The 108,918-nt window shown below is 35.8% G+C and overlaps 5 protein-coding genes across 6 annotated transcripts; 2 read left to right on the forward strand and 3 right to left on the reverse strand.

Moving 5' to 3' along the window:
• The first annotated feature begins 18,033 nt into the window (after positions 1 to 18,033).
• Positions 18,034 to 22,333, forward strand: LOC129928397 (uncharacterized). The gene is made up of 3 exons (XM_056042629.1): positions 18,034 to 18,219; positions 18,580 to 21,049; positions 21,772 to 22,333. Exons 1-2 carry the CDS (start codon positions 18,034 to 18,036, stop codon positions 20,260 to 20,262), a joined length of 1,869 nt encoding a protein of 622 aa, XP_055898604.1. The 3' UTR covers positions 20,263 to 21,049; positions 21,772 to 22,333.
• A 5,214-nt stretch (positions 22,334 to 27,547) lies between these two features.
• On the reverse strand, positions 27,548 to 43,127 carry LOC106052725 (uncharacterized). Of its 2 annotated transcripts, XM_056041988.1 has the most exons (7): positions 42,994 to 43,127; positions 42,113 to 42,244; positions 33,492 to 33,621; positions 30,726 to 30,853; positions 29,205 to 29,370; positions 28,695 to 28,843; positions 27,548 to 27,763 (listed from the first exon to the last, which is right to left on the reverse strand). In XM_056041988.1, exons 2-7 carry the CDS (start codon positions 42,162 to 42,164, stop codon positions 27,705 to 27,707), a joined length of 684 nt encoding a protein of 227 aa, XP_055897963.1. In that variant the 5' UTR covers positions 42,165 to 42,244; positions 42,994 to 43,127; the 3' UTR covers positions 27,548 to 27,704. The 2 variants fall into 2 exon arrangements, with proteins under 2 accessions (XP_055897963.1, XP_055897964.1); XM_056041989.1 differs by lacking the exons at positions 42,113 to 42,244; positions 42,994 to 43,127 and adding an exon at positions 35,185 to 35,236.
• A 7,717-nt stretch (positions 43,128 to 50,844) lies between these two features.
• Positions 50,845 to 62,935, reverse strand: LOC106076778 (uncharacterized). Its single transcript, XM_056039954.1, has 6 exons — positions 62,819 to 62,935; positions 57,377 to 57,506; positions 55,852 to 55,979; positions 52,315 to 52,468; positions 51,821 to 51,969; positions 50,845 to 51,009 (listed from the first exon to the last, which is right to left on the reverse strand). Exons 1-5 carry the CDS (start codon positions 62,868 to 62,870, stop codon positions 51,834 to 51,836), a joined length of 600 nt encoding a protein of 199 aa, XP_055895929.1. The 5' UTR covers positions 62,871 to 62,935; the 3' UTR covers positions 50,845 to 51,009; positions 51,821 to 51,833.
• An 8,562-nt stretch (positions 62,936 to 71,497) lies between these two features.
• LOC106065516 (uncharacterized) lies at positions 71,498 to 93,636 on the reverse strand. The gene is made up of 11 exons (XM_056041888.1): positions 93,351 to 93,636; positions 91,616 to 91,806; positions 90,036 to 90,203; positions 88,871 to 89,094; positions 87,588 to 87,758; positions 83,502 to 83,620; positions 81,847 to 81,907; positions 81,674 to 81,747; positions 77,939 to 78,104; positions 76,979 to 77,111; positions 71,498 to 74,477 (listed from the first exon to the last, which is right to left on the reverse strand). Exons 2-11 carry the CDS (start codon positions 91,789 to 91,791, stop codon positions 74,384 to 74,386), a joined length of 1,386 nt encoding a protein of 461 aa, XP_055897863.1. The 5' UTR covers positions 91,792 to 91,806; positions 93,351 to 93,636; the 3' UTR covers positions 71,498 to 74,383.
• An 8,274-nt stretch (positions 93,637 to 101,910) lies between these two features.
• Positions 101,911 to 102,906, forward strand: LOC106065514 (growth hormone secretagogue receptor type 1-like). Its single transcript, XM_013224355.2, has one exon. The coding sequence runs from the start codon at positions 101,911 to 101,913 to the stop codon at positions 102,904 to 102,906; it is 996 nt and encodes a 331-aa protein (XP_013079809.2).
• Positions 102,907 to 108,918: the final 6,012 nt, after the last annotated feature.

The raw sequence follows: 108,918 nt of genomic DNA on the forward strand, positions 1-108,918 counted from the left end.
TCTTTGCACCGAATTTGAGAACAAATTAGAGGAAGCTTTTAAAAACTTTTCTGTGACTGAGGTAGAAAAAGGCTGGACATTTATGCGTGATACAATCTACCAAACATCATCACTGGTCTTTGGAAACAAAACCAAGAAAAGCGAAGACTGGTTTGAAGCGAGTCTACCAGAAATGGAAAATGCCACCACGAACAAGAGAGCAGCCATGCTAATCTACAAGAAGGATCCCACCCCAAGCAACTTAAAAAGGCTCAGAGCTGCACGTAACAATGCCCAAAGAGTAGCGAGACAATGTGCTAACAAATACTGGCAGGAGCTATGCGAAGACATTCAATCTTGTGCCGACTGTGGAAACATAAGAGGACTATATGAGGGCATGAGAAAAGCCTTTGGACCTCACACCAGCAAGTGTGCTCCGCTAAAGTCAAAAGATGGCTCAATCATCAGCGATCGTGCGCTGCAAATGGAACGATGGGTAGAACACTATGCAGAACTCTACCAGATTGAAAACGCCATCTCACCAAATGCTGTTTCCAACTTCCCATCACTTCCAGTTTTGACGGAATTAGACGAAACGCCCTCAGTAAAGGAGCTGAGCATTGCCATTGACATGCTTGCACATGGGAAAACACCCGGAGGAGATGGCATTCCTGCTGAAGTAATTCAGGCTGGAAAACATGCCCTAATCAAACCACTCCATGAACTGCTAAGCTTGTGCTGGGAACAAGGAATGGTCCCCCAGAAATTGAAAGACTCCAACATTGTTACAATTTATAAAAATAAAGGCGACCGCTCTGATTGTAACAATTACAGAGGCATCTCACTGCTTAGCATAGTCGGAAAGGCTTTTGCTAGAGTATTACTAAAGCGATTACAGATCCTGGCAGATCGTGTTTATCCAGAATCGCAGTGTGGCTTTAGGGCAGGTAGATCTACAACAGATATGATTTTCTCTCTGCGGCAGCTACAGGAGAAGAGCAGAGAACAAAAGCAGCCCCTCTTCATAGCTTTTATTGATTTGACCAAGGCCTTTGACCTTGTTAGCAGAAGCGGTCTGTTTGCTGTACTAGAGAGAATCGGCTGCCCAAATAAGTTAAGAAAACTAGTGTCAGCTTTTCACGAAAATATGCAGGGCACCGTTCAGTTTGAAAGTTCTTCCTCCAGGCCATTCTCCATTAAGAGCGGTGTAAAACAAGGATGTGTACTGGCCCCTACACTATTTGGCATCTTCTTCTCAGTCGTACTATCCAGTGCTTTTAAATCCCTGGAAGACGGAATATACATCCATAGCAGATCCGATGGAAGGCTCTTTAACCTGGCACGTCTTAAAGCCAAAACGAAAAGGCGTCGTATCTTGATAAGGGAGCTGCTGTTTGCCGATGACGCGGCACTCGTATCTCACTCACAAGGAGGTCTACAGAAGCTAGTGAACGCCTTAGCAGCTGTTTGTCAAGAGATTAGCCTTACTATAAGTCTCTCCAAGACCGAAATCCTGGCACAAGACGTCGCAGAAATACCTATAATACAAATTGGGAACCACACCCTTTCAGTGGTGCAGGAATTTACCTACTTGGGTTCAACAATTGTCAGTAACCTAGACTTAGACATCGAGCTGACAAAAAGGATAGGAAAAGCTACCACAGCATTGGCAAAACTCTCCAAGCGCGTCTGGGACAATGGTAAATTGACCACAGCGACCAAAATCCTAGTCTACAACGCCTGTGTTGTGAGCACTCTCCTTTATGGCAGTGAAAGCTGGTCAACATACATGTACCAAGAGCACAGATTGAATAGTTTCCACTTGCGCTGCCTGAGACGCATAATGGGCATCTCTTGGAGGGACCATGTTTCCAATCAGGAAGTTTTGAGATTGGCCAATATGAACAGCATGTATGCTCTCCCAACACAAAGAAGATTACGCTGGCTCGGACATGTCACCCGCATGCCAGATGGTAGAATCCCGAGAGATATCTTATATGCTGAGCTTGTGGAAGGAGTCAGACCCAAGGGCCGCCCAAGACTAACATATAGAGATGTCTGCAAGCGAGACATGAGAGCCTCAGGCATCAGTGAAAGTATGTGGGAAAACATAGCCAAAGACCGGAGTGCATGGAGACAGACTGTGCGTGCTGGGACAACCCTTGCTGAGAACAAAAGAATTGAAGCGGCTTTAATCAAGAGGGAAAAAAAGAAAGCTGCCCTGTCTGCTAGCCCTAAATCAGAGGCATACACATGTACGAATTGTGGCAAAGTCTGCCGTTCTAGAATTGGCTTGATTAGCCACACCAGATTCTGCCCCGTCTCAAGATTAAGCCAAAACCAGTGACTCACTTGGGCGTATCCATTGCCTTTCGAGACAAAAGGAGCCATATATATATATATATATATGCGTGACACTGCTTCATTTATAAACGATTGTGTGTTAATACCAGAATGTATTAAGGATTGAATTTTATTGATTGATAATATACCATTTCATCAATCAACGCTGTAAATGCGATTGGTAATTTGATAATAAGCATTTTAAAAAATGTAATACCGTAAAATTAATAAAAAAAGGGTTTGATTTTTATTTTAAAAAAAGTATAACTCCAAAATGTTCCTACAGAAGCGGGTATTCAATATCTTTAGGACAAACAAGCAGGCTGTTAGATGAGCTTCACCTATTTAACACACGGTTAAAAATGATGAACCTGCTGCTTTAATAATTAACAAACAAAAGAACGATATTTTTGAAAACAAAGAAATGGTAAATAGTCTCATCTTTAAACGTTGTACCCTAAGCAGTGGTCGGTTGAAAGAATAGCAGCAGTGAACATACGTGTCTTCTCTTTGTATAATCTTAATTAGCTTGGCAGGATTGAACAGGCACAGTCCTTCGTCATCTAGTTATCCTTCAACACTCCCTCCCGCCCTGTGTATTGTATGCTTTACATCCGTCCATCTTAATTCATTCAAAAAACTAGCAAGAGACCGCTAAGAATGGCGTGTTTTTACTGAGGCCTTATGTTCCATGAGGAACTAGCAAGAGACCGCGGAGAGTGGGGTGTTTTTACTGAGGCCCTATGTTCCATGAGGAATGTGTTTTTACTGAGGTCTTATGTTCCATAAGGAGCTCACAAGAAAGACGATAAAAGATGATGATCCGAATTCATTCGCCCATCCTCCATTCATTTAACCATCAGACATTCCTTTATTGTACTCATCCCTGTATTTACTCTTTTACCATTCTATTTATCCATCCATCCATTGATCTATTCATTTCTCAATCTTTCCATTTATCCATCCATCTATTCTTTCATCCTACCATTCTTTCATTCATTCCTTAATTATTCCATCAATCCATGGTTCCATCTTTTTATTAATCAATCTTTCCTTTCTGTTCATCAATTCATCCATTTATTGCTACTCTGTATGTAAAGCTTATTTAAAATTTAAAAGTTTTATCATTATTTATATTAACACGACTTATCTTTATGATAAAAGATGTTTTGTGCATATTCATACAAGCCCTACTTTTTAGCACATTATTATGTTTTTGATATAAACGTTAATATAATCTATAAATTCTCCATTTTAGACCTTGATGATGCAAAGGTCAGCACTTTATGTGGCCTACGTTTAACGAGGATGTCATGTGGCTAGCACAACGACAAACCGCCTTTACCTTTCCACAACTACTGTAAGATACCAATTAGAGTTGTGTGGACTTAGATGCCCCCTAGATCCTGGCATTAAAAATCCAAGTCTTTACCAATATTCGATCCCCAGACCCCGGTTCGGACGTCAAACGCTTTACCGCTCAGCCACGGCGCCTCCAATATATTACATAACACACTTTAATGGAACGAGGTCCACTTATAAATATTAATGTAAGAACAAGGTGTACTTACAAGGTGTACTTACTATTATCCGGCCAGCCATTCTGCAGTGACATTCGTCAAAAGCCGTATTTGGCAGGATGGTAAAAATGGCTGAGTATTTGGCCGGAGACGAAGCTAATATCCGTGCACATCCACATTTTAGACTAATCCTAAAACGTACTGTGAAATTAAATTTCATTTAAAAGCCGCCGTCATTTCTAATACAACTAGGGCGTGATTATCTTCTTGTTTTGAAGAAAAGTCTGTAATATATAAGATAATATGAGAAAAAAACAACTATGGTTCTCCTCGTTGAACCTGGATATAATAAACTGGGAATTAGTTCTTGTTCTAACCTTTCCATGGCTGGTCCAAGCAGATTAAGTTTAAGATTATTAAACAGTGTCGCAGAAACAAACATGAGGTATCGCTGTATGGTCCAGACTGCTCCTGGATCACCAGTTGGTGATATTACCTTAGTAGTACACTCCGTAAGCTGTTGGTATTTAGCCGCAAGGAAGCTGAAGAGTATATTTGGAGTACTCTTTCTCCAAAGTGGAAACTGACCAAGGGACTCGTGCTTTAACCCAAAAGCTTTGGATAGGAGTAGCTCATGGACTTATGGACGTTATTAGATAGATTTGGTGCAACAGGAATATATAGTCAGTTAGGCCATAATGGTACAGAACAACAAGGAAGGGCGGGTCAAAAATAAAAATATCAAAAATAAAAGATACACCTTAAGGACCTTGTGAAGTGTGAGGGAAGATAATGTAAGGCTCTTATAATTCTGTGAGAATCAGTTAACAAGTAATTCGTGTGGCCTGCACAACAACTAGTCACTTTCACTCCCCCAAAGTATGTCAGGTGCCCTATTAAAGTTGAATGGACTCAGTGAAGTCCTAAATGTTCAAAATCCCGATGGCACTGTCTTTTTCTGAATTTGAACCCCAAAATCCACGATTTGATAAATTGGTGTTTTATCACACGCCTCTTATAGAGTAATAAATTTCAAGAGTTTTAAAAGTAGGCTGATATTGTATTTGATATGAAAAAATCTCATTTTAAACCATGGAGGCGTTAACGCACGTAGCAAACAATTGGTTGGTCGTGGTCTTGTGCTTGTTGGACATTTTGAGGTGAAAAACAAAACAAAACAAAAACAAGCTTAAAATGCTTGCTTGTAATCTTAAAAGCTAATTACAACAAAAGATTTTCAATTAAATCGCAGTTTAATTAACTCTATTTTGAAATGCAGTGTTAGCCACAAATAGCCTTTGTTAGCAGCATTGTGCTTGGTTCTCGTTCTTTTCAGCACATCTTTGCTATGCATTCGTAATGTATCTCTAGCCAACTAAAAGTTAAGCTTTCGGGTTTATCATGCTTTTTCCCGTGCTAATCATATTTAACTGTCAAAGTAAACTGACTAGAATTATAAATACGAAAAGAATAGCACCTTTCAATAACAGAACAAGAATGTTTTGTTAGCTACAATTTTTTATTGTATCTCAATGTAAAAGTACTCAGCTGCAGTCGGCATTAAAGGTTGATCGGATGTAGATCTAGTTCAAGTTACTATTCTATAACAGAGCAGCCTTTTTCAGACCTTGCAAACTATATGGCAGATTTGTATAAATATGCTAGGACTAATTGTACAAATGAACCTTCTTCCTTAGTGCTATTAGAGCATGAAATGAAAGCCAGAAAAAAAGTGACTTGGCAGAATTTAAGTAATTGTTTAACATGCATGACTAGATGCATGACGCGTAGGACGTAATCATCTTCATTATTTATGGAGTATATTTAATAGCATAACATAAATGAGTTAAAGGCCTCCCTAACCCTAACCCTGTTTGTAAACCAGGCGCCTTACAACTTATCCACATCCACCGCAAAATCTATACCCACAATAATTTTGTTTTTAAAAAGGTAGACATTTGTTACAGAGATTCTTGCGCAATTAAAAAAAATTATATCAAGTAAAGTCGTAGAAAAAAAACAAATATTTGTAAAAAAAAAAGTAACATAAAAAATATGTTTTGTTGGAGATCAAGTCTTTTGTTAACTCTCATCAGTCGTTAAACGACTAAGGTTTTTCTAATAGATCAAAAAAGATGAAAGGCTCGATAGCAGTATTGGTTGTCCGAGCTCGCTAACATAGACCAATCAGTTATCTCATCTACATGCAACGGATGTCTGTAAAAGAATTACACATATCAGATACTCTCCATTTTATATCAGTGTTTCCTCAATTTCTGATCAATATATAAAAAATAATCAAAACGTATGGTAACTATTAGTAGGAATATGTTACAAAGATAGATTTTTAACAAGATTACAAATTGAGTTTGTGTAATTATGTATATATGTATACTAAATATATTTTTCTCCTTAAAAAAAGGTAAACATTTTTTGTTTAATTTAATAACTAGTATGACATAACTTACTTGGCTTAGGAATACAATAACAACAAATCTAAAACCCTTTGCATAAATGTATTAGAATAATAACACATGGTCATCTCCCATACTTAATTTTTTTTTTACTCGTAATAATGAATAGTTTTAACAATGGTGCATTTTTATGAAAAAACTACTCGCATAATTGATTTTAAAAGTTAGATTTTTCACTTTCAGAAAAGAAAAAAGTAACCGTTGCATCTGAATTTTCAATGGTCTTAAATATAATGATGTCAGATGTTCTATATCTTTTCTAGTTTACGAAATCTAAACGGGACGGACGGACAGACAGACCACACGAAACTAATAGCGTCTTTTCCCCTTTCAGGGGCAGCTAAAAATCAAGCCAAGCACTATTTCCGGTATTGAAAGCCAATAAATTACATATTTTGAGGTATCACTACAGTTCATTATTCTGCTATTAAAAAGTTTTAGTTCAAAAACCTAATGTGCTATTCTTACTGACTTAGACCTTCCGGTGCCGTTCGGCACATTGGGCGACAAGTTGTTTCCACACAAATCTGTCACTAGCACTGTCTGAAGCCTCTTCCCACCTGCTCCGAGGACCTCCATGAAAGTGTGATGCCAAGTTGTACTAGGATGTCCCTATTTGCGATTTCCTCGCAATAGCCTCCATGTCATCGCAGCTCTGATTATGCGTTATTCATTTTGTCGTAGAACAAGTCCTGCAAACCTTATGTAACGCTCTGTCACAACCTTACTAAGGAGTCGACTCCCAGTTCGGCATAGGCTTTCCTTGATTGAGACCCGATCGCTATAACTGACTCCTAAAATCCGTCTTATTCAAATTTGTTGAGCCACATTTAGTATTTTTCAATTTCGGCAGATGAATATTCACTGTATATTAGAAATGTGTAACATCTCATAGAATTTGGTGACTCTAGTTTGATTTAGAATAATATTGAAGAGAGATGTTTTCAGCCTCAAAACTCTTTGTAGGGTTATTTAAACTGAAAACAATCTGGATGGTTTTAAACTTAAAAAAAAAAAACATCAGAAGAGGGGGCTTAAACTCAAAACCCTAATTAGATAGGCTACGCTCATAGAATTTTTAGTGTGTAATTTGCATTTTTTAAATTTTTTTTTTATTTTGAAAATGTGGTCTTTAGCTTTGAATCGCTCTGGAAGGGGTTTAAAACTATAAACCACCTAGAGTGGTTTTAAATTTAAAGCCCTCTGGAGGAGGGCGTTTAAACTCAAAACCCCTCTTGGCTACGCTCATAGAATTTTGAGTGTGTAATTTTTTTTTCATATTGAAGAGGTGGTTTATAGCTTTAAACACCACTGGAGTGGGGTTTGAAACACAAAACTCCTATTGGCTATGCTCATAGAATCTGGTGACAAATGTATGCTTTAGTCTTATAGTGAAGATGGGGTTTTATCGTAAAAAACGTTTCGGAACGGGTTTTTAATTCAAAATCTTCTTTTGCTATGCTCTTATTTTGATTTTTTTAAATAGAAGATGGGGATTTAACTCGTAGGTGGTTTTAAACTCTAAACCTCCTGGTGGGGGGTAATAAACTCTAAACCACTGGTAGGAAGTTTTAAACTGAAAACCCCCTCGGCTGTGCTTGGGCTAGTGATGGTTTAGAATTTAAATCTCACCTAAAATAAACATCATCAAAGCAAAAAATAAGTCTCTAAATTCCGTCCGATTTCATTTCAGGGGGGGGGGGTGTTGAACTCAACTCCCTCCGGCTACGCATATGTATGTGTGGTGTCCCAGCTGTCCACAGACCAAAAGATTAAAGGTGAAGTTAGATGTGAACCTGGCCTAACTAATGTGTTATAATGAATATATAATTGCTCTTATTTTTTTGTAAAGGGACAATCTCTTATTCATCATCATTTCAGTAAAAAAAAATTCTTTAGTTCAGTGCTTTTTGTCTATATTGCTGCTCCCCCAGCTCAGGCGATAATATGAAAACCTGCTTATTATATATCACAATATATATATATTATGTCCAACTTATATGCATATTAAAAAGATTTTTTTCTCTTAAAAAAAAAGGTGAACATGTTTTTGTGTAAATGTAGTTGTTACGTTTTGTTGTATGAAGAAACTCTATTGACAATACATCAACACAAAACGTCAACGTCATAGATTAAAATTGATTTAATCTTCAGGAACACTATAAACACTATTTAGTTTCTATTTCTCTATTTTGGTTCTCTCCCTTTCAACACGCATTCACACAATTTCACATTTACACTAAGATGCGCACGAAGCCCCCCTCCCCCCACTGCTGTTCAACAAGTTCGATGTACATCGAACGTCAAAAATATAAATCACTCAATATATTATCCGACTACTGCAACTTTAAAAAAACAAATTATAAATTCTCTGTAACAAAGAGAACCATAATGTAATGAACAAAATCCTACACAATGTCATGTTAATACTAATACAGTTCTGACGTTAAATAACAATTATATTCATCACAATAATAACTGTTATTATGAGCAATTGAAACAACTTCTGTTAGCAGATATCGATAAGTAATTATATTTTCATCAATGATTTGCTAAATAGAAATGTATCACATTTCATTAATACCACTCCCCACTCATAATTTCATGCCTGTACAAAACACCCTCATTCCAGCCGCAATCAAACAGTTCACAAACAAAGTCCATTTTGCTCCATGCATATTGTACCCCCAACAACATGACCCAGAATATAACTAACTCACTACACTCTTAATACCCTAGATTTAAACCCAATGCCTATTTACTTCTTAGTACCATGAGGCCTATAGAAGGCGTTGACGTTTCATGTATTTCTGCCACACCATTTCGAGACTTTTCTTACCTATGTCATTTTAATAGAATAATTTTAATCAAACAAAATCAAATTAAAATAAAATACATTGTGCCTAATCTACATATCTATTTACCACATTTTATCCATTTTCACATTTCATATCTAGCCTTTACAAATTTTCTATAATGTAGTAGCCTTAACATATGTACATTCATACCTGACTCACTCAGAATTTACTTTTTTTCGTATGTAAATTATGAATAAGTCAGGTCTGAATGTACATATTTTTTTATAGTTACTATGTTCAGTTTGCTGTAATGCACAAATTGTAAGTCAAATTTCCTCACATACAATAAAGATTATTATTATTATTATTATTATATGTATATGTAATTTATTTTTGTAACAATCAGGGTTCAAATTATATATTGTTACGTATTTCTGAATCTTCTGGCTAAATGTATTAGTAGGCACACAAATAAAAACACTGCAAAGAACTTGACGACTAAACTTTCAGTTTCATATAACTTTAATGACTATTAACTCTAACAATTCGTTACTGTAACATGTAGCGTAGAAGACTGTACAATATCTGTCAGTTTACAGTTAGCTATACTTCGTTGCAATTCATCTCTTCACTTCGTTGCTATTCATCTCTTCTCAACTTTCCTCGAGCCGTATTCCACAGAACAGACCAACGACACACTTCCCAGTGTCGCTCCAGGTCTTCCAAAGCTGAACCAAGTCGTACTCAAGTCTACCGAATCAGAGTCGCACACGTCTTACATCGACTGTATCGACTGTAACGGCTCAAGTCCACTGTAGTTCGCTGTATAGACTTTAACGACATTAGTCCACTCCAGTTAACTCTACCCTAGTTAACTTGCATCGAGTCGTACACATTTCTCTTCCACTAGAGCCGCACACGTCTTACATCGTCTGTATCGACTGTAACGGCTCACTCACGACTCCATACGACTGACTTTCACATTAACTCTCTGGCTTATATAGAGTCCCTAATCGCTTGTCCAAAGTTGCACAAACACGGCTAGTATCCTCTGGAATAACACGTGAGGAAACGTCACATCCTGTCTTTGTTTATACATGTAGATTCCAGAAAACATTGGCTGCAGTGTCATCTTGCCGGGGTCACAAGTTGTGACCTCTATCTGTCACTGGACATTGCTAGTACCTTCTGGAATAACACGTAAGGACACGTCACATCCTGTCTCTGTTTATACATGTACATTCCAGGGAACACCCGCTGCTGTGTTATCTCGTCGGGGTCATACGTTGACCTCTACCTATCACTGTCATTTGTAACAATATATACTTGGCTCTTGTTCTTGTTGTGTTTCTTAACTTTGTTCCTGTGGCTCACTAGGGGTTTCTTGAATATTAAATAATACTTGCACTTGCTTGATACTTTCTTGGTTACTCAATTATAATTCATCAATACTTGCTTAACTCAAATACGAACACTTAATATACATCAACTCTAACTCCTTATATTCATGAATATCGATAATACTTTAATACTTAATAAAGCACACCATTATATCACTCTTATGAAATAATAATGCACAAAACACCAGTCCATCAACTTATAAATATAAAAATGCATAAATACCAGTCCAGGAAGTAAACGTCCAACCTTTCCGGACCGGGAGCAACACCTTACTGACTACTAACACACTCTCTCGCACATTCAACGAAGACTTAATCATTCAGTTCACAACAAGTGCAACACTTCGCATTCATAACAAGGGGATATAACAATCATACCAAAATATCAAAGTAACATTCATTCTCGCCATACCTCCAGCTGACTGTAACAATGCTATCCAATTCATTACAAATATATTTTCTCCGTGTAGATTAGAACAATAACCACCTTTTCTCATCTTATCTATTTAATTCTAACATTATTGACATGCCATCCTTTCCGATTTTCACCTTTGCCATGATGTCCCATTGTGATCCCACTACAGCATGGTCTAGCTGTACTGTTTTCTACCCTGCTAATATCCCTCTCTTTTCTCGTATACGCTTCTCCACTATTGTACCTTAATTCCTTAACTCTGATTAACTGTTGACACTGCCTCATAATATGCCCCCTTCTCCCACAATTAAAGCATAAGATGTATGGATTTGTACGTCTGTATGTGGGTTTATATCGCTTTCCCTGTACCATTTATTGCCTTACTTTACTTTGATTTTGACCCATTCCAATTGCATTGCTTTCTACCTTATCTATTAAATCTTTCTTCTCATGATATCCGCTATTCGTGTCATCTGATGTATGAGAGCTTATGTCTTCTTCCACATCCCCATTTCTACATCAAGTAGACTTTATCCCATAATATTTCTTCCAGTTCTCTATCTTCATCTCTGAACATATTTTCACCCCATGAAAGTTCCCGATAATTAAATTTATCTCACCCTGATCTACAACACAAACTTCCACTGCCCCGTATAATACAGTGTATCAATGTTAACTCTAGTAATCGGTAATTAAACAATCTTCCCATTAAACATAACACACTTCCTATATTCTCCTGTATAATTATGGTCTTCCACTAATTTCTTATTCACTCAAATAATAGTGTTCCCTGTATCCCTAATGGTCTTGGCTGTTTTAATCACAACGAATGTCTGAAAAACCTCCAATGTTCCAGTATCAGATGACAATGATAAGTCTTGCTCTATTCCACCTTTCTCCCAGTCCTTTCTTTCCTGTCTTTTTCCTTGATATCTTCCGTTGCGGTTATCATATTGTCTTCATATGAACCACGTCTATACTGTCTATCCTGTGTCTCCCTTGTTCGGTGAGAGTTATTCTGTGTCTAACATGTTCTGTTAAAGGCAACTATTTCTTCTATACCCCTGCCTCTAGATAATTTCTTCTCGGGATGTGCCACTGTGTAAGTCCTTATCAGTCTTACTATGTCTTCTATAAATTTCGGTTTCCTCTCCAACAGAAATATTTTTAATTCCTCCTGACACTCGTAAATTACTTTGTCCAGCATGAGAAATGTCTTAAGACTGTCAAAGGTTTTTTCTACCTCAGCGGTTTCTATCCAGTTATTGAAATGGCTGCTCATTTTGTCCTAGAATGTCTGCGGGTCATCCTCTAGTTCTATCTCACAGTTAACAAACTGTTGGCGATAGAAAGTCTCTATTTTCCCGAAAGTTCGAAGTAGTTGTTCTTTCACAACACTGTAGTTACCCTGCTTCATACATATTTTTGAAGGAACCTATGCTGTAAATGATGTAGACAATAAGAATGTCCATTTGTCTTCTGGGTATTCCAGTTCTCTCATTTCTATTTCGAATTTCTTCAAAAAAATGTCTATGTCAATTTTAGCTTCTTCGATAATCGCACCTTTATACTTTGCTAGTTTATTCCCTGTAGTTTTACCCTTTTCTTTTATCGCTCTCTTTTTCTTGGTCTGTTCTTAACGATTTCTCCGTCGTCTCTTTTTCAAACGGTAATCTCTCTCTTTCAATAGCAACTATCTGATGTTTCTTTTCCCTTTCAATTGCGATCCTTCCAGATCCTACAACCTCCCCTCTTCCTTCAACGCTCAGCCTTGTCCGCCATTGTTTTTTTATCAATAGTCGAATAATATCCTGTCGCTAGATCTACCCTTTAATATCTTTACTGTCTGTTGACAGGAGATCAACTATTTATATTTAAACGTGGGTTTTACCTTTACGTTGGGCGCCACTTGTTACGTTTTGTTATATGAAGAAACTCTTTTAACAATACATTAACACAAAACGTCAACGTCCTAGTTTATAATTGATTTAATCTTCAGGAACACTATAGACACTATTTAGTTTTTTATTCTTACATTTTGGTTCTCTGGCTTTCAACACGCATTCGCACCATTCCACATTTACACTAAGATGCGAACGTAACCGTTGTAGTTAGTATAACAGAACTTGTTTAATTTAGCAATACAAATGTAAAAAAATAATATTTTTGACAAAAAATCTAAAACCGTTTGCATAAATGTGTTTAAAATATTTTAATGAAGTATCTCTCCTTCTTAGGAGTTTCCTGCGTTTGTTACTATAATAGTGAATAGTTTTAAACGTGGTGTACTTTTATGAAAAAAAAAAACACTGCTTGCATAAATGATTTTAAAAATTAGATTTTTCGCTTTCAGAAAATAAAAAAAGTAGCCGTTGCATCAGAACTTTGAATGGTCTAAAATATTATGATGTCGGATTTTCACTTTTCTAGTTTACGAGATCTAAACGGACGGACGGACAGACGGACATTCCACATAAAACTAATAGCGTCTTTTTCCCTTACGGGGGCTGCTAAAAATACTTAAATAAAACTTATCTAAAGGGGAAGAACCCCATCCATAAAACTATAGCTATCAGTAATGAACGAGTTATTTTCCTTATTCGATTTCCAACAAAATAATGTATTACCAATAATAAATGGACTAATATTTTTCTTGGTTTATTGATTCATATTTTTATAGGTACACTATATAATTATTAAAAGTATAAATTTGATCGGAGAATGCGTGAGAGAGAAATAGCGTTAACAATTATATAAGGGGACTAAATATAACATATTCAGTCATATCTAAAAATTGAAGTACTTATTTCCCTTTTTTCGCTATCAAACAAAATAATTAATTACTTGTCTAATTGGTTCATTTTTTAAAATGTATTCATGTCTTGTCAATGTCAATGAATAATTGTGCGAAGGTTTAACTTGATCAGAGATTGGCTGTCTGAGAAATAATGTGTACACAATTTTTATCAGACAGACAGAGTGAGTTTACAAAAACTTTTCAAAAATACATCAGTTTTTTATTACATTATTTATTGGCAACTATTAATATCTCCCACTAGCTTCTTCAATCAAATGTATAGCTATGAGTTACATAATTTACTAAATCTTTGTGTACACAACTTTACGATCTATGCAAGATATATTACCAACATTCTTTAACAGCCTATTAGTCAAGTCCGTGGATCTTTTATTTATTTGATTGTTATACAATTTTAGATTATTAGAATACTTTTATCTTTTTAAAACAACATTAGTTGTTTTTTTTTTGGAATATAATAGAAAAAAAAACATATAAATTAAAAAGAATTTTTAGGATTATGATATGTAGACTCCTTTACACAAATTACTATGTTATGACAGTGTGACTATGTGACTCTATGCCTGTTTACTAAAGAAAGACACTAGGGAAAAGAGATAAGTACCCTATCAGACCTAACTATCTATAGGGCAGATGATGTAAATGTCTACTATTTTTTTGGTTGTCGGTAAACAAAGATTTCAAAGGACATCACATCGACAGAACGCCTTTACTTTCCGATAGTGTTCAATACCCAATACAGTTGGGTAAACTTAAAGTGGCCCTAAATATCCCAAATTCAAACTCATTGTCTTAACCGAGAGTTGTTACCACCATAATAATAAAATGAGTTATTAATCATTACCTAATTCAGGAAAGTTATAATTATCCACTCAGTTGCGTAGCTAGGTTATTTGATGCCCGGTACGGAAACTCCTCATGATGCCCTTCAAGTGAAAAAAGCTTAATGGGATTTTGGTTTTTGTTTGTTTGTTTTTTAATGTGTAATCATGGTTTTGTTATTGCTATTTCTCAAAAATCAGTTTTACAAAAAAAAAAAAAAATTATAGAGTCTTATAAGCTTTCTTGATGGCAAAACTATCATTAATTTTATCGAAATCATTTTTTTTTACTAGCTTTTGTTAAATAGATAAAATTGCCAAATTGGTGAGTGTTAAATTTGTCATTGTTGATACAAACAATTTATGAGCAATCTAATTTCGGATATTGCCACACTTACATTAATAGTAAAAAAAAGTGTGAATCAAGATGGCGATATTCGGGGACAGATATGTTTTCATAAACTAAAGAGCGTAACAGATTTTTGTTTCTGAAGTTTGAAGGCTTCCGAAGAAATCGCTACAATATTTGAAGCATCCAGCTAAAATTCGTTATTGTCGTCCGAGGACGGGAAGTCTGGAAGGTTCTAAAACTCCCAAACAGGAAGGACAAAATGGTGGCAGCTAAACAGAAAGGTCAGACTAATTTGGAACGATTTCGCAAAGGACACTGCTCAATAGGAGCCTACTTTGCTAGTATCCCGCGAATCACGCTCCAAGATGTCGACACTGTCACACGGAAGACGAAACAGTAGAACACATCTTTAACGAAATCAGAGTGCTCAGAAACACAATTGAAGATAAGACTAAACTAGACTTGAAACAGATAGAACTGGCATGTCGAGTTATGACCTATGACTTGTTTGGAGACAGTCAAACACTGCCTGATATTAAAAAATTCAGAGCAGGAAGGACTCAATCCTTCCGTAGTGCTCAGGCAAGAAACTGGGCCGTTCGACTAATGCCTGGTTGCTACCATACAAGTTGCGTGACTGCTTACACACGACTCTCGGAGCTGGAGACACTCGTACAAGACGTGCGACACTGTTTCGACGCTCTCTCCACAGTGACGGCATCGGGAGTCATAGTTCGGGCGAAAACTGGCAAAGTATGACCCAACAGGACAATCTTCCGTCCTACACTGTGCAATGATTGCTTGTTCTGACCTCCTTAATTGCCACCACGGATCGTGTGACGAACCGTTTTAGCTCACTCAAGATATCACTCAGGTCTAAGCATTTAATTAATTTATTTACTCGCTATTAATCATCAATTTTATTAATTTAGCCAATCAAGCGCTAAAAAACACAGCCACCACCCCTCCAATCCAACCCCACCCCCTTTGGCAGCGATGTCACATTTTACTATCCCCACCTTGACACGTGCCACACTAGACTCTTGACAAGAGTACGCTCCCCTTTTCCTATCTTGGCAAACATCCGTTGACCCCCCCCTCTTCCGGGAGCGGCTGGTCACTTCAAAGTGCCCATTCAACCCAACGCCTCGGGCAACGCTGTTCGTCTAGCACTAGCCATTATCAAGGTATAATCTCCCCTTCATAATCCACCTGACCACCTGGGCTGATTTCCTGGGCTTTCAACTCGCGCCTTCGCGCAATGTCTATCTCCCGGAAACTCTCGTCACGGTCAAGCGTGGACCCCCTTTGTCAAAGACGTCAAATAGTCTAGACCACCTTTGCACCTATCTCCCGCCACTCACCCCCCCCTTGGCTATCCACGTGTATATGGACAAACTTCATCGTCCGATCTCATTCACGCTGGAGAGCCCACAGGGAGCACATCTATCTCTTGCTTGAGCTCTAGACTATTTTCATTCCCTTATTTCACTTTGGATTGGTGGTATGTAACTTAGTAAAGTGCTTGAGAACCATTTTACTTAGTAATGTAAATATATATTTGTGCATTTATTACTACATTATTTGTGTACATATTTGTGCATTCTTATCATGGATAATGTAAGTAGATTACTGTATACTTATATTTTATATCATGACCTTTGTGGCTAAATGTTCAAACCATCTGGACTAGAGTCTATTAACAATTCTTACCAGATGTATTTAGCTCTTTAACTATTATTAATTTAACTCGGATATATTAGCGCTCGGCACGAGCCCTTAATGTATTATCATTGATTAATTCCTTGGCAGGGAATTATCAAGACACTTATGTAAACATGTCTTATTACTGAGTATGTATTTACTTATGCTCTGTTTACTTATGTGAGAGCATGGGCGAGTATCAGACGTTGATCTCCCCTTCCCCTTTCATCTCATTTATCTTAGTGATGCATGTACTTGCTATTCACCGTGATTGGTGAGCGTCACTTATATAACTTATCATATATCACTTGTTACTGTTTGTTATTTCCCTTTATGGGAGTCCCCATTATTATTGTTATCTCCCTTGATGGGACACTATATTCATTTGTTAGTTCCCTTTGATATTTATGAAACTAGCTTATGGTTTCTATACATCAGTCTGAAGATGTCCTTCACGGAAAGGCATCTACCTCCCAGTGTTATCATTATGGCTAAACCGACGCACACATCATATCATTGCAGCTTTTATCTATAGGCTACACCCGCCTGAAATCTTAGCGACCTAAAGCTGATAGCAGATTTGCTGGCACCAGATCTGTAGACATCAGACCTACTCATCCTTCAAGAGTCCAAGTAACAACGCTAGCCACAGACTCGTCACTGGCTTAACTGATTGGTAGACGCAGCTCAGCTCTGCAACCATACAAGTTGGACTGCACACGGAGCCTGGATCCACTACGCCAGCCCACCAGCAGACAGCATCAGTATCAGCCACACCAGTCTCACCAGTGCAGCACCGGACCAAAAGCTAAGCAACCAGCCTAATGACACTCAGACCACTTGGTTCTAATATCTGATGATGATAGTCTCCTAATGTAAATACGCTAGATCCCATTCTAGCATCTGTACAGCATTTTACCTTTTAATTATCCTTTGTATAATAAACTGTACATAATTTTACATCTAAATATAGCATTTGTTGCCTGCATTATAACGCTGTGCTTGTAGTTTATATGTGCAAGTAAGGATTCTCAAACTATAAAATCCCCTAGACACCCAAAACGGCCAATACTTTAATCCGACTTGTCACAATGGCGAGCCACGTCCGGGATTAACCCAACTAATACTGCAAGCACAGCAGGCAACTTCCCAGTATTTTAACTATCATCATTGTTAGAGCACAAGACTATAGAGTGTCATTCAGAGCTATTTTAATTTTCTAATTTTGTATTGCTGTAATTGTACTTCTTTTACAGGTTCTTAAGCACCAAACAAAGGCTGATACCACCTTTCCTATAACTCTTAAGTAATTGCTTTCAGCATCTCCATCATCGTCTCCACCTCTTACTCTACCTTCCGCTTTTCCCCTTCATTACCCACCCCTCACCATCCTAGCACCCCTCACCACCATGGCAAGTGGCACACGCTCTAAAGCGGACTCTGACATGAAACAAAAAATAGCTGAACTCAGAGAACTCGCGGCCGTCATATATGACGATGAGGCAAAGCAGAAAGAATATGTGAGGGCAGAATTGGAGAAGGAGAAGAAAAGGGAACATGAAATAGCTATGGAAAGAGAGAAAAGGGAAGCTGAAGTAGCTATAGCTATAGCTATAGCTAAAGAAAAGGAAATCACGGAGCGAGAAAGGGAAAAAGAAAAACAAATAACTGAGAGAGAAAGGATAGCCGCGGAGAAAGAGAACGGAACCGCCAGTCAAGCTTCCTCCGGATCTCGCCCGGCTAGCCCTGCCTCCCAGCAAAGTTCCTCAAACGGCCTACCCCACATGCCAATGGAGCACTTCGACGACAAGACAGAGAACATCGAAGTTTATCTTGTCCGCTTCGAAGAAGTTGCGAGCTACTACGGTCTGCCAGAGGAGAAATGGTGCTTCCGGCTATCCCAATGCCTCCGAGGCAAAGCCTATGAAGTATACTCTAAACTCCCCTCCGGCCAGCGAGAAGACTACGCAGCCCTCAAACAGGCGCTACTCGTCCAATTCGAGCTGACTGCCGAGGCTTACCAAAAGAAATTCAGGACATCCCGCCTAGAGCGCCGAGAGACCTACGGTAATCTCTGCGACAGGTTGGACAAATACCTGAAGAGGTGGCACACTCTTAGCGAACTGCCAGAGACCTTGGACGGCCTAATGAGCCTCATACTCGCAGAGCAGTTGCTAGAGTGCCTGCCGAACGAAGTCAAAATCTTTGTAAGGGAGCAGCAAGCCGCTACACCAGCCGACATAGCTTCAGCTGCAGACCGGTACGCGACCGCCCGCAAACATATTAAAGACATCAAAAGCAAGACCTCAGCCTCGGACAAACCAGAGGACCAGCCCACTTCTTCCAACAAACATGCTCCTTCTAGCCAACCCTCTCCTTGCACTAAACCTCATCACCAAAAAGCACCAATCCAACGACCAGCCACGCCTACTAGCTACGACAGACGAAGCCACCCGCCTCGACATGGCCAGACCAATAACCATCACCGTGACCGGAACAGCACGAGTGATCACAGGCCCAATCGACAGCAGCAGGCTCCACGTACTGTGTCAGCCATGACTGAGCTCCCCGAACCCTCTTTGCATAATCAGCCATCGCCTCTTGTTGAGGAAGAGGAGGACTATTACGTCATATCAGCGCTGACCGTGGCCCCTGAACACACTGCTTGTGGCCTTACCCAACCGATACCGCCTCACCCCACCGTATCACCTCCTGGGGTAGAGACTATTCTGATTAACGGATCTCCTGTCCAGGCACTATTCGATTCCGGATGTGAGGTGAGCTCTGTCATCAGCAAAGCACTGGTCGACCCATCGGATCTCACTGGTGGATCAGTGACGGTCCAATCTCTAGACCGTGGCATTCCTCCGAAGGTGTATCCTATCGCTCGGGTCCACGTAGAATGCAAGTACGTACATGGCACCATTGATGCAGTAGTCATGGACTCGCCAGTGTACGACTTCGTTCTAGGCTCCAGGTACATACCTCTAGGAGTTGTCAATAAACCATACTTCTCTCTGCCTGTCGGTAGAATGACAAGGCAGAAAGGTGGCAGCAACCAGCCGGTTGGAAGCCCTGGTCGCCACTCTAACAAACCCTTTACTGGCTCCTCAGCCAAGCTCAAGCCGCTCCACCCAGGCACTGACACTGCCAGGAAGTCACGAGGTAAGCGAAATACCTACACTCGTGAGAGTTCTTGTAACTCCCGCTCTTCAGCTATCAAACCACTAATGCCTGGCACTGATCCTGCCAGGAAGGCACAGAGGAAAGTGAACTTTCACTCTCGCGAAAGTGGGCCTCATCACGGCTCCACCCACACTATAAGGCCACTCTTCCCTGACATTGACCGTGTCTGGAAAATTAGAGGTAAGCCGATCAATCGCACTCACGAAGAAACGCCTCACTATGGCTTTAGAGATAAGCCCCGTCCAACGTACGCGCATTGGGCACTCCGCCATAACACTTATCCCACTGACTGGTCTGCCCCAAGAAGGAGATGTACCCAATCCTATCAACCCGGCCTATTTCCCCAGGTTTCCAGAATTGCCCCTTCCACGTGGCAATCCGCCTGCGGACAGAACATAGGCGACAGCGGACCCTTAGGACGGACACCCCTCTGGACCTTGGCAACTTCTTAACTACTGGGAAAATTTTCTTAAATGCTACGACCGACAGTAGACGAAACTTGAGTGATATCAACGTTAGCACTTTATAGATCTTTTAACAAAGACCTATCTTACGCAGGGAGGGTTGTGACGAACCGTTTTAGCTCACTCAAGATATCACTCAGGTCTAAGCATTTAATTAATTTATTTACTCGCTATTAATCATCAATTTTATTAATTTAGCCAATCAAGCGCTAAAAAACACAGCCACCACCCCTCCAATCCAACCCCACCCCCTTTGGCAGCGATGTCACATTTTACTATCCCCACCTTGACACGTGCCACACTAGACTCTTGACAAGAGTACGCTCCCCTTTTCCTATCTTGGCAAACATCCGTTGACCCCCCCCCTCTTCCGGGAGCGGCTGGTCACTTCAAAGTGCCCATTCAACCCAACGCCTCGGGCAACGCTGTTCGTCTAGCACTAGCCATTATCAAGGTATAATCTCCCCTTCATAATCCACCTGACCACCTGGGCTGATTTCCTGGGCTTTCAACTCGCGCCTTCGCGCAATGTCTATCTCCCGGAAACTCTCGTCACGGTCAAGCGTGGACCCCCTTTGTCAAAGACGTCAAATAGTCTAGACCACCTTTGCACCTATCTCCCGCCACTCACCCCCCCCCCCCTTGGCTATCCACGTGTATATGGACAAACTTCATCGTCCGATCTCATTCACGCTGGAGAGCCCACAGGGAGCACATCTATCTCTTGCTTGAGCTCTAGACTATTTTCATTCCCTTATTTCACTTTGGATTGGTGGTATGTAACTTAGTAAAGTGCTTGAGAACCATTTTACTTAGTAATGTAAATATATATTTGTGCATTTATTACTACATTATTTGTGTACATATTTGTGCATTCTTATCATGGATAATGTAAGTAGATTACTGTATACTTATATTTTATATCATGACCTTTGTGGCTAAATGTTCAAACCATCTGGACTAGAGTCTATTAACAATTCTTACCAGATGTATTTAGCTCTTTAACTATTATTAATTTAACTCGGATATATTAGCGCTCGGCACGAGCCCTTAATGTATTATCATTGATTAATTCCTTGGCAGGGAATTATCAAGACACTTATGTAAACATGTCTTATTACTGAGTATGTATTTACTTATGCTCTGTTTACTTATGTGAGAGCATGGGCGAGTATCAGACGTTGATCTCCCCTTCCCCTTTCATCTCATTTATCTTAGTGATGCATGTACTTGCTATTCACCGTGATTGGTGAGCGTCACTTATATAACTTATCATATATCACTTGTTACTGTTTGTTATTTCCCTTTATGGGAGTCCCCATTATTATTGTTATCTCCCTTGATGGGACACTATATTCATTTGTTAGTTCCCTTTGATATTTATGAAACTAGCTTATGGTTTCTATACATCAGTCTGAAGATGTCCTTCACGGAAAGGCATCTACCTCCCAGTGTTATCATTATGGCTAAACCGACGCACACATCATATCATTGCAGCTTTTATCTATAGGCTACACCCGCCTGAAATCTTAGCAACCTAAAGCTGATAGCAGATTTGCTGGCACCAGATCTGTAGACATCAGACCTACTCATCCTTCAAGAGTCCAAGTAACAACGCTAGCCACAGACTCGTCACTGGCTTAACTGATTGGTAGACGCAGCTCAGCTCTGCAACCATACAAGTTGGACTGCACACGGAGCCTGGATCCACTACGCCAGCCCACCAGCAGACAGCATCAGTATCAGCCACACCAGTCTCACCAGTGCAGCACCGGACCAAAAGCTAAGCAACCAGCCTAATGACACTCAGACCACTTGGTTCTAATATCTGATGATGATAGTCTCCTAATGTAAATACGCTAGATCCCATTCTAGCATCTGTACAGCATTTTACCTTTTAATTATCCTTTGTATAATAAACTGTACATAATTTTACATCTAAATATAGCATTTGTTGCCTGCATTATAACGCTGTGCTTGTAGTTTATATGTGCAAGTAAGGATTCTCAAACTATAAAATCCCCTAGACACCCAAAACGGCCAATACTTTAATCCGACTTGTCACAAGGATCGTCGCTATCAAGGTGACGCAGGTGCTGCCAGACACTTTGTGCTCTGTCGGATTCCTCCCACTTCTCATGAATGAGTGCTCGGATTTCTGCCGTCGCCTGTAAAAAACTTGGTGCTTCGAGGTGTGTTGCTGTCAAAACTCTCTCTTGCGAGGGCTTCTGCCGTTTCATTGCCCTTCACGTCGTAATGTGAGGGCGCCCATTGCATAAAAACGACAGCTCCAATGGCTCTGCTGATGTTATCTGCGGCGCCGCCTGCCTCTTCTATGACATGCGACCCTCCCCCTCCGCCACCCGTAGCTAGGAGACGAGAGTCGGTGACTAGCACCCCAGTAGTAGCGCTAGTTTCATGTTGGGTCATTCGGGCTCTAATAGCCTCGAATGTTTGTTTCTCATGTTTTGGATGTTCATTCAGAGTTGATAATTACTTCCTAGTCCAAACCTCCCGCAGGACAACGGGGATGGGAGCGGGCAGGGTTTGAACCCTGGACCATCGATAAATCTGAACGACAGTCCAGCGCGCAAACCGCACGACCAGGCAGCCATCCTCTCTCTCTTTCTATTTCATTCTCTTTTTTTTTTCTACCTCTTCCTTAGTTTCACACACACCACAAATACACAAACACAAACACGCGAAGGAAAAGGCTTATTGTGACTGCAACGACTCAAATGCCCCAGTTAATTCAAACACTGCCAGATACATAGACCGTACTATGAGGGATTAACTTCAGCACGAGCCTTAGTGCATGTAGACTTACAAATGAGAATGTATTATATAGTTATTTAGCATCTTTTTATTGTATAAAAACTAATGGGGAGTTATTCCCTTTATACCACCTTATCGGTCAAGGAATATTTTTATTCTCTTGTGTTCGTGATGCCAAATAAAATATTTTATTGTCACAAGTTAATTAACTAATTTGTTAATTTTTTTTATTGATTTTTGTGTTGTCAGGTAAAAAAAAAATGATCGTGCAACGTTTCAGCTTGGTCCTAGTTTTGGTTTAGGATAAATAACGTGTACAAACTATTTACCAGATAGTAAGTCGATATAAGCATTGTAAATGCTTAGCACATGTACTTCACACATGGTTCCCGGTCACTTCATCCCCGGTCACTTCAACCCCGGTCACTTCATCCCCTGTCATTTCATCCCCTGGTCACTTCATCCCCCGGTCACTTCATCCCCCGGTCATTTCATCCCCAATTAAATATTTTATATATAAATATGATTATGTAGAATGCTTTCTTTTTGACATTTTATGACATATTACTAATGCGTTTATAGTGTTTCCTCTTCCACTTTGTATTCTTAATGAGAAATCTTATAATATATGGTAAATCTGGATGTGTACTTATCTATAGCGTAATGATCAAAGGCCAAGGTGTGGTGCAAGTATTGGAAATCTTTTGAAAGATAGAAGTGCGATTAGAATAATTACGATAACTCTGATAACTTATCATCAAAGGCCAAGCTGTGGTGAAAGTACGATTATGTTTCACTTTATTTTATTTTTCAATCGCTCTTTCTTGAAAATTGGGGCGTCATTTTTAGCCTTGAAATAAGGTTTTATTTTTTTCTAATAAAAGCGGACTTCCATTTCAACATTAAAGTTACAAATTGTGTTATAGGACTTTATTTCTATCGATATTTCATTTCTACATGTATATGTAAGTATGTATTTTGTTTATTGATATTCATTGTAGATATCGAAACTGGTGGGCCTATAGTTATGTGAACATAAATACCCGTCAGAATGAGGTTCCTATATCCTTAAAATTAATTGAGTGCTTATTTGAAATAATCTTGCATGTATATTTAGGGTGTGACTCTCTCTCTCTATCTCTTTCTCTCTCTCTGCCAGTAGGCGTCGATCTGATGTATTTTTTCCCACTCCACAGCATCGTTTTTATGTGTTATAAGTGATCAGCAGTTCTCTATTTCAAATAGCCAACATTCCCTGGCTCCCCGAACTGTTAGAGAAATGCCCCTGGAGTTCACATTAAGTTGTAAAGGCAGATCTATCCTAGTTTATGAAGGATATGAATTCTGGCTCAAGAAGAAGGCGCTGAACGGAAACATGAACTGGAGATGTAGCAAATATCAAACACACAAATGCCTGGTAACATTAGTTACTGCCCAAAATGATGTAATCAATCAATCATCTACTCACAATCATGAATGTAACAGAGATAAAGCCAGAGACCAGCAGTGTACAAAGAGTTTCTATTATACGACTCCTTGGAGAAAAGCGAAAATAATCGATTTCTAGTTTTTCGGTGACCGACGTAGCAAATGTTGGTTTGCCGATGGTACTTTTAAGGTTGTCCCCTGTTGATTTTATCAACTCTACACAATTCACTTTCAATACGCTCAGGGTGTGATTCCACCAGTGTTGTACTGCTTGCTTCAGGGCTAAACCAGAGTTACGTATGATAGATTGCTGGAAGCAATTAAAGAACTTGTACCAAATGTAACACCAGAAATTATTGTTACAGACTTCGAGAAAGCCGCCATGATAGCTTTACAAGATAAGTTTCAGACATGCAGAGTAACGGGATGTTATCTTCACCTCTGTCAAGCTGTATTACGTAAAGTAAATGAATTGGGCATGAAGAGTGAATATGACGGTTGTAATGAGTTACGTGGTAAGATCTCTTTCGGCTTTGGCCTATGTACTTGAAGAACACATTAGTGATTCCTTTGCATTACTCGCCGAGTCCATGCCACAACACGATCGGATGCCGGAACTCTTATTCTACTTCGAGTATACCTATGTACGTGGTCGCAGACATCGTGGCAGAGGAGATAACTATGCTTCAGCTTTATTCTCTCAAAGAACATGGAATAAATACATGGACGTTAATCGGTGGTGTTGCGCGAACGAATAACGCATTTTCTGGGGTATCTACAGTGCATTATCCTGCTATTAAAAAGTTATATTTTAAAAACCTAATGTGCTATTCTTACTGACTTAAACCCTGCCGCACCGTACGATGCATTTCGCGGCAAGCTGTTTCCGCAAAAATCTGTCACTGCCAATGTCTGAAGCCTCCCACCTGCTCTAAGGACCTCCATGAAAGTGTGGCGCCAAGTTGTACTAGGATATCATCGCAACCATTATTATCCTTATTCATTTTGTTGGAGAACATGTCCCGCAAAACTCATGCGACGCTCTTTCATAACCTTACTAAGGGGTCGACTCCCATTTCGGCATAGGATTTCCTTAATTTAGACTCGATCTCTATAATTGACTCTTAAAATCTGCCTTAGCCATCTTTTCTGAGCCACATTTATTGTTTTTCAATTTCGACAGATGACTATTCACTGCTCTTTATTAATGGAGCCCAGTGACTGGTAGAAATATGTAACCTCTTTTGACTACGCTCTTTAAATTAGGTGACTGTAGTTTTGGTTAGATTTTTATGTGAAAAGGGAAGTTTTATCGTCAAATTTGTTAAGGGGTTTAAACTAAGAAATCTCTGGTGACTGTAGTTTGCTTTAGAATAATATTGAAAATAGAGGCTTTTTATCTCAAAACTCTCTGTAGGAGGATTTTAAACTCAAAACAAACTATAGGGGTTTTAAACTTTAAAAAATAACCCTCTGGAAAAGGAGAATTTTTTACTCATATTCCCCCCTTGGCTTGCCTAGGCCCATAGAATTTTTAGTGTGTAATTTGCTTGTTTTTTATATTGAAGAAGTATTTTTCAGCATTAAACCCCTACGAAAGGAGGGGAGGGGGTACTCAAAACTCTCTTTCGATACGCTTATAGTATTTTGAGTGTGTAATTTTCTTTTTTTTATATATTGTTGAGGTATTTTTTTGCTTCAAATCCCGATGAAGGTGGACTTAAAATCAAAACCCTTTAGGTTACAATCATAGTATTTCAAGTGCGTACTATTTTATATATTGAAGAGGTATTTTTAGCTTCAAACCCCACTGAAAGGGTAGGGGGGTAAACTCAAAACCCCTTTGGCTATGCACATATAATTTTCTGCGTGTCATTTTTTTTATATTAAAGAGGTATTTATTTAAGCTTTAAACCCCGTAGGCCACTCATAGAATTGGGTGTGTGTAATTTTTATACTGAGGAGGTATTTTTTAGCTGCAAACTCCGCTGGAGGGTTTCATAGAATCTGGTGACTTATATTGAAGAGCAGGTCTTATCGTTAATTTCGGAGGGGGGTTTAATATCAAAATTTTCCATAGCTATGCTCTTGGAATATAGACATTGTCATTCACATTATTATTATTTTTTTTTTAGAAGAGGGGGATTTAACTGCAAGATTTTAAACTAAAACCCCCCTTGGCTGAGCTGGGGCAAGTAGTGGTTTAGTATTAAAATCGCACATAAAATAAACAAAACAAAGCAAAAAATCAGTCACTAAATTCCGATCTCCTTCCTGAGGGGGGGGGGGGATTACATAGGGGGGGGGGGGGGTTGAACCCCACTGGCTACGCCCATGCTTACCCGTATCTATGTGTTAATCTAGTCGTGCATGTTAAGTGAAGACTTACACTCTGTTAAGTCATTTCTTTCCAGACCTGATTCTGGAAAATAATGCTAACTCTAGCCTCTAAGCTCTAATGGCAGTATGGAAGACGGAGCATATCTACATGCGGTACTAGTATATAAAATAAGAAATGCGCCTTTATCTTTGTGTCTTTCTGAGTATTTTATTAGGTCGTGTGTTGATGTTTGTGAGTTATGCCTCAGTTTTTTATGCATTATTGCTGTTTTAATTTTCCGTGTTGTGTCCTGAAGTGTCTCTAAATCGAATGTTCTTGATTCCAAGGATAAGGAATGAGTCCAGAGTTTCACATGGCTGCCAAGACCCTATTGCGACCTGAATATTTTTTCCACATCTAATGCAAAAAAAGCCGTTGTCCAACGAGTGTCTATTTAAGTTTTTTCTTTCGTCATCTGCGACTGTCGTCTACAAGGAATTTTTTGGGCCTTAAATGTGCGTCCCTCTTTCAGAGTTTATCTTCTGCCAGCTACTTCACCCAATGCCAGTGAGGGCAAAATGGCATCTGAGATTATTTTTATAGCGTTTATGGGATAGAGAAGGGGCTATTCTGTTACGCCTTCCTTTTTAAGCTTGCTAAATCTAGTAATGGCTTAGTGTACTTACTAACCAATAATTATAAATATCTTCTTAGTAATGTATTTTTTTAAAGATATCAAAAACACAGCAATAATTATTAGCTATCGAAATTTTATTCCTTGATAAAAATATTTGAAAAGAGTATTTTTGAAATATATTGGACTTAGTTAAATAGGAATATTTTCACTAATTCATATTTTTTTAAATCTAGGACATCAAAAGATTTGAACCGTGAAGCTGGTCGACATTTAACGTCTTCTTCTGACACCAGAGATGATCAAGGGAACGAGTCTAGATTTCAGAGTACCTGAAGAGGTTTTAAAAACATTTCATTTCACAAATCAACAAGTGAAACTTTTCTAATTTAATAAACTTATTGTATATTTTTGTAACCTTTATTCATATATAATTTTTAGCCTTACCAGCACTTTTGAATTTAGAAAAGTCTCAGATATATTTACGTATTAATTATGGCGTAATAAAATATTCATTTTTAAAAGTATGTATGTTAGTTTAAAGTTATCTCAATACTTATTATATTTTCTCATTATACACAAACGTCTATCATAGAAAGATGAAGACGACTGCGTACCAAAGACCTTTTCTTAATATTGAATATGTATAAATTACTGCGAGAAACCGCTTGGCTATCTATCAAAGGAGATTTAGTTTAAATCCCAACTTAGTCTGAGTTGTGTATGTGAAGCGCAAACATTCAGCACAGAAACCTTCTTTCACCTAACCTTACCTACAAAAAAGATTCTGAACAAAACGATAATTAGTATTTAATCACTAATCACATTCTAGATAAGATAAATATCATAGTGACTTTAAAGTAACAATATTGATAGTATGTATTTCAATAAGCACTTTCATTTTTTTCCTTAAGAATATTTTGTATAATATGCGTTTTATACGTTTTTTTAAGGCTCTTTATTGTATTGAATATGTTATTAATTTTAAATGTATAGATAAGGTTAATAGTTATTATTTTTAAAAATATAAATGTATGATAAATGAATATATGGAGATTCTGTGGCTGAGGGGTAAAGCACTTGTAACTGGAAGTCCCGTGTTCGAATCCTGGTGAAGTCTCTAGGTAGACCACTTCGGGGCCGATTTTGAGTTTCCACACAAACTGTCTTTGTAACCTTGTTTGTTATGGCGAATAGAAGACGTCTGAACATATTTAATAGTCCACATTTAATGAACCATCTTAGAATTTAAAAATAACTTACGGATCTGACGAGCTTGTTGACCACAGCCTATCTGATCAGCAAAAGGCTGGCAGTAAATGTCCACAAGTCTTTTAGCAAAGTTGCCAAAGTTTTGGCCACAGTGATTTTTTAGTGATTCCAGAATGCAAGTTTTTAGTTGATTTAAGTAGCTGTAAGTAAACGATAGTTTGAATTAAATAAATCCTGCAACTCAATATAACAACATTACAAAAAGAGTTATGCTTTTACACAAACTCATTAGCGACATGACAGGTCCATTCATGGGTCCCGCTTTTCGCTAAAGGAATGCAGTTTAAAAAAAGAATGCTTATATTTTAAGAACAAATGTTAGAAACCATGAGTTATGAACTATCAATAAATCCTATCTATACCTTAAATTTCAAAAATTGAAGTTTGTCTTATTCTTGTTTCGCTTTCTTCACATAAATGGTGTTTTACTTGTGTATACACTAAAGGTATTTTGGCAAAACATGTATTTTTTATGTTCAACTTAAAATAGAGTTAACTTACGAACAGACATTGACTGACTCCATCCCTTCGTCATTAGAAATGGCGGTAGAAGTGGCCAACTGCAACTCAAGCTCGACATTTTGCCCGCACTCGCCCATTCCTTCTTGGGCTGATAAGAGAGCGGTTTGATCGTTGACACATGGAGAGTCTGAGATGGAATCTAGCCCTGGTAAAGAAAATATTAACTGCCTCCGACTTGACGTCAAGATATGAGGACATTATGTTTTACTCTACCACTTGTTTATTTAGGGATTTTTTAGGGGGGTGGGGGGTGGGATAAAACCCTTACTCAAAGTACAAGAAAGTACCCTCGTAGCCAAAATACGTTTAAATCTAAAATTACTTTTCTAGTTAGGGAGTTTTACAAGCTGGCAAACATCAAATTTCAAATGTTGTAGTTCTTTCTTTACAAAGCTTAAACCATCTGACTCTGTCTGTATTTTATCCTATTTCCCATAACGGATCAATTTAAAACTTTGCACAGTTATTAATTGAACGTGACAGGACTTGAATCAGTAAATAATTTTTTTGCAAACTAGTCAATTAACTATTGGAGATTATTTATTTTGTTTGATATCAAAATATGGGCAATAAAGGCTACTTAATGAGAGATTTTGTTAAATATATGAATTTAATCCCTTTATAAAGTTTTGTTGTTTTTTTGTTCACCCACTTTCCATTCTCGAATCCATTGAAGTTTTGCATAATTCTTCTATTTGGACAATACACAAATCAATCCAAAAATATTAACCAATTAGTTAATCATTTATTAATTAATTAGCTTTGCTTTATAAAGCAGATAGGGAGCTAAACCCTGTAAATTGTCAGATTTTCATTAACAAGCGGTTCTTTCCTTTAGATAGCATTTCTTTTTAAATTTTTTTTTTCAAATATCATATCAGAAAATTTTTCTTAAGTCCACCAAACTCTAAAGAGTAGCTAGGGAAAAAAAAGCGGTTAGTCGTTGTGCTGGCCATAAGGCCTTCTTGTTTACCACCCTAAATACTCCAAGTTGGAACAAGATGTATAATAGAGTTAAACATATTGGACAGCATTAGCTGGAGACAACGTGCAAGCGAAATGTGTTCTGAGTTCAAGTTTGACATTGTTGTGGAAATGTTTTATTTGAAGAGCACATTTTTCCCCAAAAGACCAGCCATATAGGAAGCAGTACAATGTATATGAAAGCGAGTTCGATAAATACAACTAGACAAAAAATGGTAAATGACTTTCTGCATAGATATGATCAATTATATCTTTTAGCTTTCATAAACTTTGTTAAGAAGAGTAATGGATATTGCATAAAGTTGTAATAAAGTTGGCTGTATTGTCACAAGAAACTAAATTTTTATGAATTCTCTCTTAGGACTGCCAGTCTTATCGTTTCCAAAAAAAAAAATATTTTATTTTGTATAATATGCCCCAAATAGTTTTAGACGGTCACATTATGGCCTGGAATCGACAAATCAACAAACTTAAAGTGTGTACGTATATATATGCAAGCTAGAATTGTTCTCAAACCTTCTTTGCCCTCTGCCGAACAAATGAAATTTAACGCCTGAGCTTCTCTCATGACCATGGTTAAGAAAGTGTTATCTTCGCAGTCATCTTTGTTGTCGTCAAAACACGTTTGTAGGTCATTGTTTTTCCTGGAGAAAAGAAATGTTCAGAAACAGGTTTGTAAGTTGTTGTTTAGAATCTATGTATATATATATATATAATCTTACATCTTACATATTCTTTTTTTTATTGCACAATTCATTATTGTGCCTGTGTGTCCATGTGCGGGCTTAGTAAAAGGCTAACTAGGCAAGTGCCTGGGGTCTCTAGTTTGGTGGAGATTTCAAAAAGGACTGGAAAACAATATTCTTTCCAGATGAAATGGTGAAACTTAGCCCCTATGTTGGAGTACACTAGCCTGACTAGGTTTTATATAAACCGCGTACTTTTATTTTTTCGCTGTTATTTTTTTTCATTTTTCTATTTGGTTTGTGGCCACCAAATTCAGTTCACTTTGGGCCTTCAATTATCTTAGGCCGGCCCTGTCGGAGGATTAGATTCATTTTATTTAATTACGTCATTATTTGGCAGACAAAACGTTCAATTATACATGACCCACAATGGTCTTATCTTATATATTACAGACGTTACTTCAAAAAAGATGATTACGTCCTACGCGTCATGCATTTAGTCATGCATATTAATCAATGACCTAAACTCTTATAAGTCACTGATTTTCCTGGCTAGCTCAGGCAACCCATTCCATGCTCTAATCGCAATAGGGGAGAAGGAGTATTTGTACACATCTTTCCTTGATTCTTATCTGCTTAGCTTATATATTACAGACGTTACTTTAAAAAAAGATGATTACCTCCTACGTGTTATGCATCAAGTCATGCATGTTAACCAATGACTTAAATTCTGTCAAGTTATTGGTTTTCCTGGCTAGCTCAGTCAATCCATTCCATGCTCTAATAGCACTATGAAGCATTTGTACAAATTTGTCCTAGCATATGGAACGAGGAATGTGCCTTTATCCTTGTGTCTTTCTGAGTATTTTATTAAAATTTTTTTTGTAATTGAAGATTATGGTTCAGTGTTTTATTTTTAATTGCTACTTTACTTTTGAGTCTTCTCTGCTGAAGACTTTCTAAATTTAGTGGTCTAGGCCGATTAAGGATTTGCATTAGTGCTCCTTTTTCCCATCGTGCTATTAGAGCATAGGATTTGTTGCCTGAATCAGCCAGGAAAACCAACGACTTGGTAGATTTTAATTACTGATTAACAAGAAAAGCGCTTCTCAAACGTTTTAGCTCGGCGACCCCCAATTACGATTCACCAGTAGGCATTGACCCTCTACCGTAAATAGGTCTAGTTAGGTATAGACCTTAAATGTGATTTTGCTAATGAAGTAAAATGATAAATTTTAAAATGTAATGATGTATTGACATAGCAAAAGTTTTATAGAATAGTCTGCAACATTTATTTTTGAATGACAATAATATTTAAAAAAAAAAGAAAAAAAAAAGAAGTAACTACCAATGAAAAAACTTTTCTTCAATTCAAGCAATGATGTTACACTCACTAACAGATCGTTCTGTTTCTTCTGGTACTATGTTGTGTTCTTAAATATCTTTCCCAACTGCCCCCCCCCCCCTTATTTTAAATTTCATTTTATTGAGGATACACGTTCTGTCTTTATATGATTTATTTTGTAACGTCCGAATCTGAGTACTATTCCTTTACTTCGTACATTAGAGTGTCCGTGTATACCGATTTAAGGTAAAAGTGTGCTTGTTACAACACGTAAGAACGGACCAAAAATAAAACTGACAATGAAAAATAGACGAGAATCTTAAGTGATTGAGTGTCCGTTCGGCATAATATTTCTTTGTGATCTGACCGCTGTGTCTTCTAAAATCCATATTAGCAAAGTCTGCTGAGTCACACTTACGATAGCGTAGTTTTTATTACAATTTGTTTTGTTTTCTTTCATAGGGATTTTTGTAAAGTTAAACTTTCTAAATTTGTAGTTACAGAAAAAGAAAGATAAAGTAATATAGAGCAATACAATGTGATAGTATGTAGTTTGTTTTGTAGCAAGTAAAGAACGTAAAAAAAAAGGTTAACTCTTTCTCTCCGTAATTATTTTTCCACGTTCTGAAAGATCCTTTATTTAGCTCATTACTATTTCATTACCCCTGTTATGATTGGGCTTTAATAGCTTTGTTGTTTGTTATCAGAAAATGTTTTATTTGGTATAGAGTTAAAGGGAATTGCATGCTCTTTTTAAATAATACAAATTCAAGTTAAAAATTAAACATAACTTTAATGTAATGAGGTCAAATCAACGATGGTATCGTCAATTAGGAGAGAAAGAGTTATGAAAGATGTAGAAAGAAATGGACATAAAAAGACAATGTCTAGGATGCTATATTAAACATATTGATTGCCAACTAAATGAAATGTAAGTGTCTTAGTGTTTCAGTGCTTAGTGATATGATTCTGCATGGCTAAAAAGTTGAAAAAAAAATGTAATGCCTAGCTGTGAAATGTCAATATTTGTAAAGCCGGATGCGTCGAAAATGAAGCTACTTATAGATCTCCTTAAGTCATTGGCTAACATGCATGGCTAGATTAACTAGGAACACGCGTAGGACATAATCACCTTCTTCTTTGAAGTGACGTCTGTATTAAATAAGATAAGAGAATCTTCATACGAAAAAGAGCCACAATTATAAGACACATTTAAATACAAAAAATAAACACGTGAAATGTCTGTCTTACCGACATAGCTGTTCGTATAGTTCTTCATCTGGTATGGAAACAAAAATGGGTGTTTCCAAGTCCGACAGGTAAGAAGCACACTGTAACAACCCAGTGCACTGCTCATCTCTCTTGGCTACATTCGCTGTGTCTGTATTTTTGTATAGAATTAAAACACATACTTCTGTAGGTATTGTCTTAAACTTGGTCACATTTGAAACATAATAGAACTTTTAAAACAAATAACAATCTTATGTAATGGGATAAGTTCAACAATATTCTATTTTGTACAAGTATCGACAAATGAAATCAAAGAACCAGTGTCGATAACACGGAATAAAATTAAAGTCCCTATTTTTTTTTGGCAGAATATTTGATACAATCATCTTCCGTAGCATAGTTATTAATATAATGCAGTGATGCATTCATTGTGCCACCAATTACTGTCAAAGGGAGGCTACTGATAACACACATATTCAGGGAAAACTGAATTTTTTAGATGGATTTTTTTTTCTTACATGAAATAATATGTTGATGTAAAGAAGACTTGTCCATAGCACATCTACTGTTAAAAAATTATTAGCGAATAGATTCCTTTAAACAACTATATGTTAAGTTGGCCTATTGTGAGAAACACTTTGACATCGAACAAGAAAGATTCCTATCGCAAACACTACCCATGAAGACTATATGTAATACGTAAGTCTTAAATGTTTCAGATACTTCTTCAGATTTCAGGATTCTAGCACAAACCTACCGCAGGAAGGATGGGTAAGGCGGCGGGTTCTAACCTGGAAACACTGAGACGACAGTTCGGAGAGCATATTACACGACCAGGGAGCCATCATTCAAATTACAAAGATTCTTTCAGGAAGCGCACAATAAAACTCTGTGGCTGTTTACACCTTCATACAAACTGAAGCTTATATTTCCCCTACCAAGAATTGTAAGTCAATGTTTCATTGTCACATAGAACTACAACTCACGTGTACATCACTGACCCTGGGAAAAGGTGATCATTTATTTTGGTTACCTTGGCTCTTTTATATTCAATGATGTGTTAATTCTTTTTGAGGACATCAATTACACTTTTTTGTTTTATTACAGGATAGCAACTTGTTACGGCCGCTTCAATTAAAGAGTATGGGAGTATCAGTACGAAAGCCCTAGTCTTTTTCCCTTGTGTGTTGGGCACTCTGATAAAAAGTAACTACTTTTAGTTTTAAACAGCTAATTTATTTGAGAATTGTTAAAATACGACTGTTTAGCCACTCTGCTAGCAACAAACCGTACGATGCATAATGATATATTAAATACTATTCAAGTCCATTTTAAGTCCTTTTCTATAAAAAAAAAAAAAAAAGAAAACATGTAATTTTAAATCTAATTAAAATATTTTTTAAACTGTAACTTTATGCTCTAAAAGAAAAAACAAACAAACACATTTTAAAGTTGACTTGAGTTTCGAAAAAAAAAAGACATTACGAATATCTCCAAAAATGAACATTATTTAACCCTTAAAGTGCTGAGCCTTTTTTTTTTTTTTTTACAATTCTAGTGTTTTGAGACTAAACCACCAAACGCGTTTAAAGGGTTAATAACCTCAAGTTGGCATTAGACATGAAATGAATTAAAAGAAAGCAAAAAAGACATAATTAAAAAACGAAATATTACTATATCAATTATACTATTTGATCTTTTTATATCGTCTTACCACAAAAAGCAAAAGCCGCTACAACTAGAGTAACTAGCTTGTACATTTTATAGTACACATTTTTTTTTCTCAACTAGAAGCTCAATAATTAATAATAATTATGCACTGAGAATTTAAAAAAAGCGGAACCTTTATTTACTATGTGACTCTCGTGTACTAACCACACTAGAAATGAAAGCAAACAATTTCCATGTAATGAAACTCATACAATGTCATCTCTCTAAACAACCTTTTAAAGTATTCAAGAATTATTGCTAATCCTCCTATTAGCTTGTAAACTCTTAATAAATTTAGAAAGTACAATGGGTGGAAGCCGGATTCGTTTTTCGAATACAGCTCAATCTTTTTATCCCAGAAATCTGACAGTTTATGTATATCTTTGGGAAAAAAATACTAACTATCTGGCCACATAGTGTAAACTCTGGTTTGACCGTCCTAATTTTTCAAAATATAATCATCTTAAAATTTAATTTGGCTTTCTTCTTTTCATTTCGTACAAGCTTCAGCGGAAATTCCCGCACTTAAATGTTTCTTTGCAATCTGTAAGGAGTTTATTTAAAAAAAAAATAGCCATACAGGGACATTTAGCGCATCGTCTTCTGTAGCAGTTCCAGTCGACATTTCCTTCTGGAATCATGAGCTGGACTATTAATTCAAGAACTTGATTGTGAAACGGTCACTAGTAAGATTCCTTCCAATATTGAAGCATTACAAGAAATAAATAGATATAGAAGCGATTAACAATTTTTTAACTACCGGTATGTTACGTGTTTCTATCAGCATTAGGGTTCAAACACTTCGCACATTCTATTTTACCACAGCTTATATTACCTTACTCTGTTTGTCGATCTAAATGTATGTCTATTTGTCTTTCTTCGTGATACAAAGTGTGTTCACGTATTTTCTCTCACACCCATTCTCTTATCAAAATGAAACTTTGCACAAGTATTTATTGGCATAGAAAAAAAAACATGAATCACTAAATAGGAACCAATTAGACACTTAATTACATTGTTTTAAACAGTAACAAGGGAAACTAATACTTTAGTATCACATATATAGCTAAACTTGTTGGGTTTAGTCCCTTTAAATTATTGTTAATGTTATTTCTCCCACACGCATTTTTCAATCAACATGATACTTTTAAAAATTATTGATTGCACCTAACAAAACATGAATCAATAAACAAATATACTTTATTAGTCAATTAGATTTTTTTTTCGTAATTAATTATTTAGATTAGAATCTAAAATGGGAAATAACTGGTAAATTATTGATGGATATAGTTTTAAGGGCGGAGTTCTTTCCCTTTCGATAAGCTTTTTTTTTTAAAGGGTTCCGTTAAAGACAGTTTGGGAAACACTGCCTTAAAGAAAAATATGGCAGGAGACTTTCCTTGATACTACCAGTTTTGGGTTCTACAGTACAGTGCCTACACTAGTCAATGTCATTTGTTTTAAAATTCTTACAAACATAGTACTTTCTCATAGTGAGCGAGTAAAGCCAGTGTAAGTCAGAGCTAAGGGCTTCTCCTAAAACCTAGCAGCAAAGTTAGGCAGAGCCAGGCCAGGAGGAGTCGGAGGCTTGCGCAACATTTTTTTAAACTAATTTTTTCTTTCTAAAGATTCATTTTAGCCACGAGAGAAAAAGTTGACAGTCGTACAAACAAACTGACGACAAATCGAAAAAATAACAAGGTTTAAAAAAAAGTTTCTATGGAAACACAAACTCTTAATCGGTTCCCCTAAGTGGTCCCCCCAGGCAGATAAAAAGACAGGTTTCAAAATATTCAAACAGAATATCAGAATAAAATTCTATCAAAGGCAAATGACAGAGAAGAATGTAGAAAAAAGGTTGACAGATCTTGTGTGATGGCCCAGCAGCTCAAGGGATAGGTGAAACTACCGTGAAAATGAAGGAGAAGTTCGATGTGAACCTGGCCTAACTAATGTCATATAATGATTTTCTAATTGATCTAATTGTTCTGTAAAGGGTCAAAGTCTTATTTAAAGCATCTTTAAAAAAAAAATTATAAAATCTCCCCTTCTTTTGGTGTGGAGAATGCCATCACTAGTAGTTCAAGCGATAAAATGAAAAAAACTACTTATTAATTGTTGTTTTAAATTATGTTCCTTTTATATGCATAATGAATAGATTTTTTGCTCTTTAAAAATAATAGTAAACATTTTTTGTACATGTAATAATTAACATGACAGAAATTATTTAACTTAGCAATGCAACTGTAAAAAGAAAATTGACAAAAAATCTGAAACCGTTTGCATAAATGTGTTAGAAATATGGTAAATAGTAATGTCCCTTACAAAATAGAGTTTGTTTGTTACTAACAGTGAATACTTGTAAACAATTATATATTTTTATGAAAAAAAACTGCTTGCTTAGTTGATTTAAAAAATTATTTTTTTTCCCTTTCAGAAAAAAAAATAGCCTTTGCATCAGAACACTGAATGGTCTAAAATATCATAATGTAGGATTTTAATATCTTTTCTAGTTTATGAGATAGTTTACGAGATCTAAACGGGACGGACGGACGGACGGACAGACCACACAAAACTAAGAGCGTCTATTCCCCGTTCTAAAAATAAGCAGCAAAGTGAAAAACTGCCCAAAACTACTAATAATGATTAATTGAAAAGTTCTAAGACAGTATATCAGGAAAATAAAAAAAAACAAACTTCTGAATAAGAACAGATGTAAGGGCGTCAATTAGTATGGGTAGAACAGCGTCCGTTAGGCAAAAGATTACGCGAAATTAATAGATTTTAATAAGCATGTTCTTAAGTGGCACTATGGATGTGACTAAATGAATGGGGAGAGAGGACGACGAAGTTCGATGATGGAGGTTGTTGATATCGGCCTTGTTTTGTTTATTTAAAATTTGTATTGTCGTTGTTCCCTTGCTGTTGAGTTGCTTTCTATACACTGACAAAGACAGACAGACAGACAGATACATAGATAGATAGATAGATAGATAGATAGATAGATAGATAGATAGATAGATAGATAGATAGATAGATAGATAGATAGATAGATAAATAGATAGATCTCTACAGTACGTACTTTTAATATTTCGCAATTTTTTTAGTTTTTTATGTGCTACCACTAATAACGGCCTTCACACACTCATTCACTAGGCTGAAATGTCACCCAGTCATTACAAACCAGATCTAGAATACGTTAACATATTGGTATAAAGTCGCTTCTCTTTACATTCGGTGATTTCATATTAGACCTTGTGCAATCCTATCTGTGGCCTACACTTTTAAACACCAGGTGAATAGTCAGCTCCAGCACTGTTATTATCCTTTGACCTTTAAAAAAAAACTAGGTCGTAATTTGTGGAGGTTTTGTCCTTAAGTTTTTTGTTGGGTTTGGGTTTTAGAATGGTGGACTCCCAGGACGACGACGTGAGTATTTATACACACTATTTAGTTTCAAATGTTAGACACACATACAAATTTGACCACAGCGAGACTTCTGTACGATGTCACCGTGAGAGCTTTTTTAATCCATTTTTTTTTAAATAGACTTGAATTTAAACTTTGGGCTCAATCCCCTTCAAGGGCACTAATTCCCCTTATAGACACATCTGTCAAGTACGATTAGTTTCCCTTGTTTGATACCAAACCAAAAAAAAACAACAATTGTTATTTATCTAATAGCTGTTGTTTTTATTGATTCTCGGATCGTCAGGTTCAAGAAATGATTATGCACAATTTCTGCTTGATCCGAGATTGGGTGACAAATAACGTGTACAAGCTTTTTAACAGACAGAAAGATTTGAGTTGACTAAAGGTTTATAATGTGTTTGAAACCAGAGGCAAATTAACCTGTACGAGTGACATATATGCAGTGACTAACTCTAACCCGAAATATCACAAGCGCTTTTATCTTAATTTGTATAGATCCGGGAAAGGCTTCCAAAAAAAAATTGAGTCAAAAATTATCACAATAGTTAAGCAAAGTGTGAAAGACATAGTCTTAAATTTTGTTTTCATTAAAAAATGGTTATCCGGTGTTATCTTTTGTAGGCCTTCTTCTTGTGTATTTCTAGGACATATGAACACTATAGCATACAAGGTTTTTTTTTTTAATCAATTCTTCGTGTATGAAGCTGATCTCTTTTTTGTAATATCGATTACCCTGAACTTTTGCCTCCTGTGTGTTTTTAGCCGCTTTACAGCAACACCAGAATTTCCTATCCGGGCGTATTCCTGGCCCTTAGATAAAGGAATCATGGCTGACTTATGTGTCATGGTCCCTCTCCTTGCTCAATAACTAATATGCAATTCATTTTTTTAAGACTTTTTTTTACCCTGCTTCAACTTATCCCCACCCCCCACTCAAAATAAAATCCTGTTGTCGCTCATGTATAAATCTATTCTAGAAGATTTAAGTCCACGTGTTACGTATATTTTTTTCCAAACAGCCATTGAGAGAGGTTTGCATATAACTATGGTATAATTATAATAAATGAGCTGGGAACTAATTAATTCAAAACTCGCGTGTGAGAATTTATTACGTTCCAAGCATGGGGCAATATATGAAATCAAATTATCAAGCAGAGGCGTAGACTTTTCGAATGTTCCTTGGAGTATCGACGGTATTTTCTTATAAAATTGTTATGGAATGTGTGTGCGGGTTGCTATTAGATGAATAGATTCTCATGAAACCATCAGTGAAACTATAGCGGATAATTTGTTCCTATTGGCTTACGGATATTCTAGTTTAAATCTTTTTCTCCTAATTGACGATATCATCGTTGATTAGACCTCATTAAATTAAATTAATGTTTCATTTTATAAACATGATTTAGTGTTATATAAAAAGAGCATACATTTCCCTTTAATTCTATACCAAATAAAACATTTCCTGATAACGAACGACAAAGCTATTGAAGCTTAATCATAACAGGGGAGTGAAATAGTAATAAGTAAAAAGAATAATTCCTTCAAACGGGGAAAAATCATTACGGAGAGAAAGAGTTAACTATTTATATATGTAAGTCCACACAGTTGGAGTCATAAATGGGGAGGGGGGGGGGTGGGAGTTGAAGAGTGTTGACAAGCTGGGGATCCGTGTTTCCTAATTTACGTTGGACTACGCGTAATATAATTATTTACAACATATATATTCAATATACTAGATCTATATTAGGTTTAGATTGCTCACCATATTAATAGTTCGTTTGTGATTTCTACTTGCATATAAATTGCAGATGAAAGCTGTGTATATATTGTCTATAAAAGTTATGTTTATATCTATATCAAAAAAGAAGTTTGTTCAATGTAGAATCAATTTGGAAAGCATTTCCAGATCTTCAAGGAATTCAATGGACTCGACAATTTCAAAACAATAATTCATGTTGAACTAGTCTTCCAGCAAGACCTCAACTTTTGTTTAAAATACTGGGGTCTCTACTAGACTCGAGCGTGCGTTCATAGAATCTGCTTTCATCTTTATAGGCACTAAAGATTCTAATTAGATTTTTAATACTTTTATTTAAATCTATAAGCCTTAACATGTTTATTGTAGATCTAAGACTTTGTGGTTGAAACAGCCGTCAATGTTATCAGACAACATACTATAAGGTTTTTATTTTTTTAATACTATTTAAGTATTTAATTGGACTGAAATTATGAATTATTAGCTTTATATCATGTCATATGTATTTGTACGTATCTTTGAATTAAATGTACAGTTTAATTTTTAAATAATCATACACATCGTTTATTAATTTATGTACAACAGGGTGTGTATGGTGTGTCTGTTAGGCTCAACTTCGAGAACTGATATAATTATCAAGCAAAAATAAAATATAATTTAATTTAATAAACGCACATATTGCAATTAAAGTTACTTTATCACCTAGACCAGTGATGCTCAACCTAATTCGACCTGTGGGCCATTTTAACTTTCGAAACGCGTGTCGCGGGCCACATCAACAAAAAAGGTACGAAAAATGAAATCAAAATTCACCTGAAACTATTGGATCTAGTACTTACATTAATTAATGGGATAGTTAAAGCCTATCATTTTTTACGCGTCTTAAAATAGTTTCATTTCTCTACTTAAAATGTGAGCAACATTTTAGCTAACTTTATTACCAACTTATTTTCTTGTCTCTTTTCGGTAAATATTCTCATCGGTCCTCCAATCTCTAGGCGTAGTTTAACCAATCTTTTAGACGCGGCTCAAACCAAGAAGGCCTTTATTTGTTTTACAATGTCGCTATACGTGTTTTTTTTTGTTTGAAACAGCCAGCCTCTCTTTACAAAACAAATATGTTGGCTTATTATCATGTTCCACAATAAAAAGATCCATTCTCTTTTCCTGGTAGATTCTACAATCAGAGTTCCACTTCATAAACTCATAATCGCCCACTCGTTAAAGGCCCTAACGAAGGTAAAAATACATTTACAACTATTTTAAAGGGGGAGGATTATCTACTTTTGTGCCGATGCTTCGGCGGGCCGGATGGAACAACATCGCGGGCCGGTTATGGCCCGCGGGCCGTACTTTGGGCATCACTGACCTAGACAATTGACTATTGCAGTTATAATCGAATAAATGAAAATCAACTTCTATGGACCCTGGAGGAACTCTCTGGGTATGTTATGGAATAAAAATGTTCACTGTTTACTGTGGGGACGAGCGAAAGCTGTCCTTGTGGAGCATTACCAGAAAATGCTGAACATGTCCTCAAAGCTTCATACTATATCAAGAGGCCCGAAGAAGACTAACGCCCCAAAACCCTCCTATAAAAGAAAAACTATACAGAGAACTGCCTGATCTGGAAACCACTGCGCAGTTCATCTCAGATAGAGGATTACTGATCTGAGCCCTCCGACATGTAAAATGAGAACGAAGAAGAAGTTCACTGTACAGAATGATTGACAAAAATGCTTACCAGAAATAGTTAGTACTGTAGATATACAACACAGCAGTAGAAGACGATGCATTTTGTTTTTCAAGCAACACACCAAAAATACACAGCTAGAGCTTGAAGTTGAAGCCAAGGTTTGCCTCCCGTGTTAGATAACTACATTATATAAAGAGTTTGCTAATTCAATTTGTGTAATTAATTGAGAAATAGGATTAAAAGATTTTTTCATACAGAAACAAAAGAAAGGGGAAAAAAAACAACAAAACAATGACAGAAAAGAGAACAAAGACTAACACAAGAGGACAGAAAATTAGACAAAGTCTAACACAAGGCAACAGAGAGGAGGACAAAGTCTAACAAAATAGGACTAAAAGGAGGACAAAGTCTAACACAATAGGACTAAAAGGAGGACAAAGTCTAACACAAGAGGACAGAAAATTAGACAAAGTCTAACACAAGAGGACAAAAAGGAGGACACAGTCTAACACAAGAGGAGAGAAAATTAGATAAAGTTAAACACAATAGGACAGAAAGCAGGACAAAGTCTATCACAAGGCAACAGAAAGGAGGACAAATTCTAACACAAGAGCACTGAAAGAAATACAAAGTCTGACACAAGAGGACGGAAAACAGGACAAAGTGTAAGCAAATAGTAGAAGAAAGGAGGACAGAGTCTAACACAAGAGGACAAACATGAGGATAAATTCTAATACAAGAGGTCAGAAAGAAGGACAAAGTCTAACACGAGAGGACAGAAAGGAGGACAAAGTCTAACACAAGAGGACAGAAAGGTGGAGTGTGACAGACGGGCAAAAAGGAGAGATGAACAGACTCGGCTTTCAATACCATACAGCCACATCTAATGATAAACAAACTGAGTAACTTAAATATAAGCCCTTACTTACAAGCATGGGTTCTAAACTTTTTAACCCAACGGTCCCAGTATGTTAAAGTCAACAACACCAAATCGTCAACTCGAGTACTATGAACGGGTGCTCCACAAGGTTGTGTGCTTTCTCTTGTACTATACACTCTTTACACTAATGACATAAGAAGCATCTATGACTCAGTTAAACTCATGAAATTCGCTGATGATACTGCTATAGTCGGTCTTATTTCAGGAGACGAAACTCAGTATCGAAGCTCGATAGAAGAGTTTACAAACTGGTGCACCGACAATTTTCTAGAACTGAATGTAACAAAAACTAAAGAACTTATAATAGATTTTAGAAAGAAAAAACAAACTATACGTGAACTGCAAATAAACACTACATCTATAGAACAAGTAAAGGCATATAAATATCTAGGCGTTATCATCAACAACAAGCTTTCATGGGAAGACCACCTTGGAGCTCTGACAAAGAAAACAGCCCAGCGACTCTTTTTTCTATACAAACTCAACAGTTTTAAATTAAACAAGAAGATCCTTGAGACATTTTACGGCGCAACTTTACAAAATCTGCTAACATACGGAATAAGTAGTTGGCAAGGCAACGCCTCATCTAAACTGTTGCAACGTCTAGAAAACATCATTAAAAAAGCATCAAAAATTACACTCACAACATTACCACATTTAAAGGAACTTTTTGAACAAACGTGCCTAAGAAAAATCGAAAAAATCTTGGAAGACAACGGCCACCCGCTCCATCAGAACTACGCCAGGTCGTCGCGAAGTGGGCGACTGCTGTCAATCAAAACAAGAACGGAGCGGTACAAAAACTCGTTCGTACCTCACTCGGTCAGACTCTATCACCGCCACTCATTGATCAGGGAACATGAAATGCACCAAGATACCAGTGTGTAGTCGCTGAATGAACTCTTTATGTTGTCTGTTGTATTTATGTGTATGTTTCTGTTGTGTTGTCTTTATATGAGAAAAGAGTCCTTGTAATCACAACAAATTTCCGTAAGGATCAATAAAGCAGTCTTAGTCTTAGTCTTAGTCTTAGATAGGTGGATATTTTGCACAAACCTAAAAGCGGCTTTTGCCCATTACGGGGGCCGCTAAAAAAATACAATACATCATTTATACAACTAATAGAGTGATTGGTTTTCTGTTAATAATCTGTGGGAAGCGTGGTCGAGAGGCCAAGTGCGCTTGAACTTGGCTTGGCTTGGCTTGGCTACCTAGAAGGGGGCTCGAGGTTCGACACCCTCTAACGCGCCTAAAGGCAGCACGGAAAACCAGCTCCTAGATACCCCCTCCCCCCCCACTGGTCATATGCACTTACTACGTGCCAATATAAACAAGTTTATTTATTTCTGTATGCTGTGTCGCTCCCTTTTGTTTTTATAGTTACTAATATTCTAATGTTTTGCTTCAAAATCTTCAAAAGTGAAAATAAATATGTCCTACCCGTATCTGAGTGTTAATCTAATAGTGCATGTTAAGTAGAGACTTAAAGACTGTTCAGTCATTTGTTTCCATGCCTGATTCTGGCAAACCATGCTACGCTCAAGCCTTTATAAGTCTAATGATACTATGGAAAAATGAGAACTTACATGTTTAGCCCTAACAAATAGGAATATAAACGTGCCTTTATCTTTGTGTCTTTCTGAGTATTTTATTAGGTTGTTTTTTTTCGTCGTTTTTGTTATAGTTCAGTCCTTTCAGTATTATCACTAATTTATTTTTCTGTCTAGTTCTGAAGTGTCTCTTTTATTAGATTGTTTTTGTTGTTGTTGTTTTTGTTGTTGTTGTTTTTGTTGTTGTTTTTGTTGTTGTTGTTTTTGTTGTTGTTGTTTTTGTTGTTGTTTTTGTTGTTATTTTTGTTGTTGTTGTTTTTGTTGTTGTTGTTTTTGTTGTTGTTTTTGTTGTTGTTTTTGTTGTTGTTGTTTTTGTCGTTGTTGTTTTTGTTGTTGTTTTTGTTTTTGTTGTTGTTGTTTTTGTTGTTGTTTTTGTTGTTGTTGTTTTTGTCGTTGTTTTTGTTGTTGTTTTTGTTGTTGTTTTGTTGTTGTTGTTTTTGTTGTTGTTTTTGTTGTTGTTGTTTTTGTTTTTGTTGTTGTTGTTTTTGTTGTTGTTTTTGTTGTTTTTGTTTTTGTTGTTGTTGTTTTTGTTGTTGTTTTTGTTGTTGTTGTTTTTGTTGTTGTTTTTGTTGTTTTTGTTGTTGTTTTTGTTGTTGTTTTTGTTGTTGTTTTTGTTGTTGTTGTTTTTGTTGTTGTTTTTGTTGTTGTTGTTTTTGGTGTTTTGTTGTTGTTGTTTTTGTTGTTGTTTTTGTTGTTTTTGTTGTTGTTTTTGTTGTTGTTGTTTTTGTTTCACATGGCTTTGCAGACCTAATTGCGACCTATATTTTAACATACGTTATACAGACAAAGCCGTAGTCCACCGAGTATCTTTTTAAGTTCTCTTTACATCTTCTGCTTCTCTCCTCTACGAAGGTTTTCTCTGCCTCTAACGTGAGAGCTCTCCGTCTCTTTCATAGTCCATCTTCTGCCAGCCACTTTACACTATGCCAGTGAGGACCGAATAGCGCCTGAGATGACTTTTATAACGCTTACCGGGGAGAGAGAGAGGGGATGTCGCTACCTGGTCTTGGCTGTAGGCGTAGCGGCGTGGGTGTGTCCGTGTGTTGTAGGTACCTCTTCTGGTACGACTATAATACTCCTCTTAACGATGTACTTTATTAGACGCACTAGATTTGCAAGTGCGCAACATTACTAATATACTAAAGTCTCCAATGACAACATTTATAATCACTAATGAACACACTGGTAGCAGACTTAACGTTTATTATATATAGGATAAATTACAGAAAATACTGGCGACTTCAGCCGTCACAAAATATACACCAATAAATACTGGCTGTCCATGCCATGTGGAATAAGTAATCACATCAATGAAATGTTCAAAATATAAATCCAAAGAAAACTCTCAAGTTAACATTAAATCAAATACATTAATATTCATTCATATTACAGACAGAGAAAATCGTACATCCACTCTCTGCTGGAGTTCTTCACTAACTAACTTTTACCCTTATTTCAGAGTCCTTTAACTTATTCACATAACTTCGTGCTTACCCGCACGGAATGTTACAATAGGTGACTGAGTGTCACTTCATGTCACAGAGGTTCTAAAACTGGACTGTGACATACGCCCCACACTCCAAAAAGATTTTTGACCAAAAATCTTTGACAAATATATTTTACATTAATACCACTGTACAAATATATATGAGCTTAGTCCAATATTCTATCAAGTGCTGTAAGTTCACTCCAATTGCTCATATCATCTTATATAATCTTAGTAATTATGTATAACATCATATAAATTACTGAGTCCAAAAAAAAATCATTTATATACTTAATTCACTGAGAGCAAAATCACTGAAATGTAACATTAATTGTAATGAAAAGTACCTCCATCAAGTGTTAACAAACTTTATGTATACATTTGTACTGAAAAAAATTTGTACAAACAATCACATGCTACTCAATATAAAAAAGGAAAAAATATACAAGTTATTCCACATCCAATGTTTTACTATAATTGTAGATGCACAACATTATCAATGTGTATCATTTGACACACTGAGTAAATTTACTCAAGATTATTACAGAAAAAAAAATTTCATATTTATTTACAACTGTGATGTGCTGTGTCAAAATATAATTCTAAGTTTTGCCATCATCAAGAAAAATAAAATAAAAAAAAATTTTCAGATACATGTCAATCCAGTTCAAGGTTGACCTTGCATAAGACTACTATAAATAGTCTGAGTGTAGTATTGAAGTACAATAGTAAACAAATTTCCATGTTTATAAACATTCATTGTAGTATTCAGGTATGTAAAAAATTTTAGACAATATTTACGTCTGTGAGTTGTTATGAAAAAAAAGATTCAGGTCAACAGTTCAAGTAGTTCACTGTTGTTTACATCTCATTGTTTACATTGCTGTGCACAATCAGTAATGAAATACAATATATACACACAAAATAAACACATCTGGCATTTGTCATATTACAAGTTGACAATAAAATACAATGAGTAGAAAATAGATGATCTGTTATTGATCATAAGCATAAATGTCATCATGACCCAAAAGAAAAGTGTAACAATAAAGTGTCATGACCTATTTGCAAAATGTGTAGAATGTTAATTTAACTAAGTTGACTACTACTGCTTGTTTCTAAGTGCTTTGTACTGGTTATTTATTCTATCAGAATGTCCTGGCTGATGTGTTTAATGTCATTATTTTCACTTGTTTCATTTTCATGTATTATGTATCTGGATAAAAAGTCAGCTATTACATTTTCATGTCCTGGAATGCTTTCTAAATCAAATTTGTAATCTTAGAGAATGAGTGTCCATCTGTTTATCCTGTCATTTTTTAGATCTTTTCTTTTTAGTGCCAGTAATGGTTTGTGATCACACTTAATGCTAAAAAATCTACCTAACAAGTAATTCTTGAGTTTTACAACTGACCATACAATGGCTAATAATTCTTTCTCAATCACTGAGTATTTTCTTTCTGTTTCAGACAGTGTTCTACTGATGTGTACTATTGGCTTAAAAAATGACTCCCTTTGCTGTAGTAGGCATGCCCCAATACCAGTGTTGGAGGCATCAGTGTATAGTGATAGTGTTGATGTTGGGTCAATACTGGCTAATTCTAGTTTCTCATTAAATTTATCTTTTAAGTTGCTTAATGCTAGTCTACTTTTTTCATCTATACAAATTGTGTTTCCATGCTTCTTTTTAGTAAATTCAACAAGGGGCTCAATTATCTGTGCATAATTTGGAATAAACTTTCTATAAAAGTTGCAAAGTCCTAATAATGATCTCATGTCTTTCTTAGTCCTAGGTTCTTTTATGTTTTTAATCTTTGTTAGGTTTGTTTCAGTGGGTGTAATTTTGTCATTGGTAATGCAATATCCTAAGAATTGGATTTCAGGCTTAGCTAGGTTTAATTTCTTGGGGGCTAATGTCATGTTGTGTGTTCTTAGTCTTGAAAATATTTGCTCTAGTACATAAATGTGTTCCTGTTGTGAGTTGGTGAAAACACAAATGTCATCTACATAAGACAATACCTTATTTATGCCTTCTAATAATTTTGACATGCATTTCTGAAATGTGGCTGTACTATTTATTAAGCCGAATGGCATGACATTCCAGACATAGATACCTTCTAGGCCTGGCATAGTGCATTTGAATGCTGTATATTCCTTAGAGTCAGGGTCCATTTTAATCTGCCAGAAGCCTCTGTTTAAGTCCATTGTTGTGAATAGGGATGATTTACTTAAAGTTGTAATTATGCTGTCAGTGTCTGGTAGGGGTTCTGGGTCTATGACTGTGCATTTATTTATTTCTCTAAAGTCACAGCAAATTCTTACTCCACTGTCTTTCTTTTTTACAATGACCATGGGTGATGCATATTTACATGTTTCTGATCTCTCTATCTTCCCATCTTTAATTAAGTTGGTCATTTCTGTTCTAACTAAGTCCTCATATGCTTTGGGGATACTATAGGCTTTTGTCTTAGTTGGTAGTGCTTTGTTGAGTTTTATTGTGTGTTCTATCAGATTGGTACATCCTAGCTTTTGTGTAATTACATCACTATATTTAACTGTCAAATTCTGTAACATATCATTTTCAATGTTTGGACTACTGTTGTGTGTGGTGTTTATGGTGCTTACTATATGTTCTTGTATATTGTGTTTGGTTTCTACATCAAGTTCAATTATGTCTGTGTCAGTTATTTGTCTCTTATCCAATTTAACAAGTTTGTCAATATTGAGTTTGCATTCTCTACCATCTTTATCAATGATGTACACTTTGTTATTAATTCTCTCTATAACTTTAAATGGTCCCTCATTCTTATCTTTACAGTGTTTGTTTTCTATCTTAACAAAAACTTGGTCACCTACATTTAGTGTTCTTAGTTTTCTATTTCTGTTTTTTATTTTCCTATGCCTTTCTAGATTTTTGTCCATGTTTATCTCTGCTAGTTTTATTCCTTGTCTAAGCTGTTGTTTGGTCTGAATTATCCAAGGATGGTACTGTTCTATGTTTTCTAAGTCTAACATGTTGTCAGCCCATAACTCTAACGGTCCTTTAGGTTTTCTGTTAAATACAAGCTCATAGGGGCTGAATTTGGTGGTTTCATGGATGCTAGTGTTGTAGGCAAATATAGCATAGCTAAGAGTCTGGTCCCAGGTACTCATTGAGTCTCTTTCTAGCTTATATATCATCTGTTTTACAGTTCTGTTCCATTTCTCTATTACCCCATTTCCCTGTGGTGAGTAGATAGTGCTATGGACTAGGCGGATGTTAGTCATTTCTGCAAATGCTTGGTTAAGGTGGGACTTAAAATTTGATGCATTGTCTGACAGTAACTTATTAGGGAATCCAAATTTAAGAAAAAGTGTTTTCAAGCAATTACATATGTCAATAGCCTTTATATCTTTTAGAGGAAATGCCTCTGCCCACCTAGTGGACATGTCAATGATACCCAAAATATATTTATTCCCTTTACTGCTGGTTGTTAGGGGTCCCATTATGTCCATGGCAATTTTGTCCCAAAAATAGTGAGATTTATCTGATTTCTCTAATGGGGCTCTAGTTACTGTTTTTTGTTTGGCACATTCTGTGCAACTGTTTACATAGTTCTTAATGTCCTTTCCCATCTTTGGCCAGAAGAATTTGTTGGCTATCTTAGCATATACTTTCTTTTTTCCTAAGTGTCCTGCTGTGGGGTCATCATGTGCCATATTTAATATTTTAGCTCTTAAAGTTTTAGGGATCAGGATTTGAAGTCTAGTACAGTTTTCTTTCCTGTTATATCTAATGGCTAAGTTGTTTATTTCTATATGGTGGTTATTTAAATTTATCTTGTTATAATCTTTGCTTAAGAGGTCTTGTATTGTGGTGTCATTTTTCTGCATAGCTATTAGTTCCTCCCTAGTTATGCCTATTTCATTGAGTAATACAGTGGGGCATTCTATTTCTGGTGTTATTTTTTTATGTGATCTGGTTTGAGCTAATAGTGCCTCATGTTTAAATAGGGGATATTTTTGTCTATCTTCCGCCCATTGCATAACTTCTTCTAGTGTTGGATCTTTTACACCATCTACATTGCCTATTATTAGATCTTGTGCTGGGGTGTCCATGACTATGGCTTCTAGTTCTCCTGTAATCCAGGGTGATTCTATTAGGACTTTAGCGGTCTTGCAAATATCGAATTTTTGTATATTTGCATAGGTGACTTTTACTGTATCTTCTAGATACTGTCCTGGTTCGACTAAAGAGGCTTTAACTATTATTGCCGTGGCTCCACTGTCGCGAATTGATCCTACTTCTTTAGAATTAACATAGGATGGAAAGACTTTTATTTTGGACTTATTTGCTTGCATGTAGGCTACATTTTCCTCTCTATGGGTGTTGGTGTTATTGCCACTGTTGTTTCTATTGTTTCCTCTATTGTAGTTGTTTGGGTGGTTGTTGGTGTGGTAGTTTACAACATATGTAATAACATGTTATATGTCCGTGAATTGGCGTTCTGAATCTTTATTCTGTCGTTATATGTGTCGTTACGATATTGCCAAGGCCTTGGGTACATTTAGTAATTAGCATTGAAGTACGCATACGTATATTAGAGAAGAAAAAAGAGTCTTGACAGAGACAAAGTGCTCAGTAAACACAACACATTAAAATCTATAAGGCTGTGGAAGTGATTTTTTAAATAAGTCAATAACACTTACAACAATAATTATTTAACTATCGAAATCTTATTGTTTGATTATAATATAGAAAATAATTTTTTGAAATGCATTGGATATAGTTAAAAAAGAATATTTTGAAAAATTCATTTTTTTTTAAATCCAGGACATCAAAAGATTTGAACCGTGAAGCTGGTCGACATTTAACGTCTTCTTCTGACACCAGAGATGATCAAGGGAACGAGCCTGGATTTCAGAGTACCTTAAAATGTTTTTAAAAACACTATAATTTCACAAATCAACAAGTAAAACTTTTCTAATTTCAAATAAAATAAATAATTATATAATTTTGTATATTTTATCCATAAGCTAAATTATATTTGATGCCCAAAATGTATAATTGTGGCCACTCTTGTACGTGTGAATTTTGAAATGTCGCCAGTAGATTTACATATTAACTATAGAATAATAAAACAGAAACTTTTTTTTTAATTGTCTATGAAAGATCAAAGCTCAATGTTTATTATATTTTCTCATTATACATTAAAGTCTATCATCGAACGATAAAGGCGCCAGCTTACTAAAGATCTTTTCTTACTACTAAATGTGTATAAATTACTGCTATAAACCGATTGGCTACCTATCTAAGGAGCTCGAGTTTGAATCCCAGCTTAATCTGAGTTGTGTTTGTTGAACGTTTTGTTTGTTGAACGCCTAAGTGCAGCACGGAAACCCTCTCTCAGTTAATCCTCTTATCTTTTTATCTTATCTATCTTATATAATAGAGACGTTACTTCAAAAAAAAAAAAGAAGATGATTACGTCCTGCGCGTCATGCATCTAGTCATGCATCTAGTCATGCATGTTAACCAAAGACGTACATTCTGCCCAGTCAAAGGTTTTCCTGATAGAATGTATTGAATTCTTTAACGTTTTAGTTTCTCCTTAAGAATATTTTATTTTTTCATATGCATTATATTTTTTTTTAATTGTTATGACGGATAGAAAATGTGTGAACATATTTAATTGTCTAAATTTGATGAACTATCTAATTAAAACAAAAGAAAAACTTACAGATGTGACGAACTTATTGACCACAATCCAACTCCGTGGCAAAAGGCTGGTATTCAATGTCAAAAAGTTTTCGAGCAATGATGCCAAATTTTTGGCCACAATGATTTTCCACTGATCCCAGAATGCAACTTCTCAGTTGATCTAAGTGCCTGTGAGGAAACGTTAGTTTGATTCAAACAATCCTACTACTCAATATACAATAACACAAAAAGAGTTATGTTTTGACACAAACTCATAAGCGGCCTGATAGGTCCATTCCATGCTGTTTGCTAAATGAATGAAGTTTAATAGAAAAAAATAATGCTTATATTTTCAGGACTAATATTAGAAGGCATGAGTTATAAACTATCAAAAAACTCTATTTATTTCCCTACATTTTAAAATTAAAATTATTTTTTTTCCGCCCTCTTCACACAAATGTTGGTCCACTTCTGTAAAGGTATTTTAGCGAAACGATTTTTTTTAATGTTCAACTTGAAAGAAATTCAACTTACAAACAGATATTGAATGACTCCATTTTTTCCTCACTAGACATAGCCACCAGAAACTGTTTCTGGAAAGTCTGCTCACACTTCTTCATTTCTTCTTTGGCTGACAAGAAAGTCGTTTGATCATCGACACATGGAGAGTCTTTGATAGAATCTAGCTCTGATGAGGAAAATATTAACTCTCTTAGACTTCATGTTAAAATATGAGGACATTTTTGTTTGTACACTACCACACAAATATTTATGGAATTCTTTTTCGGAGGTCGGGGGGGGGGGGCGCAGGGTTAGGCCTAAACCCTTGTACAAGAAAGAACTCTCGTCGCCAAAAAAAAAATTAAAATGTAAAATTACTTTTCTAGTTATGGAGTTTGACAAGTAAGAAAACATCAAGTCTCAAATGTCGTAACTCTTTTTAAATATCATATACCAAACTCCAAAGATTAGCTGACTTAAGCTGGAAAAAAAATTAATTAAACTTAATGTCAACTCAAAGTTTGGAATGTGTGTTAGGACTTACTTACTTAGGCTTAGGTCCTCACGCGCCGTTCGGCTCCTTGGGCGACAAGCTGTCTCCAGAAAGATCTGTCATTGGCAATGTCAGAAGTCTTCTCCCACCTGATGACCACTGTTCTGAGGTCCTCCGTGAAGGTGTGGCGCCAAGTAATACGAAGACGTCCCTGTTTGCGCTTTCCTGGTATAGCCTTCCACTTTATAGCAACACTTGGTATGTGTAATTCATTTTGTCGTAGAATATATCTCGCAAACCTCATGCAACGCTCTGTCACAACCTCACTAAGTGTTCGACTTCCAGTTCCTCACTTGAGACCCGAGCTCTGTAACTGACTCCCAAAATCCGTGTCAGCCATTTTTGTTGAGCCTCATTTAGTCTTTTCTCAATTTTGACAGATGACTTCCATGTCTCACATGCATATATTGCAGTTGGGATGACGATAGTGTTGAGAAGGTGTATTGGCTTGGTTTGTCTAGATAGGCTGCAGCCTTTGGAAAATGCTCCCTGCCTTTCCTATTCGGCACGCTACATCATGGTAGGCATTCCCATCATTTGTTATGATGCTTCCAAGGTACGCAAATTTGTCCAGCTCTTCAAGCTTCACGTCTGACGGGAACATTCTTTGCCTTATATCCCACTCGCATGATTTTAGTCTTATCCAGGTTTATGCGGAGGCCAATTTTGGGTGCCTCTCTATCTAGGCTCTCTGTCATTTCTTGTATGCATTTATTTGTAGCCCCGAGTAGTGCAACGTCATTAGCAAAGTCCAAGTCCGTCATTCGGATTTGTTCACGCCATGGAATACCAAAGGCAGTCTGGTTCATTGTTCTCCTCATTATGTAGTTGATGGCCTGGAGGAAAATGAAGGGAGATAAGATGCACCCCTGTCTCACACTTGTCTCGATGGTAAAAAAAACTCTGTTGCTCCTTCTTCTGTTTTTATGCAGCAACTAGACTGTCAGTATACGTGTCGTAGAATCTGGACGAATTTTTCTGGGATGCCGTATTCTCTAACTCTTTTCCATAGTTATTCTCGGTGGACACTATCAAACGCTTTCTTGAAGTCTACAAAACTGATCGTTAGCCGTTGTTGGTATTCAAGACTTTGTTCTATGATATCTCGTGGAAGGAAGATCTGCTCTGTACATGATCTGCGTCTTTGGAAACCAGCTTGTTCTTCTCTGAGCCTTTCATCTACACACTGTTGAAGCCGTCTCAACAAAACAGTGCTGAAAACTTTGTCCGGGACAGAGAGGAGAGTAATACCCCTCCAGTTATTGCAGTCTGCTAAGTTGTTGTTTTTTGGAAGCTTTACAACTACTCAATTTTGCAAGTCTTCGGGGACTTTTGAAGTTCGCCAAAAGAGATTTAAGAGATCAGTCATTCTGTTAACAATGCACTGTCCCCCGATATTTTAGCATTTCTGCTAAAACCATGGCTAGCCCTGTTGCTTTGTTATTCTTTAGCACTGCAATGGCCTCGGTAACCTCCTCAGCAGTTATTGGGTCTGTCTTGACCTTGAGATCATTGTCCGGAGAGAGGTCCTTGAATGTGTAAGTCAGGTCTGGCGACAGTTGGTTAAGGGTCTCTTTAAAGTGCTCTACCCATCTTGCAACCTGTTCTTCTTTCGTTAACAAAGTTTTGCCTTGCTTGTCTTTTATCGGTGCTCTATGTCCAGTCTTTGCTCCAGTGAGATCTCGGACAATACGATGCAGAGTCTTTGTGTCATTTCTGCTTGTGCCTCTTGACTCTTCTGCTCAATCCAGTCCCGTTTATCTCGCCGACAGCTTCTCTTTACTTTCAGATCTGCTTCCCTATAGGTTTCTTCCGCTAGGCTGCAATCCTGAGTGTTAGGAACTATGATAAAACAACCAAACAACAACAAGCGAAGTCTGTTCTGAATATATGTGTGACATTGTTGTGAAAATCTTTGTCATTACAGCTCGTCTTATTCGACTCAATAAAACAACGATATTTAGCTGAGGAAGAAATGTCTCGTTTGAAGACCACATTTTTTTTCACAAAACGTATCCTACAAGAAGCAGTGCAATGTATAAGAAAGCCAGTTCTACTGATGAAACCAGAAAAATGGTGAACCACGTTCTGCAAAGATATGATCGATTTCTTTCAACCTTCAAAATCCTTGATTAAAACAGTAGTGGATATTGCGATATGGCGTAAAGTTGTGCAAGGGTCAGCAGTAGTGCCACAAGAAACTCAATTTTTAGGGAAAGTAAATTCTTTCTAAGGACTTCCAGTCTTATCTTTTCGAAAATCATTTTTTTTTATTTTATTAAATTATTATAGAGGTCAAGCAGCCCTCCCCTGAGATCCGATTTCCTAGCTACACCACTGGTTTAATATGCAACAAATATGTGTAGACAGTCATAATGTGGTCTGGAATCGACAAACTTAATGTGTGTGTATATATACACAGGCGCCTTTTTATATGTGGGTAAAAAATTATTACTTTTCTTGTATTTATAAACAGTTAAAAGTTGTGGAAGCCATCACTGAGTACCTGCATATATTTTTTTTAAAGTACTGGATGACAGATGAAAGATGACAGATGAAAGATGACAGATGAAAGATGACAGATGAAAGATGACAGATGAAAGATGGCTTTCCAAAACACTCACGATTCCGAAAGACAACCTGCACACATTAAACCACTGTTACATCAGATCTGAACGAAGTGGTCGTCTCCTTTCCATTAGGACTAAAAGAGAAAGACTTAAAAACTCCTTCATCCCACTTTCGGTCAAAGTGTTACAAGATCATCTGTCGTCATCGAGAAGTACATAGAAGTCTAATTCATAAAGCACTGGTGGTGAATGTGTATGCGTTTCGTGTGTGAATGTTGTTAGAATTTTTCATTTATATTGTTATTGTACAGTAGTTACGTCGAGGTTGTCAATTGTAATGTTAAAATGAATTTCATATGTTCGGATCAATAAAAATTATTTTATCTTATCTTATTTATATATATTTGACTATATATATATATACGTAAGATTTAATTGTGATCAAACCTTCTTTGCCCTCTGCCGAACAAAAAAAGTCTATCGTCTGAATTCCTCCATGAAGCATGTTGGACAAAGTTAAATCTTCGCAGTCATCTTTGTTGTCGTTATAACACTTTTGTAGTTCACCGTTCTTCCTGGAGAAAAAATTTTCATAAACATGTAAGTTTTCTGAAGAATTTATCAATATTTAGTGTAACATTTTTTTCTTTTTTTGTTTCATGGCACAACATGTGACTTTGCCTGTGTCAAAGATAATAGCAGGGCGGGTCTTAAGCATTGGTAAACTAGTCAGCTGCCAATGAAAACAATTTTGTTTCGACATTAAATGGCGAAACTTGGCCCAATGTAATGTTAGAGTCACTAGCCTGACTAGATTTTATATAGAATGTGTACTTTTATTTTTTCGTTATTAATTTTTTTATTTTTCTATTTTGTCCCTGTGGTCATGGCCACATTTTTATATGCTTGCGAGTCTTGGACTTTGAAATGACAGACATATAGAGTGAGTTTGCATTTTTCTTGTATTGGCCTCCATGGGATGAGCAATAGATTCTGTGGGAGAACAGGTCCTGCAAACCTCATGCGAGTCACAACCTCATTAAATGATCTAGTGCCCGTTCGACATAATATTTCTTTCTTTGTGAGTCCGATCGCTGTGACTTTTTAAATCCGTTCTACTGAGCCTTATCTATGAGAATGTAGCTTTTATAACAATTTGTTCTGTTTTATTTCATAGGGATTTTTGTTTTGTTAAGTTAAACTTTTTAATTTATAGTTACAGAAAAAGAAGATAAAGTCATATAAAGCATTAAAATCTAAAACTAAGAATAGTTTCTATAGATCTATGTGGCGGGAATGAAAAGATAATGGTTTAGAGAGATTTTGAAAGAAACTAACATCAAGTGACAATGCCTAGGACGCCATATTAAAACATATTGAACATATGAAACAGTCCATAGAAAAGTTGGAAATGCAGTATTTCCCTTGTCTCGCGCCAAAACGGCGAGGCCAAAACAGCAGCGCCAAAACGGCAGCGCTAAAACGTCACGTACCGCCCAGCTGGGATCTACATATTTTGCAAGCATAACCATTGCCCGCAGGCGGTAGATTTAGATTTTCTTTTCTGTGCTACTATGAACTGCATTTAGTTTAAAGAGTGATATAGGTCTGCGAGAGCCAATTATCACCTTAAATATACACTGCCCAGGCTGGAAGCAATACAGTAATTAGCCCATATTAAACATATTAAGCATATTAAAGGCCAACTAAATGGAATAAAAAAATAAAACATTTATTGTGCTTCAAAGCTTAGTAATATGATTCTGCATAACTAAAAAGTTAAAAAAAAAACTATATTTTTTATTGAATGACTATCTGCATGTCTGTATTTGTAAATTTGTAACACTATATGCATTAAATATTGAGCTACTTATAGATTACTTTTCCTTTAAGAAAATATGCATACAAAAAAATGATTACGATAAAAAAGGGGAATTTAAATTTAGAAAAAAAAAATAAACGACAGTCTTACTGGCATAGCTGTTTGTATTGTTCTTTATCATGCAAAGGACCAAAGCTGGATGTTTCCATTTTCGAAAGTAAAGCAGAACACTGTAACAACCCGGTGCATTGCTCGTCTCTCTTGGCTACATTCGCTGCGTCTGTATATTTGTAAATAATCATAAAACATATATTTCTGTGGGAGTCTTAAACTAGATCACATTTGAAACATAAAGGAACTTTGAAAAAAAAACACCTAATTTTATGTAATGAAATACTATTAACAATATTCAATTTTTTTTCAGAAGTATCGACAAATTAAATCGAAGAACTAGTCTCGATGTCGCAAAATGATATTTGAAAAATAAAACTAAGGAATGAATGTCGTTTGCTTTCTCTCTGTCTTTGGGTTTCATTTTCTGCTTCCGGGTGGGCAACTAACACCAGGCAATAATGCTTGTATAATGTAACTGTATATCAAGAAATCAAGACACGAAATTTAAATGTACAATAAACGTATACAGTATAAACATTAGTAGTTTGTTGGATTACATTCCCAATTAACGATTTATAGTGGCTGTGAGGCACTGGCGGATCCAGGGGGGGGGGCGGTAGGGGCGATCGCCCCCCCCACTCGGCCGACCCCCCCCCGAAGGGGGGGGCGGACGAACTTTAGTATAGCATTCACACAATTTCTATACGAATTTATTACTTATGTTAAAAATATATACTAATTATTTATATTTCAACCTATTTTTAGATTATTTCGCCCCCCCCTCTAGTATGTTGGCCGATTTGGTGGGGTCGGGAGGGGGCGATGGTATCAATCCCGCCCCCCCCTTAAATTTCGAGTGGGGGGCGGTCCAATTTATTGGTAGAAATCACAACCTGCTAACAAAATCAATTAAATATCTATATCCTTGTAACTTGTTATTGATATTTTAACCGATCTTTATATTATGTCGTTCCCTGTTTGCTGATTGGTGGGGGGAGGGGACGAATACCTCTTCTGCCCTTCCCACCTAAATCCTTTGAGTGGGGGGGGGCGGTCCGTTTTTATTGAGAAATCATAGTTTGTGAACAAAATTAGTTGAATTAATATATAAATTTTATATTATGTCGCTCCCTTTCTGGTATTTTGGCCGATTCGGTGGGGTGAGGGGGGGGGGGGGGCGATTGCATGTACTGCCCTCCCCACTCTAGCCCTCTGAGTGCTGGGGGGGGGCGGTCCTATTTTTGTGGAGAATCATTGTTTGTGAATAAAATTAGTTGAATATCTATATAATATAAACTACGTATTGATATGTGACCCATTGTAAATATGTCGTACCACACTCTAATCTCAAATTGTATCATTAGAAAATTTAAATGAAAAAGGGTTGTACCAGGTGGGAGGGGTGATACATGCAATCGCATTTCCCCCATCGGACAAATCAATACTTTTTCTTTTTGTATTATAGTTAAGAAATTACAAAATTAGAAAATCTGTCAATAATATAATTTATATATACAATAAATTAAATTCTTATATCGAGTCGCCCCATACCTATTCTTTAATGCCAAATGCAATCTTTAGCAGAAATTAGTAAAGGAGCGAGGATTAATCGTTTTCACTCTACCGCCATTCCCATTTCCAGACAGAGTTTTTGTAATTTCACATGAAGTTATCATAAGTATTTTAAGAAAGACTTTGCATTGGAAAAGTTAGAATTCAAACGAAATTTTTCAGTATAAGAGTCATGATTGAGATGAGTTCTAAACCGAAAAAAATACATTTATAGTCGCCTTTTCCCAACCTTTACTCAATCTGATATTTTTCTAGCTAAATAAATTTGGGACTATAACTCACAATTTATGCTAGAGTTTACGTGAATACTATTTATCGAATAAGTTTTTTTTCGGCGGCGATCCTCAAAGCAAAAATCTAAATACGTGGGGTATCCTATCTTTTCAAGGAACAAATCGGTTTTATTTGCAATGTATTATGGGTCTATAAATTCAAATTAGAATATTTTTCAAGTACAACATTATTCGAAAGGTCGTTTTAATAGTATGAATAATGAGCTTTAGGTCAGGAGAATGCGTTTCTGCAGTGAAGAATGCAAGAAAACGCTTTTGGTGTCGGGGCTTCGCCCCGAACACCATTTATGAGTAATGAGTTGTAGATGTCAGGAGAATACGTTTCTGCAGAGAAGAATGCAAGAAACGCTTTTGGCGTCAAGGCTTCGCCCCGAACTTCATTTATGGGTAATGAGCTGTAGATGTCAGGAGAATGCGTATCTGCAGTCAAAAAAGCAAGAAAACGCTTATGGCGTCGGGGCTTCACCCCGAACTCCATTGATGAATAATGAGCTGTACTTGTCAGGAGAATGCGTTTCTGCAGTGAAAAAAGCAAGAAAACGCTTATGGCGTCGGGGCTTCGCCCTGAACTCCATTGATGAATAATGAGCTGTACTTGTCAGGAGAATGCGTTTCTGCAGTGAAAAAAGCAAGAAAACGCTTATGGCGTCGGGGCGAACTTCACCAGAGAACCTTATAGCGCTGCCCCAGTTGTTTTGGTTTTCGCCGAAGGTTGAGAAATGCTGCTTTTTTTATTCTCATATATACATATATATGTGTGTGCGTGTGTGTGTGTGTGTGTGTGCGCGCGCGCTGTATGCACGTTTATGCGTATTGTTAGGGTTTACTGGGCGTTAGGGTTAGGGTTTGGAAAAAAATCGCCCCCCCCACTCCAAAGTTCTGGATCCGCTAGTGCTGTGAGGTAAAGCCTAACCAGGGGTGGGGGCCAGGTTCGAATCTTGGTGAAGACTAAGATTTTTTGAGTATCCTTAGGACTCCTTCTAGTCCACTTAACTCTAAAGGGTACCTGACATTAATAGGGGAAAAGTACAAGAGGCTGGTCATTGTGTGTGTGCTTGATCTGAAATCGGAACTTACTGTCTTATTTTAAAATATGTATAAAGTATATGTGTATTATATAAATATATTCATACTAGTCAGATATATTTGCGTATCATTGTAGTCACTATAGTCACTGATATAATATATTAGAAACAATTAAATAAAATAATAATGTTATAAGTAAAGCGAAAACGTGAGTATAAAAAAAAAAAAAAATATTATGAATAGAGCGACAAAAAACTAATCGACCTAAATACAATTTTTTAATCAAAATATTTGCATGTATGTATATTTAGATGACAGACGCGCGATATATAAAAAACGGAGCTATTGGGCAAAGTTGGAACTAATTCAACAAATGTATGTTAAATTGCTTTAGAAACACACAGTTGAAGATTAATTTGATTAACATATGACATGAATCGAATCCATTTTATATTTTTATGTGTTAAAGTATTAAAGAAAAGTAGGGCTATAATCTTAGAATAAGATATAGAACTAGATTTAGGCTTGACGAGATGTTCTTTCATATAAATTGCAAATGAAAGCTGTGTATATATTGTCAATAAAAGTTATGTTTATATCTGTATAAAAAGAAGTTTGTTCAATGTAGAATCAATTTGGAAAGCTTTTCCAGATCTTCAAGGAATTCGAGGGACTCGACAATTTCAAAACAATAATTCATGTTGAACTTGTCTTCCAGCAAGACCTCAACTTTTGTTTAAAATTCTGGGTTCTCTACTAGACTCGAGCGTGCGTTCATAGGATCTGCTTTCATCTTTATAGGCACTAAAGATTCTAATTAGATTTTTAATACTTTTATTTAAATCTATAAGCCTTAACATGTTTATTGTAGATCTAAGACTTTGTGGTTGAAACAGCCGTCAATGTTATCAGACAACATATTATAAGGTGTTTATTTTTTAAATACTATTTAAGTATTTAATTGGACTGAAATTATGAATTATTACCTTTATATCGTGTCATATGTATTTATATTGTTATGACTTTGCCATGCGCACTGCCATCCAAGATAGTGCAGAAAGAAGTTGCGCACTATCAGTGACCAGACAAATCGGATGTTGACATTAGGAGAGAGACGTTTTCCGCCTAAGTCTAGAGCCAATATGGATATGCTGTACTCAAGGCAGATGCCCTTTGTGTTTGTCATGTCTCCATGTAAATAAACGTCTATGTCTCGTTGAGTTGCCTCCCTTCAGTTATTACAATATGTATTTTTTGATTCATATTTGTAATTTGTCATGTCATTGTATAAATATCATTGAATTAAATGTGAAGTTTAATAGTAAATCATCATACACATCGTTGATTCATTTATGTACAACAAGGTGTGTGTGGTGTGTCTGTTAGGCTTAACTTCGAGGACTGATATAATTATCTAGCAAAAATAAAATATAATTAAATTTAATACACGCACATATTGCAATTAAAGTTACTTTATCACCTAGACAATTTAATATCTATTAATAAAAATCAAAGTCCTGACAAGCTTATAGCACCACGTATGGCAATGGTTCAATAATACTACACATTAAAATAGTGTGTTCAGTGATTGGTTGTTTGTAGATTGGTTTGTTAAAAAGGAATATGTTAAATATCAAAAGCTTATTGTATTACTGTCAGTTTTGCCCAACATCGGAATAATTACAGTTTTATCGGAATAAATCAATGTCTTTTTTTAAAGACATCAGAGTTCAGATCATGAAAAAAAGAATAAATTATATTAATCAAATTTCATAACAAAGCATACCTCGTAGGTTTAAGAGCCTTTTTCATAATTTTAAATAAAGCTTTGTTGTTTTTTTTTCATTTTTATTTTAATTCAGAAACTCAACAGAAACGTAAAATTTAGAGAAAATTAACTATTGCCAGTTCTAATCGAATAAATGAAAATCAACTTCTATGGACCCTGGAGGAACTCTCTGGGTATGTTATGGAATGAAAATGTTCACTGTTCACTGTGGGGACGAGCGAAAGCTGTCCTTGTGGAGCAAGGCGTAGTGCCTCATAGCTACCATACATGTCGAGTGACTGCACAGGCAAGTCCCCCCTTAGCTCGCGGAGCTGGGGACACTCGTACAAGACATGCCACACTGTTTAAACGCTCTCTCCACAGTGACGGCATCGGGTTCGTGCGGAACCGGGCAAAGTATGCCCCAATAGGACAGTGTTCCGTTCTGCACTGCGCAATAATTGACAGCTCTGACCTCCTCAGTCGCCACCATGGATGGTCGCGATCTGGGTGACGCATGAGCTGCCAGACACCACGTGCTCTGTCGGATTCCTCACAGGACTTTAACAATTTCTCATGTGAAGCATTACCAGAAAATGCTGAACATGTCCTCAAAGCTTCATACTATATCAAGAGGCCCGAAGAAGACTTACGCCCCAAAACCCTCCTATAAAAGAAAAACTATGCAGAGAACTGCCTGATCTGGAAACCACTGCTCAGTTCATCTCAGATAAAGGATTACTGATCTGAGCCCTCCGACATGTAAAATGAGAACGAAGAAGAAGTTCACTGTACAGAATGATTGACAAAAATGCTTACCAGAAATAGTTAGTACTGTAGATATACAACACAGCAGTAGAAGACGATGCATTTTGTTTTTCAAGCAACACACCAAAAATACACAGCTAGAGCTTGAAGTTGAAGCCAAGGTTTGCCTCCCGTGTTAGTTAATTACATTATATAAAGAGTTTGCTAATTCAATTGTGTAATTAATTGAAAAATAGGATTAAAAGATTTGTTCATACTGAAACAAAAGAAAGGGGGGAAAAAACAACAAAAGAATAACAGAAAAGAGAACAAAGTCTAACACAAGAGGACAAAAATGAGGACAAAGTCTAACACAAGGCAACAGAAAGGAGGACAAAGTCTAACACAAGGCAACAGAGAGGAGGACAAAGTCTAACACAAGGCAACAGAGAGGAGGACAAAGTCTAACACAAGGCAACAGAGAGGAGGACAAAGTCTAACACAAGGCAACAGAGAGGAGGATAAAGTCTAACACAAGGCAACAGAGAGGAGGACAAAGTCTAACACAAGGCAACAGAGATGAGGACAAAGTCTAACACAAGGCAACAGAGAGGAGGACAAAGTCTAACACAAGGCAACAGAGAGGAGGACAAAGTCTAACACAAGGCAACAGAGAGGAGGACAAAGTCTAACACAAGGCAACAGAGAGGAGGACAAAGTCTAACACAAGGCAACAGAGAGGAGGACAAAGTCTAACACAAGGCAACAGAGAGGAGGACAAAGTCTAACACAAGGCAACAGAGAGGAGGACAAAGTCTAACACAAGGCAACAGAGAGGAGGTCAAAGTCTAACACAAGGCAACAGAGAGGAGGACAAAGTCTAACACAAAAGGAGAGAAAATTAGATAACGTTTAACACAAGAGAACAGAAAGGAGGACAAAGTCTATCACAAGGCAACAGAAAGGAGGACACAGTCTATCACAAGGCAACAGAGAGGAGGACAAAGTCTAACACAAGGCAACAGAGAAGAGGACAAAGTCTAACACAAGGCAACAGAGAGGAGGACAAAGTCTAACACAAGGCAACAGAGAGGAGGACAAAGTCTAACACAAGGCAACAGAGAGGAGGACAAAGTCTAACACAAGGCAACAGAGAAGAGGACAAAGTCTAACGCAGGGCAACAGAGAGGAGGACAAAGTCTAACACAAAAGGAGAGAAAATTACACAGTCTATCACAAGGCAACAGAGAGGAGGACAAAGTCTAACACAAGGCAACAGAGAAGAGGACAAAGTCTAACACAAGGCAACAGAGAGGAGGACAAAGTCTAACACAAGGCAACAGAGAGGAGGACAAAGTCTAACACAAGGCAACAGAGAGGAGGACAAAGTCTAACACAAGGCAACAGAGAAGAGGACAAAGTCTAACGCAGGGCAACAGAGAGGAGGACAAAGTCTAACACAAAAGGAGAGAAAATTAGATAACGTTTAACACAAGAGAACAGAAAGGAGGACAAAGTCTATCACAAGGCAACAGAAAGGAGGACACAGTCTATCACAAGGCAACAGAAAGGAGGACAAAGTCTATCACAAGGCAACAGAAAGGAGGAAAAGTTTTTCACAAGGCAACAGAAAGGAGGACAGAGTCTATCACAAGGAAACAGAAAGGAGGACAAATTCTAACACAAGAGCACTGAAAGAAATACAAAGTCTAACACAAGAGGACGGCAAACAGGACAAAGTGTAAGCAATAGAAGAAGAAAGGAGGACAGAGTCTAACACAAGAGGACAGAAAGGAGGACAAAGTCTAACACGAGAGGACAGAAAGGAGGACAAAGTCTAACACTAGGACAGAAAGGAGGACAAAGTCTAACACAAGAGGACAGAAAGGAGGAATGTGACAGACGGGCAAAATGGACAGATGGACAGACTGATAGGTGGATATTTTGCACAAACCGAAAAGCGGCTTTTGCCCATTACGAGGGCCGCTAAAAAACGACAATACATCATTTATACAACTAATAGAGTGATCGGTTTTCTGTTAATAAGTAATGAATGCTAGATTAAGAATAATGAAACATTTTTGTTTACTAGAAAAATCGTTGGAGCCGTTTTTTGAGATCAGCGTCCAGGTTCCTCCGCCAATTTGCAGTTTCCAGGTCCCATGATGTTGTGACTTGAATAGAAATATCGCAAAAAGAAAATTTATAGTCCTTTAGGAGTTTGAAGCAATAGGTTTGACTTGAACATTTTTAATACCACTAATTACATCACTTTATTGAAAATGGTTTTAAGTTACACAAACTAATCAAAGAAATGAACAAAATTCATTTTAATAACATGTTCATGAAAGTTCTGTATGCATGACACTGTTTTATTTATAAATGATTGCGTGTTAAACAAAAAATTAATGCCAGAATGTATTAAGCAGTGCTTTAAAAAAACAATAATAATAAGTGCCGATACTCGATGATAAGGTTCCGGTACTCAGTAGTTAATTGCCTAAATTTTAACTACTTAAAAGTAATAATATACGTTAAAATACAAGAAAAGTAATTTTTTTTAAAAGGTGCTAGTACGCCGTACAAGTGGGTACTGTCACAAAAAAAGCCCTGGTATTAAGGATTGAATTTTATTGATTAATAATATGCCATTTCATCAAACAACGCTGTAGATGCGATTGGTAATTTGATACTATGCATCTTAAAATTTAATACTGTAAAATTAAAGAAAAATCTGTGATTTTATTTTTTTTTAAATTATTATTCTAATATTTATTCTTACAGAAGCGGCTATACAATATCTTGATGACAAACTAGCAAACTGTAATATGAGCTCTGAGGTGTAACACGTTGAACCTGCTGCTTTAAGGATTAACAAACAAAAGAACTATATTTTTTGAAAACAAAGAAATGGTAAATAGTCTCATCTCTTTATCTCATCAAAACAAAAAACAAATTTAAACGTTGTGCCTAAAGCAGTGGTCAGTTGAAAGCATAGCAGCAGTAAACATAGGCCTACGTATCCTCTCTTTGTATAAACTTAATTAGCTTCGCAGCATTTAAAAGCACAGCCCCTCCTATTTATCCCTTAACACCCCTTCCCGCCCTGCGTATTGTATGCTTAAACATCCATCCATCCAAATTCATTCAAAAAACTAGCGAGAGACCGTGGAGAGTGGCGTGTTTTTACTGAGGCCCTATGTTCCATGAGGAATGTGTGTTTACTAAGGCCCTATGTTCCATGAGGAATGTGTGTTTACTGAGGCCTATGTTCCATGAGGAATGTGTGTTTAATGAGGCCCTATGTTCCATGAGGAATGTGTGTTTACTAAGGCCCTATGTTCCATGAGGAATGTGTGTTTACTGAGGCCTATGTTCCATGAGGAATGTGTGTTTACTGAGGCCCTATGTTCCATGAGGAATGTGTGTTTACTGAGGCCCTATTTTCCATGAGGAATGTGTGTTTACTAAGGCCCTATGTTCCATGAGGCATGTGTGTTTACTGAGGCCCTATGTTCCATGAGGAATGTGTGTTTACTGAGGCCTATGTCTCATGAGGAATGTGTGTTTACTGAGGCCCTATGTCCCATGAGGAATGTGTGTTTAATGAGGCCCTATTTCCCATGAGGAATGTGTGTTTACTGAGGCCTATGTTCCATGAGGAATGTGTGTTTACTGAGGCCCTATGTTCTATGAGGAATGTGTGTTTAATGAGGCCCTATTTTCCATGAGGAATGTGTGTTTACTGAGGCCTATGTTCCATGAGGAATGTGTTTTTACTAAAGCCCTATGTTCCATGAGGAATGTGTGTTTACTGAGGCCCTATGTTCCATGAGGAATATGTGTTACTGAGGCCCTATGTTCCATGAGGAATGTGTATTTTATGAGGCCCTATTTTCCATGAGGAATGTGTGTTTACTGAGGACTATGTTCCATGAGAAATGTGTGTTTACTGAGGCCCTATGTTCCATGAGAAATGGGTGTTTACTGAGGCCCTATGTTCCATGAGGAATGTGTGTTTAATGAGGCCCTATTTTCCATGAGGAATGTGTGTTTACTGAGGCCTATGTTCCATGAGGAATGTGTGTTTACTAAAGCCCTATGTTCCATGAGGAATGTGTGTTTACTGAGGCCCTATGTTACATGAGGAATGGGTGTTACTGAGGCCCTATGTTCCATGAGGAATGTGTGTTTACAGAGGCCTATGTTTCATGAGGAATGTGTGTTTACTGAGGCCCTATGTTCCACGAGGAATGTGTGTTTACTGAGGCCCTATGTTCCACGAGGAATGTGTGTTTACTGAGGCCCTATGTTCCATGAGGAATGTGTGTTACTGAGGCCCTATGTTCCATGAGGAATGTGTGTTTATTGAGGCCCTATATTTCATGAGGAATGTGTGTTTACTGAGGCCCTATGTTCCATGAGGAATGAGTGTTACTGAGGCCCTATGTTCCATGAGGAATGTGTGTTTAATGAGGCCCTATTTTCCATGAGGAATGTGTGTTTACTGAGGCCTATGTTTCATGAGGAATGTGTGTTTACTGAGGCCCTATGTTCCACGAGGAATGTGTGTTTACTGAGGCCCTATGTTCCACGAGGAATGTGTGTTTACTGAGGCCCTATGTTCCATGAGGAATGTGTGTTACTGAGGCCCTATGTTCCATGAGGAATGTGTGTTTATTGAGGCCCTATATTTCATGAGGAATGTGTGTTTACTGAGGTTCTATGTTCCATGAGGAATTTGTGTTTACTGAGGCCATATGTTCCATGAGGAATGGGTGTTACTGAGGCCCTATGTTCCATGAGGAATGTGTGTTTAATGAGGCCCTATTTTCCATGAGGAATGTGTGTTTACTGAGGCCTATGTTCCATGAGGAAAGTGTGTTTATTGAGGCCCTATGTTTCATGAGGAATGTGTGTTTACTGAGGCCCTATGTTCCATGAGGAATTTGTGTTTACTGAGGCCATATGTTCCATGAGGAATGTGTGTTTACTTAGGCCCTTTGTTCCATGAGGAACTAAGGAGAGACCGTGTAGAGTGTCGTGTTTTTACTGAGGCCATCTGTTCCACGAGGAGCTCACAAGAAAGATGATGATGATGAAGAAAGATGACGATGATGATTCAACTTCATTCGTCCTTCCTCCATCCATCAAACCTTTAGTCATTCCATTACTCTACTCATCACTATATTCACCCTTTCATCCATCCATTCACCTTCCTTTCGTTTATCCATCTTTTTTTTTTAAATTAATCCATCCGTCCATAAATCTATTCATTCATCAATCCTTCCATTTATCCATCCATCTGTTCTTTCATACATCAATTCATTCATAGATTATTCCATCAATCCATGGTTCCATCTTTTTATAAATAAATCTTTCCTTTCCTTGCATCAATACATCCATCCATTCATTGCTGCTCTGCATGTAAAGCTCATTTAAAATGTAAAGTTTCATTATTATTTATATTAACACGACTTATCTTTATAATAAAAGATGTTTTGTGCATATTCATACTGGCCCTACTTTTTAGCACATTATTATGTTTTTGATATAAACATCAATATATTCTTTAATACACATTAGTGGCACGAGTTCCTCTTTATAGATATTAAAGTAGGTACAAATTGTACTATTTATAGTAAAAAAGGACCGAGTATTTGTCCAGAGACGGCGCTAGTATCCGTGCACGTCGACATTTTAGACTAAACCTAAAACGTACTGTGAAATTAGATATAGGCCTATATGTTATATATGAGCCGCCGTCATTCCTAGTAGGGCCTTCATCTAGGCGTAATTATCTTCTTTTCTGAAGTAACGTCTGTAATATATGATAAGAAGATAACTATTGTTCTCCTCTTAGAAGCTGGATTAAAAAAAAATTAATGGGCATTAATATTCTTTTTTTAACATTGCTAGGGTTGGTCCAAAAAGATAAAGTTTAAGATTAAACAGTGTCGCGGAATCTACCACCAGTTATCACTGTATGGTCCAGACTGCCACTGGATCACAAGATGATGATACTACCTTAGTTGTACACTCCAAAAGTTGTTGGTGTTTATCCGCAAGGAAGCTGAAGAGTATATTTGGAGTTATCTTTCTCCAAAGTGGAGACTGACCAAGGAACTCATGCTTAAACCCAAAAGCTTTGGATAGGAGTAGCTCATGGACTTTACGTTATTTGATACATTTGGTGCAACAGGAATATATAGTCAGGTAGGCCATAATGGTACACAACAACAAGGAAGGGCGGGTCAAAATTGAAAACATAGAAAATTTATGACATACTTTAAAGACCTTGTGATATAAAGAGGGAAGATAATGTAAAGTTCTTATGTTTCTAGGACTATCAGTTAACGAGGGTTTCATGTGGCCTGCACAACGACTAGCCACTTTCACTTCCCTGGGGTATTTCAGGTACCCTATTAAAGTTAGCTGGTCTCAGGAGAGTCCTAATTGTTAAAAATCCCGATGGCGTGGTCTTCAACGAATTTGAACCCCTGATCCACGATTTGGTAAATATGTGATTTATCACACGCCTCGTATAGAGAATTAAACATCAGGAGTATTTAAAAAGAAAATATTGTTTTTGGAGGGGAAAAAAAACAGATTTTAAACCATACAGTCGATGACGCACCTATCAAACATTTGGTTGGCCGTGGTTTTACGTTATTGCGCTTGAGGGACATTTTGAGGTGAAAAACAAAACTAAGCAAAAACATGTTAAAATTGCTTGTTCGTAATCTTAACAGCTAATTACTACATTAGCCTTTTAACAATATCGCAGTTAAGTTATCTCTATTCCGAAATGCAGTGTTATTCTGAAAACCAAGCGCTTTACAATCCAGCTACCACAAAGTCTATACCCTCAGTCAATTAAAAAAAAAAAAAAGTAAAAAGAAATATTTAACAGGGATTCTTGCGCAATTAAAAACGTAATGTTTTAGAATAATACATATTTGTAAAATAAAAGTAACATAAAATGGAGATCTTGTATTATGTTAGCTCTCATCAGTCGTTAAACGACTAAAGTTTTTCTAATAGTAGGCTACCAATAAGATGAAAGGCTCGATAGTAGTTATGCTCGGATGATCTCACTAACATAGACCAATCAGTTAAATCATCTCCATGCAACTGATGTCTGCATAAGAATGACACATAAGATAGGCTTCATTTTTTTATTAGCGGCGTCAAGCGTTCTGCCAGTGTGTAGCACCGTATGTGACAAACTGCGCAAAGGTCATTTTCCTCATTTTTACCCACGAAGTTTTTCTTATGATTGGTAAACCACAAGGCGAAAAAAGTTTTGCATTCAGAATCGTCATAGTCCTAGGTTGATTGAAATCTATTGTTTGAATTCTCGTAGATTTACTTAAGAACTGGAGCCCAGCAATTGGTAAGAAAACATGTCATTGTTTACAATATTTTGATTGGGAGGGAATTTCATTTCAAGGTGGGGATATTTTGAACCCCAAACCCCTTCCCCGCTACGTCCATGTCTTAAGTTTATATTTAATAAGTCTGCTGATCTTTGTCAGAAATGAAAACTGAAAAAAAAATTATGGCCATATCACCAGGTGTTCAGGGCTCGTAAAGAGAACAGTACCAAGAAAAAGAAGAAGTGGCAGACAGAGAAAGTGATGGGAAGACAATGGACGGGCCTGTCTTTGAAAGGCATTTTATTCCAGGCGAAAGACAGAAGTAATGAAGAAAGATAGCAGACTGATCATGTGTAGTGCCCCGACGCTGCAAAAGACAAAGGGGTAGGTGAAGTTGAAAACTAAAACACACAAAAAAAACGCATTTTTTTTAACCATCTGTGCAGGGCCGGATTTATTTACACAAACTTCAGCTTAGGGCCAGCAAGAATTAATTAATCAATACTGCGCTGCATTTTCTATTGTTCGTAGATTTAGACTGTAATTAAAGTAAATTGGATTTTAATTAAAACGCTGTTCGTCCAGCATAGGTGCTGGGCAGAAAATACACAATCACTTTTTAACCATATCAAGTATATCTATCGATTCATCTAATTATTTATCTATCTATTCTATGCATCTATCTATTTAATCATTTCTTTTTTTTTTTTCTCTCCAATTTGTCTATAATTTTTTTTCCTATTTCTCTATATCTCTCCTCTCTTTTTCTCTTTCGGGTTTCTGCCATGGGAAACCTATCTTGAGTAACGGTGAGTGAATAGTGACAATGCTGTGTGGGTAATATTTCAATCTTTCCTCCAGTACAATAAGTTAACACATCTGTAAACACAACAGAGGCTCTGTTTTACTTCTTTATCTTACTGCTCGTTTCCTCTAATAAACGTTTTCCTTTGAAAGCCATTTCGAGGCCGAGAAGCCTCTCTAGGGTGGTGGAAACAACAGTAATAGAAAACGTTATGCACGGAGAGAAGATTCTACTTGCATTTTGTTTTTGTCGAGGTGATTGTCAAACATTCTTTAGCTGTTTGATTTGAATAAAATATTTCCATATTAACATCGTCTATATTTTAGGCGCAAAATTATTTCATCACGGCAATTTAGAAATAACAAAGCTAGCAGAGATAGCTGCCAGGTCGTGTGATATGCACCTTGTCACGATGGTCCGAAGTTCAAACCCTGCCCGCTACTCCCCCCCCCCACCTCACACACCAACCGTCATGTGGGATAATCTTCAATTTTGAAGGAACATACAAACATGCATAACAAACCAATATTTTTTTCCCCACAAAAGTTATTCAAGAACACATACATGTCCAACCCTCAGAAATCTTTAATCATAATTGCGATAAAAATCATGTAAAACAAGTTCTTAAGACATTTGTAAAAAATAAAGTCATACTTATCACAGTGCTTAACAAAATATCAAAAAAAAAAAAAAAATTAATGCAGGTGCAGTGAATAGGAGTGTGTTATATTGAATGCAGTATAATGGAAGGAAAAAGAAAAAAAACAACACATCATCACAACCAAATTAAATACCATTGTATAAAAACAAAGCTTCTAAGCTTAATACAAAGAACACAGCTAGTCTGTATGATGGAGAGCATAAAAGGTAATCAACAACATGATAGTCAATATACTTGTTTTGTCGGGCTAGTTATGTTATTGCAATGTACTGATAAAAAATCAGTGATCTATGTTGTACACACGTGACATGAGTAAGCCAATGAAAGGTGTAATGGTTATTTAATTGTCAGCAGAAAAGGAGGAAAAAAAAGGGGGGGGGGTATTGAAAGCCTTGTAGGAAAATTAAAATTCAGAAATAGATATAAGTTTTACAAATGGAAACGACTTAAATAGGCAATGCTACAAAGCTTCAGAAGTCCCTCAATACATAAAAGTAGAATATAATAATTAGTCTAGTCTAACAGGTTTCTATCAGTGTGTGTATTATTAGAGATATATTGTTCTTACCATTAATCACAAATGTATAGAAGTTTGAGTATTATTAGAGACATGTTATTTACCATAAATTAAACCTAGATGTATACTGGTATTAGCATTAAATAACTATAAACTTGAAATCTTTTAACATCAAATGAAACATTCTTGTCAAATACAGACTTTAATTTAAAAAAAAAAGAAGATGATTACATTGTGCTGAAGTGTGCTCATCCCACTCAGAACAGACAGAATCAACATTACAACAAATAAAAACTAAAAAAAAAATAAATTATTCAGTACATAGTAGTAAAAATAAAACAAAAAAAAAAAGGTGTTAAAAAATAAATCAATTTTTTGTTCTTGGAAACCATGAATAAAAAGGAGGCTAGATTGAAAAAGAAAATCCTTTCTAAAGAAAAGCTTATCTTAGGGGAATAATTCTGCATATGCAACTGTATCACTCAGGAATGTAGAAGTTATTTCCCTTTTTTGATATTACACAAAATAATTAATTACCAAGATTTAATTGACTAATCTGTTGATTTTTAAATTGTTTCATATTTTGTTAGGCACAATAAATAATTGTTTCAATTTTCAACTTAATCCCAGTATGGGTGTGGGAGAATAAAAGTGTACAATTATTTAAGGGGGAAAAAACAAACACATATAAGATATCTGTGAATACTGAAGGATTAGTTTTCCTTGTTTGTTTTTCACCATAGTTTAACTACAGCCAGCATTGAGCTGGAAGCATGATGGCTGTGTGTTAAACCACTAGGCTTACATAATGGGGTTCCTGAGTTCAAATCTTGGTGATGACTGTGATTTTTACTTTTGGGATCTTTAGGGCACCTCTGATGGGTACCTGACATTTTGTGGGGAAAAATAAAGATGGTTGTGGTGGTCACATGACACCCTCATAAACCATGGGCCACAGAAACAGATGAACTTCACATCATATGTCCCTTAGATCACAAAGGTTTGAAAGGAACTTTACATCATATGTCCCTTAGATCACAGGGTATGAAAGGAACTTTACATCATATGTCCTTTAGATCACAGGGTATGAAAGGAACTTTACATCATATGTCCTTTAGATCACAGGGTATGAAAGGAACTTTACAACATATGTCCTTTAGATCACAAGGTATAAAAGGAACTTAACAACATTGAGCTAAAATATGATGATGTAACTGCTAATATAAATGTTATTTGACAGACCTTATCAAGAACATTGTTAATAACTTAATATTATGGCAGTACATCTACAATATGAAATATTATTTTGTATATATAGTTTGATTTAAATAGCAGTTTCTTTGCTCATCGGAACTCCATGTCTTTCTTAAACTGATAGACATTTTAAACAAATATTTAGTATCAACAGGAGCAAGGACTATTTCAAAAGAATGGCGTCTAGATTTTAACCAAAAAGCTTGAGAATTTCAACGGATAGGAGTAGATTTAACTGACAAAACAAAAGATGGTCAGACAATACATACAAATTATCAGACAATACATACAAATTATCTTAACAGATGAAATTTTATTTTTATATAAAAAAAAAACAAAAACATGTCATGGATATCTCAGGCATATTAGTAAACAAAATTTTGAAAAAAATGGCAAAAATGAATGCTATACGAAAAATATGATTTTAAAAAAATATTTAAAAGCCTTACCAAACTTAAAAAAAACTCATTCCAAAAGATTATAATATCAGGTTACGTGGACTTCAAAAAAAAAAGCCCACAAAATTATTTTATTGAAACTCTTGAAGGCAGTATTGCTAACGACTATTCATTCAAATAAAAAAAAAAACACTAATCAGACGTCAACAAAACCATTTTCCCTTCAAAACTTTTCTTTTGATTCTTCCTAAACTCAAACAAATGTTTTAGCTCAAGATTTGCTGGAAAATAACATTAAAAAAACAACCATACAAAAACTAATAGTATGTAGTATCTGTCGAATTTTGTAGCTAGAACCATTATCATAATATTGATAACATCAGATGTTTAAGGTAGAGTAGATTAAGCCTCAAATGGTATCTCTATGAAATATTTACTTTGACTAAGACTTTAAATCTACTCTGATTTTCCTTTGTGAGGCTGCATAATTAAAACATTTTTTAAAAAGCAAAATTATATGTCTATAAAAATGTGATCAGGCAATTATGGGTAATAAATACATTCAGTCATGAAGAGTTATCTTTTAATTGATGTTTCTTTCCCTTAAAAGTCAATCTTTTGTCTTAGGAAACCACACAAGCCCATCCCCACCAGCCAAGATCTTCAGGATCTGATGGGTCTGGCTTGGGCTCTTCATAGGTACAAGGAAAATAAAGCCTGCAAAAATAACAAAAGCTCTATACTTCTTTATTAATGCTATGTCTGAAAAAAACAACAACATATGGTCATTTTAATAAGGATATGCAGACACAGTTGCAACCTGCATATTTTGTTACATCTAATGCAGACAAAGAAAATACACAAAAGTATAATAAGACAATGGGTCACAAAAACAGATGACCTTTATATCATCTGCCCTATTGCAAGCCCTGAAAGGGGAACTTTACTTTTTTTATAATAAGACCAGTAGCCTTGTATGCAAGTGAGACAAAGACACTGATAAAGAACCAAAAATCTACTGAATACTTGGAAAAGGAAAATACTTACAAATACCTATGGTGATATACAAGAGAAAACTGGGTGAAGGAATAGCATTCTGTTTGACTGCCCCAGAATTGCTAATCTCCGTCTTAACAGGTCTGGGAAACCAAAAATTCTCGACCTGTATGCACTACACAAGGCAGCAGGGTTTCTGTCCAGGACTTTTGCAAGAGAGGATTTGAGCCTCTCAAGCCCTCACTCAAATGGAGTTTGATGATGATGATGATGATAAAGACAACCAAAAAGCTACTGAATACTTGGGAAAGGAAAATACTTAGAAAAATCTATGGTGCTATACAAGAGGAAACTGAGTGAAGGAAACTCACTAGCCAGAAATGTATGAATTGTATTAAGACCCACCTATAGTGACAAAAATGAACAAGAACAGAATACAGAGAAGCAGCTCAGCTTGAAAGAATGTCAGAGAACAGAGGAGCAAAAGCCAAAAGTCAGGCAGCCCATAGGCCAACCATGAATACAATAAATTGATGATGTAGAGACAGATCTACAAAAGCCTAGTGTTCAGGCATGAACATGAAAGGCTCAGGAAAGATCTGAATTGAGGGATGTGCTGAGTGGGCCAGAACCTTCCAAGGGTTGTCGTGCCACTGGGACAGAATGCAGACACAGACATTCTGTGAGTCTATTTTTCTCTAGTCAACATGTTTGCCTGACTTCGGCAATGGTTTTTTTTTTCGTTTGTGTTTCAAACGCATGTCTTAAAGAGGCCATCAGAGTTGATCTTTATAGCACTTCCCAAAGTACATCTGAACAGTTCTGTAATGCTGGCACATGACAGACTTCTTCTAGGTAATGTTCTAGAAAGGGATGCCTAGTATCTTGTGACATGGAGGAACACTTGAATTTACTTTGAAGATTCTTTGCCAGGACCTTATAAGGTCTCATGTACCTTAGGATTCTATCGCATTTCCTTCTAATTTGAGATCATTTGAATGGTTAAAACTAAGCATCCCAACTTCATTAATATTAACTCTTTCTCTCTGTAATTATTTTCCACATACAGATGGAATTCTTTAGTTGGCTCATTAATGTTTCACTAATTAAACTTCAAAAACTTTTTTGCATGTAATCAGGAAATGATATATTAGGTATATAATTGTAGAAGAATGCATGCTCTTTTTATATCATACAAATTAAAGTTTATAAAAACAAAAATAAATTTAATTTAATTGGGTCAAATCAACTTTAGTATTCGTCAGTTAGGAGTCAAAGAATTAAATTGCTCTTTCTGGTTTGGTAATGGGCATATAATATGATTGTATATATAGCTGAAGTATATCAGTCGAGACATATAATTATATATTTATAAGAAATACATTTCTATCAAACAACAATGATATATATATATATATATATATCACATGAATAAAAACTATCAATAATCTGCTTTAGTCAGTGGCCAAGATTTGCAGCCATACAAGATTGCATACATATCTGAATTAAATCAGTGGAAAAAAATTGACTTATTTATATTATATACATTTCTATTTAATAACATAGAAATATATCATATGAAGAAAAACTGTTTCTATATATGTTATAAACAGTGTTAGAAGGTTTTGATAAAATCTAAAAATTAAAAAAAAAATACAAAACTAAAACTCCTTGGTAATATCACAAGTTCCTCAGAAGTTGCAAAGACTTTCCTTCAGGGTACAGTACCAGTAAAAAAGAAGCAGAGACAGACAGTGATGGGAGGACAAAAGAATATAACTGACGGCATGTCTTGAAAGAGATTCTGTCGAAGGCAAAAGACATGAAGTATGGAGAAAGATGGTCAACAGATCTTGTGTGATGCCCCAAAGGTCCATCAGACTAAAGAATAGATGAGGGTGAGTTAACCAATGTAATGTACTATAGAATTTTATTATTCAGTTTCTCAAAACTCAGAAGGACATTAAAATACATTAAGCTTGTCTGTCATTTTTTACTTGACAACAAAATATACAGGCCATGTGAAATGCTACACTTATTCTTAATCTTCAGAATCAAAGACAGTGCTTTATTATTAATCACAAGAAGGGATCAAGAAATGTTAAACACAAAAAATTCTATACTTAGGGGCATAACTATTGTTAATATAAGCATGAACATGTATAATGTCTATCTAAATTAACAGCCTAAAGAAAGACATTTTAAGACATTGCTATAATTACCTGATGCATGTAATATAATGTTGACCCTGAAAGCTGTTGATTAAAGCATCCAACCTTTCATTGTTAAACCCTTGTCCTTCACTATCACTAGTCAAATGATATTTGACAGTTTCACAAGCAAATACTGGTAACTCTGTAATATGTATAAAAACTATGTATTCATTATCTACTTTAAGAATCCTTAGTGAGATAGCTATAATATGACTAAAACAAAAATTTAAAAAAATGTAAGAGTAATATGTGTTAAGACTTTGTAACTTATATTTCGGTCATCAACTATGAATTCCTGATGAAACCCAGCACTTTCCCAGGGTCTCAACTGAGAGAGTTCTGAGGGTATTAGCAGAAAATATTTTCTTCTCCTAACCTGGTATCAGAGGCAATCAAGGAGGATTTTCTCCACAGTGAGGCTAAACCACAATTTCACAATGGGGATCCTAACTTTAAAGGAGTGTGTATTGTAGGTGTGGCCAGGAGATGCACTGGAGATGGTTGCGTAATGGTTAAACGTTAATCGTAGGTACATATAAAGTAGTAAAAATTAGTTAAGTTGCCCCTTTCAGACCTTGCGATCCATCGGGCAGATGAAGTTAAGGTCATCTGTTTCTGTGGCCCATGGTTAATGAGGGAGTCATGTGGCCAGTGCAATGACATACTGCCTTTATTTTTACCCAACTAATGTCAATATCCATTAGAGCTGGGTGGACTGGGTACATGTATAGGGTCAGATAATAAGTTAGATACATCAAACAATCAATAATTGTGAAGAGAGCTGTTCAGTTTTAGAAAATAAACACAAAGATACACACAGGACATAATTATCTTCTCTTTTGAAGGGAGGTCTGTATTTTACAAGACAAGTTGATCTAAAAGACTAAAATACACAACATAAAAGGTAATACCAAGTTCAAGCATAATATTTTCTTCAATGTATATTTAAAAAAAAAAATGGCCACAAACTTGTTTTGCTGAGCCACTTGACCACTCTCATGACAGTCTTTGAAAGAGGCTCAAATAATCTGCCTTCTATCCTACAAGGAATAAAGAGTCTTGATGTAAGGGTGACTTGAGAGTACGGATTGGCTTGGTTCAACTTTTGATCTTTGATATAAGTGAATCTAATGACCTGAAACACACAAACATTATATATAAATATATATGTATAAAAGTAAAGTGTTAGGTGCTTCTTTCAGACCTTGTGATTTGAAGGGCAGATAATGTACAGGTCATGTCTATGACCAACAGTTACTGAGGGTGTCGTTTGGCCAGCACAATGACCAACCACTTTTACTTTCCTCAACTAAAGTCAGATACCCATTAGAGTTGGGTTGACTCAGGGGCGTCACATGAAACCCTGCTCATTAACCATTGGCCATAGAAATAGATAAATTTAACATCATCTGCTCCATAGGTCGCATGGTCTAAAAGGGAAACTTTACTTTTATCTCAGTTTCATTACAAGGATTATATTCTCTAGTACTGCAGTTACCATCTGAGATTTGCAAGAACACAAAAATGTGGCCAGAGGAAGCAAAACAATGGACATGTTAAAGGAACTTTTTCAAGGGGCGGGAATGTAGATAGATATTTTTTTGGATGGGCAGGGGAGAGTGGTGTTGCTAGTGAAAACTTATCTTATATAATACAGACGTTACTTCAAAAAAGAAGATGATTACATCCTACGCGTCATGCATTTAGTCATGCATATTAACCAATGACTTAAATTCTGCCAAGTCACTGGTTTTCCTGGCTAGCTCAGGCAACCCATTCCATGCTCTAATAGCACTAGGGAAGAAGGAGTATTTGTACAAATTTGTCCTAGCATATGGGACGAGGAATGTGCCTTTATCTTTGTGTCTTTCAGAGTATTTTATTAAATTTTGTTTTTGTATTTGAAGATTATGGTTCAGAGTTTTATGTATTATTGCTAATTTACTTTTGAGCCTTCTGTCCTGAAGGCTTTCTAAATTTAGCGATTTTACTAAAGGTGTTACTCTAGTCAAATGTGAATATTCGTTTGTTATGAATCGCACTGCTCTATTTTGTGTCTGTTCTAGTTTCTTAATGTTTTCTTGAGTTGAGGGGTCCCAAACAGAGGATGCATATTCTATTATTGGCCTAACCAAGGTTAAATAACATTTTAGTTTTATGTTCTTATTTGATTTATAGAAATTTCTTTTAATAAATCCTAATGCTTTGTTTGATTTTTTTGTAGTTTCATCAATATGTGGATTCCATGACAGTTTTTCATTTATTATAACACCTAGGTATTTTGCGTTTTTAGTCTGTGTTACTGGTTTGCCATGAATAAGATAAGTGGAATTAATTTGTTTTAGTTTTTTTGTTACTCTTAACAACTGACATTTTTCTGGGTGGAAAGACATGCTCCAATTTGATTCCCATTTCTGTAATTCATCTAATTCTCTTTGTAAAATATCTGTGTCTTGTGTTGTTTTTATTGTTCTATATATTATGCAATCGTCTGCGAATAATCTGACTTTTGTTCCTGAAGTAATGCAATTTGGTAAATCATTTATGTAAATTAAAAATAGTAGTGGACCCAAGACTGTTCCTTGAGGTACACCTGAGTTTACTGTTATCGGTGTTGATTTAGAGCCATTTATTATTACAGTTTGTTCTCTCCCTATCAGAAAGTCTTTAATCCACTGATGCAGTGGACCATTAATGCCGAAATATTTTAATTTTTTAAGCAAACTATGGTGGTGAACTTTGTCAAAAGCCTTAGAAAAATCTAGTAAGATAGCATCTATTTGTTCACTATTATCTAAACCTTTTGAAAAATCATCAATTAGTCCTATTAGTTGTGTTTCACATGATCTATATTTCCTAAAGCCATGTTGGTATGGTGTGAGGACATTATGTTTGTCTAAGTGGTTTATGATGTTGCTACATATTATGTGTTCTAGGATTTTACATGTGATGCTGGTAAGTGATACTGGTCTGTAGTTTCCTGGGTCAGATTTTTCTCCTTTTTTAAATAGGGGGGTGACATTAGCTTCTTTCCAGTCCTTTGGTACTCTGCCCTGGTTAAGCGAAGCCTGAAAGAGTATTTTGAACACTGGGGCTAGTTCATTACTTACTTCTTTGAGTAATCTAGCTGGAATACCATCAGGTCCAGAAGCTTTATTTGGTTTGGTGTTGGCTAATAGTTTTTGAATTCCATTTTCTTGTACTACTATATCTTCTATGTTGTCTACTTGGTTCAAATTCAGTAATATGTCTTTGTCTCCTGGGGCTGAGAATGCTGATGCAAAGTATTTGTTTAGAATGTTTGCTTTAGTTTCATTATCATTATGTATTATGTTATGTTCATCTTTTAATGGCGCTACGCCTGTTGTTTCCATTTTCTTAGACTTAATGTATGACCATAGGTTTTTGTTGTTGTCTTTAGATATTACATTGTTTATGTATTCACTCTGCAGCTGTCTGCTTACTTTTTGGGTTAAGTGTTTAATTTGTATATACTTTTTGTAAACTCTTTCTGCATTAGTTTCTTTAAATTTTCTATATAGGTTTTCCTTCTGTTTACAAAGCTTCTTTAGTCTATTATTAAACCAGCATTTATTTATTTTGTTTGATGTGTATTTAGTTGGTATTTGATTTTCTATAATGCTTTTAAGATGGTTTTTAATGAAATTCCAGAGGTCATCGACTGGTTGGTTAATGTCTTTTTCTAATAAGAATGTTTGTTGAAAGTTTAATGCAGCTTGGTGTAGTTGTGTTAGGTTACATTTATTCCAGAGTAAGATTTTTCTTTTGGGTTTTGTATTGGCTACTGCTTTTATCTGACTGTGTATTTTTATGATCTCATGGTCTGATAGACCAGGGATAATATCATAATCAACTACTAATCCAGGTTTGTTGGTTAAGAAGAGATCTAATGTGTTGTTTAATCTAGTTGGCTTTTTAATGATTTGATCTAAACTTAGGTTGTGTAAAGTTTCTATGAAAAGCTCATTTATGTCCTTAAGGTTTTGGTGTTTATCTATGGTTAGTGTTTTCCAATTTATATCAGGTAGGTTGAAATCACCCATAATCCAAAAAACTGCATTTTTATTTGTCTCTTTAAGTGTCGTAATCTGATTACATAGTTCCTGCATGTATTCTAAACTAGAATTTGGTGGTCTGTAAATGCTGCCTATTATTAGGGATGTTGAGGTGGTATTAATTTTACAAAATGTTGATTCTATATTTTTTGAGTTAGGTAAGGTAATTTCTTCTGCTATAAGAGTGTTTTTTATTGCTAAAAGAACTCCTCCATGATTATCAGCCCTATCTTTTCTAAAAATTTCATAATTACTATTGAAAATTTCTGCATTATAAATTTCAGGATGTAGCCAAGTTTCTGTGCCTGCAATTATGTCTGGTTTCTCACATTCTAATAAAATTTCTAAGTCTGCTGTTTTGTTCCTAATGCTTTGAAAATTTATTACTAAGGTTTTAAGGTATTTTGGTGTTACTTCTTTAGTAGGTTTGTTTAGTGAGGCTGTTGTATTAATTTTAGTAGATTTAGGTTTAACAGGAGTGGATCTGGCTAGTGGTTGGTGAGTTTGGTTTGGGATGGTGTTTAAGAAACACTTAACATCCTTTTAAATGAGCAGGAAAGTTTTTTTTTCCAAATTAGACATACATCTCATTTAAAAAAGAACTTGATTCATTAACACTCAGCCATACCTTTGTGTAACGAGACTCATTCAGTCCAGGATTTTCAGCATAACCAGGGGCATGAGAGTCTAGTATCCAGGGACCTAAACATAGATTGAACCAAATTATTCAACTTTCATTTCATAAATAATTTAAAAGGATATATTTCCATCATAGTAAAAAAAACAAACATATAATATTACCTGATCCATATTTTCTTTCCAATTTTACATATACAGATTGAATGTTGGATATCCGGCAGCCCTGAAAAGATCACAATTTAATATTAACTGTGCACCTACTGCCAGTATTGAAAAGATGTTAGGAGATAAGACACTGATATTGTTAGATGTTAGAAGATAAGACACAGATATTGTTAGATTTAGGAGATAAGACACTGATATTGTTAGATGTTAGGAGATAAGACACTGATATTGTTAGATTTAGGAGATAAGACACAGATATTGTTAGATTTAGGAGATAAGACACAGATATTGTTAGATTTAGGAGATAAGACACAAATATTGTTAGATATTAGGAGATAAGGAACAGATATTGTTAGATGTTAGGAGATAAGACACAGATATTGTTAGATTTAGGAGATAAGAAACTGATATTGTTAGATTTAGGAGATAAGACACAGATATTGTTAGATTTAGGAGATAAGAAACTGATATTGTTAGATTTAGGAGATAAGACACTGATATTGTTAGATGTTAGGAGATAAGACACTGATATTGTTAGATGTTAGGAGATAAGACACAGATATTGTTAGATGTTAGGAGATAAGACACAGATATTGTTAGATTTAGGAGATAAAACACAGATATTGTTAGATGTTAGGAGATAAGACACAGATATTGTTAGATTTAGGAGATAAGACACAGATATTGTTAGATGTTAGGAGATAAGACACAGATATTGTTAGATGTTAGGAGATAAGACACAGATATTGTTAGACATTAGGAGATAAGACACAGATATTGTTAGATTTAGGAGATAAGACACAGATATTGTTAGATGTTAGGAGATAAGACACAGATATTGTTAGATGTTAGGAGATAAGACACAGATATTGTTAGATGTTAGGAGATAAGACACAGATATTGTTAGATGTTAGGAGATAAAACACTGATATTGTTAGATGTTAGGAGATAACACACAGATATTGTTAGATTTTAGGAGATAAGACACAGATATTGTTAGATGTTAGGAGATAAGACACAGATATTGTTAGATGTTAGGAGATAAGACACAGATATTGTTAGATGTTAGGAGATAAGACACAGATATTGTTAGATTTAGGAGATAAGACACTGATATTGTTAGATGTTAGGAGATAAGACACTGATATTGTTAGATGTTAGGAGATAAGACACTGATATTGTTAGATGTTAGGAGATAAGACACAGATATTGTTAGATTTAGGAGATAAGACACAGATATTGTTAGATTTAGGAGATAAGACACTGATATTGTTAGATGGCTGCCTAGTTGTGTGGTATGCACTCTGGACTGTTATCTTGATGGTCCCAAGTTTAAACCCCACCTGCTTTCAACCCTTCTGTCAGGCAGGAGATTTGGGCTAGGATGTAATAATCTTTGACTCTAAAGGAACATCTGTAACATGTAAAAGAAAAATCAAATCAAGCCAAAACAACAAAAATGATGTCATTTACATGCAAAGTTAAAGATGATATTTAACCATTTTCTTTGCATGTAATTGACATATTTTTTTTTTAATGAAGTGATAAATTTATTGGATTTTTCCACCCCCTCCAGGTTTAAATGACACAGTTAATTAAAAAAAAAAAAAACACCATTGAACAGAATTAAAACAAAAACATGTCAGACTTACTGATTGCTTTTTCAACCAATTGGATGCTTTGCTCAGTGTCTTCTCAAATGTGGCAAACTTTATCCTCAGATCAAGACCTTCCTTAGACTGCATAATCTCTGGTGCCTCATCGTAGAAACCTTTTGAAAATCGTCATACCAAGTTTTTATTGAGCATAAATATTAAAGACATCTAACTGGATTTATAACACTATATAAAGGACTTTGGGTTACTACTTGTATTTAATATTCAATCTGCAATAAAATTTATGAGATTTGCTATAGGCTCCTCATAAATGGAGTTTGAAGCATAGATTTAGTGCTGAAACAATGAATAAACATGTCATGTAACCAAAGCCAGATTTATTTCTAGGAAACATAAGCAATAGCTTAAAGCCCCAAAGAAATATTTAGCATTGACACATAATAAATGGACTTAATAATAATAACTTATATAACAATTTAACTTATAGAGCGCTATAAACAAACAGAATGTAGGTTCAAGGCACTTTGATAGCATTAAAAACATAAACACGAGAGCTAAAATGACAAACTAATCTAAAACGTTTTAAACAGGTTGGTCTTAATGTTCTTTTTGAATGTAGTGTAGCATGTTGTCTGTGTGAGATCAATGGGGAGTGATTCCCATATCTCAAATAGCTTAGGGCTTTCTAAGGTCTAAACACAGAACAGAAACACATAACAGCAGCACCAGGGTACAACAATTATTTGAGTGATAAGATGAAGAGAAACACATTTTGAAAAAAAAACAAACAAAAAAAAACAGTCTTTGGAAGAAGCCTTATGTGTTTGATTCAAATATAATTCTTTGAGAAAGCAAGTGTGGAACAAAATGTGGGCATGATTTAGGCATGTAATCACAGAACCAGATAACTCTGGATTGATCTTTTTGTGGTACATGGGTCACAGCTAGATGATGAGGCCAGGCTGGAAGTCTGTTGTGCGGGTCCTTCTCGTAGCTTAGCTATAATATATTTCACCATATTTTCTTTATTTTCTTCTCTCAATAACTAGCTAACTGCTCTTACATGTTCACCTTCACCTATCTCTTAGTCTGTTAAACCGTTGGGGCACCACACAAGATCTGTCAACTGTTTTTCTCCATTTCTTTCCATCTTTTCCCTTGGACAGAATTTTCTTCAATGACAAGCCTGTCTGTTCTTTTGTGTTGTCTTTCAATCACTTTCTCTTTCTGCCTTTTCTTCTTTTTCCAGGTACTGTTCCATGTAAGAAGGTCTTTTAAGCCCTGAGGACTTTTGTAATCTTGTCAAATGTTTGAAAGTTGCATTTTTTACATTGGTTAGCAGGTTGCTTTGGGGTTTCATTGCTGTATTAGTCCTGTTTCTAATCTCTTCATTTGTCAGGCATTCTTAGTAGGTGATACCAAGGATCTATTTGTAGCATCTTAGTTCCAGTGCTAGGATCCTCTTTTCAAGATCAGCAGTCAGCGTCCAAGATTCACAATCATATAGGAATGTGGCAGTGAAAAATCTATCTGATTTTAGAGTCAAGGGCTATGCTTTTGACTTTCCATATTATTTTGAGTTTTGCAAGTGCTGCATGGAGTGTGCAATTCTAACCAAAATTAACTTTCATAAAATCTCTGATGAAAGAAATGATTAATAGTTTTCATTGTAATAATTTAAAGATGGTAAGTTTAGTTAACTTTTAGACCTAGAGGTTTAGGAATCTGTTCAATTGACAGTGGGTATGTCATCGTAGCTAGAAGAAAAAGATTGATAAATTAAGAAATTACCAAAAATCACACACTTTTAATTTCCTTAGGCCCAAATTCTAACTCAAAACCCTCATTGAGACTTTCATGTACTTCCCCACTTGGCTGCTATGTCCTAAACTATGCCTCTATTGTTTTATTTTAATTAATCTGATATCTGAGTCTGTCTGTTTCAGTAGCTGCTATTGATTTTTCAAACACTAATTAAGCTGACTGCTTTTCTGCACTCAGAATGCTTTCTTGTGTTTTGTATTTACATATTTGTGTTTTTATAAGATAAAATTTCTGCCTTTTGTGGGATTTGTGCTATTTGAATGCAATTTTCTTTTGTTCCTAAAGGGACCTTTTAAGATCTCATAATGTTATGAGCATTAAGCCCCTAACAGTAAAAGGAAAGTCAAATAGAAGATAATTATCTTATAATTTTACTTTGCACTGGTACTGCTGACATTTCAAAATCTTAATTTCAAAGAATCATTTTAAAATGTAACAGAATAAGAAAAAATGTCATGAGAATGCTGATCAAATTAAACAGTAAAAGTCATAATTGTTCAGTGCCACTAAGTTGACAGTAGGGTTAAATTATAGATTTGGCCACCTTCAGTCTTAAAATGATGATCATAGATCATTTCTTAAATAGTGACTATAGTAAAGTTTCCCTTTCAAACCTTGCAGTCTAAGGGCAGATGATGTAACAGTCATCTGTTTATGTGGCCTATGGTTAACGAGGGTGTCATGTGGCCAGCACAATGACCAACAACCTTTACTTTTCCCCAACTAATGTCAGGCGCCCATTAGAGCTGGGTGGACTTTGAGGCACTCAAAGATCCTGAAATTAAAAATAGTGACTATAGAGCCCAATTTTATTTCAAGAAATATTTGGTGTAGACCTCCATTTTATTTTACTTTTTTTTTTTTTTTAGATTAAAGAGTTTTTGGCTGAGTTTAGCAAAAGTATAAACAGGCTCATTTTTCTAGGCATAAGTCATCTCAAATTGCGAAACCCAAGTATCAGACTTCATGCACAATACACAACTGGGATTCATCCACGAATTGGAGATATTCACAATAAACTAAACGTCAAGGATATTAAATTGAACATCAATTTCGAAAACTGAAAATAAAAACAACTCTTGGGTATAATTTTAACAATATCTTAATGTGAGGCAGTTAATATTCATATCAAATCTTCTTACTAGTTACCTAATTACCTATTTGTTTTTAAATAAGTTTGAAGTGAAAGAGTAAAAATCTAGTGTTTCATCCATGCTGAAATTATTTGTGCTAGTTTTTGGTGTAGCCTAAAACCTTTTTATGCACTTTGCAATTGTTGCAAAATGACAAACTAAAGCTTTGCACAAACAGGTTGAAAATGAAAGTATAATAGAAATTATAAATTACAGACATTCCTTCAAAAGAGAAAGTTATTACATCCTTAGCAAATATCCATCTAGTCATCAATGTTAATTAGAGACTTCAACTCTGATAAGTCATTGGTTTTCCTGACTGATTCAGGCAACCCATACCATGCTCTAATGGTACTAGGGAAGATGGAGCAATTATACAACTTTGTCCTAGTATATGAAATAAGAAATGATGTAAAATATTGGGCTACTGTTATGACAAAAATGCAAACAAAAATCATTTCAAGGCTGATCGTTTTTTTTCCTTTCATACAAGATTCATGTCACTTCTAACATTATGTTTTTATGTTGATTAAAAAGTGTATTGTATATTGTTCACTGTTCTTTTATATTAAATTATAATAAACCATATAAACTATTCAATCATTAAAGGGAAATATATAATGTCTACATGTGTAACACAAAATTGCACCACTTGACATTGGAGAAATTTCCCTTATCTAATATAAACAGCTAATTAATTGTTTTAAATAACCTCCCACCAATTGACTTATGAAAATTTCCCATCTTATCTAAAATAAAACAGTTAAATAGATGTTTTAAATAGCTTCTGATTCTTCTTCTTCTTCTTCTTCTAGCCAGCTTTATTGCTGCTGAGCTGTGAGCTCTTTTGCAGACTGTGCCAAGGAAAAAAAGTGTGCTGTTTTCTTCAGTTGTTTAGCACTGCCGTACAGGGTGTTGGTTATGTTTTTAATTACCACCTGAACAAAATAAACTCCACACAACTACCCCTTTGCAGACACTGCACCCACCCCTCTGAAACCGTAAACCATATCCTCTTTGAATGCCCCTCCCTAATCCACCTTAGGCAGACCCTACTTCTATAGCTTCTGATAACCCAAACAATTATTTCATACACTAAATATATTCTTTAAGACTGCAGTTTTGTAAAGATGATATTTATTGCTATGGATGCAAAGGAACTTACCGACTTGCTCAAAGCATGGCTTTCCTACAATGTAGTAAATTCTAAAAGCATGAAGGAAGACCTTTGCATTGCCACCTCCTTCAGTCCAGGACCCAGATTCAGGAAGAAGTTTGTCAGAACTGTTAGCTTCCATACATTTGAATGTCAGTGTCTCCATGCTAAGGATATGTCCTGTAACACCAACATAGAGTTTTTACTTCAATAGATGAATACACTATGAACATCATTATATTGTAGACACTTTAATGGAAATCTTTAAATTAAATCATTCATTTGCGTTCCTAAATGCCCTATAAGGTGCACAATCTAAGGTTCCTAATTGTGTAAAATGAACTATTTTTTTGCTCAGTTTGAGGACTGTTACATTAGGAATTGGTTAAAAGTTTTAGTTCTGCGTCTTAACTACATTTAAATCTTTATCTTGATTGTAGTAACTCAACCGTTCAACTACTCAGACTGTAGGTTGTATTGTTTTCATAATTTCTACTACTATCTTTGGTTAATCCTTCTTTTAAAACTACAGTGATTATTTTTATGCTTGTCCTATATAGATTAGATGTCTAAAATCATATGAACATTCAGAGGTGGAGGTATCTTGGAAGGCTTACATGCTGCGATACAACACTATGTTAACACAACTCAGAGTCAAACCACAATTTCAAATTATTTGTCTGAGTATAGATTTGAAATTAAGCCCCTTGTTAATCCAATAGCTGCTACTGCGGTAGGATGAATTTTTTCCGTTAAACGCCAAATGTGTTAAGATGCAGTTGGACGCTAAAAGCAATTTTTTAAATGTCCATATCAGAAGAGCTCATCATATCTCATTCAAAACTAGAACAGAAGTGTGGAGACTTCTTTTATTGAAAACAGGATATAGTTTTTTTGTCAGTGTATTTTTTAAACCAAAGTGCTCATATCAAATTGTATTTAAGGCCTACCCAGGAAATAGAGTATTTTTTAAGCTTGTCTATGTTTTAAAGGTATTAATAGAATTATTTTTTTAACTAGGCTTTTTTTTTTAAATTGTTTATCTAATTTTTATTATGAGATATTTTTTATTCAAAATTTATTTTATTTAATTTTTTTTTCTGAATCACCTCTTTTTGCTTAGGATCATAAGGGTAGGGTTTTTCAAACCAGAAATCAGAGCTATTGAGTAATGTAAACAAGTGATTTATGCCACTCCGCTAGAAAAAAATATGCATAAACTTTACTCTCACTTTTTCTTCCTTGCTTCGTTCCATTATAATAAAACATTATAATCTAAAATGCCATGTCACCTGGGATGGGTTTAGTCTGTAAGTGTCTGTTGAGTTTCTCCACAGTCTGACTCAGGTTGTCGAATGAAGGGAACGTGATGTCCCCAATTTGTCTGCTAGTGGCTATGCCAACCAGTGAGTTTAAAAATGTTTTCAAATCTCCGCTGCTGTGGTCAGGCAAAACTGTGATGTAACCAATTTGTTGACTTGGACCGCTGGGGTCCACATTGGGAATCAACCATAACCTGGAAGAATTTTATTTACTTCTGAATATAATAAAGAAACATGGAAAAATTACATGCAAGAAAATTTAGAACACTTTAACCTGGTTAATAAAACAATACAAACATTGTGAGGTAGAAATATTTGTTATAAAACCTTTATTTTATATTTTAAAAATAATTAAATACAAACCCTGTTATATAATATTGTAAGTAATATTTTAAAATTCTTTACATTTTTTTTAAAGTCCCAACTTAATTGTATGTATTTAGAAAAATACTCTTTCTCATTAAAGTTATGGAGGCACAGTGGCTGAGTGGTAAAGTGCTTGGCTTCTGTACTGGGTGTTCCAGGTTTGAATCTTGGTGAACACTGAGATTTTTTATTTCGGTAGGGCGCCACTGAGTCCATCCAGCTCTAATGGGTAGCTGACATTAGTTTGGGGAAAGTAAAGGCGGTCGGTCATTGTGCTGGCCACATGACACCCTCATTAACTGTAGGCCACAGAAACAGATGATCTTTACATCATCTGCCCTATAGACCACAAGGTCTCAAAAGGGAACTTTACTCTTTTTACATTAGCATTAAAACAAGATATATCAAATATTCAATTTTAACCCTATATTGCACAATACAACCTGCTGAAATGTGTTTTGAATAGGAGTTATAAAAAAATGTGTAAGAGGTTGGGGTATTTGGGAGAAGGTTTTTTCCCTGCTGCCTTTATGTATTTAGTAAACACAATTCTGCTTGAATAGGGCATCGAACCTCAAGCCTCCTTTTTAGGTAGCCAAGCCAAGTTCAAGCGTACTTAGTCTCTCGACCACATACATCCCACTATACAAGGATCTTACAAGATTTTACTAATTTAAATATTTATTTATATCTATATTTATTAGGCTTGACTGCTATTTTTCTTCAGACATACTATCTACTCTTTAATAGACCTGTTTGATTAACCAACCTGAGAACTCTGACAAATACATTTTTCCCATTGGAGGCCATATGGCTCAGGGTAGAATCATTATCCAAAGAAAAGTCTGGGTTTAGTTTAGTTGAGACAGTTTCACATTTGAAAACAGAAAACTGAGGATTTTGTAGCAGCCATTGATTGGCTCCTTCTATGACACTTCTAAAAAGGGAAAAAAAATGATAACACTAAAGTAAAAGTTAAGTTTAAATGTATTTAAATTATGACATTTACATCAAATTAGTCACATACACTTTTCTAGATCAAAAGATTTTTCTATGAAATAGTAGTGTGAGAGCAATCATGGAAAAGTGAGTGTCAGACCATTTAACCAAATGTCAATCCATAACATGGTCAGACTGTTTTTGAAAAACAAAGCCTGTTTTTGATCCCATTAACTCAACACAAAAGTTATAATTTTACAAACAAAAAAAAAAGAAAATAAATAGTATAATGGGCTTTTTTAACATCTAACAGCACCATCTACAATAATAAATACCTACAATTGTGAATTAACATAGATTCTATGAAAATTTAGAATATAGTTATGTTTTAATATTATATAACTGTGTACATAAATAACATTAAAATTCTAGACTTGTCGTTTTTTAATTCTGATAGCTAAATAAAAAAGTGCATAACTTAACAACGTGTTTCAACAAATATAAAAAAAAAATGTTGGCTAAAATGTTAATTAAAAGTGCTATGGCAAAACAAAATTCTGTGTACAAAGAAGAACATAAAGAGAGTAACTAGTAGAGTATGAATCCAAATTGGAAAATTCCAAAATATCTATCAGATCATTTATAAAATCCAACTTTAAAAAAAAGCAATTATTTCATTTGACTTATGAGGTTTCATGTAAATTTGTTATGCACCATGAGACCAACTGACTCCAACTTCAGCCTGCTTTTCTTTTTGGGTGTGCTACCATATCCTTTGATTATCCAAGATCATTTACTAGGTAACAGTTGTTTAATTTCAGAGTTTTCTCTCCTAGATAAACTGCTATCCCTAGCTAATGAGCTTCATATACCCAGTTTTAAATTTAGAGCACATTTTATCTCATTTATTGCTCTAGTCATCTAAATGCTCCAACATAATTTGAGCATTGAACATTATTATAATTATTACAATAAACAATATTACTTCCAATCCCAAACCTCCTGCAGAATGGCAAGGAATGGCAGCAGACAGAGTTTGAACTTGTGTCCATCATAATGAAAGTGAAGGGCATACCAGGCAGCCTTTTTGTTATATTCTATAAATATTTTGACTGCCAAATAGCAGACTGAAAATATACTCATGATCCTTATTTAATTAAAGGCCTTTTATGTGATTTAAAAATGTGAACATCCAGTGCTGAGTTTACAAGTACTTAAAAAAATACTAAAATACAAAAACAACAATGTTGCATTGATAAAATTTGACACCAAATTCCCAAAGGTCTATCAAAGAACAATACTAAAAAAAAGTATTTTTAAAAAATATTTACAAAAATTTTAGACTTATTCATTTTACATTCTGTAAAATATGCTAATTTAACAAAATATATATTTTTTTTAATCCATTACCCAAAATCAGCAAAGTCTGGTTCCTTTCCATCAAATGTTGAGCCAAGACACTGAGGTGTAAAATCTATGTAAGTCAAGGGTGGAATTTCTTCTTTCTCTTCACTGACATTGTCTTTGTCATTTTCACTCACAACACCTTCACCTAATTCTATTGTTTCACTTTTACTTTCAGCCATGTCTATTAGTAGATTCTAGCAATAAAATATAAACACAAACTTATTTTTTAAAAACCTATCTAGTTGATAAAAATCAAACAAAATTTATAGAGAGCTATATGCTATAGCAGTGATGCCAAACGTAATCGACCTGTGGGCCATTATAATATACGACATTCGTGTCGCAGGCCACATGACCAAAACGATACAAAAAGGAGAAGAAATTGACTTGAAAGTATAAGAAACCTGTGGATCTAGCACTTATATTAATTAATGAGAAATTTAAAGCATTTTTTTTTGCATCAGAAAAGGGCTTTATTTCTCTACTAAGAATGTGAGCAGCAATGTGTAGATAGCTTTACCACCGACTCATTTTGTCTCTTTTTGGTAAATATTCTCATAAATCCTCCAATCTCTAGGCATAACAATCTTTTATTTTTGACTCAAATCAAGAATATCACCATATTGGTTTCCTGATGACATTTTTTTTAAAAAGCCACAATTTCCTTATAAGAGAAATATGTTGTAAAATGTTTTACATGTTTTGGATGTTCCTTCAGAGTTGAAGATAATTACTTCCTAGTCCAAACCTCCCTCAGGACAATGGGGGATGTGAGCAGGCAGGGTTTGAACCTGAGACCATCGATAAATCTGAACGACAGTCCAGCGCGTAAACCAAAAAAAGTAAAGATAAATTCAACTTTTCCAGGAAAATTCTACATTCAGAGTCCCATTTCATAAATGCACAAATGTTAAAGGTCAGAGAAAAAGTGAGATCCTAATATAGGGAAAGATACTTTTTCAACTTTTTTTTCTACACTTTATGCCGACGTTTCAGAGGGTCGGATGGAACCACATTGCTTGCTGGATATGACCTGCGGGATGTATTTTGAGCATCACTGTGCTATAGCATCATAGCAGGCTATAAAAGATCTAGTGAATGTATGTACATATTATATAATATAGCCTAATATAATTATAGCATATTGCAGTGTTTCCCAAACTTTTTCCAAAACACAACATTTAACACATTCAGAGTGTTTAGTAGAACACTTTGCCAACTAGTTAATTATTTCAGTAATTTGTGAAACACTAGCTCTTTAGGTCTCATGGAACACAATTTGGGAAACACTGTTCTAGATCTAGATCTATGACTATAGAATCTAATTCAATAATAAGACTACAGTTTTAGATCTATATAAAATCTAGATTTAGATTTACTCTTTATAATGAATAATGATTTAGATCTACCTAGATCTAATCTAAATAATGCCTAGATCTATCTAGATTATAGTTATAGTATATAGCCAATAGCGAGAATCGAAGATATATTTTAATATTATTTTTATAGATTCTAGATCTAGGTCTAGATCTAGACTCTAATAAGTCTATAGACTAAGATCTATAAATAATAATTATATTTCTATAATCTAAAAAGATTTAGAATAATTAGAATTTAGTCATTCTAGCCTATTTCAATTAAATGTAAAACTCAATTAATGGTCGAATTACTTAGATTTAGAGCTAGGCGTAGATCAATTAGATTTTATAATCTAGATTTTATTTATTTTCACACTCACGTGTTTGTTACGGGTTGTATTCACAAGTCGTTTAATAATTTTAAGACTAATGACTAAGACTAAGACAATCAATCACTGAATCAGTGAATCACACCACCAAAAGTCCAATTTTAATGCCAATGCCAATGTGACTGATTATGTGACTCGACTCAATTGTCGAATCGATGTTTTATTGTTTTAAATGAATATTTATTATTATTATGAATATTATCATGTCTTTATCTAGGCCTAAATTCTAAATCTTGGCCGCAAGTAGAGACATGCCGCCATTCTTGTTGTTCTTGACGACAAGTACCAACAGGGCAGATAAAATGTTCAATCTATTTTTTTATTTCGACTTTTAATTTCATAATAAAGTATTTAGTTCATTAAATGACTTATTTTAATAGGCCAATTGCATACATATTTTTAGCACATTTAATACTTTTTTAGGAGACTTTTAAATATAGTTGTGTTTTTCAAACGGAAAAGATAGGATTAATAAGGACTTGAAGCTCCTATTGATGGCTACCTGGTAGTGCGTTTGGCCTATAGACCTCAAGGTCTGAAAGGGGCTGCGCTGTAATAGATTAGTAACATATGAGCCAGGGCTTGATCGAACAAACGAGAAATGATTAAAGTGGCTCAACAAATATATTTAAGTATTTCATATTTCAGAAGTCAGTTTCAGAAATCGGGTCTCAAACAAAGAAATTCTATGCCGAACTGGGTTTGATGACTTAAATTGAGGTACTGCTCGATCGTCGCTTGAGGTTTCTGGGATATGTCATCCGACAGAATGAATTACGCATACCAAGAGCTGTGATGACATGTAGAACAATACGAGAAAATCGCAAGTAGGGACGTTCTCGTATAACTTGGCGCCACACTTTCATGAGGACATTAGAACAGTTGACACCAGGTGGGAAGAGGCTTCAGACATTCCCAGTGACAGACCTTTGTGTTGACACATGGCGCGGGAGGATCTAAGTCTAAGTAAGAACATCTAAAGTCTAGTTATATTGAAACCAAAGCCATCGTTTGAATTAGCAAATAATCGTAATTTATCTCCAATAAACAAATATTGGATCAATATCTGACTGGCGTAGTGGCGTAGCTAGTGTGAGGGAGGGGGTACAAATTCGAAAGTTACCCCGGGTTCATATTTGATGGAGCCTCCAAATGAATGCTTTACTTTTTTTTTACATTAAACATTAATGCCATATACTCTTGCTATTCGCGTTGAGTTAAAAATACTAGACAGCAATGATCTAGAATCTAGATGATATTAGAGATGCCTTTGGTGCACAGAAAGCACGACGTGATGCGATATAACATTGAGATTTGTCACCCGTGCATTATCTCGTCAAAAACAAAGGTATTATTCCAGATGTCATTGGACATGCTTAGTAACCAAGTTATTTCGAACATAGGTTATTAGTCCTCGGCAGACTGTGCACTTACATTTGAAAGCTACATTACCAGTTATACTGGAATACCGTTTTCCAGTAAGAGTCTCCTGTAGTATTGCTACATCAATTAATCTCTCGTGGAGGAGTTTAGTGAGCTCTTATATCATCGGGATTATCCTGCAGATATTTAATGGTAAGATTGTGAGGGTAGCGTACTGGTGTTAATGGGCTGTTGATATTTCTCACGGCTATGGACAAATTTTGATTCACGGTACCCCCGTTGAGGGGAAGAAGAGGAAACCGTGCCTCATATTTTGTTTGACTGCCCCAGACTTGCTGATCTCCGTCTCGACAGGTCTGGGAAACCAAAAATTCTCGACCTGTATGGTGACATGTATGCACTACGCAAGACAGCAGGGTTTCTGCTAGAGAGGATTTGAGCCTCTCAAGCACTCACTCAAATGTAGTTTGATGATGATGATGATGATGATGGGCTGTTAATGTAGTTAAATAAACCGCCACAATGTTATTTAAAAATATTGTTGTCAGTTCTTGTATTAGATGTGTTGTGTTGAGTAGTGTTTATAGAAGGCTGATAGAGAAAGTCGTAACTAGGCCTATATATATTTCGTTTAAGTCTTCCATCAAATTCAATGCTATTACGGGATAAAACCATTCTTCTGAGTAGAGTGGTCGAGAGTGCGCTTGAACTTGGCTTGGCTACCTATGAAGGGGGCTCGAGGTTCGATACCCGACTCGGGCAGAGTTGTGTTTACTGAGCGCCTGAAGGCAGCACGGAAAAATCTTCTCCTAGATATATCCTCCCCCACTGGTCCACAACTGAGATTAGACCAAAGCGCTCTGAGCATGCTATAAGCATGAAAGTAGCGCTATATAAAAGCCATAATGTATTTTATTTATTCTTAAGTGCAAAAGAACACTGAGCCTCAAGCTCAGAACTCTAACGTACCAGGCCGGCTTGGAGGCTCCAGACGAATTAGAATAATAAAAAATAAATAGCAAAAAATAAATAAATAAATAAAATTACGTAATTTATTTAAAGAACATGCTTCGCTATTTCTTCTCTTAAAAAAAACTGCTTAGTGTCATTTGCGAGGCCGCCGACAATAAGAGGTCCTACACGCCTGTCTATGCCTAAGACCGCCCTGAACGTACCATGAAGTCAAGCAAACACTTTCCTAATTGAAAGCCCTCTCTATATAAGAATCAGAAGCTTATATCTATATATAAGACCACAGAATAAAAACGCAAAATACTTAGTAGTTGTAATAAATGAAATACTGTCGTGGAATAATTATACTGATGAAACTATCAACAAATCAAACAAAGCATTAGGGTTTATTAAAATAAATTTCTATAAATCAAATAAGAACATGAAACTAAAATGTTATTTAACCTTGGTTATGCCAATAATAGAATATGCATACTCTGTTTGGGACTCCTCAAATCAAGAAAACATTAAGAAACTGGAACAGACACAAAATAGAACAGTGCGATTCATAACAAACGAATATTCACTTTTAGTAAAATCAATAAATTTAGAAAGCCTTCAGGACAGAAGACTCAAAAGTAAATTAGCAATTATACATAAAACACTGAACCATAATCTTCAAATACAAAAACACAATTTAAAAAAATATTCATAAAGACACAAAGATGAAGGTACATTCCTCGTCTCATATGCTAGGACAAATTTGTACAAATACTTCTTCTTCCCTAGTGCTATTAGAGCATGGAATGGGTTGCCTGAGCTAGCCAGGAAAACCATTGTCTTGGCAGAATTTAAGTCATTGACTGAATGCATGACGCATAGGACGTAATTATCTTCTCTTTGAAGTAACGTCTGTATTATATAAGATAAGATAAGATCTACTAACTCCGTCTGTCTGTCTGTCTGCCCGTCCGTCTGGTACAAATTTCGTACTCGTCATGTTTCCCACTTTCCATTCTAGGATCAAGTTGAAACTTTGCACAAACATTTATTGTGCACAGCAAAACACGAATCGGTCAAAAATTGACCAATCGGTTTATGAATTACAGGTAATTAATTTAATTTTGTAGGTTAAGAAAGGGAAAATTAATTGAGATATATGGCTGTAAATGTGCAGTCCTTCCTATTAAAGTAAAGTTCTCCCTTTAAGACCCTGCGATCTATAGGGCAGATGATTTTAAGGTAATCTGTTTCTGTAGCCAACGGTTATTGAGCAGGGTGCCATGTGGTGAGCACAACGACCAACCGCCTCTACTTTCCACTACTTAAAATCAGGTACCCATTAGAGTTGGCTGGACTAATGGGCGCCTTAAAAAATCCAAAAATAAAAGATCCCATTCTTCATCGAGATTCAAACCCAAGACCCCAGGTTCGGAAGCCAAACACTTAACCACCCAGCCATTTCCCGTTACATAAGCCTTTTTTGTAAACTATTTTTAAATGTTTTGTTTTCTCTCCCTATCCGTTCTCTCTCTCTCTCTCTCTCTCTCTCTCTCTCACACACACACACACACACACTCACTCACTGTATCTTCTCTAAAATTGAAAATAATACATCAACTTGTCCCATATGATATTGTCTTTCTCTTTCTTGTGTAATCGTGAGTCTTCTCCCTCACTGGTGAAATTGTTTTTTTACGCTATTATTAGCCCCGCTCATTATCATTTCTTAGCGTAAATAAAAATAATTAAAAATACTCATTTGTGTAACCATAGCCTACTGCAATATTAATAATATTATTTTTTTTTTCTTTCCATGACAATTCTCTATACTTCTTCTCTTATCAGACTCTTTCCTCCACACTGTTATTAAATCCATTAGACCCTTCCATGTACCCCATCATTATTTATTTACATTGAGTCGAAAATAAAGTACTCATTATTTTAAATATACTCTCATTTCCCATAATCATTGCCTACTTCGTTTCTTGTCATCAAGTAGATGTCCAATGATAGTATCATACATAATCGTCTTCCTTAAAACACAGTATCTGACAATTGGACATACTAAAAGTAACAAATCGATAGTACAGGTATGCCTATGTAATGAAAATGTTTTAATAATACAGGCCTACTATTACTCTAATTAATATATGTATGTTTCCTAAATTAGCGAAATAAATTATATTATTTTGTTTCCATCCTCCTGTATAACACCAATCTTCTAGTCGAATGAGACTATACTTATTTGGATTTCGAGGATCATAGATTTATGACAGACGCCTCGCTCTTCAATTCTGTAATTAGCGAATCAATAAAATAACTGATGCATGGTTTTAACCTTTCCTTCGTAACTTTTTTTCGTTAAGGTAGTGAGAGGAACAAAATTAGATGCTAGGCCAATAACATCTTCAAAATATGAATGAATTTAAGAAGATGTAGCTATTTTTATTAAGTAATGTGACCTTTGAACCTTCCAGATATATTCAAACAATTCATTTTTATTGCAATAATAAAAAGACAAGCTGATTAATATTTTTCTTAGTTACAATATAAAAAAAACTTAGCAGAGGAATTTTTTGCTTAAAGAAAAATAAATCTGCGGATGAGCCTTTTTCTTAATTACCATATAAAATTGAGCTGTGGATGAATATTTTTCTTAGTTACCACATAAAATATAGGCCTACCCGTGCATGATATTTTACTTAGTTAAAATGTAAAAACTCTTGAGTGTAAATACTTTGCTTAGATATAAAAATTCAAAATTTTTGTGGGTGAATATTTTGTTCGATTGCAAATTAAAAACTATTGATGATAACATTTTGCGTAGTAAAAATTACAAAAGTAAAAAAAGTCTCGAGGAGGAATATTTTACTTAGCTACAAATGAAAATAAAGATTACTGCGGATGAATATTTTGCTTGTTACAATTAAAAAAAAATCTTCCTCATAAGTATTTGGCTCTGCAGCAATAGAGAAAAAGGCCTGCGGATGAATATTCCGCATGGTTACAGTAACAAATAAAGGTGTCTATTTTTCTTAGTATTAGTAGACAATGCCAATGGCTTTTAGGTTTATCCTTCTCTACTTCTTTTATTGTAGATCATATTTCTGTTTTCTTTTAATAACTGTTTACTCAAACCGATAAAAAAGAGAGCCATTATAAATCGGTGTCATTATCTAAGTATGAAATTGTCTCTACAATGCTTACGTTATTAAAACGGTTAACATGTTAAGTTTAAACCTAATCCCTCGATAGTCAACAGTTTAAGATAAAAATTAAGGTTAGATTAAGTCGAGTCGTTTTTGAAGATTTTTTCCAGAAAGTATAGGAAAAAGAGTTACACAAATTATATTCTATCGCCAGTACTTAAACTATTTGGCATTTTTAGAATCAATTAGATACACATAGTTTATAGACATATAATTGTTCTTTATGTCCCCTCCCGTGTCTCCGAAGCTGTCTCTTGTAATGTAATTATTTCTTAAACGAATGGATAATAATTTAAACGGATTTTGATGAACCCAATTAGCTGTGGGGCGCAGACTATGAAGCTATTAGAAATAAAGCCTACATGTCTATACGATTTGCTTGAGAGAAATTTAAATTGCAAGACCTATTAGGCTACAAGAGAAGTGATTGGCATTTGGTCTACACGTAACTTTTTGAAAGATTGTAAAATATAAGATAAAGGAAATGTGACACCGTGACATTGATAAAAAGGATAAAATAAGAGTGTTGGTGCAACATGCTTGTTAATGTTGCGAATCGGTTTCTTTGTATTTGGTTTTATTATTACTTGTATGATTTGTTCTTTGTTTTTATCTTTGACATGTTCCTCTATCCTTCCCTTTTGTTTTTGTTTTGCCCATTTTGGTGTTAAATTGTGTCGCATAACGCATTCCGCGTATTTTGCATTTACTTCTATGACATTCATTAATTTTACATTTCTATATTAGTATTCGTTTTGTTAGAATGTCATTGTATAACTCAACTGACCTCCATATATTCACCTTTTCTAGTGATTCATGTGTTCGGGTGTATGAGAGAGTAGGTTGCGGAATTCATATGTATACTTATTATAGGTGAACTGGTGAGGAAACATTGAACTATGAAACGAAACACACAATATAACAGCGTTGTATATGCTTTAATAGTGGTTTTGAATATTATTAATGAGAAACCACTGGATTAAAAAAAAAGTTTCTCATTTTAGATAATGTTGTGATTTCTTTGTGTAAAATTGTGTAATAGTATATAATATAATAGGTTATAATTTAATAGTATATGATATAATTGGTTATAATTTAATAGTATATAATATAATAGGTTATAATTTAATAGTATATAATATTATAGGTTATAATTTAATAGTAGGCCTATATAATATAATAGGTTATAATTTAATAGTATAAAATATAATATGTTATAATTTAATAGTATATAATATAATAGGTTATAATTTAATAGTATATAATAGTCTATAATTGAATATTAATTATTTTCTTCTCGTTTTCTACTTTCACGTCAATGTTTTCGAATGCTTGTCAGTTCCAGAATTGTAGAAAACTAAATGTATTATCTGTAAGCAGGGCTTTTTTTTTCTGCGACGGTACGTCCTGGTACGTCGTACCGGCACCTTTTTCAATGTGGGGTAAAAATATTACGTATTGTATTACTTATTGTATTTTAACGTTTATTATTAATTTATTAGTAGTTAAAAGTTAGACAATCTGTCACTGAGTACCGGCAACTATTTTTCTTTACAAAAAAAAACAAAAAAACACAGTGTCTGTAAGCCTCAATGCAATAAGGCTCCGTACTGGGATTTATCCCTTACAGAATGGTTAAGGTATCTGACAGAGTTCTGTAGGGTTTACTTGTTTCCGTACAGGGCAACACCCCCGCATGCACCAGTTCTATCTGTTTCAAGACTAGTCTTATCTTCGATTGTGTTTCTGAGCACCGTTCAATCGCAGAGGATGTGTTCTACTGCCTCGACTTCCGTGTGACAGTGTCAACATCTGGGATCTTGATTCTCTCGGATCCTAGCGAAGTAGGCTCCTATCGGACAGTGTCGACATCTGGGAGCGTGATTCTCTCGGATCCTAGCAAAGTAGGCTCCTATTGGACAGTGTCAACATCTGAGAGCGTGATTCTCTCGGATCCTAGCAAAGTAGGCTCCTATTGGACAGTGTCAACATCTGAGAGCGTGATTCTCTCGGATCCTAGCAAAGTAGGCTCCTATTGGACAGTGTCAACATCTGGGAGCGTGATTCTCTCGGATCCTAGTGAAGTAGGCTCCTATCGGACAGTGTCGACATCTGGGAGCGTGATTCTCTCGGATCCTAGCAAAGTAGGCTCCTATTGGACAGTGTCAACATCTGAGAGCGTGATTCTCTCGGATCCTAGCAAAGTAGGCTCCTATTGGACAGTGTCAACATCTGGGAGCGTGATTCTCTCGGATCCTAGTGAAGTAGGCTCCTATTGGACAGTGTCGACATCTGAGAGCGTGATTCTCTCGGATCCTAGCGAAGTAGGCTCCTATTGGACAGTGTCAACATCTGGGATCGTGATTCTCTCGGATCCTAGCAAAGTAGGCTCCTATTGGACAGTGTCAACATCTGGGAGCGTAATTCTCTCGGATCCTAGTGAAGTAGGCTCCTCTTGGACAGTGTCGACATCTGGAATCGTGATTCTCTCGGATCCTAGCGAAGTATGCTCCTATTGGACAGTGTCGAAACCTTGTATCGTGATTCTCTCGGATCTTAGCGAAATAGGCTCCTATTGGACAGTGTCCAGTGCGAAAACGTGCCAAAATTGCCAAAGCTGCCACCATCCATCCTTCCTGTTTGGGCGTTTGAGAACTTTCCAGACTTCCCGTCACGTACTACAATGCTTCCAGCTATCATACCACTTGGACTTGATCCATTCACAAATCCTCGCTTTTGCACTCTCGTATGTTTGAGGCTCCTCTGGTGGGTCTAAAAGCGTTTCTAGCTTCGACAAATTGTCGGTCCTCTCGTTTCCTCTGATTCCACAATGTGAGGGAATCCATTGCATCATCATAATTACCTGATATTTTCTTTCGAGGCGCTCCACACACGCCAGTAAGGTATTATCAAAAACTGTATAAGTAGCAGAAATGAACACATCTAAAAATTTAGTACACTCCCATGTGGGCCCCTTGATCAGTCACGAGACTTACGAGCTCTTAATGGCGATCGCACTTGTACCCCTCTTCTTCACCAGTCTCCTGGGTATCGTCACGAATATTGTCAACGTTTTAGTCTTCGCCAAGCAGGGCCCCGCTTCTGACAGCACCACAGTGTCTCTCATGGCGCTGGCGGTCTCCGACCTCCTCGGCTGCTTTTTTAGCCTGCCTCAGCCTGTGTGCTTCTTCCTGGAGCGCTATGTGCCCAGTGAAAGTGTCTACATTAGAAGCTGTTTTGTACTGACGACCATGTCCGCTGCCTACCCACACATCATCTGCACTCAGATCACGATATGGATAACGGTGTATATTTCGGTTGAGCGAGCTGTTTGCGTTATTTTTCCTCTGAAAGTGAAGCAGCTGGTAAAAACTAAAAACACTAAGATTTTCATGATTATAATATACGCCGTGGCCATCATATTCCATATTCCCTTCGCTTCAAACAGCTTGATAATCTTTGTCAGCGACCCAGCTAACAACGGGAGCGTCACTGCTATAAACTACCAGACGCCACTGGGGGCGTTTTTCTACCGCCTTAACAACATGCTCAGGTCAAACATATTCACCACCCTAGCAATATTTATCGTCGCCATAGCAACCATTACGATGGTCACGCGCTTGAAAGCATCTAGAAAATGGAGGGCCTCGGTGTCCAGCGCCTTGAATGTCGCCGTGCAGCAAAAAAGTCAAACCAGCGGCCCTTCTTCAGACGCCAAGATCAAAGAACGAAAGTCCACAAAAGAGGCTGAAACAGTGAAAGTTGTGATCTGCATAACATCGATCTTCATAGCTTGCCTCACGTTCAGTCACCTGCCTGGTCTAGTCATGTACATCATCCCAGGATACGCCATTGACGGGACCAACAGAGACCTGTTCCACTTCACGTACTCGTTGAAGTTTGTGTTTGATGCATTGAACTCCGCTCTGAATTTCTTCTTCTATGTGAGACTGAGCACCAAATATAGAAAGTCTTTACAAACATTTTGTTGTCACTGGTAGAGAAAAGGACAAAAAAATAATACAGTTTTATTTATGACCTTTGAACACAACCTATAAAACAATTAGGCCTAAAGATAAAAGAATGTTCATTAATTCATATGGTAGGACAAACTTTTATTTATGACCTTTGAACACAACCTATAAAACAATTAGGCATGAAGACAAACTTCCTCCCACTGTAACCGGGAGATGTGGGATGTCAACTAGAAAGGAAAACTAAAGCATTTAAGCTAAAGCTGCAAGTACCATTACTCGTAATTATCTTTCTTTCAATAGAACGTCTGTAAGTTATAAGACAAGATACGATGATTTATATATAAGACGTAAGTCAAACAGCAACAGGCAAAATATATTTAAAAAAATATAACAAAAGCTTATCTAAAGTGGAAGAACTCCACCCTTAAAACTATATCTATTTATAATGTACATATATTTCCCTTATTCGATCTCAAACAAAATAATAACTTGACTTATTGAGTATTTTTGTTTATTTATTCATGTTTTATTAGGTTCAGTTACTAGTTGTTTAAAGTATCAAGCAATAATGTTTATGCGTTCATATATATATGTTTATTTTAGACATTTGATTATTGATTATTTTTATTAAAAATAAGTGAAAATTAAAAAAAAATGGATCAAGGAGATTGAGAAATGCGCTTACTTTCTATTGTTCAATTTTGTGTTCGTGTGTTCGTGTGCATATATTATGTATTGTAAAATGTTTTACATGTTTCGGATGTTCCTTCAGAGTTGAAGATAGTTTACTTCCTTGTCCAAACCTCCCGCAGGACGACGGGGGATGGAGGCGGGCAGGGTTTGAACCCTGGACCATCGATAAATTCAAAAGACAGTCCAGCGCACAAACCGCACGACCAGGCAGCCATACATATTTGTGTGAATGTTAATGATAAGATTTTTAAAAATCTCTGTGAGTATATCCATAGTCATGTCTCTCTCTCTCTCTTTATATATATATATATATATATATATATATATATATATATATATATATATATATATATATATATGTGTGTGTGTGTGTATATATATATATATATATATATGTATATATATATATATATATATATCTTCTTCTTATATAATACAGACGTTACTTCAAAAAAGAAGATGATTACGTCCTACGCGTCATGCATTTAGTCATGCACATTAACCAATGACTTAAATTCTGCCAAGTCACTGGTTTTCCTGGCTAGCTCAGGCAACCCATTCCATGCTCTAATAGCACTAGGGAAGAAGGAGTATTTGTACAAATTTGTCCTAGCATATGGGACGAGGAATGTGCCTTTATCTTTGTGTCTTTCAGAGTATTTTATTAAATTTTGTTTTTGTATTTGAAGATTATGGTTCAGTGTTTTATGTATTATTGCTACTTTACTTTTGAGCCTTCTGTCCTGAAGGCTTTCTAAATTTAGTGATTTTACTAAAGGTGTTACTCTAGTCAAATGTGAATATTCGTTTGTTATGAATCGCACTGCTCTATTTTGTGTCTGTTCTAGTTTCTTAATGTTTTCTTGAGTTGAGGGGTCCCAAACAGAGGATGCATATTCTATTATTGGCCTAACCAAGGTTAAATAACATTTTAGTTTTATGTTCTTATTTGATTTATAGAAATTTCTTTTAATAAATCCTAATGCTTTGTTTGATTTTTTTGTAGTTTCATCAATATGTGGATTCCATGACAGTTTTTCATTTATTATAACACCTAGGTATTTTGCGTTTTTAGTCTGTGTTACTGGTTTGCCATGGATAAGATAAGTGGAATTAATTTGTTTTAGTTTTTTTGTCACTCTTAACAACTGACATTTTTCTGGGTGGAAAGACATGCTCCAATTTGATTCCCATTTCTGTAATTCATCTAATTCTCTTTGTAAAATATCTGTGTCTTGTGTTGTTTTTATTGTTCTATATATTATGCAATCGTCTGCAAATAATCTGACTTTTGTTCCTGAAGTAATGCAATTTGGTAAATCATTTATGTAAATTAAAAATAGTAGTGGACCCAAGACTGTTCCTTGAGGTACACCTGAGTTTACTGTTATCGGTGTTGATTTAGAGCCATTTATTATTACAGTTTGTTCTCTCCCTATCAGAAAGTCTTTAATCCACTGATGCAGTGGACCATTAATGCCGAAATATTTTAATTTTTTAAGCAAACTATGGTGGTGAACTTTGTCAAAAGCCTTAGAAAAATCTAGTAAGATAGCATCTATTTGTTCGCTATTATCTAAACCTTTTGAAAAATCATCAATTAGTCCTATTAGTTGTGTTTCACATGATCTATATTTCCTAAAGCCATGTTGGTATGGTGTGAGGACATTATGTTTGTCTAAGTGGTTTATGATGTTGCTACATATTATGTGTTCTAGGATTTTACATGTGATGCTGGTAAGTGATACTGGTCTGTAGTTTCCTGGGTCAGATTTTTCTCCTTTTTTAAATAGGGGGGTGACATTAGCTTCTTTCCAGTCCTTTGGTACTCTGCCCTGGTTAAGTGAAGCCTGAAAGAGTATTTTGAACACTGGGGCTAGCTCATTACTTAGTTCTTTGAGTAATCTAGCTGGAATACCATCAGGTCCAGAAGCTTTATTTGGTTTGGTGTTGGCTAATAGTTTTTGAATTCCATTTTCTTGTACTACTATATCTTCTATGTTGTCTACTTGGTTCAAATTCAGTAATATGTCTTTGTCTCCTGGGGCTGAGAATGCTGATGCAAAGTATTTGTTTAGAATGTTTGCTTTAGTTTCATTATCATTATGTATTATGTTATGTTCATCTTTTAATGGCGCTACGCCTGTTGTTTCCATTTTCTTAGACTTAATGTATGACCATAGGTTTTTGTTGTTGTCTTTAGATATTACATTGTTTATGTATTCACTCTGCAGCTGTCTGCTTACTTTTTGGGTTAAGTGTTTAATTTTTATATACTTTTTGTAAACTCTTTCTGCATTAGTTTCTTTAAATTTTCTATATAGGTTTTCCTTCTGTTTACAAAGCTTCTTTAGTCTATTATTAAACCAGCATTTATTTATTTTGTTTGATGTGTATTTAGTTGGTATTTGATTTTCTATAATGCTTTTAAGATGGTTTTTAATGAAATTCCAGAGGTCATCGACTGGTTGGTTAATGTCTTTTTCTAATAAGAATGTTTGTTGAAAGTTTAATGCAGCTTGGTGTAGTTGTGTTAGGTTACATTTATTCCAGAGTAAGATTTTTCTTTTGGGTTTTATATTGGCTACTGCTTTTATCTGACTGTGTATTTTTATGATCTCATGGTCTGATAGACCAGGGATAATATCATAATCAACTACTAATCCAGGTCTGTTGGTTAAGAAGAGATCTAATGTGTTGTTTAATCTAGTTGGCTTTTTAATGATTTGATCTAAACTTAGGTTGTGTAAAGTTTCTATGAAAAGCTCATTTATGTCCTTAAGGTTTTGGTGTTTATCTATGGTTAGTGTTTTCCAATTTATATCAGGTAGGTTGAAATCACCCATAATCCAAAAAACTGCATTTTTATTTGTCTCTTTAAGTGTCGTAATCTGATTACATAGTTCCTGCATGTATTCTAAACTAGAATTTGGTGGTCTGTAAATGCTGCCTATTATTAGGGATGTTGAGGTGGTATTAATTTTACAAAATGTTGATTCTATATTTTTTGAGTTAGGTAAGGTAATTTCTTCTGCTATAAGAGTGTTTTTTATTGCTAAAAGAACTCCTCCATGATTATCAGCCCTATCTTTTCTAAAAATTTCATAATTACTATTGAAAATTTCTGCATTATAAATTTCAGGATGTAGCCAAGTTTCTGTGCCTGCAATTATGTCTGGTTTCTCACATTCTAATAAAATTTCTAAATCTGCTGTTTTGTTCCTAATGCTTTGAAAATTTATTATTAAGGTTTTAAGGTATTTTGGTGTTACTTCTTTAGTAGGTTTGTTTAGTGAGGCTGTTGTATTAATTTTAGTAGATTTAGGTTTAACAGGAGTGGATCTGGCTAGTGGTTGGTGAGTTTGGTTTGGGATGGTGTTTAGGATGTTGTATGGGTTAGAAGTGTCTGCATCAAAGGAATCAAACAGTCCTGATGTAAACTGAGGTAACCCACACGGTACACAGTGCCATGACGCATCTTTGTTGCCTAAGGCATAATACACAGGTGTATACATATGGAGACATGATGCATGGTACCATTCATCGCAGGTGTCACATTGAATGGCTTTCTGTTTCATGGTGCATACTTTTTTGCAGATGTTGCATCTATCTTTAGATCTAGGCCCTGGATTTGACTCTACATCTCCTGCTATTAATATTAACAGTGATAGGTATTTATTTCTGCTGTGTCTGATTGAGAACTTCCATTTGTGATGGGTAATCTTCTTTAGTGTTATGGATGTGTATGTTAGGTTATTTTTTAAGTTGCTTTGATCTAAAGTGTGATGATTGATTATAACTGTTGTTTCTTTTTTAAGTTTAGTGTTGACTAAGGTAGATCTGGTTCTGTGTTCAGCTAGTATGTATTTAGTAATTATTATATGTATATATATATATATATGTATATATAAGGCCTAATAGTACTAAAAGTTACTGAATTGTCAGAGGCAGGATATTCTCTCTAAAAGCAGTAGACTTGCTGAAAAGTTATCGTCACCCCAAAGTCAACCTATATTACTAAAGAATTCACTTACCAGATTCTTGAATCAGCACATCAGGTATTTGCCATATATTCCCCGGCATTTCACACTTTTAACTTCAAGTACATTGGGGTATTGGCCACATTCTTCCATCCACCCCATGGAGGGCTCTGGCTTTCTTCAACACATCCCTCTATTCAGATCTTTCCTGGGCCTTTCGTCTCCATGACCTAACCCCAAGCTGTTGCAGATCTGCCTCCACATCATCAATTCATCGATATTCGGGGTCTGCCTTTGGGTCGCCTGCCTTTTGGTATTTGCCTGGAAACAATTTTCGCTCCTCTTTTATCTGACGTTCTTTCAATGTGACCTGCCCAAAGTAGTCTGTACTTTTTAGTATATATATATATATATATATAAACACTATAACATGGTTAACTAAAACATCTAGCTACTCTAGCTAAAAAAAAAACACAGAAGATAAAACAACTAAACGAGTGTTTTAATTCACTATGAACAATCAATTACATTTCCGTTTACAGTAAGAAAAAAAACGTATGAATGTGATCAATGCATTAAACTTGTACTGGAATATTGGTCTCATTTAACTCTGCTGGTCCTATATGTCCTGCATTGACAGTGACACACTTTTTTTTTTTTTTTATATCAGCTACTCTGTCTGTCGTAGTTCTCCCTCACACAATCTTGGATCAAGCTGAAAATTGGCACATATCTTTTTCTTTTAACTGACACACAAGAGTCATAAAAAAAAAAAGTTCATCAACAATTAGTAATTAATTGTTTTGTTTTTTATCACGAACAAGGGAATGAATTTGTACTCCATTAAAGTGATGTGAAAATTGAATTAGTCCCCTTTATAGTAAGTTCAACATTATATTACTATACTATGTTTCGTTTTTCAAACACACACTAGTAGTATGGTTAGAATGTTGGGTTGAGAAAGCCAGGGTCATGGTTTCGAATTCTGGTTGTCCTCCCATTTCTTAGAAATGCTTTTAAAAAAACGTTTACGGTAAAATTCATGCAGATATCACTTCATTCTTCCTCCTCCCAATTTTTCCATCATGTCAGCTCTTTACACGTGCTAAATTCTGTGGCATTTTACGTCTCGAGAGACGATGGTTTTACCTTTGCAACTTCTTGTGTGACTAAAGAGGCCAATCCTTGATACACAGCTGCGATCGCAGGTTGAGCATATATAATCACCAGGCGCCGTTGTATTTTCACCTTTCTTTCTGCTTCTGTTGTGTATGGCGTCTGCAATCCGTGACCCTTCCTTGATGCTCTCTCTCCATGTGGATCTGTCCAGTGCCACCTCTTCCCAGTTGCCTGTGGGCTAAAT

This window comes from Biomphalaria glabrata, chromosome 9, assembly GCF_947242115.1.
Source record: "Biomphalaria glabrata chromosome 9, xgBioGlab47.1, whole genome shotgun sequence".
NCBI lineage: Eukaryota > Metazoa > Mollusca > Gastropoda > Planorbidae > Biomphalaria > Biomphalaria glabrata.

Coding starts and splice junctions, on each gene's coding strand:
- LOC129928397 (XM_056042629.1), top strand. CDS start 18,034: ATGGCAAGTGGCACACGCTCTAAAGCGGACTCTGACATGAAACAAAAA. Junction 18,220..18,579: donor GAGAGAAAAGGGAAGCTGAA/GTAGCTATAGCT, acceptor CCCTCCGGCCAG/CGAGAAGACTACGCAGCCCT.
- LOC106052725 (XM_056041988.1), bottom strand. CDS start 42,164: ATGCATCGTCTTCTACTGCTGTGTTGTATATCTACAGTACTAACTATT. Junction 33,622..42,112: donor TACAGTACTAACTATTTCTG/GTAAGCATTTTT, acceptor ACAAAAATACAG/ACACAGCGAATGTAGCCAAG. Junction 27,764..28,694: donor TCAACAAGCTCGTCAGATCC/GTAAGTTATTTT, acceptor AAACCTCTTCAG/GTACTCTGAAATCTAGACTC.
- LOC106076778 (XM_056039954.1), bottom strand. CDS start 62,870: ATGCATCGTCTTCTACTGCTGTGTTGTATATCTACAGTACTAACTATT. Junction 57,507..62,818: donor TACAGTACTAACTATTTCTG/GTAAGCATTTTT, acceptor ACAAATATACAG/ACGCAGCGAATGTAGCCAAG. Junction 52,469..55,851: donor TTCGGCAGAGGGCAAAGAAG/GTTTGATCACAA, acceptor TTTCCTCATCAG/AGCTAGATTCTATCAAAGAC.
- LOC106065516 (XM_056041888.1), bottom strand. CDS start 91,791: ATGGCTGAAAGTAAAAGTGAAACAATAGAATTAGGTGAAGGTGTTGTG. Junction 90,204..91,615: donor CCAGACTTTGCTGATTTTGG/GTAATGGATTAA, acceptor TTCCCTTTTTAG/AAGTGTCATAGAAGGAGCCA. Junction 78,105..81,673: donor ATGAGTCTCGTTACACAAAG/GTATGGCTGAGT, acceptor TGTGTGTTTCAG/GTCATTAGATTCACTTATAT.
- LOC106065514 (XM_013224355.2), top strand. CDS start 101,911: ATGGCGATCGCACTTGTACCCCTCTTCTTCACCAGTCTCCTGGGTATC.